The 125,800-nt window shown below is 43.0% G+C and overlaps 6 protein-coding genes across 9 annotated transcripts; 3 read left to right on the forward strand and 3 right to left on the reverse strand.

Annotated features, from left to right (window-relative positions):
* Positions 1-225: 225 nt before the first annotated feature.
* On the reverse strand, positions 226-8,643 carry LOC139909282 (mitochondrial import inner membrane translocase subunit TIM44-like). Its single transcript, XM_071896303.2, has 13 exons — positions 8,614-8,643; positions 8,097-8,201; positions 6,936-7,100; positions 6,707-6,787; positions 6,088-6,237; positions 5,666-5,799; positions 5,419-5,504; positions 5,059-5,151; positions 4,733-4,857; positions 4,514-4,564; positions 4,008-4,097; positions 3,643-3,753; positions 226-2,452 (listed from the first exon to the last, which is right to left on the reverse strand). The coding sequence occupies exons 1-13, from the start codon at positions 8,641-8,643 to the stop codon at positions 2,333-2,335; spliced, it is 1,341 nt and encodes a 446-aa protein (XP_071752404.1). The 3' UTR covers positions 226-2,332.
* An 862-nt stretch (positions 8,644-9,505) lies between these two features.
* On the forward strand, positions 9,506-14,782 carry LOC139909270 (ras-related protein Rab-11B-like). Its single transcript, XM_071896284.2, has 5 exons — positions 9,506-9,696; positions 11,759-11,954; positions 12,784-12,977; positions 13,338-13,418; positions 14,038-14,782. Exons 1-5 carry the CDS (start codon positions 9,657-9,659, stop codon positions 14,181-14,183), a joined length of 657 nt encoding a protein of 218 aa, XP_071752385.1. The 5' UTR covers positions 9,506-9,656; the 3' UTR covers positions 14,184-14,782.
* A 430-nt stretch (positions 14,783-15,212) lies between these two features.
* LOC139909291 (E3 ubiquitin-protein ligase MARCHF2-like) lies at positions 15,213-20,014 on the reverse strand. 3 transcript variants are annotated; one of them, XM_078287954.1, is made up of 6 exons: positions 19,707-20,014; positions 19,068-19,198; positions 18,508-18,809; positions 18,034-18,229; positions 17,249-17,458; positions 15,213-16,639 (listed from the first exon to the last, which is right to left on the reverse strand). In XM_078287954.1, exons 3-6 carry the CDS (start codon positions 18,690-18,692, stop codon positions 16,484-16,486), a joined length of 747 nt encoding a protein of 248 aa, XP_078144080.1. In that variant the 5' UTR covers positions 18,693-18,809; positions 19,068-19,198; positions 19,707-20,014; the 3' UTR covers positions 15,213-16,483. The 3 variants fall into 3 exon arrangements, with proteins under 3 accessions (XP_078144080.1, XP_078144081.1, XP_071752414.1); XM_078287955.1 differs by lacking the exon at positions 19,068-19,198 and having other exon boundaries at positions 18,508-18,794; XM_071896313.2 differs by lacking the exon at positions 19,068-19,198.
* Positions 20,015-26,353: 6,339 nt separating this feature from the next.
* LOC139909293 (solute carrier family 25 member 36-A-like) lies at positions 26,354-45,504 on the forward strand. Its single transcript, XM_071896314.2, has 7 exons — positions 26,354-26,656; positions 29,420-29,584; positions 33,594-33,671; positions 36,248-36,348; positions 42,109-42,175; positions 42,569-42,858; positions 43,377-45,504. The coding sequence occupies exons 1-7, from the start codon at positions 26,616-26,618 to the stop codon at positions 43,568-43,570; spliced, it is 936 nt and encodes a 311-aa protein (XP_071752415.1). The 5' UTR covers positions 26,354-26,615; the 3' UTR covers positions 43,571-45,504.
* A 5,709-nt stretch (positions 45,505-51,213) lies between these two features.
* On the forward strand, positions 51,214-121,617 carry LOC139909299 (SPRY domain-containing SOCS box protein 4-like). Of its 2 annotated transcripts, none has more exons than XM_071896327.2 (3): positions 51,214-51,335; positions 79,633-80,616; positions 119,621-121,617. In XM_071896327.2, exons 2-3 carry the CDS (start codon positions 79,884-79,886, stop codon positions 119,746-119,748), a joined length of 861 nt encoding a protein of 286 aa, XP_071752428.1. In that variant the 5' UTR covers positions 51,214-51,335; positions 79,633-79,883; the 3' UTR covers positions 119,749-121,617. The 2 variants fall into 2 exon arrangements, with proteins under 2 accessions (XP_071752428.1, XP_071752429.1); XM_071896328.2 differs by lacking the exon at positions 51,214-51,335 and adding an exon at positions 71,888-71,984.
* On the reverse strand, positions 85,233-106,822 carry LOC139909285 (GTPase IMAP family member 4). The gene is made up of 4 exons (XM_078287572.1): positions 106,792-106,822; positions 105,659-106,186; positions 105,369-105,559; positions 85,233-85,253 (listed from the first exon to the last, which is right to left on the reverse strand). Exons 1-4 carry the CDS (start codon positions 106,820-106,822, stop codon positions 85,233-85,235), a joined length of 771 nt encoding a protein of 256 aa, XP_078143698.1.
* Positions 121,618-125,800: the final 4,183 nt, after the last annotated feature.

Here is a 125,800-nt window from a genome sequence, read left to right on the forward strand (position 1 = left end):
AGGTTTATCAACCAGCCTCAATGGCCGGATCCATGGGCATCTATCAAAGCATGTCAGCTTTCAAATGAGAAAACAAAGGACACACATACACACACACAGTGTAGTTTAATTTTCTCTTGTGCGCACACACACACACACACACACACACACACATACAATGCAAACAAATAAAAGCTGCTGACACCAAGAAAACCCAGACATAGCAAATCATAATATAGCACTCTTTATTCTCCGCAAACAGACATAAAACTGCTAGAAACAAAAATAGGAAATAAACTCACTTTAATATTTTTCTTTGGTCAACTCAAAGACAAAAGGATGGATGTATAAGTTAACAAAAACTTGGTAGGTTTTAGTCCAACACTGTTCAATAAGTATTAATAAGCATTCAAATTGTATACAGTATGGAGATATATCTTGTCATGTGGTAAAATATGGCAATATCCAGTCATTTTCAAGCAGACCTCATCAGTCTGGGTTCTCCAAAAGCACCTTTGCGGGACCATTTTTCTTCTGATGGAAATGCTAAGACGTTCTTGGTAAACTGGACCCCGTTGTAAACCATGTTCTCCAACCTGAAGAACAGGTTTCCCCATTTCGATCAGTTAGGAAAAACTGATCTCATAAATACACATCGACAGACAAACTTCAGACGGACGAAATCTGAACGACAAAATTCTCACACTGTTTGGTGCCTGGAGCACTACTGCGTCTTGGCTGAATACAAACTATAACACAAAAACCCACCCCACGCTCCGGCTCAATTACAGACAATTTCTGATAAATACTATTGCAAGTTTTGACACTGTATCTGTCTTTATGTCACACATTTTTGCCAATGAATGCACTCTCCCATTGTTTGTGTTTCAGCATTGGAAGTGCACGTTTTATGGTTAGTGTTGCCAGGTGGGGGTTTTTGCCTCCAGGAGTGACACATTCTACACAATACCATCTCTAGCAGGTTTTAGCATCACCGGTTGTTGCATGCCTTGCAAAAATTACATCCATGGAATGTCTCACATCGTCACCTCAAGCCGAGGACTCATGGCATAAAAAAACATTGCACACTGTGAGCTCAGATGACATGCTGACAGGTGCTGTGAGAGCTACATGGGCTCCGAAATCACACTGTCAAAGCCGCTTCAACATGGACTCCTTAATTCATGGACTCATTCCTCTATAGCCAATACAATCACAGGCCATGTGTCATAGATACAAGACGTGCTCAAATTATGAGCCACTTCATATTAAGTTCTGTTGGTACAATGTGGGCACTTCACATTTCAAGACACAACCTCTCTTCACAAGCATGGTCATGTTTTGTAGGTTCCTGAACTAGTCAAGTAAAGAGAGGTACAGTACAACCATATTGTGTTCAGTCTCCGCTGACCTGCGAGCAGAAACACACACGGTCAGACAAAATAATAAAAAAATGGCAATAACAGTCAACACAATACAGCAATGCACCGTTCTCATCTGCAGCTCTCACCCTGTGTGCATTACCGTACGTTACAGTAAACCAAACAGTTCAGTAAACCCGACGGAACTGAAAAAAGTGCAACACATGAGATGGCAAATGACCCTCATATGATGAAGCTGCCGTGACGACAATATCCGACTGTGGTCCCTCCCTAGCTTACAAAGAAGCAGTGCTTGACATATAGTATATTTACAAGGAGTTAACAGTTTATATTAATATGTAGATACAATATGTTTCTTGTTGAAGACATACGACAGAATGGACCTTGAACACATTATTATATCCTATATTCTATGATTCCATCTCACCTTACTTGTTTTTGGCCTTTGATAAAAGGTCTAGTCACAGATGTGGATGGAGAGATGCAAGAGAGAATGAGGGAAATAGCACAGGCTCCTCTTCTACAGTCAGTTGGTGAAAACATAAGTTTCCACTCGCTCCCGAGCCGTCGTTGGCTTGTACTGTGTCCACACTTCACTCAGTACCCGGAAACGCAAACACTGAGCTATCCAGCGAGAGATTACACACACGTATCGGCTCCATCCAGAGCACACAGTGCACACACACAGATTTGTATGGAATTGTCAGATGGTTTACCTCCGTGTTCATCTATGTTTTCATGCTTGCATGTGGTCGAATATACACATTTGCACATGAATCTTCTTGTTGGCAATGGGAGACTGGATTCAGCAGGAGTGTGCGCACTGCCCTCGGACGTGCGTGCGTGTGTGTGTTATGAGTATCGGTATGTGTATGTATTCCAGCTTTGTATCTTTGCCCTTCTTCTCGGTGTGCGCGTGTCCCAGATGCACCTTTTCGCCCCCGTCCCTCCCCCTCCTCCTCGTCCTCCTCCTAGAGGACCTGTTCAGTGCTGGAGGCGGAGATGTCCAGTAGTCTCCAGGCTGCGTTGGGGTTCAGCTCCTCTTGGTCACGACACAACGCCCACACATACATCATCCTCATCACCTTCTCCTGTTGGGGGGGGGGGGGGGGGGGGGGGGAGTAGACGGTTAGAGCCAAAAAGACAATATGGAATAAGTGGTATATTCTTAAATACTGAACTTCAAATTCTAAAATTCAAATCTAGAGGAGCTCACAATCATGACTCATCAATTGTCTTTTTGATTGGGCTTCTATTGAGGATGTAAGATGCTACTTCCTTGCAGTCAGAAACAGAGACTGGATAACCGTTTTAATATTACAAGCTTCTATGTAAACACCTCATTTTTAAAAAACGTGACATAAACTTGAGAATGACAATCAAGTTAGAGCTCTGGAAGGTTATAAGTACTGCTGCTCACTTTTTGCTACTATCCATAAAATGTTTCTATTTCCACATGAGCATTTATAGTCTAGCTAATGGCATAAGGGATAATTAGGTCAGGGGCTACACTATGGGTACACCAATGTATGGGTTTGTCGATATATCGGCCCGATATTGGCCTTTTCTGAAATATCGGTCAGTCAGTGTCGTCCTCTGATATGACGGAGGTTCCTCCCTGACCACAGCTACATAAAAACAGTCTATAAACCTGCAATGAAATTTTACAATTTTTTTCCAATATATTTTCTGTAAATGGATTCTTCATTCAAAGGCAGTAATATATCCCAGACTGCCTTATCACTGAACAGGTGAGGTGAGTCACCCCGCCTTAAGGAGCTGCAAACCCGAAAATAATTTCATTATGTTGGGTTTCAATGGAGAGTTTTTGTGTCCCATGGACTAAATACTGTTTCAGAGGCTTTTCCACCCAGACAAGAATAAAATGGTCAAATTTAAAGATATTCAATATTGTTGCGAATTTGTCAGCTGCGATCCAAAACTTTCGGTATATCAGCCTTCAAAAACACGTATTGGTCAAACCCTTGTCTACAAGTTGAATAAGGTAAAGACAACGGTGACAAAACAATCCAGTTTCCTTGAAGACAATGCAGAAATTTGGCCATCATTCAAGTAGCAATAGGACCCAATGAACTGCCTTTATTGAAACATCAAAACGGTGAAATAGATACTAATCAAGACTGACGTGAATTGAGCAAATGTTATAGAGTTCTAGCCTAATTTCAGCTATTTGAGCTGCTTACTGCCTTGAAACGACTCAACCTTCTAACCCTCTGAATTACATCAGATGCAGTATACTGGTAATTATGAGCCGACTGACCGGATCTCCCTCCACTAATTCTCCTTTGGGGCTGCGGATCACCATGACGACCTGGGCCTGGAAGGTGATGATCAGCACTGGGCCCTGGTCCATGATCTTTCCCATTGCCAGCTAAAACACAGGGAGAGAAGATGAACAAACAAACAAATTAATGAATGAATAAATAAATAAATCAGAAGTACTATGAACCCAGAAGGAAACAGCGGTACTTAATAAAAGGAAAGAACAGAAGAGAGAGAGAAAAGTGAAGGAGGAAGGAGAGAGAGAGGAAATGATATTAAACAGATATCACTCTGGACAATTGAGCATACTGCAATGCAGGAAACTGTGTATGAAGGCTTGTGTATGAGTGTGACAGCACTTACGTCTATGTTGTCAATGTCAAGGATTTTGGACTGGAACATCAGCCCCAAAGCTCTGGCCTGCTGGATGGGGTGGGCCAGCTGACTGTAGGTCTGAGGACAGGGACATGAAAACACATTTGGTATGCAAATCATACTTTACACACACATCAACTTACTAAGTGGTGGGCCAAGATAATACTTCTGATTTGTGGGGGGAACTATTTCTGAGAGGTGATTTTGCCTGTTTGCAAACATTGAAAAAGAGAAATGGGAAATGCGCTAATGTCAATGGTGAATACACACTCGAATTAATGTCTGAAAATAGTGGCTAACCAAGTCACATCAGGTAAACAAAATGTCTCTTTGCATCATGCACTCGGGAAAGATTATCCTGAGGGAATAAGTTACAAGATATAACATACAGAATAAGAGATGGTGATGGATATGGCCTGGGTAACATGTAATATCTCATTGTCCATGCTCTATTCACTAAATATTACCAAAATACAAAACTCAGAGGCACTTACAGCTTCATAACACCAGTCTTTTAATACATCCAGCTCTCCGCGGATCATAGCCTGCAGAAAGGACAGTAACACTGGGTTGTTGATGACTGTTCAAATAACATCAGATATGAAAGAGGAGTGGATGAATGAACACCAGAGACAAAAAGAGGAAGAGACAGGGCAACAGACATTAAGAGAGAAAGCGAGGAATGGAGACAAACTGGGAGAGAGTCTGTTTACCTCCAGTATGTTAGGGATGATGTCCTTCTCACACTGTTTGAGGAAGGAGTCTTTGTCGAAGTTGGGGTCCGCCTTCAGGATCTCTGTCAGCACCTGAGACATTTCTGTCTTGGAGAAAAGACCGCCTGGAAAACAAAGACCAACAAAAGCAGTGATGAGAACATGATCAATCACAGTTACTAACATAGTCACTTTGAACTGCCATGCTGTACATAAATACAGGCTTTCATCTTTCATGGCCTTCAATCGAATTATTCACATCACACAGGAGGAGACGATGAGAAGTAAATGCGACGTCAATCTCAACTATTGACACAGAGCATTACCTAGGAGGTCAGTGACTTTGTCGGTCACAGCTCTGGATGCTCTGACGAGGGCGTTGTCACTTTCATCGTACTTCATCTTCATCTCAAAGAACCCTGAAGAAACAAAAAGGGTACAAAACTCGGGTGAGGTTAAATTATACAACAAAAAAGGATGAGTGCTTTTCAGTGATAATGATGGTTAAAGCAAGGACCTAATCAAGATAAACACATGAAGCCTGAACAGCATTAGACCCTCCTGCCATCTGCTGTCATGAGTCTAGTGCCACCTGCTGCCTTAAAAGTGAATTACACACAACCAAGGGTGATCCATAATACCCATATCACAGTATCTAAGCTAATAGATCCAGGGGACGATCTTACTGTTGAAAACCATGTTGTTGTCCTTGAAGTCCTTCCACTGCTGGTACCACTTGGAATCCTTGTGGAGCACGACACCCATAGCCTCTCTGCATCACAAAATACAGGCAAACCACAGCAGGTGAGGTTATTTCTATGGAATAGTGGAGAGAAGTATGCTGGCCAAGTGGAGAACAATCATCACAGGACAGGATGCTCATTTAACAACAGTGGGAAACTTGAGTTGGCTTGAGTTCAAACAGTTACTCACTCATTGGCCTCAAACACCCTGGAGTCGCTGTCTGCTCCTTTAGAGGAGAACTCACTCCTCTTCCTCAGCTGAGGAGGAGCCCGGTAAGGACCGGCATCACCAACATCAATCTCCTTCTTCATGGTCTCCACACTCTACAGAGATGACAGAGCAAAAGAGAGACAGGGGGAAACAGCAGAGAGCAGATGGAAAGAAAAAGAAAACTTGTCAACTTTGAGACATTTATTTAAATTTTTTTCTTTTATCATAACCCAAAACAACACGATTCTTAGATAAAGCAGCCTTGATGTGGGCATAACTGAGATGCAGAAAAATATGCAGTTTTACAAGGTTGGAGGTCAAAGTATGTTTTCCCACTGTGCCCGTCTTGTGGAAAATCAGTACTTGAAAATCTATTTTAACCGTAACATGTGACCTCTGACCTGTGAGATGGCCCTGAAAGCGCCCGTCCTTCCTAGTTTCTCTCCTCCTTTGGAGACAGACTCGGCGGAGTGCTTGGCGGTCCTGGCTGCCTCCTCCACCCCTTCCTTGATTTTCTTCCCGATGTCGGTGCGAGTCACTTCCTCAAGACCCTGTGGCCGTGCGAGGGGGAGATAGATAGATAGATAGATAGATAGATAGATAGAGAGAGAGAGAAGCAGTTAATACGTATAATAAGTAGTAATCAGTATTTAAATTACTTTATTTTCCCATTTGAGGCCATGTATTTTTGACAATTTACACTGATATATCCAAATTTGGCTGCGTACCAGGGTCATTAAACATTTACTATGCATGGTGGAAAATATTTGCCACCAATTACATCAAAAGGGATTTTTCAAAATTGCAACTATGAGGTTTAAACAGGACATAAGATATAAAACAATATAACATAGCTATATGGATGGATATTCAGAAACCAAGCTAGAAGTTTTATACTTGAAAGTAAAGTTTCTCATAAGGCCAACCTGCACCCACACTGCAGTGGCATGGAAATGAGCACTTGCTTTGCTATTGTACTAATATGGTAAAGTTAAATCAGAAGAAGTGCTGACAGCTTACCTCCTTGACAGTCTCAGACAGAGAGCCAAATGTCTTCTTAAACACCTCAGAGGTCTTCACTGTCTCAGACTCTATGGATTTCTAATGGAGAACAAAAACACAAATGTCATGTTAGGTAAATCCAGCTTAATCAAGGTAAGTTGTGTTTTTACAAAAACTTCAAACATGCCCCCAACAGACACTGTCCCATATAAAATCACAGGGGTTATGAACCAAACAATGTTCTTACGTATTTCCTGCGGGCCTGTTGGAGGGCATCAGACTCCTCAAGCCTCTTGGCCTCTTCTCTGAACTTCTTGATGTTGTCCTTCATCTCCTGATTCTTACTGAACTCCTGACGCAGGCCGTCCACAAACTCCCCCAGAAAACCCTTTCGACCTGAAGCATATCGCACCTAATGGGACAGACAGAGAGAGGGACTGAGTGCTTGGGCAGACAGTTGGAAAGACAGTGTGGACAGACTCATGGCTATCCACAAAGTCCCAATGGGAAGACCTTATGGGTTAGAGCATTCCTCATCTGGCTGGCACATTATGAATACACTAACAAATATTGATATTGTTATGACAATATGAAGAAAAAAAAAAGACATTCAATGAAGAAATGTATTGGGTATGAGTCCATCTCCCATTTACTGTAGTATGAAACAAGGAAAAGTAAAGGAGAAGTCACACCTCTAACATAGCAATGAACAAATCTGAACAATTGTTAGTTCATTTTATATCTGACAGCTTTTTGTATGTGATGTGTATGGTTGCGTAGGTTACTTTAAAAATAGATTTCATTACAGTTACTGGTTACTTCATCAAAACTGCAATCAGTAATTCAAAGGATTACCAAAACTCTGCAATGTATTGTGATTACTTTCAGTTATTTTCAGATTACTTTGCAGTATTTGAGGGATAAAGGAAGCCTACTGGTACCAATAAGAAAAGGTGACAAATTACCAAGTTCAGGAAATTCACTTCAGGATTGCATACAAACACAAATGTTCTTCACCTTCACCTGGCCTTCTGAGTTTCTCACTTTCATTTTAAAAGTATTCCCAGAAATAATCATCTAACATAAGTATCTGTGATCAGAATAGGCTACATTATTTTTTAGGTTAACTTAACAGAATACAGTTACATTTTTTGCATTTAGAATATGTAATGCCTTACAAGTATTACATCACTTCCCAGCCCTGGACATGACAATGTGTCAGCTGAGTCAGACTCAGACCTGGCGGCTGACTAACACAGTACTGCAGTATCTAGGTCGTTGTGTGGTCGTATTGTCAGAGTGGCTCAACTTTTTAATTCAAACGAATTCTGTAAAGCTATCCAAACACATGTAATTATCACAGCCTACGATGTAATCCACAAAGAGTTTGCGAGTGTCATGTTAATACCTGAACAGGTGCAGCCGGGGTCCCATGTATCCTGTAGGCATCTCCCCTCCAGAGTGAGGAGACCAGGGGCCGCGAGCAGAGAGCCAGGCCGCGTCTGCCCACCAGCTGCAAGGGAGAGCAACTCACTGTCAGTCACCAACAACACTCCAGACAGTGGAGAGGATGGAGAGTGAATGGCAGGTGGTGAACAGCCTACTGCCGGCAGCGAGCCATGCAGCTACAACACCGAGCCGGGCACAAAATGTGAAAAACAGAATTATCATGCTAGGATGTTATGTAACGTTAGAAATTAAACAAGAACATTGTGAACCCGGCTGTGAAATACAGTGGCCAGCTGCAGCAAGGCCTTTTCCTAACCGACATCTCGCGCTCTTGTTGCTAAAAACAAACTAAAATCACGTCCACTATTTAGGACGCGGAAAAGCCAAATACCGAAGCCATATCCATCTATCAACATCAACAACTTATCGGCTGGAGACTTGAGAACAGTAATGAAGGACATGTAATATTGCCTAACCTCGTAGCACCGACACACGGAGGCTGCCATCTTGATCTTGAAATGCGCGGAGCAGCACGTGCGACCCTGCTGCAGCAGCTGACCTTCCGCTCAGCCAATAGGAGGAGAGCTGGTGGGCGGTGGGCGGGTCTCCTGTCAGCATGAACTCAGTATATTAAGCAATAAGCACAAGTCAATAAAAGATATATTTTATAATTTCTGTCACAAAGAAAAGGTCGTCGAGTCAAATCTGGCATAAAATAATTTATATTTTAACGAACTTCTTTCATTTATAAATGCAAACTCTGAATTCAACATATGTCTAGATTAATCACTTGATACTACTGCTGCTACTACTAGTGCTAGTCCAAATACTACTGCTGTTACTAATAATACTACTTCTAAAACTTCTATTACTAGGCTACTACTGAAACTACTACTAGGCCTACTACTACTACAACTACTGTATTGTAAAAGACATCTGAATAAGAAATGAATTGCTCATTGCTTGAATCCTGAATCTCACTTTGGGAACCATTGCTTTACCGGAGGCGTTGAGTGGCTTATTACTTTGATAAAATATTGTATTTAAATAAGAAATAGGCCTAATGCAAATGTTCGATAAATCTTTAATCGATAATAATTCACTAGCCTAATGATAATGATCAAATGCTATTCTGCGCCAATCATTTATTTTTGGGTTCATTATTTCAATGTTTCTGCTTTACTTTCTTTTTGTTTTTTGTAAACTGTTTATTCCCTTTCATTCAGAACGAAAGTGGCCTGGCCTGTGCCTGGCCACCCGTGCAGCTGAATGGTGTCTCTCGGCATGCCAGTAAAGAGCGCCCCCCGGAGGAAGGTATGGGAAGTGCAAGGACTCCTCCCCTCCTTCTGCAGAGTTGGGAGCTCTCCCTTCCTGCGGCCAGCCTGCTTTGACAGCCAACACTGGCGCAGAGTCTCACTACAAATCTTTAACATATTTTTATTGCATATAACGATAATTCATACACGCACTCTTCACACACTCTGTTCCGGAGACAAGCGTTGGAGCGGCCTCGTCTAGAATGGGGAACCGAGACGATGAATACGATTTCTTGTTCAAAGGTAAAAAAAAAAAAAAAAAAAAAAAAAATGATGACTGCATTCCCCCGTTTACACAGGCTCACACCGACAAAGCTACGCTCTCTAAATCTCTTTAAATCTGTTATTGTTTCATTTTCGTTGAGCAGTGACCAAGCAGATATCTGCATTTTTCAGCGAATCGGACTAATGTTTATCATAGAAACAATGTATGCCCGGATGACAATCCTTTGGTGTTATTACTACATAATGCTGTCATTGTAAAATTACAACGCCCGCAGCTATATTTATAGGTAAAGGATGCAACACCCTATCCGTGCTAAGCCGTTGTTTTGTTTTGACTTTTTGTACTTTCAGAGAAGGAATTACAGTTTCATCAGTACCGAGCGAACAGTTTCCTCCTTTACTGAATGACATTTGATGTTTTCTTCTCCTGCCTTACACCTTCTATGGGTGATTACAGGCCTATTAGCCTCTGCCTCTGTGGGCATGATGATCAATAAGCTTCAGCCTCAGATAGGGATCGTGGACCTATAGTCCGTTAGCTCTAATTGACATTGAAAACGCAGCAATAATTCTTAATAGGCCTATTTCAGCAATAATATGAAAAGGATCAATAGGCCTGGGAAGAAAGAAATAGGACATTGTCACCAAGATTTAAGCAGTAACAGGCTCAGGTCTGTGTTTATCTTTAGTGCTCGATTTGATCCAGAATGCAATCCTTTGATCATGATATCAGCTCCTGTGGCACATTAACATCCTGGGCCTGTAAGCCAAAAGGCCATTTAGATGTAACAAAGTATCCTCTGTGGGATGAATAGGGCATCTGCCGGAGGCGAGGGCTCTCTCTCTCTCTCTCTCTCTCTCTCTGTCTCTCTCTCTCTCTCTCTCTCCGAGCCATCGTCTCTGTACCCGGCTGAAACAGGAAGGGCAACGCGGCCTGAAACTGTCGATTCAGGTTTTGATGGAGCCTGTTATCAGCTTCCTGCAGCCAGAACCAGCGTGATGCCGACAGGGACAAAGTTCGGCTCTATTTCCTTTGTCGAGGGAGAAAGAAAACAAAAGGGCTCCACCTCCGCTGCTCTGCCATGAGCAGCCGCCAGCAGCCACCTCGGCCCGGGCTGCCACCAGCTCAGCCGGCCAAGGCCAAATAAATCACCTTGCTCTTATGACTCACTCACTTCAACAAGGCCTGTTAATAATCAATCTGTTGTGCTTGTCTGTCTTGCCTATGGATGCTAACAACAATGTTCCTACACAGACTTATAGTGTGGCTGTGGTAATCAATAGTGACTTTATAGTGATCTTATTGTTCTTTATGGTATTTTTTACTGCTATCATCGTAAAATTCCTATAGGGGCTGACAGTTATGCTGCAATATTTGTACAGCATAGTTCTTTTTCCTCTGTGGAGGAGGGAAGATTTAAGGAGGGTTGAAAAACATAACTCTCATTTGCCAAGTTACAGCCTCCCTGTAGCCGAAAGCCCTCAGGGAGACAGTATTTCAGCAGGTCATTTGCTGAATATCACCACCCTGAGGGTGTTCTGGCTAGTCTAACCCCTTGACCTGTGGAAGGTCAAGCTTACCTGGGTCTATTATTGATGCAGGATGAAAAGAAAAAGCCTGATGTATTTGGTTGGTCACCATCATTTCACTGATGTTGTTTGGGTTAGTTTACCCCCTTGCTCTATGCCAGTGGTTCTCAACCTTTTTGGCATGTGACTTCTTAAAACAAAGCATGACCCCTCCCATCACAGGTTCAGGTTATATGCACAGTGGTGAACAGTTTTCAGGTTGTTTCATTTGATTATCAGAAGAGGCCTAGTGGCTTAAAACTATTCAGTATTTCACAAAAAAAGCCAAAAATGAGAGGAAAATCAGAAAAAATAGACATGATAGTAAATATGTATTGTAGAAATATGTTTTGTTCCTATCCCATAACTCATCTCAAGACCCCTCTGTTTGAGAACCACTGCTCTATGCAATACCAAGGTTACCTGATCTATTGATATCTACCTGTTGACCAGACAGACCCCCTGTATACACACTGTCTCTGCCTCTCACCTTTTTTCTCCCTCTCTACAGTTGTGCTAATTGGAGACTCGGGCGTAGGGAAGAGTAACTTGCTCTCTCGATTCACACGGAACGAGTTCAACCTGGAGAGCAAGAGCACCATCGGGGTGGAGTTCGCCACACGCAGCATTCAGGTGGACGGCAAGACGATAAAGGCTCAGATCTGGGACACGGCAGGACAGGAGCGCTACAGAGCCATCACCTCGGCGTAAGTGTGGAACTGCCCGTCCATCTCTTGGACGGGCACGGGCCCGACTTCACTTGAGAGCATACAGATAGTTCTACTGGGCATGGGGAACCCTTCAGTATAGGGGGGAAAGCCCTAGCAGTGCAGTCCCAGCTGAGGAATTGGGTCATACTGTGACTCTACCCTTCAATCTAAGTCACTGATAATAAGGCTGATAGTTGGGTATGTTCTGTAGCACCCAGTTCAAGAGGTACCTATACCCTATACTAAAACACTATTGGAATGCCGATTTGGATCAATTGGTAGCTTGGGCAGCTGCAGGATGGCCAAGAAGACCAGAAAGTCACAGCTTCAGTTTGGCAACATCCATATGTCTTGTTAAGTGTCCATCAGCAAGTGGATAAGTGTGTCTGCTAAATGCCAAAGATACAAAATGTAAGCTATCTGAATTCTCACTTGTGAAATGTGTTAGAATCCTAGTCGTTACCGTAGTGACAGTTTTATTGTTCCAGAAGTCAAGGGAGGGGCGCCTGTAGCAGAGGCTACAAGAGTAGCATTGATAGAGACATTGAAAAGCGCAGATATCTCTTCAATTAATTGGAGCCAAATTCGGTCAAAACAAAACTTTGACTCTGACAGATTTAGCCCCAACTAGGCCTTCCCAAAACAATTTCAGGAGATCATGGTGATCCAGGTTTTTCGAGGCTACAGCATCGCTTCAGTATTTCACCAGTTTAGGGATTTCTCGGAAACGATAGTAAAGATGAATACAGAGAAATGCAGCAGCATGGTACTCGCCATCCTCACACTCATCCTCACCCACAGGTGCATGATTTTGTTCTCCCTACAGATACTACAGAGGGGCGGTGGGGGCGCTCCTAGTGTACGACATCGCCAAGCACCTGACCTATGAGAACGTGGAGCGCTGGCTGAAGGAGCTGAGGGACCACGCCGACAACAACATTGTCATCATGCTGGTCGGCAACAAGAGCGACCTGCGCCACCTCAGGGCCGTGCCCACAGACGAAGCCCGGGCTTTCGCAGGTACGACAACTTCACCGGACTGGAGTCTAGTCAAAAAGAGACACAGGAAGGCTAAATAGTGGAGTAAGGAGCGGGGTTTTTTGATATCCCCTCCATCTCCATTACTTTTCACATTTCCACTATCCTTGTTTCTCATAAATTATAATTAGAGAAGATCATAGGTCCATTCCCTTGCATCTCTTCTAATCCATTGCGTTTATTGGTTTTCTGAAGGAGGCAAGGAAAGAATATGTAGAGAATTGGAGAGTGCTTGTTTCCTTACTTGCAGTTTTTCCCTTGGCACATTTTCTTATTTAGCTGGGTCTTTGTGAGAACAGTTTTTCACACTGCCTTTCTAACTGCTTTTTTCTTACCCCACAGAGAAGAACAATCTATCTTTCATAGAAACTTCAGCCTTGGACTCAACAAATGTTGAGGAAGCCTTCAAGAACATCCTCACAGGTATGCTTGTGAACAGAGGTGGAAAGTACCAACTGCAACTTCTCTAGAAATTGTGCATGAGTAATGTCATGTAAAGTCATTCTGGAGAGTACCGGCCATCGCAGATACTAATAATTTGTTGATATAATTAGAAAGGGATTATTCCCAAACCTTGGTCTAATAATGTCCCATCCAATTATTTGCAACTGCCAAAAAAGGGTAATCAGTTCATTTGGGGGAACAGTTTTAGAACAGGCACTAAATTCTTCATTATTTTCTTTACCTTTAAGTAATTTTCTCTTACTGAGAAGTTCTTCTTATCTAACTTGAGCCAAAGCAAGGATTTCTACCTGAGTAAAATATTTAAGCATCGTTTCTGCCTCTGGTTTTCGACATCAACATTTGACTCCCTGTATGGGTGCATCTCTAACTTCATTCTGATGTACTGGTTTGCCAAGTGAGGGAGATGCGTAGCTGCCACACCACATCAACCACTATCTGGGTGCTTCATTTGCAGTTATCTAATCTGGTTAGAAATGCCAGTGGCATGCCATCAGCGGTCTTGCTTTGCCAGTCTACACAGAATAGCAAGAGCAAAACGCCTGATCTGTCCGTTTCTCTTCCATCTTTTTAAAAACAGAAATCTACCGCATCGTATCGCAGAAGCAGATCGCTGAGCGGTCTGCCCATGATGAGTCCCCGGGAAACAACGTGGTGGATATCAGTGTTCCCCCCACCACGGACGGCCAGAGGGGGAGCAAACTGCAGTGCTGCCAGAACCTGTAACCCATGACAACCGTCCCTCCTCACCTGGGTCGATTATTAATTGAAATCCTCAACGTCGATATGCTTGATATGCTTCCATTTGCCTGGGGTGCAATATTGTCAGGATTTGCACTTTTTAGAGCAATGGAATCGGTTCCATTGTGCCACAAAAGATCAGAAGTGATCTCAGAAGTGTTTGAATTGATTTTAAATAGTAATCGGACCCAGGCTGCTACATTCTAGCGCAGAAACAGGACTGACGGTACTGCCATAGGTAGCTACTACAGTTACCCATGATAGTGTAGCAGAATAGCCTTGCCTGAGACCCTGTAAACCTAAACATCTCCCTAGGCCAGGATGGATTCCCCTCTGGCTGACTTGTAGATGGGTAATGCCACGTGTGGAAGGCCTGGGTTTGAATCCTGCCTGTTTCAGTAGTACCAGCAGTCCTGTTTTTGGGCTCCCTTCCTCCTTGTTCAGTCATCATCTCAAAAGTGGTTGTGGCGCTGCTGATGCTTACTTCATTTTGTGTAAAATATATTCTTTTTTGTTTTGTTTTTGATAGCTTGTCTGCTCACATACATTATATTAATGCCATGAAATTAAATTTTACAATATTATATTGCTGTGTCCACATGTTTTGTAACACATTGCATGTGTAATATCATAATGACATACCTGCACCACGTCTTTACCACAGGACCACTGGATTGACATCAGCTGGTCCTCTTGGATGATCCCACAGTCCAACACACCCAGCATTTCCAAAATATAGGAAATATTGATGTCTGGTTGCCCCTGGCTCCTTGTGAGGAGTTGCAGTTATATGCATTGACTCCTAGACATTACTATCAGAAAATGGGGTGCCAGGTACACATTCATACACATTGGCTCTAAAAATACTGAGCAGGAAAAGACCTCCCTGCACAATATACTAAATTGCAGAGGATTCTGAATATTTAAAAGTAATTTTGAGAGTAATTATTCTTTGGTTAAAATACTTAACGATCAGACAAAACAGATATTTCACATTGAGCCACACAGCAGAAATCCAGGAGTCCCTCGTGTTTTATTGCACAATAACCCAAACTCTCAAGGGGGTGCAGCAGGAAGACTAAGATTACACAAAATACTTTTAGAATACGCTGCATACACTGATTGACATCTCAAAACTTGACACATTTCTCTTTTGCATCTTTTTGTCCCTTTACTGTGTACCAGCCTGCTCTGATACCGTTGTGTGTTTTGTATAGGAAAAGAGTCTGTAATCTCAACATTTAGAACACTGTGTTTCCTCTATTTATAATTGTATATCTTCTTTTGATGTAGTACATTACTACTAGTCATCGCTAGGCGGTTCCATTAATACGTGAATGGTGCATATACACGTGGAGCAGGGCAGTTGCTAATGCCCTTTAATGACAACAGAAGACGCTCCACCCAATTAGAATGTAAACACTTTTCCATAGCCTCAGTACTATGTTAGTATGCATTACTGCAATGACATTTAATGGTTGCAGTTAGTGTCATTCCATAGACTATACGTACATTTTGTACCTTCAGGGCTCCACTGACCTTCAATCTGATTTTTGTAACAAATATCTGATGTTTGTTGCCTGAACAGAAAAATGATTTTGTGTTTGTTTTTCCCCGTTTAGACAGCAATGATAAAGCTTTACCCAGACAATTCAAAAGGGTTCAGATTATAGACATGAATCTTGGTACGAGAGAGCGTCGCCCTCTACTCGTCTGTAGAAGGAACACTCACAGGCAGCGTTAACTGACTTGGCCAACCACGTTTTCAGACTATTAGTCTCCTCCGCCAGGCTATTGGCTGCCCGTTGTTCAAAAAACAGCTAGATACATTGTGAAGGGGCATGGGGGAATGATAGATAGGTAGTGAATATGTTTCATATACTGTAGTAGCATGCTGTATCAGTTATATCCTGCTACATTAGCTTGTGTCCTATTATTTCCTCAGTTGCTGTCACTGTCACACAGTCGGGCTAGTTAGTCCAGTGTCCGTATGTTAGGTGTTCACATCCCAGCAGTGCCTGTCCGGTGACAACGCTGTGCATCAACATCAACTATGACTCCTGAATGAGTTCCTCCAAAAACCATTTAGGGTTTTGTTGTTGGCTAATACCATAGTTGTTCACATCAAGTGCTTCAAATAAAAGTAAACAGAGGGAGAAAATAACTCTCCCCCTCTCAGAATGGTCCATATGAAGTGCAAAAGTTCATTAATATGATACATTTTGTTTTTACAGAGTGCTTCGGGGGGCTTCACTTTAAATATTCCTGTTGCCACCGCTCAGCACTCATACGATGGTCTCATCAGTCATTTTCTTGGTCGACTTGGTCGGCACAGAATGTTGGGTGGCGTGCGCCCCTTTCATGTCGGGCATGAGCAGGCGCACTTTCTGATTGGTCCTCCTCCACTCTGAGTACAACTGACAGTGATACCGGAATGATACCTGAGATTGAATGGAAGAAACCGGGGAAAGGGCAGGAAAAGAGACAGAAGGGAGGAAGGGAGAGACAGGCATCAATAAAACTGACATCAAGATATTTGAGACAGTGTAGTACGTATGCAGGACAGGGCAGATATGCTGACTGAAGCTCCACCTGCTGATCCACTTAGTAGATCACAGATACTCACAAGCTGTGAAATGCAAATTTTGCATTTCCAAAATTTGTGACTTTATTATTAATTATAATCAAGGCTAAATTATTAGGTTTCAAAAGGAAGGTTCACATTCTTAATATATCATGAATCAAATGATTTTTTTAAAAGAAAAACATCCAGTTTACCACAAAATGCAGAGTAAAACAAGCTATTCTTCACTATTTTTGAAGTAAATGCATTTAAGTTCAGTATATGCATGTGTGCGTGCATGCACTATGTGGCCAACTTTCCAAAAGTGGAGAGTGCTCTGTGCCAGAGAATATCTAGTCGCACATGCCTACACATCTCGCCACACTTTGTTTGACTTTGTTCAAGTGCAATCAAAATTCAAGGACTGACATGATATGTTAGGCAGAATAAATTCAGAAAATAAAAATGCTCGCAGTGCACGACTTACCAACGTCCAGAGGATGTAAATGGTGAAGAGGGCGATGGTGAGGGCGATGAGGCCTACAGCCTCCAGTCTGCTCTTCAGCTGCAGGTGGTCCTGGGCCCCCCTCAGACACAGCCAGCCAGAGATGGCCGCCAGGGGCGTGATGAGCAGGAAGCAGGCCATGTCGCACAGCAGCGTGCGCTTCTCACTGCGAGGGCCTGGGTCCTTCAGCCACTGAGCATGAGTAAAATCAAGACAGGTTATTGGCCCCCATTGAAAATTAGCTCTACTGATAAAAGTCACAGAAACTGCCTAACGAGCAATGGCACAGTCACACTCTCATCTTCAACAACATTAACATAAAACCCACAGGATGCTTGTCAGGTCTCCTGTGCAGTCCATACAGGACAGTAAATAGAATTCCATACCCATATCAATTTAGCTAACATTAATTTGTGTAAGTGATGCATTTCCTATATTATTAATGCTATTGAAAATGACCTATTAATAGAGCTCTTGATACAAGGTCTGGCAGTCATCCCATCATCACGAAACAATCACCTCATAGCCTGATGATGTTATCTGATAGCACATACCCAACAAGTCTCAAAGGAATCTCACAGAGCTTTACAAAATACCTAAAAGATCAGTACAATGCCAAAGAAATAATATTCCCCCTGGATTTTGCAGGCACATTGGTCATACTCTTTCCTACTGCTTGTTGTATCAAAAAAACAAAAACAAACAGCAAACACAGACAGACCCTCACACCACCACCAATTTTTCCCCACAGTAAAAAGCTCTCTAACCTGTGTGAGGGGTTGTGGCCGCCGTTCAATGGTGAACTCTGTGTGACAGAGCTCACAGTAGCTGGTGTTGGAGGAGGACAGCCACTTCTCCAAGCAGCTCTTGTGCACCTTACCCAGCGTGCCGGTGCAGTCGCAGGGTGAGAGCAGAGTCTCCCCTCCAGCACCCTCGTGGCAAATCCGACACATTCCTACATCACTGTAGAGAAATACAGATAACAATGAAGCCACATGAAACCACACTACAGTGCGATTAATGTCTATTCATAAGGGCCCCATGCGAAGCACAGTCATCAAGGACCATAGAGAACAAGCTGTCAAAACTTAATTTTGTCATTCTTAATGGATTTATAATTATATATGTGATGTCTAACCCCCGCAAAAACCACGAGTGGGCCATGTTTTTAAATAATCAATTAAAAAATAAACAAATCAATTAACCAACATACAGAATCAGCAGGTTCCTCCCTCTCTTACCTCTGCAAGCTCACAGCTTTGACAATGGTGGAGAGTGGGCGGCCATCTTTAGCCGTAACCTTGGCGATGTACTGGGCTTGCGCAGTAGAATCTGACTCCTCTGAATCCTTAGAGGCGTCAGATTCAGCGTTCCCAGAGTAATCACAAAGGGAGCCGGGTAGGTGGCAGCATCCCGACGAAGACATGGCTCTGCTGAGGGTGATGAGGACAGTAACGAAGATGATGGCGAAGAGGGTCTGATTCTAAACCTGTGGTGCTGCTCCTCTCCTCTCCTCTCCTCTGTCCACCTGCAGGGCAAATGCCTGGTGGATGATTAAAAAGGAGACAGAACACAGGCAACTTGGAATGACATAAGACTACACAAGTATGACATGATGTCATTCTTATGAGAATCTCAAAATAGGCAGCATAGGTCACAGTGATGCCATGTTGTTACAAATAATGGTATGACAACAATGAGGATGATGATATCCAACTGACTTGGGGAATTCCAGCTCAAGTCCTGAAACCAATTGGGTTTTGGAAATGAACAAGGAACTCTCTCCAACCTCAAAAAGTACCTTCAAAGAGTCCCAAAGCAAGGCACTAAACCCTTAACTGGCCCAGTGGAGCTGCAGTGGCCACTCCTCTTACACTGACCAGCTCCTGGATGTACATATGTGAAACGGTGCCACACTCCCCTTTCTCCGGGCTGTTATTGTAAACAAGGACATACTGTTTGACACCTTACTTGAAAAGGAAGGGTTGTAATAGCACTGAAGCATTGTATGACAACAGATTAGTGTATTCAAAGCCCTTGACGATCGGTCAGTATTTGCGTAAACTCATCTAACTGTAACTTCATGCAAAATTTAGCAAAGCAGCTAGCTTTAAGACAGTCACCACCTTTCACATGAACAAAATGAAACCTGTAGATAGTCTGTCAGCCAGCTTATGCTGTGTGAATCAAAAGTCGAGTAGAGCAAATGATTATTACTATTGTCATTATCGTTAGATGAGTAGAATTCCTTCACAGACAATGTGGGCTAATGTGGATTTAAATGATTGATACATTACTATGCCAGCGCAGACAAAGGCTTAATACATTTCTGTACAATAAAACCATGTACAAATAGTTGTACCTACAGGTTGGTATGTGATTGTGGTATACAGAAAAGCTGCCAAGGTGGGAAAAGTAATGTTACAGTAGATAAACTCACCCCGACGGCCTCCCCTTCCTCCCTTCCTGGCCTTGGCCTTGGCCCTTGGCTTTGAGAAGCAGTAACGTTAACTAGACATAAGCTAGCTAACTGGACTAGCCTAGCTACAAATTATGACATTGACATCTAACCAGAAACTGATACTACAAGGGGATACAAGAGACGGCGATATGCGTTGTAATCTCTCCATGGCTTGCTGTATAACTGAATCGGTGGTTTTTGCTTGTAAAAATTAAAATGAACGGTTGTTTATCCCGGGAATTTGACACAGCTAACGTGGCTAAGTGGCTAGCAACGAGCAAGCTTGGTTCAGCATCCCTCAGCTGTGCACTGATCATGTGACCTAATGCTGCCTTCAGGTGCCGACAAAATTATCCTACTTTTTGAAGGTAACACACATCCAAGTGGTAAATACGACTGAGAACAACTCGGGATTTACTATTTACTTAGATACCCTGGATTGCTAAAACAAGATGTTATGCGGTCAGTGAGCATGAAACTCGTGTAACAGTCAACGATGAAAGTGATGTAAACAACACTTTTTGTCTAATGAATCAATCAAAACATCAATTATACACCATGAGAGCACAGAGTAGTTCCGCGCCGCTTGAAATCTAAAATAAAAAAACAGCCACCAAAAAAAAACTTTTGTTACAGTGTCCATTTCGTTATTAATTCCTACCAAATGCGCTTTAATCAATGCGCGACAAGTAGTATTTACGACTTACGACATTTGAAGTAGGAGCTTACGAGGAGCACTGAATGCAGCACTTATCTTCTCAGATGATGCAGTGTACAGTACAAACAATACAAACAAAACGTGTGACAAAACATGCTATATCTTTTATTTAGGTCTCAGATCCTGCACGTTTGGATGTGCCCCATCTATTTCAATTTTATTTTTCTGTCAATACTGGTTTAATTTCAATAAAACAAGTGAACGAACATATCCTGCAGAGCAAAACAACTGTAGTAAATTATGTCAAAAATCAAACCGCTAGGTGGTAGCATTTAGTCAACTCTCTCAGGCCCTTCCAAGGTCCTGATTTTAGATGATGATTCAGAATACAGGTGTCATTACTTGTCTGGTTGGCATGCCCATGTTGTTGTTCTTTGGCCCCCAGACTAAATGGAGCGGTAAGAGCAACACACGAGTAACCACTAACCAGCAAACTGAAAACATTACAAAGTCCATGAAGTGAACTACAGTTGCACCTGCTCTGGAATAGAACTGGTGATTTATCAACAAAATATACAAATTCCCAAAGGCTTGACAAACTAATTACATGCCCATTGACTTACTGTGTGAGTTTGATAGAATTAGAAGCATGTTGTTTTGATGAACTGTGCTGATTTTTTTCTTTTTTTTAAAAAAACATTTCCCTTTTTAGCATCGGCCACACAAAAGCAAACTCAAGTGCATGAGGGCTGGCAAAAGCAAACCTTTCGAAAAGTCCACATGGCCCAAATCCAGTGCAAAGCTCAGCCAGTTCTGTTTCTATTTTGGTCACCCGGGCCTCATCTTTATCCACTGCTGCCTCCGCTCTGTCCCCTTTGGACCCAGAGAGTGGTCAAACACAGTGTTTCTATACACAGTAGGGCAATATTTGTTCAACTGTGTCACTTCTTCTCATGAGTGGAATGCTGCATTTTGTTTATATTATATAGTATATATAATAATATATTATAGTGTATCTTCTTTCCTCTTCTTCTTCTTATTTGTTCCAGTCTTGCAAAAACAAATATTCTAAATGCATTCTGTATTGTCTAAATAGTTCAAGACCATGAACTGATAAAGTTTGATAAATTCTAAGAAACCCACGTGGCCCCTGTTATTTGACCATGTCATTTTCAACCATAAGTTAAACAATGTCTATTTTGGTCGCCTCAAACTGCTTGCCCCCCATCCCCTGCCTCCTCCTCTTCATTCCCTTTGAACCCAAATACTGATAAAGCAGGGTCCACTCCTGGTGAGTAGCCTATGATCTGAACAGAGTGGTACGGGTCATCACACACACACACACACTCACACACATACACCAGAACGTGTTTCTCATTAGTTGTCCCAACCCGTCCGTTTGGTCAAAGTCCAATGGAAGTCACGGGACGCTTGAGCACTACCTACCCGCGTGTGTGAGGATATCATGAGATATGTGTTAGTGGACTTTAACATGGACAGACACACAGACCAAGACACACACACACACACACACACACACATCATACTTTTCTCAAGTATGAGCAATCAATCAAGTTCATACATATGATAACCACCATCAGAAAATTTTAACCTGTACTTGCTGCCATGAAAATAAAACCATTTATTATTGTTATTATTATTATTATTATCATTATTATTATTATTATTATTATTATTATTATCATTATTATTATTATTATTATTATTATTACAACATATACAATATTTCTGAACCAAACTCTTTATGCTACATCTACTTGGCTGTGGTGGTGGTTGTGTGTGTGTGTGTGTGTGTGTGTGTGTGTGTGTGTGTGCGTGCGTGCATGTGTGTGTGTGAGAGTTACAGGTTTCAATGTGTTAGCGCTGTTCTAAAAGCAATATGGATGCTGATAGTGGTACACAATGTTTACACACTGTTGTTAACATGGGGATTTGACAAGTACAACGGCTGTGACAATGGTTTTGTCCCCATGTTAGTTAGTGTTTTAAGCAAATGCAGTTGTTCAGCTTCTTTGTGAGTGATTATTGATTCCAGCATGCTGCTGAGAACATTTTTCCTTATCATGATGGTTGAGAATGACCTGACACAGCTTTTGGAGATGCCTGCTTCAACTGTGAGTCACACTGTGTTTCTGGTGAGTGCAGGAATGAAAATGTAAACCTGGCACATTATCACTATATTTAATGCTGATGAGCTGAAGTGTGGTCTCCCGCAATTCTTTTTTGTTTATGATTTTCTGTCTAAGCTTCAGTTGCTGCCTCAGGCATCTGTACCATCACTGTCAGTGTCAAATGTGCAGGGCTGCTGCCAGGGGTAAATTTAATTTACCATATTAAAAAAAAAAAACCCTTGGTAAATCTAATTTGCAATAATTTGCTAAATTAAAGCAGCTGTTATATTTCATAAGTCAGAAGTGTGGCCCGTAATTTGAAGTTTTGACCTGGACCTTGGGAAGACTTAGAGACACATCGGCACACACGCACACACGCACACACACACACACACGCACGCACACGCACACACACACACACACACACACACACACACACAGACACACACCATCTGACCTGGGTCAAATAAGTTTATAAACAATAAGTTTGTTTTAGTCAATGTGAAGTACCAGGTGGGTGGGGTTTGCCTTTTACTATTCTGTGTTTAGGCAAGTTATCATTCACAGAACAGTATTCTGGCTTTCAGACAGCATTCTCTGACAGGATTAATTTGTTAAATATCATTACATGACAATTACGTGACAAACTCCACCCATCTGGCACTTTAAGCAAGGCAAAACGAATGCAGCAAAACAAGAAAAAGTATTTGCAAATCTGACCCAGGTTTGACACACACATGCGCGCGCGCGCGCACACACACACACACACAATGTTACCGTGCCTACCTTATGCTTGTACAGAGAGAGAGGGAGAGAGAGTGAGACAGCAGGAGACTGAAACAGAGAGACAGACAGATGGAGATAGACGGACAGATTGCATAGCTTATTCACAGCGTTTGGCTTTCAATAACAATGTAATTCGTTTGCTGCCGTTCCATCTCGTGACTCTTTAAGCTGTTAGGCAGAGTCCGCATGAGTGCAAGTATGAGTGGAAGGCAGTGGTACACAGTAATTCTGTTTCACTCATTTTCCTATGCACTCTTGTCCCTGTGCAGAGGGAACTTACGCAATTCCCTTGCGAACCATGGTGCCTTTCACACAGTGCAGCCACAGTGTATTCAATGTCCTGCAGCCCAGACTGTCCAGTGGGTGTGTTGGGGCTGACGAGCCGTGGGATCCCTTGGTGTTAGTATCATCGTCTGTTAACTGCTGCTGACTTTGGAAACACATTGCACACTGGATATTCTTCAAAAATGGTGTAATGTGTATTAATTAAACAAACACCTTTCATCAATGGGGAGTTTACTGCTCCATGGTGATATCACTTGGAAAAAAACACATCATGTTTCCTCTTGAGATTCTATTCTATTCTATTCTATTCTATCAATTCGACCATCATCCCCACCCCCACCCATCTATCTAACAGAGCTATTTTGTCACTGTTGAGGGTTGTATCCGCTTAATTTCTCCTCTTGTTTCTCTTGTACCAATCAAAACTACGATGGAATTTTGTGCAGGAACATTCTGAGTAGCTACCTGATGTTTTTCCATCCATCACAAGGTCTCCTTTTTGGTTAGTTTTGGACTTTCCCCACAGATACTGACCATCGTTTCAAATAGTTCTGCAGGGAAATTCCACAAAAAAACATGAAACTAGTATGATCACAAAATATTTTGTTTCCAAATTGATAACACAGAAGAAGTATAACAACTGCTCTGCTACGTATGAAACCCACAAAAAGGTGCTGAAAAACCAATAGCTTGGTTCCTTAAAAATCTGGATTTTAGTTCACAAAATACTATATTTTTTCTTTTTTCAGTGGATATAATGAATAGGTTCGTTCTAAAAAAGAGAGAGATATCCACCAACTGAAAAACATGAAAAAAATCCCTACAAAATGAAAGTAAAACTCTCTGTGGAATGGTATTGAAATCATTAGTTATTGCTTTCAAAGCAGTAACATTTTTGATCATATAATCAATTGTATCTGAAAGATTGAGCAATGCCCCAGAATTCAAATACAGCATTTTGGAATGAAACCCCTTAGACATTCTTATAGTAAAATTCCCAGTAGTGATTTGTAGGCATTTACGCAACAAGGTCGGGTGGTGGTCAGGAATAGCTTTTTCCATTTGTTTTTTCATTAAAATCTTTACTCTACAAGGGCATCCCCTATTCAATTCAGCTCAGTTAAATATTGCATAATAGCAAGTGGCACACTATCCCCTTTCATCTCCCATCAAACCGCCCCCTCAGTACACATCCAAGATCTTTGTATCATGAGACCGACATAATCTCTCTAATACTGGAGATGACATTATCTGTTTCTGACCCGCGGAGGGTGGACAGTTAGATTGTGCACATGACTCCAACTTGTCAAACTGTGCTCCCAATTACAAACCTGTACGCATTCCTTCAGCTCCATTATTGAATCAGCAAACCAAATTTTTCCTCAGATTGGTTATTCTAAGCCTGGTCAGCTGATCGTGGGTGTAGCAGCACACACACACACATCAGTCAGGTGTGGCAGTGGCCTAATGGGTACAGTAACTGGAAGGTTCACATTTTGAACACATAGAGTGGTGAGGAAAGGACAGTCAGTGTGGGGAAAGAGAATGAGATGCCCTCTCCGCTGCCTCAGTAAGTGATATCAAAGTGGCCTTGAACAAGACACGGAACAAATGCCCAAATGCAAAAAGGCCTGAGACTCAACTGGGCAGATGCTAGATGTGAGTGTGTGCAGGTGTGTAACACTCTCTCTCTCTCTCTCTCTCTCGCTCTGCAACTATTTACCCAGAAGATTATTTAAGTAAGAGAGTGTTCTTACTCAGAGTGCCTGTCTAAACAGGACTTAGCAATAAAAAAGTTTGTCTGGATGTCTTCTTTTCCAGTAGACGCCCATGCCCCCATTTCTATCTCTTACTTGTAAAATACATGTCTACTCAGAGAATGAAGCCCACAAATCAAGTGTAAAATTTAAATTAAACGACTTTGGCCTATATGCAGTTGCCTGAGCGTAACCAAAATCTTTCTCAAAAGGAAGAGATAAGAGTCCAGGGATCCTGATTGCTTTTGCTTAACAGTTGGAGTCAGTGATGACGAAGTTTATTTTATTCTGCTGAGCACTCCATATTTCAATTGAGCAATCGCTGGTCAGTTTATGGATATGGCTTTGGCTGCTCCACTTTCCCACAGAGTTTGAATTCTAAATATTTGCCAACCAGTCAGTCATACTGCTTGAAATAACAGAAAACTCCACCTATCAGTTGGCTGCGTGAAGGTAGTGAAGCAATCTAGGTCATACCTATAAAAATCAGACATATTTCCATCTTACTCTCTTCCTGCTTTAAAAGTTATGAATGTAATAGCATTTTATGAAACAATCACTTCACATTCATTAATCTACATAAACCATATAAGAGCAAAATTCACTCTGAGCATAGTCTATGTTTGGGGGCTCCCATGCACGCTGGATCACTGCAGTGTAATCTTAATAAAGGCTTAACGATTTAATAATAAAGGTATAATAAAGTATTAGTCTCCATTAAAGGTCCCAGGTCCCTGCGCTTAGATATTGGCAGCTGTGATTCATTCAGAGCGAGCATGTGAACAGTGCATGATCAGGGCGGGAATAAAATGACGTCAGGAGGCAGGCTGACCAATAGCAGCGTCTGTTTTCCAGCCTATGAGGATTGCACAGTAAATACTATGAGCTCTCCCTCCTTCTCTCTCACTGCAGCGATGCACGCAGGGGAGAAAAGCACAGACACTGATGAAAAGTAAAAACGTTTGCTAGAACCGGGAATCATACCAGTACGAACCTGCAGTTTCTTAGTGGGTTTGTCGAGGAAGCTAATCTGTACAAACACAGATTTGTCGAAGGCGAGGGAGAGAGAGAGAGAGAGGGGCTTGTCGGCCCACTGCATCCTGAATCACCGGAGACAGACTCGCCCCTATATCGGTTTATCATCGACGTCGGTTGTCCATCGAGCTGCTCATCCTCTCGGAGGCAGAAAGCAAAGGCAAGGGGACCCAAACCCGCCTTTCACCCTCTGCCGCAGCCCCGTGGTGCGCTGCCTGGCAGAGCATGCTAAATAATGAGCCAAAGGGACACATTGGTTCATTTGTTCGCCGGAGGGTGAGTTAACACATTTCATTTCATTAGGTGTATTTATGAAACGGCACGCGCTGCATCGAAACGTAAACATGTATTGTTTCGATACCCGTCCAACAGCTGGGAAAACACGGCTGGTTTTTCACCCGCTGCGCGTTCATGTGCTAGAATCTTAGCAGCTGTATGTGCACGCCAGTGTCAAAACAGCCACAATAAAAACAGGACTTCCTGTCAAAACTTTCAAAATAAGACCCTTACTGCTACAAAATACCAACGTGAAAAGCAGATTTTAGTTTAGATGACATTTATATAATCCCTATGGGGACTTGGGTTGCAGCAGAGAATAATTGGATACAATAATAATAATGATGCTATAATACAAGTGTTTTTCTCCCAAATGTCCTTGTAGTAATTACATTGGGCATTTTGGTATGATTTTTTGTTGTTTTCCAAACGACAAGATTTGGCGCTTTTATTTTGAAGGCAGCTTCCGGTCTTATTCTAGCTATCTCTGGTGAGCTTGACGCAGCTCTGCAGCAGAAACGGGGGCCGTGCGATCTTGCAGCTTGTAATGAAAGCAAGCCATGATCCTGATATGCAGCTCGAGCCAGGATACAGAAGTCTTTGCTATTCATCTTCTCCAGGGATTTGTGCTGTATTAGGCACCTGGGAGATGAATGAAATGTCAGTGATGGTAGGTCAGTGTCTGTGGTGAAACACTATATCACCAAGAGTCAACAATGTCACATATTTACTGTATGTATGTCTTTGTTTATTGATAGATATGAATAGCTGTGGAAGTCACAACCCGCTTAGCTTATTTTTCTTGCAGACTAGGCCACACAAAGAGTATGCCAACAGTAAATGAAACTTACACCTCATACAATAGGTCAGTGTGTCTACAGCACCTCAGCTGTGAAGTAGACAGACCCAACAACTTGTTTATCAAACATCATGTAAACACAGACTTGAAATTTAGCAGATGAATGACATAATGTTATAGCCTATTGGCCTAACAACAGCGCTGCTTGCCATATCACAATGTTTTGTTTGAGACAAAACCTTGTAAAATAGACCTACACTATACCTTTCTGTGGACCTTTTCAAGGCTAGATGATGATTTGATCAGTTTCAGTGCGAGTGGCTTTACCTATCGGCCGTCTGTTGTTTTCTTAGGCCTTTGTCTTCAGTTTCTCTGCGTCTCCTAGCATTTCTTTCATCCCAGCACCAACCCATTGACATTCAAATAGGGTTATCTCATCGGACCAGATCTCTTTCTTTTGTCTGTCTCCCCTGGGATTTAAAAGGTGGGAACAAGTCAAGACAAATCGCTGCCATGAGCAAATAACCAGAATCTGATTTGCTTTCCTCAGAACCAGCGGCCTCATCCCAGCGCTTCCCCTCTCCGCCACTTACACACTCATGCACATGCAGCAGTCAGCGTAGCCCTCTGAAACTAGGCTAAAGGTCGCCGCTGCCTCTTTGCATGTATGTGGGTCGGTCTTTTGAAAGGCAGCGGTAAATATAGCTGGTGCTACTCAAAAGAGACAGAGCGGCAGCCAGAGGAATTCGCTGCCTGTAGCCGGGCAGCCAGCACTGACCGCCATACTGCTACAACTAGCATTCACTGAACTTGACCCACAGAGCATTGGGACGACTCGTCACTACGACAGTCAGCAAGCACTTTCCAGCTTTGTGGCGATATGACTATGAAGCTTTGTCTGTACAAGTCCTATTGTGGGCTTTGGTCACAGCAGAGAGGATCAACAAACACGGGTCTTACAATATGTAGCATGGTGACAGAACATTGTTTTGAGACAACTTCTAGTAGCCCAAGGCTGTAAAAACAAGTATATTACTTCATATCACATTAGTGAAATATTTGATCAAATTAAAAGAGTAGCTGCCCTATCTGAGATCCACTTACTGTCTGCCACACTTATGCTTTCTCTGTCTATTAGAGTGCAACAGTGTCATCTGAAATGTTTACAAGATTGATACCCCAGTTTTTCTCATTTTATCAGGGTGAAATTGAATCAAACGATTGGTATTAGTTTGTTTGCACACTGTGACGGTTACACTCACTGTCGAGGTCAAAGTCTTAGCAACACGATCACGAGTTCGCTAGGCTCATCTGTAAGCAGTCATGTTGTCTTGTTTACGTTGTGTGTGTGAGTGAGTATGAGTTCAGCCAGAGCTGCATTTGAGTCAGCCTGCTAAACTTCAAATCATTCGCAGTAAACAAACAACAGTCTTAATTTCATGACACCTCGTCCCACCTCATGGTCAATTTCTGCTCAACTCCACCATGAAATCAGTCAAATGCTGTAGCCAGTAGCTTACATGTCACAGTATATTGCTTATCACAATGCTAGGTCATGGTGTGTTGATTTCTGTCCCCTAGATAATTGCAGAGTCAAAGGGAATAACAGATTGTGTGTCACAGGCTTGTATTACCAGTGCTTGGAGAGGTCAGGAATAATAATAAAATAAACTGGCAGGGGGATTGAATGGCAAAATATAGGTGTGACTTGGCCCAAGTGTGAGATGCCTCTGGTGTCATATCATCATATCATATTTTCATATCATTAACTTGATCTGTTTCTCTTCTCTGTTATGATCGTCCATGTGAATGCTAAAGTAGATTGTTGAATGTGTAAATTAATCTCTCTCTCTCTCTCTGTCCCCCTCTCTCTCCCGCTCCCCCCATTTCTCTTTTTCTCACCACGCCTTCCCTCTCCCCTTTTCTATCCCGCTCTCCCTTCCTTCTCTCCCTCCCCTTTCTAGATGTGGGGGTACAGTGGGTGCTATTCTGACTTGTCCTCTGGAGGTGGTGAAGACTAGACTCCAGTCCTCCTCCGTCACTTTCTACATCTCTGAAGTGCAGCTCAGCACCGTCAACGGAGCCAGTGTGGCCCGCGTGGCCCCACCAGGGCCTCTGCACTGTCTCAAGTAAGAAGCAGACATGTTACGCTACATGTTCATTTGGTTAACTTGACTTCATTGGGGATAACTCACTCGCAGTGCAAGAAGAAGCGCAAATACAGCAACACAACCCACACAACACACCACATGGCCTCTGACTGAGCCCTTCTTCTGCTTCAGAGAATACTGTTATTGTCTTAAGTGTTGTTCGGTGCTCAGTTTTCTGGTTAAACGAGGATCATTGCCTATTGCGGTCTAAACTCAGAATAGCACACAGAGGTCGGATGCTAATATCATGCTGGCTCTGACTGAACACATCTCTAGCTTCTGTGGCTTTAGCTGTGTATATAAGCGCATCATATTTCCAGTGATTTGGTTGTAGCTAGCTTATAATACCATTAGGTAACTAAAATAGTGCAGAATTGATTTCCAGCATGGTAGGTTGCATCAAGTAGTCCTCTGATATTGATTAGCCCAGGATGGATCCAGAGTGGTCTCCCTTATCAAGGCTACCAACTGACCTTTGGAATTGCATGGCCCCATCCCATGACAGGAGGCTGTGATGGGAAGTGTTATGAAACACTGAGATTCTCATAGGTCAGTTTCAATTCTCAGATGGGGGAATGTGGTGAATTGATGTGGAGACATATCAATCAACATATCTTATCAAACTGGACAAATTGTTTCCAAAACTATTTAGCCCTTCCTCTTGACTCAGCTGTGTAAAAAGAGAGAAGGGGAGCAGGGCCCGGGTCTTTTCTGTGTTGTGGATTGCTGGTAGATTGCTGTGTATGTCACACATACCAAAGCCTTGCCCTTTGCCACCAATTTTTCTGTTTTCCTGTTTCCTGTTCAATTTTTTCAGTCTTTTTCTTTGAGCGAGCCGCTCGTCCAGTTTTTAGAGAACAGCAGTGTCTCCAACATAGATTCTCTGCATCAGATAATCCTGATAACTCTAACTTTAAGATTGTGCTTATTATTGGCATCCAAATAATACAAAATAATTAACATTTATTCTCATTTTTGACCTTATAGCTCTTGTGATGTTTTGGTTACCTCCTCCAAACTACTGCAACAAAACTGATGTTAGAATTACACAATAAATCATTCCTTTTTTTTCTCAAGATACATTTTTTATGCAATTTCTGCTTTTTGTTAAGACCTTACATTGCAGAAGATGATAATTAAAATGGAAAGTGAAAGTGAGGGGACATGCGACACAAGAACCTGTTTCAAACCCACAATATTAGCCTGCTGAGCCAAGTTGAATTTGCAGCCAGTTCAAAATAGTTTCACCCTGACCTGCTGCACTGCTATTTACGTGGCGGTCAGGTCAGTGGAAAGTATCCAAATGAAGGTTCTGAGTACCAGGAAGTGAGCTCTCATTTTGAACTCCCTTTTTGACGAAGTTTCCACAGGTCCAATGCCAATTTGGCTAGAAACATATTAACAGTGGTGAGACTAGTGGACTAACTTTGCTGGAGTGAATGTTCTACATACCTTGAGCTGCTCCACCTTTGTTCTTGCTCGAGAGTGTGACTGGCAACGTGTTTCCATAGAACAGGGAGCACAGCGTTGCAATACATGCACAGCTTGTGCATGTATTGCTTCATGCACAAGCTGTTGAGTGAAATGGTAACTGCCATTACCAATTTTTGCCATTAATGATGTTGCAATGTAGAATCCTGGACAAACCTCTCATGAGTCTGACTGTTTTATCTCAGAAACAAATAGCCTTTTTTCACATGGACTTTGAGAAACTGACATTTGCCAGGAGATATTAACAAAAATGTGAATGTTGCACTTTCACAGTTCAATAGAAACATGAATTTATCAGCATAGTGGTTTACCAGAATTGTTTTTTACATTGGCTCGACTGAAAAATGATTCAGACTCACCAGCTGTTTTCTTTGTCAGCTTCCCTGGTTGAGTAAACCTTTGTTGCAACCAAGACAGCCTTTGGTTAATACATTGTACTTGTGCCCTGTAGCTCCAGAGAGTGCAGTCAATGTGGGCATTGTTTTGGGCTCAACATTGCTCCTATGCCTCCACAACCCAGCTTCATGTCTTGTCCTTGAGAGAAGCAGCCACTAGCAGAAACTGTACACCACTATCCCACTATACAGAGCGGAGTGGGGCAGAAAAGGGAAGAGTAGAAGGAAAGGAAAAAACCCACAGAAGACAAAGTGGGTCAACATGGAGTGAAGTGCACGCCAAGTCCCATTTTAGATCTCATCAATTAATGAGTGGAGCTTTGTGACAGTGGAAATGTCTCTGTATGTTATGTACGTTTAGGCAATGACTCAGTATTCTTGACGTAATATACTGTAATTCACTGGAGTACATATTTAAGTGGAAATCTCTGGCTATGACCATTTTGAGACAGAACTCTGCAAAATACAGAGGTAAGGGGTGGAAAGGCACAGCACCGTTTTTTGAACCAACTAAACCCACAAGCTGCACAAAACATTTTCAAGATGTGTTTGCTCCAAGGAAGATCAGGTTGCTGACAAGAGAGACGGTGTGTTTTTTATTGTGTGGGATAGTCTGGCCAAAATCTCGAGAATTTATTCCGCCCCAAAGGACCAGTTTCTCACATCCCTGGATGACTTGATGCTTTTTCATATCACCAAGAAGACGGGGATAAAAATAAGGACAGTAGTCATCAAGAAAACACCTGGAAATGTCTGACAAATGTTCCGCAAGCTAAGGTTTTACGTCAGCCAGGCTCACTGACTCATATTCAGACCGCACAGGCAGAGATATCATATACATATGGACAAAAATAAAATTATAAAACGGAGCTATAGTTCTCACATCTTACTTATTTAGCAGGTAAAAATACACATGTACAAAATAAATGGATAAATAAATAAGAGTAAATAAATATATAAAAGCTAAATCATGCAGCAATATAAAACACTTTCAAGTTGACTACATTCTCACCTTCAAGAAATTCTAATAAAAGGAATCCATATTTATGTAAAGTCATTGCTCCTTAAGTTGGAGGTGAAATGGTACAAATATATAACTCTTGCTGTGAAAAATTTCACCTTTTTAGCTGCAAAAAAGGTGCACAATTATTACTATTAGGACCACTAGTGTGCCTTTGGGGTGCAGAAATGGAGCTATACTGCACCTTTATTTCTGACAGTGTACTGTGCTCCACAGTCCATGTAGAGGCTTGTGAAGAAGAGTGATGAGTTTAAGGGCATGCTGATTCTGAAGTAGGTAACTGGGATGGATTGGAGAGGATCGGACAATCTTTGAACTCGGGTGACAACAGAGGACTGATCAGGGAGCCATCATGATAACGCCACCGTAAACATAGCGAGGCACGTGCCATTACTTTTCCCCCCTCAATCTGTAAATATTGAACCCGTGTACACTGTCGGGCTGTATTGAGTGTCACGGCCCTGCAATCCGAGCCTGACCTTCTGGCAGATTGCCCAAGGCGAGGCAGTATACTGGTCCATGTGCCTGGGAGCCCACATTGAATGTAAAGCTAGCTGTCACGTGTCAAAAACTGCGCTGGTTGCTATTTGACCTCAAAGACACAGATCTCTCATCTGCCTGGGTGGAGTCCCTTTCTCGTTCTGTGTTTCCCATGGTGCTCCATATAGGATGGCCCCATATACATTGTGTGAGTGACTACTCACACAACTCACTGTGAGTGTGAGTGATTAGCCATGTGTTTTCTGTGACTATATATTAAGATAAGACAGCTCTGTATTATGATGGAGGGACTAACAAAAAATGAAGGGAAATGTTTTGTCAGGAATAGGTTACTAATTGATTGAAGCCAATTTATGATTACTCATGTTAATGTTTATACATGTGAAGAATATTTAACTCACTCTCTCTCGCTGTCTCTTTCTCTCTCTCTATTCCTGTCTCTCTGTTTCTGTCTCTCTCTCTCTCTCTCTCTCTCTCTCTCTCTCTCTCTCTCTCTCTCTCTCTCTCTCTCTCTCTCTCTCTCTCTCTCTCTCTCTCTCTCTCTGTCTCTCTCTCTCTCTCTCTCTCTCTCTCTCTGCAGGTTGATACTGGAGAGAGAGGGACCTCGCTCACTCTTCAGAGGACTGGGACCCAACCTTGTGGGTGTGGCTCCTTCCAGGTATGTACAGCATTTATCTCACTTCTGGTTAGATTGCATGCCTCCTCTTCCTCACTTGAGTCAGAAAAACCGGGGATATAAAAGCCACTTTATGTCCTTGGGTGCCTTAAGCAATGGCAAAAAAATGTACAGAATAAAGAAAAAAAAAAAAAAAATGTGCACGCGCGTCTGATAATCAACAAAGTAGGTCACCGACAGAATCAACTGCCGTTATCACCACTAGAATGACCCGCTATCAAAGAACAAAGCCATTTCTGCGTCAGCAATACTTCCTCTATTACATCACACCTTGGCACACAATATCCGTTGCGGAATGCATATTTTTACTGCTAGATCTTCTTAGCTTGTTTTTATTTTATTTTTTTAAAGCTTCTGACTCACTCTGTGCTTAGCTTGGCAGCAAATTATAGCAGGCAGCAAATACAAAACAGAACTGGAATTAAAATCTGCTTCAAATCCTGACGGAAATGAGTGGGTTCCCTCTTTGTAGCTCCTGAGCTTGGCTGGTTAGCGTTACATAACAGTCTGCTCTCAGTCAATCAGTGTCTGAATGAAACCGCAGCAGCTGCAATGCACCGGTCATGTGACTGATGTTGTTGTTGCGTATTATCACAATGGAGCTCCTATACTGGACAAGTTGTGTGTGTGTTTGTGTGTATTCCCCCTCCCTGACCTGTCTAGTTCTCCCTAGCTACTGCCGCATCACATGGCTATCATCGTCATCTTGCTGTTGGTTTGTTGTGGTCTCCATCTGACTCATCCTTTCCACACTCTCATCCTCTGTCTCTCTCTCGCCATGTTTCTCTGTCTTTACCTATATTTATTCATCATCGTTCTAGCCTCTGGGTCCCTCAGTCTCTTTGCTATCTCACTCTGTCTCTCTCAACCTGTCTCAACCATGAATGAACGAATTAATGCCTGTGTGTGTGTGTGTGTGTGTGATGTTTCAGTCCTCTTGGACTACTTGTCCAGCTGTGTAGGTGGCAGCTTGCTGCCTTAGCAAGCTGAGCTATAGAAAGATATTGTTACATAAGCAGCAAACCCAGTGAACTCATATGCGACACGCTATGTGCTGCTGTTTTATTTGCAAAATTATTAAGAATGCTTATGAAACAAGTTCTCCTTGTGTGTGGTGGACCTTTTGTAAATTTAATTGCACATTTCCCAGGTTTGCCACCAGCATAGAATAATTATTTTTGTTTTGCATAAAGTTTGCTTCAGCATTGCAGGTGAAGAGAAGGTGTGATTATCTGTTTGTATGTTTGATGGGAGGCAGAAGAAAGGGAGGGAGGTTGAATAGGTAAAAATAAGAGAAGAGGGAAGGGAAAATTAAAATGGAATGTGAACGGAGTCGGAGACAGAACTGCTAATGACACCTCCAGAGAGGTGTTTTGTTTGGGTGGGGGGGCATTGTTCACCCTCTCCATTACTCCTCCATTACTGCTGGCTGCAGGGAAGAGTCTCCACCCAACACTGCACTCAGCAACTAGACTCATTACTGTAGCAGTTCAGTCTGCATCTGCATGCAGTAAAATCTAACTCAAATAAAAGACTAAATTGATTTAAATTGATTTAGGGTTTTTTGGAACATGCTACCAACGCAATCTGTTAGTTTCTTATCACAGATACAGAAGAAGATTTCAGTTTACAGTTTGAGCTTATAGTATGAAGGTTTATATGTAGTGAAAATGAATTCCACAGAAACAAGTTTGCAAAGGTAGACAGTGTCCTTCAAGATGTATGGCAACGCAAGACGCACAATTTACGCGCCGATTAGTTGCAGTCCAATTTTGGTGAAGCTCAAGCTTTGGATGGAATGTAATTGAGCAAAATGATAGATCCATAGATCCTTGATTTGTCTATAAGGGTCTAGGTTGCTGGGCTGTGGAATTATCCTTTATTACAGTCATTACAGTCAGTCGTCATTGCCCCCCAAACCTCAGCACACTGCTGCTGAACATCTTGATGTCAATGAGAGCGTGGTTCACAGGGTATGCTGCTGGCGTTCATTAGCAACACACACACACATACACTCGTGTGCATACAGAACAGCTTGCACCACCAGCATCACTCAGACCGACTCATTATATAATGGAGACACACATGCACGCACATACACACTCACACAATTCAACTCGCATTTGCATAGCTGCACGATTATGCCTTGCATGCATGCTCTCAATCCAGGACGAAGTGAAGGTCAGTGTGCGTGTGTGTGTGTGTAGAAGGGGTGGGGGGGTGTTCAGTCGGGTCAGTGGGTTTAATTCACCACAGCGGAAATGTTGACTTGAGTAAATCCGGTGATTTGAATTTAGTTGGGAGCAGTTGGAATCATGGGAGATAAATCTGCTACTAAAGCACCACGTGATTGAGACTGAGCAGCACACACACACACACACACACACACAAACACACACACAGAATGATCGGCACAAATCAACTTTTAGTGGCCAGCTTTTACCTTGCATATTAGCTGGTCTTGAATTTACTGCATGCCCCACTGTAAATTAAACTATATTTAATTTCATTAGAACTAACTTTTATTCTGTTTTTTCTCACTGTGGTATTTGCTGCAGGGCGATCTACTTTGCGGCGTATTCGACAGCCAAGGAGAAGCTGAATGGAGTGCTGGAGCCAGATTCTACCCAGGTGCACATGGTGTCGGCTGGGATGGCAGGTAATGATGGCTCCCTTAACCCTGCCCTGCTGTCTGTCTGTTGCTGTCTGTCTGTCTGTCTGTCTGTCTGTCTTTAATATCTGTCTTTTTGTCTGTCTGTCTGTCTTACATCTGCAGTGGGCAGTGTATCTCACTGCTGGGTTTTAGCTGCATAAGAAACATTTGTTAGAGAATTATTCACAGTTTGTCTTCGTCAAAGAGATTTTGTTTTTCATTATCATTTAGTTTTTGATTTGAAGTATTCCAGGGTTTCACTCCCTTCATTTTTCCCTTTCACCCCCCTTTCCATGTGGGTTGTGTGGGAGGGAGGGAGGGATATTTACTAGTTTTAAAGCATAGCTTCTTGATACCTAAGGCTTGCTAAAGCTAAATGATATATTTTGGTGTAATTAGACATTATTTAGCTGCCTTCTCTGTGGGTATTTTGAATATAAACACTAGGTGGTTTATCCGAAAGCACAATTTAAGACTCTCAGGATCAAACTAACCTCAAGTATTGATTGTGGTCACAATAGGCCACTTTGTTGGCTGTAAAACCAAACCATAAAAGATTAATTTATCTATAGTGTAAACAACGTACCTCCTACATTCTGTCAAAGTCTTTCAAAGTGAAGAGCCAACTCCTTTTCCCCTCTTTGTCATTTCACAAAAATGCTTATAAAGTTTAGCACTTTGGAAGACATCAAGCACATGGCATCCACACAGTCTTTCTGTTCTACTTACTTTCACCTATTTTTTCCTGAGCCTTTGTGCCTTCTGTGAATAGACCCAGTTACCGAGATAATAACTTGTCTGGCCATATAATGTGTTGGCAGTATTCTGCTCTGCAACAAGGCAGGTGGCCTTCACAGCCCACTTAGAAGAGGCAATTCGTCTTGCAGCAATCATATAACAGCCTACACTAAAAAACAGACAAGACCGAGCACACAGACACTTACAGCGTGCAATTTTTGTAAAGTGTAATGCATGTGCCATCGCTGACATTTCTATATCTATACCACTGTTGTATATACTGTTATGGTATGTATATCAGCTATTTTACAAAGAGAAAAAAAGACAAGGTCCTCAAAGTTTAGGTTGTGCTTTCCTCCACTAGCCCCATTTTCCCCAATGTCCTCCATTTTTTTATTTCTTCCTCGCCCCTTTTTTCTTCTTTGTATCCTCTCATTTTGAGGCTTCTCCAGAGGACCCTGTAAATGGTTTAACATCCCAGTTGTTACTTAAACAGTGTGGCCTGGGCCCCCTCCTGTGCTCTGTGTGTATAGAGGCGAGAGCACGGCCCCCAAAGGTCAACTGGGGCCCCTGGCACTCGGGCGGACGCGTCAGGTAGCACCCCATTTCCTTACACTGGTATGATGATAACCATGGTGATTTTTGATAACTACTAGTATGTTCATAATGGTTATTCATTGATTATGATGATGCCATTGCTTGCAGCAATGTGTTTATTGCTGGTCTGTAGCTCTGGGGTCTCATGATAAGGTGGTATCATTGCTTAGTCTTGACACACACTTCCCCCCTTCCCTCTAGCCTGTTGCCTTGTACCATCAACACATTAAAGGTAAATGAATGACACATAGATCTATGCATTTTACTTTGTCAGCACAAAAGAAATGCTAACCTTGTCACTGCTACAGAAGGCTGTAACTGATGTGTTCCATCTTGTCTTCATCTCTTTTTCTGTCATCCATCACCACCATTAGTGCCCCAGTAGGAGAATCACTCAGTCCATTATCCCAAAACTTGGTACTATTTCTACCCGACTTTCCTCATAAATTAATTGAATCCTCCTAGAGAAAGTTCAACCACTAACCCTAACAGTAATGTTCTTGGTGAGGATTTTGAGGCACCAGTTTTACAAAACACAGATGGAAAGGTGGAAAGTGTAAATGTGGATAAGATGCAGTGGAGGTATAGACATAAGATTGGTTGGATAGCATTGGGTCTGATTAACACTCACAGTGCACAATGTGACCTTGCAGAATGAGGGCAGTGAGTGACTTCTTCACACAGTGACCTCTCAGAATAGTTTTCTTCCCTCATGTAACACGGTTCTATCAGTGTGCCTGTTGCCTATATTTATCTACCCTACTCTGTATGTGGGATACAGGCAAGGCTACATAACTTACCCTTAACCCATAAGCCCCAGACACTGGAAAACTCTTGTTTTATGATAACAAATATCTGACACTGTAGAAGTAGTTAAACAGCTATTTAGGGCAGAGTTACTGAGCAGATACACTCATTGTCTTTAACTGTCTTTCATATGCATGCATTTCTTCCATATTCTCCGAGCAATAGCATTGAGTTATCTGACACCATTCAGTTTAGATATGATGGGACTCAGAAAGCCTAGTGACAGAGCAGCAAAATCACCCCCAAATGCCTTGATAATTGCTTCCAGATTCCCAAAGTTTCTTTGCAGCGTCACTGTCTCCCACAGCCTCTCTGCTGTGATTTGTGGGCTTCCTTTGCGCCGGGGGGAGGGGAGCCAGTCCTACCACTTCACTCAGACTCCCTTCCCCTTCCAGCTGTTAATCTACAGCACGTTTACTGTCTCAGAATGTAGGTCAAATTCCTATGGAGGAACTGCAGTGGGATCATGTGTCTATAGAGGGACCCAGGGAATTGGCACACAGAGGCCCTCTTTCATGTAGCAGCATGTGTGTATGCAACTGCAGCTCTCCACAGAGGTTTGGCTCAAGGACTAGTTAACCTACATATGTGTGTATATACTGTATATACAGTACGTGTACTGTATATACTGTACATATGAGAAGTAGAGAAGTAGTGCTACTTCTCCATGACCGGGTAAACGTGTAGCTCATACACATTACTGATCATGGTTTGTGGGCCTTGAACTAGGTTGTGGACACAGTCTACTCATTTTGTGACCCATTTATTTACAGACAGACATTCAGTGTTTTAAGTCTGCTGCAGGTTGTGATATTGAAGAGGACTGGTCTAATAAGTCCAGAAGGAGGCCACCTGTTTTCATTTGTTTTACTTGTGAAGTAGGCAGTCAAGTATTAACAGGTTGGCTCTCTGGAGGCATGTTGTTCTCGACTTGCAGGAGCATCTAAAAGCTATTTCTGTATTCATTTCAGTCAACCTTGACCTAGACAGAGATTTGGGGCTTGTTGAGTTGCATTCATATACTTTACTTTTGTAATTTCTTATTTGGACATTCACACTTTCCCATACTCTTGTCATTATTGACTTCATCCTCATGCCATCACACACTCATAAAATGGCTTCTTCCTCCATATTTCATCACCATCGTCTATCACTTCAAAGAGTTTGTTATACAGAACGACAAGGTTAGCATTTCCACCTGCCTTTCTGCATTATCCACCTTGTCCTGACAGTATCCATGTTTATTTAATCAAGCATTTAATTTCACCCTTCCTCTGATAATTTTGTAGATGATGATAATGGCACGATGGTTATGAGGAATACCCCCTCTTGTATGCACACTTTAATTTTCTGTTTTTAAAAAAAAAATATATATCTACACTTGTGTTTTACCCCGCACTACTTTAGATAAGACTGGTGAGATGGTGTCCCATTAACTAGATATCAAGATATCTAGATAGATACCTGAGATGGGTTGGGCTGCAGTTGTGGGTTGGGTTGGTTTCTATGCAATCAACATTTTCTACATTCCAGTTGATTAAGGGATCAAAGGAAGGATGGATTGGGAATAAGGTGAATTGAATGTGTGAGAGGTAAGATTACCATCTTACTTGTTGCTTAAAAAAAAGATATAAATGAGGGGGTTGGGGGGTTGGGGGGGTTGGGGGGGTGGGTTGGGTGTGTGGGAGGGTGCGGGCAGGCAATTCTTCGCCTCCCATCTCCTCTCCATATACCTGTTCAGACACTTAAGTGGGCTTGGGGTGGGATGGGGTGGGTGGTGGTGGGGTTGGGGGTGGTTGTGACTGCTGCTTGTGTGTGACTGTGGTACAGAAAAGCCTGTGTCTATTTTAGGGCTTTACTGTAAAGCTTTCACCCCTGCGTGATTGGGTGGGAGACCCCCGCCATCTGAGCCCCCCATATCTGCAGGCTACTAGCTGCAGCGGGGAGGAGCTGGAGGAGCTTTGCCCCTCCCTCGTGAGTACACGCCATAGACGCTACTTCCTTCTACTTCCCTCTTTTTTCTTCTTCTTCCTTCTTCCTCCTCCTCTTCCTCTTTATGTTCTTCTCTTCAACAGACCTGTGTCATCCTCTCTTCTTCACGCAGTTGCCTTAATGTAGGGCTGTGTTGCATTGATACACTCGTACCGGTCTTAGCTTATCTACTTCTCTTCAACCGGCCGTGTTTTATTTCTGCTCCGTACGTCATTTGAATCAACAACCTTTACAGTGGCTTTGTGTCATTCATCATGACACAAAGCGCACATTAATTAGCTTTACCTGCACATCACGCTATGTATTATATTGTGCAGCCTTCCTTCTCCTATTACTTGATACACCACAGTGGCTGCACAATAGATCATCAGCTACAAATGACATCATAGTGCACACAGAGATGCACACGATCACTAATCTTGTTAATGCACTGTCAAGGGCCTGATTATTGATTGAGCCCTGTTTAAAGCAAAAGCTAACCTTCAGAACTGCTATAAAAGGCAGATAGACAAGGACTAGACCAAGGTTACCCAACACTACTGCCTATTGAAGCCTGCACTAAATTCCACCTCAACGACTTTCCACTTTAGTCCTCCTGAATAATTGAAGAATCTTTTTCAGACACCATTTTGTTTCTCCCTGCTGTAGTAGTTGTGCTAGTTGTGCTAGTATCAGGCCTACAGCCAGGATTCACACTTCTCTAGTGTCTAATCTCGCTCTCTAGGTGAACCATTGGTTTGTTAAACTCTATCATACAGTAAATATAAGGGCTTGCATTCATTGACTAATAAACAAGTGCATTAATGGTTCTTAACCTAACAATGAGATAAGACTTACAGCGATGTCAAAACTAAGAAACGCTATGATTTGACTTGAAGTCAAGGAATGGCAGATCTATTTGTAATGTGATAAAGGCCTAGTTATGTGTCTATTTCAAAGTTAATTGACATTGTAATGAAGGATATAAAAACAGACTGCCTCTTTAAGCTGAGCTCATTGTGATTAAAACCACGAGGGGTGTCACTAGCATTTAACAAGTTGATTCAAAGAAATTAATCAGACTGCAGTAAAATAACATTTCTTAGGAGAACAGTCTGCCATAATCAAAGGCCTATAATGAATTTGTTGTTTGGCCCAATTTCTCAGTGTTTGCAATTAGGAGAAACATTTTCTAAGATGATAAATGAATAAACAAATAGCCCATAAACCACTCACAGCTTAAAGATGCCATTGCTTTCATGCACTGGTTAGTTAAGGTGCTTAACATCAGGAAGAGAGTTGTTTGGTTTAGAATGCACCTGGGTGGCATTTCACACAAAGAGGATCAATATGTGAGTAGCGTATATGGAAAAGCATCTACTACAGTACTGTAACTCATAGACTGACCTTTCAAATAAAAGCTGAAGATTAGAAAGTTGTTGATAGATATTTTCACTCGACCAATTCATTTGTACAACACAGTTTTGGAATCCAATTCCTCATAGTGAAGTACCAAGTGAGCTGATTGATCCTGTTTGGTGAAGTGCTTTCTCACTCTATTAGTCCAGTGTAGAGTATTGAGTGTCGTTGAGTAGACTGTGTTCTTGCAAGTGTCTCTTGCTCCTGTCTGAACCTCTGAACTCTATTTCCCAGGGTTCACAGCCATCACAGCCACCAATCCCATCTGGCTGATCAAGACCCGCCTACAGCTGGACGCCAGGTGAGAAACTTGAAGTCATGTTATCTGAACTATAGAACTTCTCAAAGCAAAGTTACAAAGTGCTTCACACAACCAAGAAAAATAAAAGTGAGCAATGACAAAGATCAGTAAAACAGAAACGACATAACGACTATATACTGCCGTAGCATTGTTACCTAGGGATAATTGAAACTCCTCTATGAACCTGAGTGCAGCCTGAGATCCTCTAGCCCTTATGATGATGATGATGATTAGTACCTAATTTCCCCCGTCATACTCTGTTAAGTCTTTATAGCACTGAAAAGAATGTACATACTTCCCATTAACTTGTTTTGTGAATAACTATATCTAAACATCACCTTTTTTCACATAAAGCTTGGTTTAACTTCACTGTGCGTCTCTTTACAACCACAGAAACCGGGGCGAGCGGCGCATGAACGCATTCGAATGCGTGCGGCGGGTGTACCAGACGGACGGCCTGCGAGGCTTCTACAGGGGCATGTCGGCCTCGTACGCCGGCATCTCCGAGACCGTCATCCATTTTGTGATCTACGAGAGCATCAAACGTAAGCTGCTGGAGGCCAAGGCCCAAGCCACCATGGACGAGGAGGAGGAGTCCGTCAAAGACGCCTCGGACTTTGTGGGCATGATGCTGGCAGCAGCCACCTCCAAGACCTGTGCCACCTCCATTGCCTATCCACATGGTAATCATCTGTCTTGCTCACTTACACCCGAAAGAACCTGTTTTTCTTTGGTTGTATTGTATAATATTATGGTATCATGCTCATTTTGTCCGGTTTTAAAGTCAAAACTTACCCTAAAAACCTTAAAACAGCTATTGGTGATGTACCTTACTAAACATAGACAATGTGACATCATATTGAGATATTTCTAGTGCAGCTACAATGAAGTTTGATAGCAGAAGATTTTTCAACTGTCTAAAACATCAACAGTAAACGTAAGGTTTTGGTGTCAGTCCCTCAGAATCAAAGAGCGAGGGCTTCTTTCTAGATTCCGCATTTTGCACCAGTGTTCAGAAATCATACAGTGAGACAAAATAAATTGCTGATATGTAACAGTGTAAGAGTATTAAGAGAATAAGAAATGGAATATGTCTGTAGGGAGACTACACTCATAGGCCTAATTATGGCTTAACGCTGAAAACAACACCTAGTGGCCATCAGTGGATTTAACAGAACTGTCCTTCACTGTCTCATTGCAGAGGTGATCCGCACTCGGCTACGAGAGGAGGGCAGCAAGTACCGCTCCTTCTTCCACACCCTGCTGACCGTACCCAGGGAGGAGGGATACCGGGCGCTGTACCGTGGCCTCACCACTCACCTCGTCCGACAGATCCCCAACACCGCCATCATGATGGCCACCTACGAACTGGTGGTCTACCTGCTTCACCGTTAGCGCCCGCCAGCCGCGCCTCCTTCCTGTACGGAGAGGAAGAAGGAAGTTGCTAGCAAATGACTGACAGACAGAGTGGACAAAATGGGGAGGAAATGTCAAAATGAAGACCAAAGGAAAAAAAAAAAACATACTCTAGTGGACCAGAAATGGAAGAAGGCAGAAAAGATGAAGAGGAAGAAGGAAGAATCCTTTGTTACCATATCAGCAACACCACCTCCAAATCCCTTTTGCAGAGACTGCTGGATCTGATAGAGGGTGCTGTCGCTCAGAGAAGATTATTGGGTAATATGGGCAGAAAGAGAGAGGAGGCACAGAGAGAGGAAAGAGGTGGACCGAAAAAGTTTGGTCTTTTGCAGAGCCTGTTAAACGGAAGGTACCTCTGAACAAAAGAATTTAAACAGAACAATTCAGTGGCCTTAAAAAAACAAAAAGGGTTTTAGCATGTCTCATTATCTTTCTGTGGAAAGAGCAGAAACCAATCTGCTTCACTCTGTTATAGAGATGACAATGTGAAAGGGGAATGCTTGGAGACTAACTAGATTAGACAGGAATGTAGTTCACTAACAGTGTTGATTGCAGTAATCTAAGAAACCCTATTTGGCACTATCTGTCCAGCCTGGCCTCAGTGGAAGAACAGCCCAGCCTGTTACATGGCTGAACTTGCTTCAGTAATGTGAGTCTACTGTAAGTTTTGATGACTGGCAGTTAAGGAATGTTCAATCAAGGCGAATGGTAGGAAGTAGACAGTTGAAAGTAAACCACCAAGAGGCACAAGAGAGTTCAAACCAAGACACGCGTCTGTTTTCAACTAGTTTTCCAAGCTCATTCACAATAACGCAGGCTGCCAAACCACCCATCTGTGCACTACACATAGACTGGCTCCAAGCATTCCCCGCCGCAGGCTGCAGTTGTCCCCCTCGACGGCCTGAAGCTCACGCGCAACTGTGCACTCACTGGCCAAACACAACCACAAGCTTGTGACGGCTGATCACTTGAACGCACGCCTCAGACACTAGCCAGTGTTAAAAGAAAAGCCTAAAAAAAACCATTCATTCAGTGTTTTTATTTCTACGGTATCGGTTCTCCGACCCGAGGCCCGGCGGCGACGTGCTGCGGGGTGAAGCTGGCCCCCGAGCGCCGACTAGAGAGCAGTTTGTCCATCCATAAGTTGGGTAAAACTGAGTCGATTGGCGTAATGGGGCAACTTCATCCTGCCAGTCACCGCTCAGGCCTCTGAAGTCTCACTGTGTCCTATCAGAGATGTGAAGTGTGTGACTGTCCAAAAGGTACCGACACTTATCTTACTGGTGGAGTGCCACTACTTGAAAATAATAAGCCGGTGTGGGGAAGTGTTGGAGTGCGAGAGTTTCAGTGTAATTTAACATAACCTGTTCATGTGTGTTGGTGTGGGTGTCTGTGTGTCTAGCATGTTTGTGACCGGCTGTGAGCGAGTCATTTTCAAAGTGCTGTTCTAACTGTGTTCCCGAATGTGTGTGTGTGTGTGTGTGTGTGTGTGTGTGTGTGCATGTGCGCTCATGTGTGCCTGCATGTATAATAAATATCTACTCCAGAGTTCCCTCCACTAACTATTAATCTTGCAAGACACTGAGGTTAGGCGTGTGGAAAAGCTACTGTACAATAGTGGCAGCTTTCATTCCCACCCTTATGCCAGTCCTTCCTACCAGTGGCTTCCAACTGAAGTTATAACATGCACTTTTGTGGCCTTCTAGGGCTTGTGCTTCGCATTTTATTGTGTGGACAGTTTAAACTTGTACATTGTAAAAAATAAAAAAAAATAGTATTACTGTATATTAAAATGGTATTTTGCTCAACAGTTCTGATAGCAGATATATTGTACAGTTTAGAGTACTCAATACTTGTGAAGGATGTTCATATGTGTGTATATAATATATGCATATCATTTATTGTTTTTTTTGTTTTTTTTTCCTTAGGTCCACATATGATTATGCTGTAGTTTTCATTTGCAAATTATTGTTTGCATTTTTGTGCAATTTAACCTTGTTGCAACATGGTGTGTTGACATTAATATTTTTATTGCTTGATTAATTTTTGTCGTAAGTTTTTTGTGCATTTGTATTTCATTGTTGATCCAAGCATTGGTGCTGGAGGATTGGTCATTCATTTTATGGCATTCATAAAAAGTGTTCTATTTTGCAAAGTTTGCATCTTTTCATCCATAGAGATGTGTGCATTATTTTTGGAATTCCCAGCATCACGTTTGGAATCCAAAGATGGAAATCCTTTGATGTGAGAGTTCAAGAACTGGAATCGTCTTGCTCTCATGTTGCAGAGCACCATAAACTACTTGGGGCTATTTGAAACGGAGTTTGGGAGATCCAGAAATTGCTGAACTAATGTGTTGCTCTAGGAGGTTGTTGCTAACCAACAATACATCTGCCCTGTTCAACGGTCAGTTCCCAAAGTTCACAACTTATACACAACACTACCTTTTGGAAAAATTTGTCAAACCCCATTTAAAATTGTATCTAAGCACCTTAAGAAATGTTTTTTCTGAATAGTTATATATCCTTGTAGACTACCATCACAATGATTTCCTCATTGTTTATGCCTTGAAATTAAATTATGCATTGGGCAGCTGGTATTGAACTATAAAATCCTTGATGCTGCTATCAAAGATGGCATTTAAATGACATTGATAACTTCTACTGGAAAGAGTATAGACCACACACACATCACAGGCTTCTAGTTTAAAGACCTTCCCTCCACAGCCTCCAGCTCACTGCGGTCTCTGTGCAGTTTCCATCTGCAAAGAGTTTTATATTTATTTCACCCATCAGAGAAAATCCAGTGCATTCACCCGTGATCCTGTTCTTGAACGCTCTCATTTTCCCCCTGTGTTGTAGTATCATTTACTTCAATCAAGGCCTGTATTGTAACTCATAATTGTAATTGATTTTAGGCCTCTGTGGATATGTTGCTACAAGTATCTGGGATTGAAAAATTTGCTGACTCATTTTAACGACCGTGGTTTTCCTGTAAACACTAATGGTTTTTCAGTCTTTGGCTCCAGTGCAACAATACTTGAGATCAGATCACCAAAATGTGACAACATGGGCAACTGGACTATAACATGCAAACATTTCAGTGAAATATTTACAATTTAAATGTGTTGTTGACTTTTTTAATCTCTTACTTCAATGTCTTTATGCCATTCAATATCTTTCATTGTGTATGCTTGGCCAGGATGTGGCCTCAAGCAGAGTTCAATGAAGCCTGGTTTTTCCAGCTCTATCACTGTTATGATTTTTTTTTTTGTACAAAAGTCAATAAAAAACCCATTTGCAACTTAGATTATATCAGCATGTTTTTTGTTACTGTTATTTTGAAGACATACGACCTACTGTAGGTTTTAGAAATTAAAGTCAGGAGCTGTGTGAAAGGATAATTCCGGTTATTTTCAGCCTGAGCCTTATTTCCCTAGTTCCCTAATTTTTTTTTTTCATTTTTTTACCTCACTGTAGAGATTTCATACCTCCAGATCATAGCTAGCTGCTGTCCAACACACACACACACACACACACACACACAGGACAAACACAATCTAACAGTTGAACCCAATAAGTGATACTGTATATATACTATATAGTATATATACTATATATATATACCGTATATATAAATAATATTACAAATATTATATTACAATATTATTATATTATAGTAATCTTATAAATATTTATTTATGGAGGAAGGAAATCTTAAATCTTATTCATATGAAGTTATTAGCTTCACTTACATGCTGGGGTGCTATGCTTATGATTAATGCTTAATGTCGTAGCAAAGTCGTAGCAAATCAACTTACACACGCGCACACACACACACACACACACACACAATCACAAATCGCACTATTAGAGTGATATCCACTGAATAAAATATCAAGCTTGAAGATTCCGTTACTAGAAAGTTGATAAGTCATAACATTAACTGAAAAGCTCCTTTCAGAAGACATATTTTGGCAAGAGGTCATCATCATCAAATAGTCTTATTAATGATGAAGAAGCTCAGAAGCTATCTCCATTTGGCCTCCTTTCCTTCTCACTCAAGAATCCTCAGTCTGAAGACACTTTGAGAAAGTTTAAGCAGCTGGAGGAAAAGACGAGTTGGTGAAGGACCCCTGGACGGACCACATGTTGGCATTATAGTCCTGCACCTTGTGATCTGTGAGTTCACACCTGTTTACATAGGTGTGTCTGTCTGGAGAGCTGGGATGGAAGGATTTAGGGCCGAAATTACGTTTTTTGAACAATCTGAACCAGAGCCATTGAGATAGAAATGGCTCTGATCTGAACAAGCTAAATAAACGCGATAACACCGTGCGTTCTCGGTGTTGCACAAATGTAACTATGCTGCTTCGAGTGGAGCGGTGTGTATTTAACGGCTGCCGCCACCAGGTGGAGCCAGATAGCGCCTGATAGAATCGAGTAGTCTCGCGCTCAAGGAGATTTCACAGTCGAGCTGCGCCTCACAGTTGAATTTGAGTTCATTTCAAAGCTCGCAAGTCGTTGAATTATGCAAAGTATTCATCTCTGTAAAACAATCGTGCCAATTAAAAGTGGCACGATTAACATTCCAAGTGATTAAAAAGACTCATTGTTAAAAATCCAAAAGACAGTTCATTCTGTCTCTGGCCAGTGTGACAGTGGGTGTTGATGTGGTTTGTAATAATCTTCACTGCTCTATTTTGAATCCCATGACTTGCTTATTCTTTTTTCAGCTCGTCAGTAGCACATTACCGTAGGCCTACTACTCCACACACACAGTCGAATCAGTGTGTTATTTATGTCAACCAGAAAATCTTCACGTTCATTTTAAATTACTGTGTTTCTCTCTTCTCTCTTGTCTTTCTGTCTCATGAAAGGAGCTGGAGTCCCCCATACGGACTGAGCCCTGAGCCCTGAGCCCTCACAGACTTAATTGACGTCACCTGTGTGCGCAGCTGTAGTGCCTGAGTGCGAGAAGTCACGAGGGCTCAGATGGTATAGGAGGAATGGGACAGCGCTTCACGGCATCACGTGTTGCCTTGGCGACGTCAGATGTTACTATCTCCCGTCAATCAATTTGTAATTTACTCTTTGTTTGCGCTTTTGTCTAAACAGCATTATTAAGCTAAAACGAAAAGAAAAATGTTAAAGAAGCCTAGTTATATGTTCTGCAACATTGCAAAGTTTATAGGGTACTGTGCTAATGGATATAGAAAATACTCTTCATTCTACTAGAGGATAACCTGCACTACATCATTACAATATGTAAAATATGTAAACAAAAAAGAAACAGTAGGAGGTACGTTGAAAGCAAAAGGTACTTTTAATAAAGTTTAATGAGCACAAATAAGCACATAAGGCTATATTACATGCTGCTTATATTAGCAGCATCTAACATCCTTAAACGTTTAGAAAAACTTAACTTTCTTTTTTCTCAAATGAGCAATTTATTCTGTTTTAATGTTGCAATGTTTTCTCTTTTAACTGTATCTTGCATGTAGTTTCACCCTTTCATTCCTGTTTCTCTCTAAGTTCTTGTTAATTGTTTTTTGTGGTTATTTTTCCTTAATTATGTTTTTTTTTCTTTTGTATCGGGTGTATTGGCTGATATTTTCCACATACGTGAATATTAACGTCACAAACGCTGTGAACTGTGGGTAATTCCCTCAAGCAAAGTCTACAGAAATGCGGACTTGCTGAAAGTCTGCATAAAGGGCTCATAAAGTCCGCCAGTGAGCCCTCGCGCACTTACCGATTTCACAGTGGGACAGCCCTGAACCCTCGCAGACTTTTCGGGGACGCGCGTCAAAGTCCGTGAGTCTGTGAGTGTGGACATTGGGATTGGACCATAGAGTCAAAGCCCAAGAGGTCTTTGACATTAAAGTGTTTACGCCCCCCACCAGCTGCCAGATCTTATGACCCCTTTCATTCTAAAATATGATAGAGTCCAATAAATGCATCGATTTCTATTCATTTATTCTCTCTGGTGCAAGTGCAATAACTACATCAAAATGAATCAATAAATTCAGGTAGATGGAAATTGGAATAGTCCATCATGATACATGTCACTGGTTAGACTCAATAACGTAAGATATTCCAAAAGACCAGAAGACATCAGTTTGTATTGATTATGCCTACAGCTGTTAGCAGTTTGGATCTAGATATCATATCACAGTGTGTGATATACCAACATGCAACCTTAGTGATTATGTTACAACCCAGTGCAAATCAATTAGGTCTACTGTGTTTTTTTTTTATGAGTTTAATTATACAAAATACACTTTCACATATAACAGAAGGCTATTCCATCGATTCTTTCGCTTATATAACTCAATACACTTCACTTAGCCCGCTGATTTGTTTGACAGTTCAGTGATAGAGATTTTGTATGGGTACACAAGATATTCAGGAACAGCGCAGACACTAGGACAGGGAGATACAGCATGGGGATGATGCTGCCTTCAAGTACTGTCGGAAACATCGATATCACGACTAGAGCCGACATGCACGACCTATAACGTAAGTAGTAAATAGTAAATACAGCAGGGGAAGTCGGTACCCGAGTTGCCGAGTTGTGACATTTAATTCTATTAACTAACATTCTATTAGATAGCCTATGTAGTTTAATGTTAGTATTGTTGTAAGTTTCTATTTTCACTCTTTGTTTAATAATAATAATAATAATAATAATAATAATAATAATAATAATAATGTTATTAATAATAATAATAATAATAATAATGATACTGATGTAACTATATATAATACCAAAGTTCACTTTTATTTGATTGTTAAAGCACTTTGCGCTCACACACAAGGCCTATAAGGAGACTCCCCATTAGCGCCAATGTTAAAGTTCACATTTGTATCTCTTCTTATGGAAGCTGTCGTAACTTTTCCTGCATTCTGACAATAAATACGCAATCTTTGTCTTGTCCTCTGTCATATTTTGTTGTTTTGAGAAACAAATGCATGACTATTGAAATCCACTTGTCTTAAACTTGTCCTCCCCTTCTCTTGTTTCAGAGTTTGAACTTCACTTTTCTATTTGTTGGCCATGTCGTCTAGTTCTTTATGAATATGCAAAGAGATCTTATATTAAAATTTTACAGGAACACAATGTTTTTCTTGATTTTATTCATTAGATAACCTACTGCTCAATAAAGAACAGATACTGTCATGGAGTTTGACAGTTTACAGATAGGCCTACAGAGGAGTAGAGTGTCTCACCCAGACTACTAATAGTAATAGTAATAATAATAATAACAGCAGTCAATACTACTACTACTAGCTACTACGGTGGTATTATGATGATGATGATGATGATGATGATGATGATGATGATGATGATGATGATGATGATGATGATTAGCCTATTATTATTCACATATTCCCGTGTTGAAAATGGAAGAAGGAGCTTACGAGACGTACCTGAACGCAGCATCACACCCGCAGCCAATGGCGTCAGAGCAGACTCCAGTGTTGTGGTGAATTCCACCAATCAGCGCGCGCTCCGCTGAGTGAATGGACACACAGCGTCGGGTCTCTGGCTGCCTGTCCGTACCGAGCTGCTCTCTACTGCAACAAAGAACCCATCGCTGTAATAAAACAGTATTGGGATAACATTGTTGTCACCGGGAGCGAAGAAGCGGCCCGGGCCCTCTCGTCCGGTCGCGTTCACTTTTCAGAGAAATTCTTGGAGAAAATTGTCGTGTCGAGACAAGTTGAGTTTCTACACGGTGAGTGTGTTCGTGTTTCTCTGTGTACACTGGACTGGGCTGCCCACAAGCTTTGGAGTACCAGGTTGTGTGGGTTTATGTAGGGAACCCAGAATGGTCAGATGCGCTCACCGCGTCCAGTTGTTGTGCTTTTAAAAAGTCCCTCAAACCAGTTTTTGAGTGTTGGTGACGTGAATGTTGTCGAACAGTCGAACAATATTTATTCTAAGTGTTTACTTCGTTTGTTTACGCAGAGAAAAGACTTGTGTTTATGTAGAGGATGTTACTACTGGTTTGTTGCCCCTTGGCCAGACCGTGCTAGACTGATAAACTTGTCTATCTCACCTCAGAGATGTAGTACAGCGAGTGTGTGTGTGTGTGTGTAAGAGAGAGAGAGAGCGAGAGAGAGAGAGAGAGAGAGAGAGGAGGAGGGGGTTATAGACAAACTGAGTGAATTAATGAGAGACAGAGACATGTTCACACTTGAGACATGTTCACATACTGTATGTGTGCCTGTATATTTGCATGTGTGTGTGTGTGTGTGTCTGTGTGTGTGTTTTCACATAACTGCTGTATATCACACAGTAATGGGATGAGAAGAGTCTCTTATAGCTTGTACAGTATGATCATTTTATCTTTATTAGGAAACAGAAGAAACCTCATTCAGTCTCCTTTTCAGGAATAAAGAAAAGGTGGTTGATTGTAACCACTGACATTCTTTTTTTTTTTTACATTTTCACTGGCATTTAAAACATTTTCTGGGGAGACAATGTCAGCTGTAAGTTTTTTAAAAGAAGAGACAAAGCTGGAGATCTCTCAGAGTTTCTGCAGAACACCATGTATTTAACAAGGCAGTAAGTTATGCTTTGATTTTTAAACTAACCATTTCAGCATTCAGTATTTCACAAACATACATGATCACATCCTCACCAGTGCTAGTAGTTTGTAAGTTGTGATCTGAAGATGGTTAATAACTCCAGCATCAAGCCCCAGGAAGCTCCACTCTCGCGCCAGCAGTCGTTTTGTGAGAGTCGGTGTCACTTTATTTATTTAAATGGTGAATGTTGCATTTTTGGAGAGCAGCAGCAGTTTCTTGCGAACGCGCCGTATTCTGGGAGCGATAGATTTCCTCTCTGGCTACACCTTGACATTTAGTCTCAGCTATATTTACAAGACGGGTTAGGTGACAAGGACGCGGAAATGGAGAGCAGATGGAAAAGGGGGGGGGGGGGGGGGGGTGTAGAGACGGGGTGGGACAGAGGAGATGGAGATGGAGAGGAGGAGGAGGAGAGCAGGGATGAAGAGAAAAGAGGAGGAATCTACAAAGTGCATGAGAAGAGGCTGTGAGAGGAGGAGGGGACAAAATATAGGAAACAGTGGATAAAGGAGCTTGGTAGTCATTTCCTCATGTTTCTCCCCCCTTCCTTGTGTGTGTGTGTGTGTGTGTGTGTGTGTGTGTGTGTGTGTGTGTGTGTACACTTAGGAGAAGTGAACAAGGCGAAGTGGGTCTCTAGGGAGGGGCCAGGTGCAGCCTTTTCTTCATTTGGTTTCCGAACAATTAAGAAGCAAAAGAGTGCGTGCGTGTGGTTGTGTGTGTGCGTAATGGGAGGAGGAAGGGGGGGGGGGGGGGGGGGGTGTTTGGTGCTGCTGCTTGATGGATGTCCCGTCGAGAGAAGGGGGGGAGATGGAGGGATGAGGAGGAGGAGAAGGAGGAGCATCGTTAAGGTGACAGGGGGTCATTTATCTGTCTGCTGGATCTGCCCAGCCGGTCACTACGGGAGACCACAACACACACACACACCCCTCCCCCCAGCACACACACACACACACACACCTCCTCTCTCTGCCCCTTTTCTGTCATTGTGCCTCCACCACTCTCTCCTCTCCTTCATTCTGCTCCTTCTCTCTCTCTTTTATCTTCCATCTCCAGTCTGTCTGCTGTCGCTTCCCTATTTCCCTCTCTTCTTTTTTCTTTCCTCCCTCCCCACTATGCCACTTTGTGTTCACCGCAACTTCTCCCGCGTCGCCTTCCTCCCCGTCCGCCCACGCATCTCACACACACACACTCTCTATATACGTCTCTCTCTGTCTCCTTCCCTGTCTCTCTCACCACAACTTTCTTCCTCTGTCTCGTTCCCTCGCTCCGCCCGTTCTTCATTCTTCATATTTCACTCTCTCCCTCCTTCTTTCTCATGCCGTCTGACTCACTTGCCTGTAGCGCCCCATCCTCGCTCTCTCCCCGCTCGTTTATCTTGCCGTACACCCTTTGCATTTCCCTCTCCTCCATTGCTCACTCAACCTCTCCCTCTTAATCTCTCTCTCTCTCTCTCTCCCTCTCTTTCTCTCTTCCTCCCTTTTTTTAATCTCCCCTCCACTCCTTTATCCCTCCAGAGGGACTAATAACCAGTGTTATGAGTGAGTGTGTGAGGAGAGAGGCAGATGGGATTCTGTTCATAGGCCAGATAAGGTTTTTGAACCGGGCTGCGCCTTATCACGCGCTGTCACTGCCGCTTAAACTGAACAGATACTGTCTGGAATTGTGTAGCAAGTGGTAAAAATCCCTAAATTGAGATAATAGAAGTTCTATCTGAATCATGCTGGAACAATCCCTTTACAAGAGGCAGACAATGATGTCAGAGTATCAATTGAAAGGCAGTGATGCGGAGATGAACAACAACTCTGTTGGGCAACTCAGGAGTCAGGAGTTGACTCAGCATTATTGCACTAATCACATAGTGCTCCCAGGTAATATTTGAATAGATTTTTAACCCTGCTGTGGCTCATTTTGTTGCCAGTTGCTGCCTGGGCGTATTGCACATCTATATTTCCCAGCAAAATTGCCTCCTGCATCACCGCCCTGACATTGGGTGACACATTAGGCGATTCGGTGACATGACAACCACCTTTCTGTAGCCGGTGTGAGCTGCTTTCCATCAGCCATCAGTATATTTCATTACTTTGTTCCCTTGCCTCCCCGCTGTGGTTGTTGTGCACCATGCCAGTCGACCACAGGGGTTTTCTTACAGGAAGCAGGCTCAAACAGCCGAGCCTGTGAACTCTCAAATGAGACTAAATGGAGGCACAAAACAGATCAGTGAGAGACATGTTTCTATCAGTCACAGGCACGTTTTTGCCAGCATGAACATGTGTTAAATCTATCTATCTATCTATCTAGTTCATGTATATCTAGTTAGTTATATCTTTCTCTCTGTGGAGAACCATGTAAATGTATGAAGCTTATGTTGACATCTGGAGTAGGAATGCATTTATATTCAGCAGCCTTTTGTTAAGTCAGTAGTAGACTGCTGAGCTCACAAAAATGTGCAAACACATACTCTCTCTCGTTCTCTCTCTCTCTCACACACATGCACACACACACACACCACTCAGGGAGGAGAGCACTCTCATGCACTGCTGGGCTCTGAAGTGAATGACGGTGACATTGGCTGCTGCCATAGACAGTAACAAACAGGAAGGCGATGTGCTCATCCATTTATTCTGCCCTTGACAGGTGCTTAGTGTCTAAACGTAGTATGCAACCTGTGTTTGTGCATGTGTTGGTCTGTATGTGTATGTGTGTAGGCACTATTTGCACTTCCATGTGACTGCGGACGCACTATGGACTCACACAGGTCATTACAATGACAGGCTCCCTAAAGGAATAGCGCACTTTACTGGAAATGGGACAGATTTCCTCTCGGAGTCTATTGATTGAGTGGGTGGCAGAGGCAGATTCAGAATGTCACACGTCTCCCAACAACCAGCCGGAGTCTGCAACTTTCCTCGCGCGTCTCCTCCGTGCTTTTAGCTTGCTCATCAGATTGCCAGGGCGAGTTTGATGCCGCGCAGCCTCTCTCGTTGTCATCCTGCACGATATGCATCAGTTTGTTTGGGAGAGATTACGGCGGGAAGTCGTTAATCAACATCATCCCCGCCGCATCTGGCAGAGTCCCGTGAATAAAACCCGACAGGGCAACAGTAAAGTTGAAGCCCTCGGGGAGCTGACGGGGAACATGAAATCATTAGTGTCGTAGTTGCGTTGTGACAAACAGACCTTGGTTTTCGGCTCGTGTCTGCTCCCCGCGCTCCGCCGTCATCTTAGCCCGTTTCACCTCGTCACGTCCCATCTTGTCACGTATCGTTTTGTTTCGCATCATTCCCACTCATCTCGCCTGTCATCTTGTCCGATCTGATAGGAAGTTTGCTCTATCTTTTGGTTTCTGGAGAGTATACAGCGCGCTGCTTGGAGCGAGGAGCGGTGTGCTCATTTGCATATAGATGACGGGAGTGTCGGAGGTGCCGTGCTCGCGCTCGTTTGTCATTCGGCGGCCATTCAGTGTGTGTGTGTGTGTGTGTGTGTGTGTGTGTCTTTGTGAGCTTGCATGTGAGTCTGCCTGTGTGTTAATGCATGTTTGTGAATCAACATAGGCTACACTCTATATGGATATGCGTGAGAGCCTGTGAATGTGTTTGGTTGCACGCCTGTGTGTTTTCCTGTGTGCGTCAGCCTGTGTGTGTTGTTTCCTCAGTATACCAGTATTTTCTTTTCTCGTCAGTGTGTCAGTGCAGTTTCATCATGTCTCACTGCCAGGACAATACTGTGAATCAGCTCTTGCTGCCTCATGCTGCAGTCGGTCAGTCTGCGTGAGTGATTTCGTGGCTGTCTGATGGCTTTTCCAGTTAGATGAAATCAATTGGCAGATCTTCAAACTTCAGAACTTCAAATACCTGGGAGGCAAATGGGATGGGGTGAAAACTAACGGGGTTTTCTTCACTGCTTTGTTGTGCTCTCTGTGAACACAAACTGTCTGGTTGCGGGTGTGATTTGATTTTTTTGTTTTGTTCAGTAAGTGTGAAACATGAGAGATTTTTCTGCTGCTGGTGCAAGACACTCCTCTAAAGGTGTCAAGTGTGCTCACCGGATGGCAGAGTACACCCGTCTCTGTTTGTAATGGGCATCCTCGCTGGCTACATTATGCCATTCATTAGACTCACAAAGTCAAAAATAGATCATAGATGGCACTCCCAAGGCCCGGTTAGCTCAGATCATATTGGCACTGATATTAGGTTTGTCCACAGGCTTTCAAGGGAAACGAGATGAGCCTAGTGCTGAGATGCTTTTTGGAAACTCAGCCCAAGAGACTTTATTACCGTAGCCTTTGCCCCGAGGCAGATACTCCATGCCAAATGGGGAGAAACTGAGAAAATCTGTTTTTTCAAGTCGTCACAAGATGAGGTATTATCTTAATAGTCAGGAATGCATGTCCAGCTTTAGTCCCAAATCCTTATCCTCTTGACTGTCTAGTTTTTGACTTCAGTCAAGTGATGTGACTTGAGTCCACAACTCTCTGGATAAAACAAACAGCGTGCACCCCCTGTCTCTCGTACGCACCTATATCAATATATCAATGTACCCGTTGTCAAAGCAACATTATACAACATCATTTAAATTCAGTCAGCAGTAATTAGCATATCAAATTACTTTTATGACTTCTTTGCATGAATATTCATGAAGTGAACCCTAAGCGGTACTTAGTGTAGGAAATGCAAAAACTAACAAAATGCCTTGTTTTCAATATTATGAGAGATGTTGAAGTTGTGTTTTTAGTAACACATATCCATGTTCTATACAAGAATAATAGTAATCAAAATCTGTCTAGCTACATTTTTTAAATCCCTTGTGCCTGTATTAGTGCCAGCAGGTCATATAACTAAAAGAATGGTCTTTGGTCTGTCCGGCTTTGATGATAAAACTGTACGGCAGTGTTGATATTATCTCCTAATACTTTGAAACAGCTTATGAGTAAGAAATGTGAGGGTACTGCCTCTCTTTTTCTCTTTTCTGGCCATAATTACAGAGCTCATGAAAGCGTTTATAGCCTCATGAATATTTAGATCTTAGAGGGGAAGTGTCAGGGGAGACCCATGTGTGGCTGGTCTGCCCTAATTATGGAGATAGGCTTACACCCACACACACACACACACACACACAGGGCAAGGGAGAAAGGCCAGTAAAATGATCAAACGCTCCCAACTAGGGAAAGGTTAATATAGGCTTAAAAAAAGGTATACCCATTCTGAAATATAGGCATACACACACACACACACACACACACACACACACACACACAGCAGGGAGATAATAACAGTGCAGCTGGTTGTGGCTTGCAGCTGGTCCTTTCTGCTCCCCACTGTTAAACAATGGGCTGATGATGGACACAAACTTGGTTGGTGGATTAGTCAAGAGGATATCTGTCTGTGTGTGTGTGTCTGTCTGTCTGTGTGTGTGTGTGTGTGTGTGTGTGTGTGTGTGTTTGCGTTCCGGCTTGTGTCTGCAAGCATTTGCATCCGCCAGTCCGTCATGACAATAGCAGGGCTGTTGTCCTGATGTCAGCACTACGTCATGGTAGAAAGCCACGTTGTGACTCATGTACTGATGGGCACTACTGAGTCAGGGGGAGATGGAGGCGGGGGGGTGGGGTGGTCACGGTTTTGGGCTAGGGGAGGAGAGGGAAGAAGGTGGAGAGAAAGGAAGGAAGGAAGCAGGTGAAGGGAGGAGAAAAGGAGTGAGGGAGAGGAAGTTCAAAGGTTGGAGGGAGACATGGAAGGGGTATGAGGCAGAGGCGGAGGAAGGGGAAAAGGAAGGAGCGAAGATGGGAGGGAGACAGTGAGGGCGGAGTAGGGAAGAGAGGAGCGAAAGAAGGGTGTGAGGCAAGGAGAGGGAGAAGACAGATGGAAAGGAGGTGAGAAGGAAGCGACAGAGAGCGAGGTGAGAGTGAGGGAGATACGCACGACAATGAGGGAGCTGGGAGGGGGGATTGTAGCATAGTGAGTCACTTCGGATGGGGAGGCTGGTGAGGGATGGAGCTGATTGGTGAGAAGGAGAGGTGTAAGTAAATGTGGGAGACAGAAGAGAGGCCTATACTTCCTTACCATGTGAGGAGGAGAAGAGAAGAGAAGAGGGCGTGCAGCGGAGTGTGTCACTGCAGATGGCGATGTCTCTGCAAAGGTGAGAAATGGGGGTGGTGGATGTGAACGCAATAAGCCCATCATCAGCACCAAAATAGAAAATAGCATGATGATGATGAATGAATACAATGCTGGCTCCAGACTAGGAATGCATTTGGTCAAATAGGTGCTTTAACTGAGCTTTATGAATCCATAAAGCTGCTCAGGCTGAACGGTAATCAGAGTTATGGCAACAGAACTGCAATGGACAAAAAGGCTTTACCAATTGGAATCAAAGGTCACAATTAGTGTATAAACATACAGTATATCTCTCTGTCTCAGACAAAGACAGGTCAAAACACATCAATAAAGAGAGCATTATGTATTAAAAAGGAAGATTGTGGTGGCAGACTATTCTTGGGAGTTCCTCACTATGTGGGGTTTTCCATGCATATCTCATTTTTAGTTTGCACAATTAATAAAAATAGAAGTCGGCAACATTGAAACATATGAAAACAGTCAAGATGTTCATCCAAGATGCAAAAAAGTACAATTCCCCAAATCAAACCTGATATTCGTGATTAATGATGACAATATTGAGCAAAATTCATTTTTTTTGGCGTAGAATGTTTTGATAATGTTGTCAAGGAAATGAGTGTTGATGTGGTGCAGGGCATCTGATTCATTACCATGGAAAAAGGCCTAATTTGGCTCAACAGTGCGGTGTTGTTTTTATGTCGAACTTCCCCTTGGTTGCAGAGTCTCACGCCAGTGTCCGCACATGAAACCCGGCTCATTTCCATGACAACATAACTCTATGGTAACTGTCTTGTCTGCGCTGAAGGACATTACCAGGGCGACATACCAGGCTGCTCGTCCTTCTAGCCGCTCAAGCTGCTGTGGTCATGACTTCTCCCCGTCACCATGTGGGAGCTTTCATCAGGCCACTTCACAGCCCTTACAGCGGAAACCAGACCACCACCACACACTGTGAAGGCATGCTGCTGCCTCGTAGACCGTGACACACACACACGGTTATCATTATAAACACAGGCAAACATTCTAAGACACATGCACATACACGTGTCAGTACCCCCTTTTAGCAGACTTGCGATGTGGTGTGTCACCGTCTTGGAGAGGAGTGGAGCCCACTGTGTGTGTGTGTGTGTGTGTGTGTGTAAGAGAGAGAGTGACAGAGAATGGGTTATGAGTTGGTAATCACTTCCCCACTTGATCACATAATAGCAATCACACTCATCAGCCAACTTCAGATAGTGACAGGATGGGCTTATAATGTTTGGCACTCAGCAGCTTGTGTTTGTGAATATGCATGCGGTGTGTGTGTGTGTGTATTTTGGCAGGAAAACGTGGTGGAAATAATGTATTTATTTATACATCTGTATGTTTATTTATGCATGCTGTATATCAATGGAGAGTTGAAATGGAATAGATTATTCCCATGCAGCCTGAAATCTGTTTACAGTTTTAGAGCGTCTGTAGTGCTACGTCTCATCTTGGTTAGTGATTTTTTTTATTTTAATTGTGAAGCGTAATGGAGGATTTTTGCCATTGGGGTCCATGTTTAACCCAGAGTTGGTTGATGTCTGTGAAAAAAGAGGGAAAAAGTAGAAGTGGAGGACTGCTATTGATTCACTGCTAGCAGTTAGAGTCTGTTATAATGAAATAGTTGAAAAATACAAATATCACACCATCTTTCTCTCTCTCTCTCTCTCTCTCTCTCTCTCTCTCTCTCTCTCTCTCACGCATACTCACACACACACGATTCAAAGAAGACTCGGACGTATTATGTCATCCAATCAGCACTTTGTGCTATACTGTTGAAATGATACTGTGTGAAACAGAATTTGTGTGTGTGTGAGAGAGAGAGAGAGAGAGAGAGAGAGAGCGAACGCGAAAGTGAGAGAAGAGGAAAAAATGCACTACCGCTTGCAGGTGATTACAAGAGATGAGTACTCAGTGAAGCAGACGTGTGTGAATGAGCAAGTGAATGTTTATGTGTGTGTAAAAGAGAGAGAGAGAGAGAGATGGAGAGAGATAGAAAGGGCATCAGGTTCATATAATATAGAGCACATCCCCCACTTATGATTTATTCATTCATTCATTTTCTTTTTTCATTAAGGAAGGATCTAGGTCAGACACCGTAGTGTGTGTGTGTGTGTGTAAGAGAGAGAAAGAAAGAAAGAGAGAGTTGAAAGATCAGGCTATTAGGCAGTACTCATGTCAAACTAGATGTTTCTAAATAGAATGAAAACTGGAAGAAGAAGAAGAAGGTAATGTCCGCCCTCCAGACAGACAGACAGGTTGTTGACAGATAGGTGGGCAGATGCTCAGGCAGGATTTCAGGTGAGCGGATACACACGCAGAAAGGTAGACAGGTGCAAAGACAGATAGACAGACAGATAGAGGGAGAGAGAGACAGACATATGCCAGCCAGCTGTTCATCATCTTCCCTTTCACAGCTAACGTGGTCGGGAAGCAACAGGTGTTTGTATTCAAATGACAGACACAGACAATTTGTGGCGGCGTGCTGTGTTGGTAGAAGATAATTGCAATGTGATAAGAAAACCATCAGTGTGCTTCAGGGCTTCGGGCTGCAGGCTGGTTTATCTGAGTCTGTAACAGATCTGGCTGCTCGCCTTGAATTAGTCAAAGACACAGGAGGTGGCAGCGAAACTGGAGAATCTGTACATCTAACGTGCGTGTGTGTGTGTGTATATAAATGAGAGAAAGAGTGTAGGTTAACAAGTTGGTGTGTGCTTGCTTGTGCGTGTGTATGTGTGTGTGCGTGTGTGTTTGCAGATGTGTTTGACACACTTAACTCTGGCTCCTTTTCATGGCTCCTCCTCCTTTTATTCCCCATAACACTCTCAAGGACAGAGGCAGACTCCAGATCAGCTCCTACAGTTTTTGGTGGAGTTACTCTCTGTTTGTTGACACCAGAAATCCTGTAAAAAAAAAAGCACATATTTGTGGTTTGAGGATTGGTTAATAAGGGCAAGGTAAAAGTGCGAAGACCATTTAAAATTGTGAGTCAAAGATCAAAGTTATAGTGTCAATTAAACTGTTAATTGGAGCCAAACTGCAGCGGTCTGACAGAGGAGTTTTCCGTGGTTGAGGTGTGGAAATTGGTCAATATTACAAACCCTTGTAGTACTTGTGGGGAGCTGTTATTTATTTATTTCTATCTGGGTTTTTTTTTTTTTTTTGAGGATCAGCTAGCAGTCACATAATCGAAAACTGCCGGTATAACCAATATCTCTCTTCTATACAGGAGAGTGGCCTTAGGGAAATAGCGTTGTGAGTGGCTGATGGGTTCTGTCAAGGGGACGGCATGATAGGAAAAATGACAGAGAGATGGAGAGATGGAGAAAGCAGGGGAGATATGGAAACGATGGAGCAGTAGATAAGAAGCTCATTATTCTGTTCCTATATTTGGCTCCCCCTCCCCCTCCCCCCCCACCCCTCTTCCACGCCCGCCCCCCCACCCCCCTCCTCCATTTCCTCCCCACATCCTCCCGTCTTATTCTCGCGCTCGCAAAAGGGGAGACATCGTCAGCGTGCATCATACCAAATCTGTCGACAGCATGCTTGTCTGTCTCTGCGCGTGCGTGTGCGTGTGTGCGTGTGAGAATGTGTGTGTGCCTCCTCACTACTTCTGTAGTTGTCATGGCAACATTAGACCGTCTGGCATATAAGGTTTTTTTTTGGTGGGGTTGATGGATAATGAGCCCAGGTCTTTTGTTTTCAGAAGGCGATATTCATCAGTTTGACCTTTACCCTTTTCTAGAACAGATAAGCGGTATAATATATGAGGCTATTTAGGTTTGCTGTATTGACTTTTATTCAGCCGCCTGTCTTGTAATGTCTCTCATCTCATTACTGTGAGGTTTTGGTACATTTGACCCGACAGCGCAAGATTGAAACGCGTCACGCGGCGCTTGGGTAATGTTTGCTTCTTTACTGACACTGTCGTCCATCACCACTTGCTGAATTGTTTGTCTACCTGTGGGAGAGACAGAGACAGAGAGAGAGAGAGAGAGAGAGAGAGAGAGAGAGGTCACAGGCAGACAGTGAGAGAGGGAGAGTAGGGGAGAGAGAAAGAGAGAGAGAGGCAGACAGGCCAACAGTAAACACAGTAAAAGCAGAGAGACTGGCGAATGAGAGGAAGAGGGGGGCAGAGCAGTGGACAGACAGAGATGGACAGGCAGACAGACAGTTTGAGAGAGTGACACCCACAGAGAGCCTCTAATCCCCAGGTAAAGTAGATTACTGTAGCTGCCTGGCGCTCCCCCCGGTCAGTCTGGAGGAAATGGAGCTGCCATAAGCTGCGAACTTAAGTCTAGCCAACTGCTGTGGGCCGGGGAACCGCCGCCTGTGCTGCTGCGCTGCTTTTCTTCTCCTCCGCTTCACTCGACTCTGCTCTACTTTACTCTGTTCTGCTCTGGTACAAAGCCTGTCTGTGTGGCTACTCTCCCCCAGTCTGGTCTGGCCTACTGCCTGTGTGTGTGTGTGTGTGTGCGTGTGTGTGTGTGTGTGTGTGTGTGTTTTTGTGTGTGCACATATGCAAGTGTTATTTGCAAAGAGCCCTTGACTTATTGACGAGCCTGTGTTTATGTTTGTTAATGCCACTTTATATTTGCTAAACCAACTCTCGGCCACTCACAAACACACGCCTCATTATGTCTGAAGGTATCTAGTAGAAATCTCCCTGAATGGCATTCTTTCTTTCAGGATCGCGTGGACTTGCTTTCATCTTGGCAAGCAAGGCCTCAAATCACCTCCTCAACAAGATTGCACACATGAATATTATGGACTCTCTCTCAATCTCGTCTTTCGCGATTCTATACTTTTTGCATTTACATTTTCGCTGACGTCAAATCTAGGAGATCTGAATTATGTATGCTTTAAGTACCACATTATATGCTGCACATGCATTTGAATAGAAACTTATTTTAATAAAAGATAACTTGTGCATAAATATTGCCTCACCTCTACACATGCAGTGTACATATATGCAGCCAATATTGCTGGTTACCGATCACAGCTTAGTGATCGGTAACCAGCACAGTTATGCAGAAAGTTATGAGTGATGAGGGTCAGTACAGATTAAATTTGGTGCAAAAAGGGCGTAACTACTCTTAATAGCTTTTTATAGAATATCAATTTTCTCAATCTTAATCTCCGTAAAAGTATGAATAGTTCTTGTTAATAAAAATGATTCAGTCACTTTAAGTTTTGCATTTGCTCTTCTGTAAAGTTAGGAAAATGTCACTTATCCCGTTTTCAATCTAAACCCTCGAACAGCCATTACATTTTGTCACGTGGGTATTCATGACTTCACCTCCTGAAGAGGATTTTAAAGATTTTGTCGTCCCAGGGAATATTTTCTAGCTGTTGGTAAATTCTGTGGTCATGAATGATGGTCGGTACTCTTCAATAGATCGGGATGAGGGACGCCGATTAAGTGCCTCTGCCTGAAATTATTGGTGCAAACATGGTTACAACACAGCAGGCAATAACGACATGCTGGTGCACCGGTACAGATGGAAACAACAAACATGTCAAACTCAGAAAACAAGGCCGTCAGATTGGAAGGCAGCATCATCGCACAGTATGATGTCTGACAAGGCTAATATCAAGATTTGCGCTTGGGTCCCACTGCACAATCTGACATGCAGTAAATGGGAAAGATGATGGAAATCCCAGTCTATAGGGTACTTAATATACTATATGACTTACTGCTGCTCTATTTCCAATAGCACAGCACAGGGATGAAAGAAAGGGCCTTGGTGGCTAAACTAATGCTGTGTTGTGTATGTGTGCAGGCGTCTATACATGCCTGCGCGCGCGTGTGTGTGTGTGTGTGTGTGTGTGTGTGTGTGCTGAGACCCGAGTGCAGAGTGCAGATCTGCTGTCTCAGTAACTTTGGCCTGGTTTATCTGTGACAGCCAGCCTGTAGCCTACATGTTGGACTGACCTTTCACCTTTGGCCCTGGCCTGGACAGTCACATGCTGGATAAGGGCATGTTGATGCACTAAGACTGAACACCAAGTAAAACACACCGTGAATGGGATCTCTATGGGATTTCTGTCCTAAAAATCATTTAGAAAAGTTGAAAGTACAGTGGCTGGTGACTTTCTGAATCCATCAGCCACTGTGGCAGTAGTGTTGTGATGTTTGTGTCTGACCAAATTGCCTGTTCATTTATCTGTCTCTTTACCTCTCACCTCTATCTCTATCTCTTTGTCTCTTTCTCCTTCTCTATCTGGCTGTCTGGCTATGTGGCTATGTGCTTTCTTGGTTTGGAGTGATGATTCTGATATAAGGGTCAGTTTGGACCAAAGCAAGGGTTGGTGGTGATGGAAACCGTCCAAACTGCAAATGTGCAAATTTTTCACACCAATGTAGCCATGGCCATGCGTAGTTGTTGGAACAGTAAACATACAGGCTGACAGTACACACCCACACACAAACACACACACACATGCACATACATACACACAGTATGCCCAGACTCGACACAAACATAGTGTTATGTTTATTGTGTTTTTATTATACCTTATCAGGCGGTTTACTGTGTAGGTTCAAGGCAGTAAAAGCCACTGAAATAAGCACTACTCTCTCCCCTGCCCTCTCTCTCTCTTCCCCCCCGTTCCTCCCGTCTTCCCCTTCCTTCGCTCCATGCATCTATGCTTTTAGAAGGTTTCGCCTCTCTGAAAAGCTGCAAGATCAAAAATCACTGATCAGTGATCAAAGACATTTTTAAAACGTGCCTTCATCTAGGGATAGGCTTAAGATTCCTGTGCAGTTAATGTTAGGGTTGAAGTAGCAGAGTGTGAGCGGTAGGTATAAAGATATAAGAGCACATCAACTGTGATTATTGTAGATTATATGCATGTTTACCCACCAAAAGGAAAAACAACCAATAAAACAAGAGCTGTTATGGTGGTAAAAGTGGTGCCTTTTCCATCCCTGTGGTAAGCTGCTATATATTGCAGTTTGGCAGTAATGTGCTTATTGCTGCAGCCCAAGCTAGACTTAGGATTACAATTCACCTTTTAGGTGACAGTTATAACGATTTCTGGCCTTGCAGCTCGGCCGGTAAAAGAGATTTACCAATACCACTTTATTACAACTGATACAGGCATTGAGTATTAAACTAAGCATCTACTGCTAGTGAGTACTAATCTGATCCATTTATTTTACTGAACAATAGAAAGATAGATCATTAGTTGGGGGCCACTAGGCAATAATGTTGGAGATACACAGTAATTAATTTTTCTCCATAAGGGAGATGTAGCTCCCTTTTCCAGTATGTGTGAAAAAGACAGAAAATCAAGTCACTTTGCTTTGATTTTTGACATGCTACCCGTGGCTCTTGGTATTAGAAATACTGATTCAATACTGATAACCTGTTTTTATCCCAGCATCACTCCAATGTCAGATGCCAGTATCAGTGTCGGTGTGTCTGTAGCTGGAATGTAACGACCCTTTTAGAGTGACGAGCAAAATTCTCTGCTCACAGTTGCCCAGACCTATTTAATTGAAGGACTTGGCCTTTAAAAGACATTTAATTGACAAATGATACAGTGATGTAATGAGAGTCTGCAATCAGAGGTTGAATTTGTGTGCTTTCTCACTGTCTGTGGGAGGGAGATGGCCAGCTATCACATGCTGATCTCTGTGGGTCCGTGTGTGTCCGTGTGTGTGCGCATTAGTTAATGATTTAGGGTCTCTGTGGGATGTGGAGAGGAGGACTTGGCACGTGGCTACGAGGGGGTCACCAGTGACAGACGCAGACCGACAGCTGTTGGAGAGGAGGGGAGAGGGTGGAGGAGAAGGGAGGAGATATAGGAGGGGAGGATCGGAGGTGGAAAGAGAAATAGTGGGAGGAGAGGAGTGGCAAGGGAGGTGGTGGATTGAGTGATGGATGAGCGGAGATGTGGAGCCCAGAGGAGAGGGGAGAGAAGGGGCAGAGGGAGGGAGAGGAGGGCAGAGAAGAAGGGGATGGAGGGAGGTGAGAAAGAGGCCATCAGTCAGCTGTAACAGAGAGAGAGAGAGAGAGGATGGAGGGAGGTGAGAAAGAGGCCATCAGTCAGCTGTAACAGAGAGAGAGAGAGAGAGAGATGAGTCGGGAGCAGAAGGCCTGGGAGTCGGAGGGGGGTGAGGGAGGGAGGGAGGGAGGGAGAGTTACAGTGATGAGAGAGAGAGAGAGAGAGAGAGAGGGACAGACCACTGTGATAGTGGAAGTGAAGAGCTTGACAGAGAGAGAACTGTAGATGTGTGACGCGAGTGGCACTCAAGTGAGACTGTGACTCGCTAAGAGAGCTTGCCTATAATTGAGAAAGACATGGAAAGGTTGTGTTTTTAGTGGAGAAGGAGAGAGAGAGAGAAAGAGAGAGAGGCGGAAATTAAAGCAGTAGAACACTGTCCGCCCCTCCTGCTGCCTCCATTTACCATCATTGATTCTGCAGCCAGGCTGAATTAATGCCTACCTACTGTACTTAGATGGCTGGCTTCTGTATCGATGTGAGTAAGAAGGAAAGAAATGGAGTGCTTCTGTGTTTCAGAGTGGCTTGCAATTGTGTTCATATAGAATATTGTGTGTGTGTGTGTGTGTTCTTGTATTTCTGTACTTATGATGATGAATGTCCTCACAAGTATAGAAAGATGAGGAAAACCCTCCAAAGTGAGGACATTTTGCCAGTCCTCACTTCTTTAAGGGGCTATTTTAGGGTTAGGACTTGGGTTTAAAATTGGACCTAGGATTAGGTATAGATTAGGTTAATAGTAATGATCCACAACCTTTTCATATAAATAAATGTCCATCTTGCCAATTGATACCATACAATAGTGATTCAACCTATAGCCAGTTCATGAAAGCTTTTACATTTGCTGTTCTAAACACCCGGTACCGGGTAGGACGTCCCTCTGGCGCACAGGAACTGATGGGTTTTACATTTCCAGCAACAGCGGTTTGTTTGGAATAAATGGAAGAAGAACTGGGTAGGTTGCTTGAGCAGAGATAGCCACAATGACTGAACAGACAAAAAACCCCCACTATCTATAGAAACTCAAACTTCATCAACAGAAAATCCAAGGAAAAAGAAACAGATTCATCGCTCAGAGGCAGGCAAGCGTGCTAAAAAAGAAAGGGACCGTTTGCGAGCCAACAGTAGAGTGAACATCGGCATTGCCTTTCAAAGATGAAAAGCCCTCCAAGATGAGAAGGGGCGATGAGGAGTGATGCAGATGTGGCTCTTTTCCTTTGGACTTGTAGGTTTCCCTATCGTTTATTAGCCGCAGTTTACATTGAGTGTTGTATGTAAGAGACATATTCTATATAGGTCCAAAATTGCCAAAGTTATCCTTTAGGTTAGGGTAAGGGATTACGAAATGAATGTAATTAATGGAAGGTCCTAACAAGTATAGTAATACGAACGTGTGTGTGTGTGTGTATGTATGTGTGTGTGTTTGTGTAATTTGGGTCCACGTGTGGAAAGAAAGGCTGATCAGCTTGAGCTCAAAATCAACCCTTGAGCCCTGCCTGCCTCACCTCTTCCACCGTCACCTTGTCCAAACTGGCCCTGTTCCTGTCTCTCTCTCTCTCTCTCTCTCTCTCTCTCTCTCTCTCTCTCTCTCTCTCTCTCTCTCTCTCTCTCTCTCTCTCTCTCTCTTGTTCTGTCAGCCATCTGTACAGGGTAATTCTATCATCCACTTTTCTCTCCTCCTCCTCCTCCCCTTCTCCTTCCTCACCCTTCACCCTGAGGCCAGCAGGCTGCACGTTTCAAACCCCTATTCCTTCCATTTTTTTTCTTCTGTGCTCCTCTCCTCCCCTTCCTTCCATCTATCCATCCCTCCCTCTCCGTCGATCCTTCTCCCCTGGGCCGCGTGGACAGTTGGACGGCTTTTGTGTTTGACACGTGTGTTGGCAGGAGGCAGTTCACACACACGCACACACACACACACACACACACACAAGCACATGCATGCACACACACACCTCTAGTTTCTATTGTCAGTAAGCTGCTCAGCTGTGAGGCCCCTGGCCCTAATTCTCTTTAAGGGGGTGAGAGGAGGGCCCCCTTTGTCCTGCAGATTAACTCCCACACACACACACCTACACACACACACACACACACACACACACACATACACACACACACACGTGTCCCCAGACCCCATGGGGTCCCTTAAGTGTGAATGTGCCCTGAAGCAGAAAATCAGTGGGCAATTTACGCCATGGGTCCAGGCAGAGAGGATGGGGGATGAGCGGCAGGCTCAGTAGTAGCTGTGGATCCTCTGTTTGTGGCATTATGTCAAAGGGTATTTTTCATTTGGTATTTGGGACGATATGATCAGATATAATCCCTTTATTAGACTAATACAATAAATGATAAATGTACAGGAATTTGTCTCAGTGGCTTTGTGCAGGAGCTTAGCACCAGGAGACACACAATAGACAGTAGACTAGGCCTAACACTACATATAGACAAAAAACATTCTACCTTTCTTACCAGTCTATGTGTGTTCAGGCAGCATTGGCACGCAGCAGTTTACAGCAAAGTCATTTATCGGATTGAAAACATTTTTTTTTCACTTTGAAATTCATTATCTGCGCTTTAGATACAATGACTGACAGCATGTGACAGCTGAACATGAATTTTACATATATGTTTGAAGCTGCATATTGAGAAACCATTCTTGCAGTTATGATTTGTCAAGACATTTCCAAGCAGTGTATTTTCCATCTGCAAGTTATATGCAAATTAACATCTTATACATATGCAAATATACCTATAGTTTAGTTGAGGATTGTATCTTTGACACCAGATATTGCAATTTCAGGGAAAATCTGTCAAAGAGAATTTACATATGTTTTTGCTGTGATCTTGGACAATACAATCAATTTTTGTGTTCACTGACTTGAAGCAAAGCCTCTCAAAACCAAACTGCAGAAAACCAAGCCTCTAATCCAGTGAACGGGAGGATGATTTTGTGAGCTCACAGAATGTTTTACATGCAAATGAGCTTGTATTCATGGCAGTAATATAATGTAATGAACCAGAGGAAGCACTCATATCCCAGGAAAATCAACCTGCACATGGCTGCTGTGTCTGCAGAGTTGATCTCTCATTGTCAATGGAACATCACCAGCTTGTATCTCTTGATGACATTACAGACCAAAACTCCCACAATCCTCTTCTCATACTCTCGAATGAAATATACCTCATCGCCACAAATGTGCCGTGGGACTGCACAAAATCTGCAGATGAAACTTTATTGATTCCTGTTGGTTGCAGCAGCAAGTAGGAAAAGAACACATATAGAAATAGGATATAAGTAACATTAGAGCAAATGGGGGGGTGTATATACATAAACAGCCAACAATTTCACCTTGTTAGGTTTGGGAGGCCCTTGTTCCTGTACAGAAATTGTGTACAAAAAAATTAGAAATAACGTGTGAATTTGTTTTAGAGTGCATTTTCACTTACTTAAACTAAATCCTCATCCCAAAGTGCAAATCGTAACGTACATGAGTGAAATACTGCCCCAAACCATAAAACCTAAACCAACAGTGCAACCTTAGTGGAAACAGAGTCTCAGATTCCTTGCCAGATTTTTAACCCCAGCTTAAACCCCTCCTCCCTACCTATGTATATTATGTTAAGCCTACAGTGACTGCTTACATTCAAAACCATTGACCTACATCGGCTAGTGCTGTCTAGAATAACAGTGAGTCAGTTAGCAGGTCGAAGTTTGTGTGACTGCGTGTGCGTGTGTGTGTGTGTGTATGAACTGTGTGTGTGTGTGTGTGTGTGTGTGTGTGTGTGGGGGGGGGGGTAAAGGTAAACGGGCTGAGCAGTGTGTCTGCTTCAGTTGATCCATGGCCAGTGTGTGTGTTTGTACAGAGCTGCACATTTCCCCTTCTCCAACATTCAGTCTGAATGAGGCCAATTGACTGTGTGTGTGTGTGTGTGTGTGTGTGTGTGTGTGTTGGACAGTCACTCCCCCAGTGTACAACATATTTTTTGAGGGGGTATAACATAATTTGGTAACACAAATTATTAAAAGCATCCTCTTTTTTTAACTATAGATGTCTGAGAAAAATGTCAATGTATCTGTTACCATGGAAATGGGTATATGTAATGATATGGTAATGATATAGTGGGAGAGATGGTGTAGTGGAGAGTTACGTTCCCCGGTGGTCCCAACAGCGCCAGGGAACAGGAAGTCCATGCAGGAAGTGAGGTGGGCCTCAGTCCTGCGTGACTGCACACACTGGAGTCTGTCCCACCACTGTATGTATGGATAAAGTGTGTGTGTGTGTGTGTGTGTGTGTGTGTGTGTGTGCACATGTGCATGTTTGTGTAATGTTTTTAAATACCTCATAATGGGCTTAAAATGTTCTCATGGAGTAGAAAAAGAGAAAATTGTCCACTATGTTTTATATATGTGTGTGTGTGTGTGTGTGTGTTTGAGTGTGCATGTGCTATTCTGAACTCTTTCTTCACTTCCCCTACTGTGTGAATGACTGATTTAGCTGGGGGAAAAGCTCAAACAACTCAAGGCCAATAAATAGACTTAGTCATCACATCGCTTCATAGCCAAGTTATGAAGCAATGTGCAGATGTGGGCAGATATTGCATAATGACAGGAAAGAACAGACAGCATGGAACAGAACAGGACAAAACAGAGCAGGTCACCATCCAAACAGAACAGACCAGGACTGGGACTGTCTCAGGACTTGATGTAATGCATTAACGTGTTTTAACCATTAACTGTTTAGGTAGTTTTTATTTCGATGCTTATATTTTATTTTTCATTATTTTTGCGTTATTTTGTGTGTGCTGCATGTGCAGTGTATATGGCACGTGTGGATGTGTGCGTATGTGAACATGTGTGGGGGGTGTGCCTCTGACAGAGGAGGGATAGTGGGGGGTGGAGGGATAGTGGGGGGTGGAGGGATAGTGGGGGGTGGAGGGTGGGGGGGTGGGGGGTTTGGTTTGGTTGGTTGGCTCAGTGTGAGCTCTTTGTAAGAAGGGGGGAGGCAGGGAGGGGAGAAGGGAAGAGGGAGGTGAAACGGGTGTTTCTCTCAGCTGCCTGCCGGTCTGGTTGCTGCTGGTAACTTTGCTTGATGAGATCAGAAGGGATCGGCTTTCAGCCCTTCATCTCTCTCTCTCTCTCTCTCTCTCTCCCTCCCTCTCTCTCTCTCTCTCTCTCCCTCCCTCTCTCTCTCTCTCTCTCTCCCTCTCTCTCGGAGAGACTGGAGGGGAACTGATACTAAGACTGGGCTCGGCGGTAGTTGCCAGCGGAGAACGTCGTGGCAACGCTGCCTTGGAAACACTAGGAGTTACAGTGCAAGTGTGTTGGGCAGGGGAGGGGAGGCGGAGGGGGTGCAGCAGAAGCGATAGCCTCGGGACAGATAAGCTCCAGGGAGGGAAAGAGGGAGGGAAAGAGGGAGGGAACAAGGGAGGGAGGAGGGAGGGGTGGGCAGCTCTCCGAGGAGAGAGGGAGTCTTTCTCTCAGTTGGACTTGCCGGCTTCTGGTCTCCTCTTCTTCCTCCTGTCTGCTTCTGCTCTTTCCCCGCGGGCCGGCCGGAGGAGTTTGTCTGTGTTTTGGCTGCCGTCTGGATTTGAACATGGACTCAGGTTGAGCAGATACACACAGAGAGAGAGAAGAGTCACTGGAGATTCACTGTAAGCAGCTTGTTGTGTTGTGTGGCGAACAAGATGCAGTGTGTGTGGCTGTCTGAGAGAGGCTGTTACTGTTTCAGGTGGCTTTCGGTGTATATGTGTGTGTGTTTATTGGAGGGAGAGAGTGAGTGTGAGAGAGAGAGAGAGAGAGAGGCAGAGTACAGCTGTATGTGCTTTGTGACAGTATGTACAATGATATGCCATGTTCCTCTGAGAGTGTAAGTGTAAGAACAAGTGTAAGTATCATCTGGTTGTCATTCTGTTTACAGTAGACATGACCGGCCTGCACGTCTCTGTTGCCGTTCACCTTTTTTTTACGATACACTCTCAACATTGTATTCTCCTGTGGCTGCTACTGTAGACTGTTCCAGGCAGATTGCCTCCTCTCCCTCCTCTCCCCTCCCTCTCTCTCCCTCCGTCTCCCCCTCTTGCTCATCTTCTGTCATCTTTAATTCTCTTAATGGTCTAGAGGCCTCAGCTGGCCAGCTGGGATACCCCTGTATGTGTGTGTGTGTGTGTGTGTGTGTGTGTGCGCCTGCCGTTGAGTGGGAGAGATAGAGAGAGTCGGCAGTTCTCGGATAAGCCACCCTAGGATTTCCCTGCTCACATACAATAATAGGATAGAGCCTGCTTTCTATTTTTAAACGCAGTGTTTGTCTATATGTTAGAAACACCCCTAATCTGACGGCTTGGTTCACACCGCCTCCAGTAGCTTTCTCACAACACTGTTTAGTCTATAGGGGGGAGGTGGGAGAGGGGGGGGGGGGGGTATTTGTGTAGTCCATCCTGGGATAGAGAGATAGCGGCTCTCCTTTCTGACTTTATCCTTTTGTTTTGTCAGCTGCAGACCTCTCTCTTTCTCTCTCTCTCTCTCTCTCGCTCTCCCCCATCTCTTCTATTGTTTATCTTTCACTCTCTTTATTTCTCTCAGTTTCATACAGCCTTTCTCCCACACCCTCTGCCTGCTTTTTGGTTGGGTCTTTTATATTTAAATAATCTCTCTTTCCCTGCACTGTTTCTAATTGCCTCATCTTTTCTTCCTTTCTTTCTCTTTCGTTTTTCTCTGTCTCTGTCTGACTGCAATTTGAGAACAGTAGGGAGGTTTCTCTGTATGTGTTCACACTGCATGTGTGTGCGCTGTGCTGTGCTGTGCTTTCCCCGGTTAAATGCCCTGGCACAGCACCTTATGTTCCACTTTGGAGCAAACAATTGTAGGAGAACATCATGGTGAGAGAGAGACAAGTGCCTCAATCAAGAAATATCTTTGTGTGTGCGTGTGTGTGTGCATGTGTGTGTGTGTGTGTGTGTGTGTGTGTGTGTGTGTATGTCAATGTTTTCCAGCCATTGAACTGTTGGCCATTCCACCCAGAAAAGTTCCCACACACCTAGTATTGAATTCACATTGGTTTCAGTGGATAGTTTTAATGGTGTAAAGGCTGTTTTAGAAGTTGTTCCATCATACCAAGGAAAAACAATTCCTGGTATAAGTGCGACTGCTGAGGGGGCAACTGGTTTCCTCACACTGTTGTGCAAGCAGGTTGGAAGTGTGAGGCAGCGGCAGTGCGTCATATTTAGCCCGACTTTGATTCAGTTTCATTACTGCTGGGGTTGTGAATCTGCCACCTAAATCTATGCTACCCCAGAGAGCTTTATGGATGACACTGCCAAGGCCTCCTGTGTGTGTGTGTGTGTGTGCATGTGTGCATGTATGTGCGTGTGTGTGCGCATGTATGTGTGAGAGAGAGATGAATAGGTTTTGCGTAGGCGTCGGTAAAGGAGTCTTCTATCACTGTAGCACTAATGGTCTTCCCTGAAGGCACCATAGACTTAAAAGTGTCACAGCAGGCATGAGAGAAATAATGGGATATAGGAGAATACTTGTGTGAGAGTGTGTTCATGCGTTGGTCTGTTTATATTCCATTTTTATATTCTGTTTATATCTAACGGCGTTGCATTTTGTATTTTAGGTGACTTGATAATGATTGCAAGGGCAGAATAAGCTGCAATCCCTAGATCAGAGGTTTGATTCTCTGCCCTAACCCGAGACCGCATAAATGCAGCCAATGGGACGGGCCCGTGCTGGGCTCAGACAGAACGTGCACGGGCTCGGGTAGGGTCAGGCTTGTTTTTTTGGGCCCGATCTAAGGTCTGCCCTAGATCACCAGCAACACAAATTCAGCGCTTAAATAAGAGAAAATAAGAGCAAGGCAGAGAGGTAGAAGGGAATTTTTGTGTCAAGAGAAGAGCAAATTAGAGCGAGTAGAGGAGGAAGGTATGGGAGAGGGAATATGATTCAGTGGGGAGGAGGTGACAGGAGGTGCTACTTCTGAGTTTTCCGCCTGTGATGGAAGAAAGGGAGTAACAGGAGTGAGAACACATGAAACTGATGCATCAGGGAAATTTCGCCAAAGGCCTTAGCAACCATCAACTCGTCCACAAAGGTCATCCTCCTAAAACACATAGTCAGTTTACCTTGTCTGTGTGTGCGAGTGTGTGTGTGTGTGTGTGCCTGTCAGTATACACTTGTGTGTGTATGTGTATTTGCTTGTGTACAGTGTTTTGCAGACCGTGCTTTTCCTGCATGCTGAGCCCGCATTGATTGCCGCATGGTAGATTGCCGGAGCGTTCGGTGGCAGGTCTGAGATAATTTGTACCAATTGATAGGGTGTCAGCTCTTCTGTAGTCTCCATGGATTTTCTGGTAGAGAGAGAGAGACAGAGAGAGAGATTGATGAATGGATAGGAGACTAGGGGAGGAAGAAGAGTAAAAATAGAGGAGAGGGGGGCAAGGATAGACAAGAAAGTTGGACATGGGAGAGAGAGAACAGGGAGAGGAGAAAATGAGTGTGAAAACAGCATTGTAGGTAGCGAACAGGAAAGAGAGACGGAGGAGAGAGAAAAAGACATACCTGCAAAGAGAGATGGGGATGAAAGGGTGGTGATATCTCCTTCTGCCACGGCCTAATAAGTCCAGAGACTTGGATGTGAGCGCACTACATCTTCTCATCTGCTGCTGGATAAGTCCCAGTCTGGATTCTCGGTCTGTATTTTGACATCCTGTTACGAGCCAGACGGTACAGTTTACGTCTAGCGCTGGCATCTTCAGCTACCGAGGGATTCCCTCAGTAGGAATGAATCTCAGCAATGTAGACAGGAGGGTAGTTTGTTTATTCTAGAGGGTACAGTTGATGCTATGAAGAGATATAATATAAATGCGTGTGTGTGTATGTTTGTGCTTGTGTGTGAGCACTGTTTTTATACTACTGTGGTGTCCAAATGTCCCCACAAGAATGGAAACTCAATTTTTCAGACCTCGGTTAAGGTTAGAATAAGGTTAGAGGTTAGAGTTAGGTTTAAAAGCAGTCATCCTGCATCCTTCTCCCTACATACCATACAAAAAGAGACTGAAATTGGTTTCATCGAGCTGAGCACGCTCCTCTACATTGGATTAATGGCTCAATTATGCAGTTTCTGGTCTTTGCCTGTTCTCAAACTTTGAAACTGTGCTCCCTTGTAATTTGAATTCTGCTGTACTTCATGATGAATTACAAGCTTGATCCATTGTGTGAGTGTGCACGTTTTCGTAGTTTCCAATTCTATACATGAAATAGCATTGAAAATGTGCCATGTGCTTGCAACGGGTTAAAATGGGGCCCGTGAATCCAGCTTCATTGCACGTCAGACCCTTTCTGCCCCACCTTTCTGCTTGCTCTCCATTCTGTGCTCTCTGGTGAATGGAAAAAGCCTTAAAATATCTTCAAAAAATGTTCACCATTAAAATTTGATTGCATACGACTAGGTAAATGAAGCCCATTGTTTCCACATCTTAGTGGTGCAAGAGTGTCTGAGCCACTGCAGGTGGCTATGAAGATAATTTCTGGAGCTACTGTTTTGGGATGAAACACACACACACACACACATGCACATGCATGCACGCACGCACAGACCAGTCATGCATGCATTGATGGAGACACAGACATAGGGAGGCTGACTGACTGTCTAGCCGTAAGTCCCGGTCACTCTGCTTCCTGTGTGGCCTCGTGGCTCACTGGTTGTCCTCTGTTGACTCTCTCACACACACATACAGTAAATACCATTCAAAATTAAACGGAAAACATGGTTGCCGTGAGTCATACGTTTAGTCTAAGCATTGCGTCTTGGATCCTCCTCTAAAGAGCTTGCCATGCTTTCTGTGGAAAAGCCGACAGACATCCCATGGTCTGTTCTCAGAGGGTGGTGCAGCATGAGTGAGAGGTTCCTCAGCAGTTTCCTCCCCCTGTGTGTGTGAGTCTGTGTATGTGTGTGTCTCTGTTTGTGTGTGTGTGTGTGTTTGTGTGACACTTCAAAGTCTGTCTGCCCAGCCAGAGCTTGTTGGACAGATACAAATGAAATGCGGTCTGTGGGGCAGAGAGATGATCTTTCTCCCTGTCTCTCTAATACCCCCCGCTCCCCACACACACACACACACACACACACACACATACATACAGCTATACACATTGTCTCTTTGGCTCTTTACACACACACGCAGACCCACACCACCCACACACAGACTTTGTAACTGTATGGAGCTTGTTAGAAGTGCAGTAGCAGAAGCCAAATGAAGCCGGCCCACCCACCAGGTGCACACTGCTGTCTGTCTTTGACCTTCTCTTTCTGCCTTTTTACCTCATGCTTCTCTCCCCTTTTCTTTGACAAGGCTTTTAGGATAGTTTCTATTTTAATATAACCCGTCGCTTCCCTTTTGTCTCCTCTTCTCTGTCTGCGCTTTTCTTTATCAAGGCTATTTCTGTCTTTTTTTCTTTTTGCTGCTATCCTCACTCATTTTCCCCTCTCTTTCTCCCGCTCTCCCCTCTGGTCCCTCTCCCCTCCCTCCTGTCTTTGTGACACTTTTCCTTAGACTTCTGTCCTCCTCTCTATTCCCCTGTGCAGCTCCTTTGTGTTATTTGATATTTACAGAGCCACGCTTAACGGCCCGAGCTCAAAGCATAGCATCACCTGCATTCTCTGTTTGTGTGTGTGTGTGTGTGTGTGTGTGTGTTTGGGGGGTGTATGTGAGGCACCATATGCTCCACCGTCCCCTCCATACCTATCTAACCTTGCTGAATGAAAGGGTAAAGGGAGGAGCAACAAGTGCGGTCTCTCCTAAATGAGTCGGGAGCAGAAGGCCTGGGAGTCGGAGGGGGGTGAGGGAGGGAGGGAGGGAGAGTTACAGTGATGAGCGAGAGAGAGAGAGAAAGAGAGAGAGAAGCAAAGTGATGGAGGGACGGAGGGGGAGCTGTAAATCAGAGAGAGAGAGAGAGAAAGTAAACAACAGATGGTAGAACCATGTTGCAGCTCTACGCAGCAGACGCAGAGCCAGCCCACCAGCCTCTCGAGAGGTTACCATGCAACGGTGACCGTGACGACGCAGGGTCACAGGTCAAGTGCCCCCTTGATGACAGCCCGTAATGCCAGATTGTCATCCACATGCTCTGCCAGACTGGTTACACACACACACTGAGAGTTGGTGCCATATTAAATACTGTTTTCGTTGGCTGAAAGTAGGGAGGGGTGACTCCAGAATCTTCCATGAGGCATCCAGCCCGAACCCACCTGCCAACCACGATGACACACACTGAGGCAGCTGTTTGAGTGTGTGTGTGTGTGTGTGTGTGTGTGTGTGTGTGTCCGACCACTGAACCCTCTCATGCTGAGGAGTGAACTGAGTGGTGGCACACATTGCCTGCCAGCTGCCATGACCTCATTCAGAGAGAGAGAGAGAGAGAAAGGGAAAATGTTGGGAAACGGAGAGAGCGAGCCGTCAAAATGAGAACAGCGAGAGAGAGAGAGAGAGAGAGAGAGAGAGAGAGAGAGAGCGAGAGCGAGCGAGCGAGCGCGAGCTAGACAGTGTGGAGGGGGGGAGACTGTCTAGCTGTCTACCCTGGTCACCCTACTTCCGGTGGGGCCTAGTGGGTCACAAACACACACACACACACATACATACACACACACACACACACACACACACACACACACACACCATGACCTCACTCTGTGGTGTGCTGGCTGACTGGCTCGGTGGGAATATTTGAGATTGTGTCAGCAACCTTTGGTTAAAAAAAACCAAACACTGTACATATTTTGTTATTAACATGTTTTCTACTGTACTGTATAAAAAGTAGACTTCTGTATATTTAAAAGACTCTTCTGTTCACATTTAAGATCTACTTCTCAAGGTGTGCTTTCAGTGTTTCTCATCAGTAGGTTTCACTTTCTCTACCTGTGTCTTTTACTTACACCTGCCGTTTATTTTCTAGTTTCTATGTTCATTTGCGGAAATGTCACTCCACAATAAAAGATAATGTATCTGTATGAAGTACAGTGCTGATAGGATAGGAAAGATGCTGTCACTCATATCGAGGTGTGAGACACTCGTACCAGAGGAAGCATTACAGTTTGCAGTACACATAAAAATAAGTGGCAGTGTTCTGTGCTTTGTGGCTTGAGGGCTGGCTGGGTGAAGGCAGTGGGAGAGAGATGAGGCATATAGAGAGTTGTGTCAGCCACTTCCCTGTCTGGCTGAGGTGTGACTGTCTCTCTTCCTGTGAACAGGAAGCACCAGCTGCCATTCCTGGAAGAGATCGCTACGTCAGTTTCACCACGCAGGAACTGTGTGTGTGTGTGTGTGTGTGTGTGTGTGTGTGTGTCATCATCTTTATAATAGCTCTCTAGTGTGTGTCCTTACCAAGCTTTTAATAGTAAAGTAAAACTAAGACTAAAACTACTTATTATCAGAAACTGAAATAAAAACTGAAATAAAAACTAGACTTTGTGAATAAACTAAAACTGAACTCTCTCTCTCTCTCTCTCTCTCTCTCTCTCTCTCTCTCTCTCGCTCTCTCTTCACCACTGACTTTTGCCAAAATTCAAAACTGTTATTCAAATAGTGCAATCTCAAAGGATACTGGTCTCTGGTGTGAGGTTAGGAGTGAGCTTAGCTGACTTTTTCAACTTTGTTACACCAGGAAGTGGAGATTAATTATTACCTGATGTTTTTTGTGTCCTTCCTGTTGTGTTGATCTTTTTGCAGACTCAGGCAGTACTCATTAAAATTACATTACCTAAATTAGAGCATGCCAGCTTCAACTCTGGGCAAGCGAAAAGCAATGCTGCACAACTGGGGAGGGGTTTTGGGTTGTGTGTGTGTGTGTGTCTGTGCAAGCATGCATGCATTGGGTATTGCATATGCGTTTGTTGGGGGGATGGGAGGTGCGTCAGAGGAAATGTGTGTGTTTTGTGCCTGTGTGTGTGTGTGTGTGTGTGTGTGTGTGTGTGTGTGTGTGTGTGTGTGTGTACGTGTGTGTGTGTGTGTGTGCTTGTGGTTTGCTTATCCTATTCTTTGTTTGTTCCTTTCAAAAGAAAGCCACACAGAAGCCGAGTTTTGCCAACACCAATATCACCATCGCACTCTTTCTTTCTCTATCTGTTTCCATTTCTTTTTCTCTCTCTCTCTCATCATCCTCTCTCTCTTTATCTCTGCTTCTCTCTAGTTCATTGCTTAGATGTTAGTGTGTTTCTTATCAAGTAGAGGAAGTGATTAGCAGATCAGATAGAGTTCATAGCACACTACCTCTTTTTTATTAGTTCTCTCTCTCCTCCTCCCTCAACAGGAGTGGCAGCAGCTCCGTCTTTCTGAAGACATTTATGGCATGAAACCGGACTGCGCGCACCCTTCGTCGTCACCTCCTCTTCCTCCACCTCCCTTCACCACCTTCCGATTGGGAACACTCCCTTCAACCCCACCGCATTGATGAGGTAACGTCAGGCTCGGCGCAGAGCAGCACCCGCCCGCACTAACACCACCCTCCCCCCCTTCCTTACCCCTCTTCCCCCCCTTCTCTCGACCCTTCGGCCCCCAGCCATGGGCCAGAAGATCTCCGGTGGGATTAAATCGGTGGACGGTCGCGGGGACGGCGGCGGCTCCCCGTCCTACCGGCCCTCGGCCCACCGCCGGCGGCACCCGGAGCTGAGGGGCCCGGATTTCTCCAAGCCCCCCAGGCTGGACCTCCTGCTGGACATGCCGTGCGCCGGCCTGGAGACGCAGCTCCGCCACGCGTGGAACCCCGAGGACCGCTCGCTCAACGTCTTCATCAAAGAGGACGATAAGTTGACGTTTCACCGCCACCCGGTCGCCCAGAGCACGGACTGCATCCGGGGGCGGGTCGGCTACACCCGCGGCCTCCACGTCTGGAGGATCCACTGGCCCTCCCGGCAGCGCGGCACCCACGCCGTGGTGGGGGTGGCCACCTCCGACGCGCCCCTGCATTCCGTCGGGTACACGGCGTTGGTGGGGTCGGACTCTGAGTCGTGGGGCTGGGACCTGGGCCGCAACCGGCTCTACCACGACAGTAAGAACCGGGCCCACAGCTCGCTGCCCTCCTACCCTTGCTTCCTGGAGCCGGAGGAAGCCTTTACCCTGCCGGACTCCCTGCTCGTGGTGCTGGACATGGACGAAGGCACGCTGAGCTTCATGGTGGACGGACAGTACCTGGGAGTGGCGTTTAGAGGGCTGAAGGGCAAGAAGCTGTATCCCATCGTCAGCGCCGTGTGGGGACACTGTGAGATCTCCATGAAGTACATCAACGGCTTGGATCGTAAGTACTGCATGGTGTTAGTGTTCTGGTTTAGTTCGGCTTGCTGTAGAAATCTCTCCTCTGTTCTGTTCCTTCCTCTCTATGGCTCTAAAGGCTAAGATATGAACGTAGGAATACCTATCTGTCTTTTACTGAAACCTTCAGTATTGATGTTGGACCTTCGCAGACTCATAGACAGATAGGCAGACTCAAGGTCTCAACAGAGTCTTTCCTTTCAGACTTTCAGACAGATGTTGATACGGGGAGGAGACGTTACCTCAATAGTTAATGACTAACCTCTCTTCAGAGTTAACAGCAGTATTAGAAATCGGTGAAGTTTTGTGTCTGGGCTCCCTGTTGCAGCAACAGTCCCTGGGCCAGCTCGCTGAAAAAGGACGAGACCATTTTCTCATAAGTAGTCATGTAAGTGGTCCCTGCAGGTAGCAACACCATGTTTTTTGTCTGTTTCAGTGTTTTTTGTTTTTGTGGTAGCAGGGTTTGTTTTGCAGTAAGTGGTCCCTGCAGGTAGCAACACCGTGGCTTGTTTTCTGCCTCGGACTCTATGGAGAAATACAGTTAAGGTGAATTGAAAAAGTTGCCTTGTGTGCTCAGGTTAGAAGCAAAGATCCAACCGTGTTTCTGTTGTGAAATAGCTGTGCAATTCATAAGTAAAGAGAGATGTGTGGAAAGAGTAGTTTGGACATTACGCCGCTTGCTGTGATTTAAGTATATGAATAAAGTAGCTTCTGTTCTCAGGAGACCCTGCATTATGTTTGACTCCCACTGCGTGTGTAAGTGTGTGTGTATATGTCTGTCTGTGTGTGTGTGTGTGTGTGTGTGTGTGTTATAAGAGAAGAGACAGGGTTTTCCTCCTGTCGCAGCCTAAACACTGACTCTTTGAACAGCTTGTTTAAGGTCCCCTTAGACACCCACACATGCACACACACACGCACACGCACCTGCCAGGAAGGGAAAGTGTGTGTTATGAAAACACGCTCGTGATCTGACTCTGGCGGTCTCCCTCCCTGTTTGCGGAACCCCATGGGTCTTATTTGATATCACAACAGGGTGTGTTTTTGTCTGTTAGCCCGTAGAAAGCTGAAAGGAAGCCCGTCTCCGTCTGTAGTTTGTTACGTCTGTTTCTTCTTTGCCCAGTCACCTCAGATTTCTCTTTATATGCCAATTCCTCTTTGAAAAACCTCTTTGAAGTTCTCTGCTCTCAAGGGTCACCAAGGAATTCACCACAGCATCAAGAGCCTGTTTTCTCTCCTTAAAACTAGGTCACAAGCCTCATCCAAGCTTTAAATTGGATGTTTTGGTAAAATTCGGCAGACTGCAGTTGGCCAACCAGAGTTGGAATCAGACTGGAAACACACAACATTCAGTTGAATTTTAAGTAACTCATTTCTTAACATCTGGTTTAGGTCCCACCTACCTGACTATAGGGGATAAATATACTGTATAAAGAGAATGTAAAAGCATTTCCTCGCGTTTTTTTCTTTTTTTTAGCTTGCTTCCCTCCCTTCCTTCCACGCTCTCTCCCTTCTCCCCTCTGTGATCTCTGGTAATCTCCTAGATTCAGGCTTGGTTCAAAGTACGTACTTTGGCTGGTGAAAGCACCTCACCTCGACCGTTTTTCTTTCATGGGGCCATCCGCTGGATTTCATGGCAGGTCTCTGTGACGGGCCACCTAGGAGAATTTCTGAGTCTGTTCAAAGCCCTCGGTTCTACAAGCATATAGACTTCACGCTGTGAAATGAGGTTTGACTGTTGAAAGTGCCCTGCCAAGCTTAAGGCGGGGAGGAGAGTGAAGGTTGAAAGGCTCATCCTGATAGGTGTATCTTAAGGAATAAGAGGAGAAGGGAGTGAGATGGAGAAAAGGAGGGGAGCAGAGGTGTGTGTGTGTAAGAGGGAGAGACAGACAGAGAAACGGAGACAGACAGAGAAATACAAAAATACACACACATGTGATCAGGAACACAAAACAGCAGGAAAGAAAGTAGTAAAACTGTCATCTCCCATTAGAAATGGCTGGGGATTATGCATTCCAAAAAAACACTTAAATCCTAAGCAAAATAAATTAAATCATATGTGTGTGTGTGTGTGTGTGTGTGTGTGTGTGCGTGCAGACAGAGACAAAGACTTGGTCTGAACATGAACATGCGATTGGTTGTGAATGTTGGCTGGGGATGTGACGTTTCGAGAGAGACAGGCCTCAGCCAGGGGAAAACCAATTAGACTACGGAATCTAAAACAATGCGTTTGGTTTCTCACTCAATTTACACATAACCATATTCATAGCAGAGAGCTCTTTGCGGATTATTACTGCTCTGCTCTTTGTTCTGAATCTGGAACAGAGAGTGTGTATAGTGAGAATAATATTTCAAGATTTCATTCAGAGATGAAATAAATAGCCCGGAGGCGCTCTCTTTGTTGCAGAGTTGGCAGGTTGTGATTACAGTCGGTGTAGCAGTATCATTCAGTATCAGTTTTGAATTGAGTCGGCTGCAGCTGCCGTTCACTACCCTTTAAATGACTCAGTTAGTGAGAATGAAGTCATCATTGCTGTCTGTGTGTGTGTGTGTGTATGTGTGTGTGTTCGTGTTTGCCTGTCTACCCTTTAGATGGCTTATGATAGCGGGAATTGTTACTTTGCTTAGTTACTTTATAGGTGGTTGTTCCCTTTATTGTGTAATTGAGTTGCGTGTGTGTGTGTGTGTGAGTGTGAGTGAGTAAATAAAGTCTCTGTGATAACAATCCAATAGGATGTGATCAGATAGACATCAGACATTGTATCATAAAGCTGTTTTTTTTTTCTGTGGCTCCTATCTAACACTCATGAACCTGTGTCATAGAGCACACACATGCCCACACACGCCTGTGCTCTCTCTCACACACACACACACACACACACACACGCACGCACTATCACCAGGCCAGTGATTCAACCAGCTAATGACTGCCAGACAGACAGAGTGCACTGTGTGTGTGTGTGTGTGTGTGTGTGTGTGTTTATTCAGAGACAGACAGGCTGACCAGACTGACTGAGAAGCATGGCATGCCAAGAATGTGTGTGTGTGTGTGTGTGTGTGTGTGTGTGTGTGTGTGTGTGTTTGTGTGTGAGTGAGAGAGAGAGAGTTTGTAGATGCATATGTATACATACAGTATAAAGTATACTGCTATTCTGTGTGTGTGTGTGTGTGTGTGTGTGTGTGTGTGTGTGTGTGTCTATGTGTCTGGTCATGGGGAGTCCTTTGGGGTTATTCAGTAATGACTTTATGTAATAGGCCTTCCTATGAGAACCGACTATTGGATTACTTGTGAATTATCGTAGTGAGGGAAACAACATGACTGCGGGGTATTAAAAAGAGATTTATAGATGCAGTGAAAACTGTTTGTTTTTCTCATCACTCCAGCTCTGGCCCACTGCGCCACATCATTGCTTCACTTTACCTTAAATCAGCAGCTCCCATTCCTCCAGTACTACAGCACACTTTGGTTGCTGCACGAACCATTGTAGGATCAGATAAGTAGGGGTCATATGCAGCAATGCAAATAAATGCTGGATGAGGTCCAAACTGCATTATCTGGAAATGTGATGTAAATTATTCAGCCTTGCAGCCCTCTGACTTCAAAGAATGTCTCTCCTTCCATCTAAAATGCAGCATCGAACCGATTTCTGTTTGCTAGATAGTGTATCGTGCGCCAAATTGTTGATGCATTGCAGACACACTAAGTAACAGATTTATTTTGTTACCTTGAAACACGGGGTCATCTCTGTCTCTGCCTAGTGTGTGTGTGCACGCAATGTCTCTGACACACACACACACACACACACACAGACACAGCAGCAGCAGCAGTGGCAGCAGCAGCAGCGGCAGCAGCACTCTTTCCATTCTCTCTCTTCCTGTCTTTATAAATGTGCCAATTAGCAGTGCTTTGATTCTCTACAATGGGAGCTGTCTCAAACTCAGCTCTGATATGTGATGTTTTCTCTCTCTCTCTCTCTCTCTCTCTTTGTATTGGAGCAAATGACACATCAAACTCCATTGCAAAATCTGGCAGTTTGCTTATCGGCTAACATACAAACCTCCCAGAACATCATTTAAGACCTTTTCCGAATCATTAGAGCCCACTGTGAGGCATACATATGATCCACTAAGCAGCACTTAGCGAGCAGTGCAAACCAATTTCAGCCCTTAGACAGCCTCGCTGACCAGATGACTGGGCCAATCATGACTGTTTTACAGAATGGGAAGGAAGGAAGGAGTGTGTGTGTGTGTGTGTGTGTGTGGGGGGGGGGGGGGGGGGGGGGGGACTAGGGAAGTTAAGTTGGAGAGAGGGAAAGACAGGGGAAGAAAGGAGATGGGGGATAAAGAGAGAAGAGAAAGAAAGACTTAAAGCATGGGCTGAAGGGAAAATGAGTCTAAAAGAGTAAAAGCAGGATGAGATCTGGAGTTGGAAACCAGAAGGAAGATGGCTCCAGTGGGAGGAGGACAGAACAAAAGGAGAAAGACAGCGAGAGAGAGGGTGAGGACAATCAAGACGGAGAAAGTAGAGAACTTAGCGGAACCATGCAAGTGTGTGGGATGATGTGGATGAGGCAGCGTGACAGCATGACACATGAAGAGATGAGCTCAGCTGATCAGCTTCCTCAGCTGAGTTGGGAAGGGAAACTGGGAAACCACACTTTCAGGAGGTTGGTGTAAAACCAAACACGCCCCGCATCTCTGCCTCCACACTCTTTGTTTTCTTTTTTTTTCTTTCTTTTTTTATATACTTAATTGTGTCATTCAAAAGTCAGTTACATTATTAGGTTCTAAGTAACAGTAATTCTTACTGTTCAGCCACATTTTTCCGAGGTTCATTTTTGTGCTATAGGATAAAGAAAGAAAAGAGGGAAAGGAAAAGAAAGACAGTAAAGAAAAAAAGAGAAAAAAAGGGGAAAAAATGTTAATAAGGAGGTAGAAGAGATTTACAATATGAAGAAAGATCTACCAGTTGTCAAGAGAAAGTACATTTTCACAGATGTTATTTATTTCACATATGTCTGTTTTCGCAATACTATCTGAAAAACAACAAAAACACCAAAGGTAGCCGGACTGCCAACTCCCCTGAAAGAAGGTGAGTGGCATGTGCTGCACACACACGTAAACCACATAAACACACTCACACTTGCCGTTGGCGGAGTTTAATTCACACTTCATAGTTAAAATCATAACTACTGGGTACACAGGCCTCGCATTCCAGATCTGTCAACGAGAAGTGACCCACTTTTTTTCTTCTGTAAGCCGGCTTCACACTCTGACCTTCCCTCCTCCCCTCTCTCCCCTCTTCCCTACTGTTTAGTCTGCATCACATGAGCTTACACACTGCAGGTCATACCTTAACCAGCTGCTGCTGCTGCTGCTACATGCAGCCACCCATTCACTGAACTGCAGAACACTGAGATCCATTCATGCCCAGCACGATGATTTATAGATCAATGAACATTAACAAGTTTACAGCACAGCACACTATGGTGACATGCTGTAGTTTTGTTTGGTGCACTGGGCTGGCCTGGTCTTATGGTCTGCATTTTGTACAATTGTGGATCTAGCACTACACCTAAAAACCTGTTGGTGGATAGTATCAGGGGATGTTGCATTGGTTTTAATTAAAGCTAATCAAAAACCAAGTCAGAACATCACTTTTCTCTGTAATGGTCAGTACTTTCTCAGGTTGTCTAAGGATGCAATGACCTCTTGTCGATTTGATCAGAAAATAACTATATAGAAACTGCAGCATGCCGATGTGTTGTCAGTAGAGCACAGTTTGGATTGGTTGGAGTCTTCATTTCAGAGAAACAGAGATCTGACATAGAAGTTCTTCCTGGGTTTATTCTCACAGTATATTTGCACACAGTATATTTATACTTGCCCATCAAAATATTAATATTTTCATAGTTATAATGATCAGTATAGTTTGTTGTTCTAGGTGTGAAGTGGGCTTTACAGTTAGAATTTGTTTATTTGTGCAAGGTTAGGTTGAACTCAGCTCAGTTGGGTACAGTTAAGATGAATGCCTTTCCATTATGTTCATCAGTATTTGACCAGACTGTTCGGAGCAGTGACCCAGCTTTCCACTGGCATCCAGGCAGTTAGCAAGCTAGCGCTCAGAGTTAGGTAAACACACCAACTACTGGCTGTGTGATATGTGGGTCAGTGGGTTAGTGCTTTAGCTTAGCTTAGCTGCTAGCCTCAGGCGTAATGGCTTGCAGCCTGCTTTTTGCCTCCTTGATTTCTCTCCCTCTGCTTTTTACTCTCATAGGTACAAGCTCTGTCTCTCTCTCTCTCTCTCTCTCTCTCTCTCTCTCTCTGTCTGTCTCTCTCTCTCTCTCTCTCTCTCTCTCTCTCTCTCTCTCTGTTGCCCACTCTCTTTTTTTCTCTTGCTGTGGCTTCCACTCGTCTCTCTCCCTCTCTCTCTTCCTTGTTGGTTCCCTCTGAAGTGTTGCCTTCACTGCACATTTAGACAAGCCATCAGTGGCTCTTCTCCAGATCCCACGCATCATGCAGGCACACATAAAGGTACTTGCTACTCAGATAGCTACTACATGCTGTGTGGTTTTTGTACCACACAGCCCTGCTTTTGAATACCATCAATAGAAACTTGTAATGGAGTTAATTTCCTGCAAAATGGGTTGATCTTTTAAAATGGAATGTTTTGTGGTAAAGAAGGCCTTTTCTAATAAGATTGCCCTGTTGGAAAACAAACAGTCTAGAGGTTATGCTGGTGGCCAGCTTATGCTGGTCGTGCTCTGACCACAAATACTGGTTTAGCAGGTGTTTGGTATATATTTTATGCTGATCTTAGCTGGTCTTCCAGCATTAGTGTTCTCATTTACCATCTTTACCAGCATCAGACCTTGATCAAGATCAAGACAGCAAAAGACTAGCAATGCCCATCAAAAACCAGCTCAGACCATCAACCAGCTTTAGTTTTACGTTTTTTTTTTCAACAGGGTGATGCTGGCAAAAAATGCTTTGCTCCAAAAATTGGGGAAGCAATTTATGCATTTGTACTGTAAACCACAAATAAACACAATATTAAAGCTATAGTATTACTTTTTACAGTGGATAATCAGTGGCTAGGCAGTTGCTTTCATTCAAGATATTTTGCATCCCCAGGTCAATTAAACTGAACTGGTTTCTTGTAGGGACACAAAGTAGTCGCTACTAAATATCTGCAGATGGAAGCTAGCTGACTATGTTCTACAAAAGATACAAAAGAAAGGTCTACGGTTTATGGTTGTTCTGATACTACACTACAATATTAAATGACACAGAAAAACGTTAGATGTACTGTATGTTTGAAAGTGCCGCACATTCCTCATCCTCTGCTGTGAGATCTAAACAACCTCAGCTCCAGCAGAGAACAGTGGTGTCATGTCAGTGCACTCACAATCAAATATTTAAAGCCGGAGATGAATAGGGGAGAGAGAAAGAAAAGAACAAGAGAAGAAAGAGCTGGATATAGGGAGAGAAAGATAACAGAGAAAGACAAACAGAGAGACACATATATAAAAACAGAGTGTTTGAAAAGTGGAGATACTATAGATAGTGTTTTTTGTTTGCCCTCTAGTCTCCAAGCCTTCAGGAACACAGTACGATGCCTACTGACAAAAGAGATTGTGAGAATAAGGGAACAAGAGTAAGTAAAGACGGGGAGAGAGAACAAGACGGAGAGAGAATAGAGGGAGCAATGAGGTGGGAGAATCAACACAGAGAGGCAACTAGAGTGGAGAGTGACAGAAACGGAAGGATGAAGAAATGAACAGAAAAAGAGGTAGGGAGAGATATTAGAGATGGAGAGAAAGAGGAGGAGAGAGATGAATAAAGAGTGAGCGGGGGGCAAATTGAAAGTCATGTCAAGAGATCGGTGTCAGCTCTGTGGAGATCAAATGAACTGTTTAGTGACGGGGGAATGAAAGAGGAGGAGGCAGTGGAGAAATTGGGCTGCTAATGGTGGGCTGCAGGGCAAAAATTACACTGATTACTGAAGGTAAAAGTGTGGGAATATTGGTGTTTTACACTCACACTAATACACACACTCTCACACAGAGCTTAATGCTTATTGCTGTAGACCTCATATTTAATGCTACATTACGAGGAAGCTAGAGCGTCATTTTTCTCTGGTCTCATCTCCAAGAATCCTCATAATCCCAGGATAGTGTTTAATGTCATCAATTCTGTCATTGACTCTCGTCAGTCAAGGGTGAAAAATTCCTGCAGTTCTTCACCCAAATCTCACCTCCTGTCAAGGACCCATCAGCTTATCTGGAAAACTTAGACAGCCAATATGAAATCCTCCACTTGTCCCTTAGACATTCTCCCCACCAAGTTTTTTAAAGAGATTTTTGACATTGTTAGCCCTTGAATTCTATATATCATCAGCAGCCCACTGACCATAGGCACCTTTCCATCTGGTTTTAAACATGCAATACTCCAACCCTTCCTGAAGAAACCCAGCCTAGATCCTAGATCCTCAATAAATACAGGCCTATTGCAAAATTGCTACTTGTTTGAAAAGTTTTAGAGAAAGTCATTTCCACTTAGCTGATGTCCTTTTTGAGTCACATTGTTGAGAAATTTCAGGATTTAGAGCACTTCACAGCACAGACTGCTCTGCTCAAAGTAACTAATGACCTTCTATCAGCAGCAGATGCAGGTGATTGTGATATTCTTATTCTTTTAGACCTAAGCGCTGCCTTTGATATAGTTGATCATGTAACTTTAATTAACTGTCTGGGCACTGGTTTGATATTACAGATGTGGCACTGAACTGGTTCTGCTCCTTCCTTGTCAATGACTCAAGCTCTGTCCCCAAATGTAATTCATCATCAGTCATCATCCTCAGCACATTTTACCTGCTGTGTTCCACAGGGTTCAATTTTAGGTCCCATCTTATTTTCCTAGTTCATGCTCCCACTTGGTCACATTATCTGTAAACATCTCTTTTCGCTGTTAGGCTGATGATTCTCAGTTACACCTGCCCCTCAAAGCTAGCATCCTGCCTTGACACCCTCCATGAGTGCCTTGCAGGTAATAAGAGCTGAATGTGTCAACATTTTTTTTACACATCAATAACAATAAATCAGAAATTATTCTTTTCGGTCCCCCCAGCTCCACTATCTTAATTCAAAATAAACTAGTTTTTGACAGCAACCTAAACTTTGACGAGCAGGTGAAGAGGTTATAACAGTCCTGTTTCTTTCAGCTGAGGAATATATCCAAAATCAAACCACTCCTATCTTCTACCGACCTGGAGAAGACCATCCATGCCAACAGGTGCCCAACATAAAGACCACATTACTCCAATCCTTACTTCCTTACACTGGTGTCCTGTCCCTTTCAGAACTGATTTTAAGATTTTATTGATCACTGTTAAAGGTGACTTGGTCTGAAGCCTAACCTCATATGAGCCAGGATGCAGCCTGAGATCCTGGCAGAGCTCTTCTGGCTGTTTCTGAGTCTAGACTGAAAACAAAAGGTGTTCAGGCATTAGACAGAGCCCCCACACTGTGGAACGGCCTGCCTGAGGAAATTAGGCTAGCAAAGTCTGTGTCTTCTTTTAAATGACTTCTCAAGACACACTTTTATAGACTTGCTTTTAAGTAATTGTTTCTCTTGTTTTTAATCTTGTTTTGTTGCCGTTTGTTCTATTACTGTTTGTGTTTAATGCTTTGTTTCTCACTCTCTGTAAGGCACTTTGTACTCTGTTTTTGGAAAATGTTATATAAATAGTTTATTATTATAATTATGATGAATAAATTAAATTACAATAAAATTCTCACAGTTGTTTCTCTTCTGTGCTTTTGTGTAGTGTTATGTAACAATGTAACCATGACTAATAGTTTGATAAGATAGTCATATCCTTAAGATGAAAAGTATTTTTTATACCGTCGCTACCTTCAGTGTATTTGTCTTTAAAGTACAGGGACAGAAGGTAGTGTGGCACAATTTCCTCAATTCCACACTAACTCAATTATCCTCATTCAGATCTCAACACTAAGCAAGTGTATATTGTTAACCCTTTTTCTGTCAAAGTTTACTTTGAAAGCACAGCTAGCGTCTTCACATTAAGACACATAAGCCCATCTGTAGTGTTGTTGCTCTATATATAGAGTGCAGTGGGGGTTGACTAGTGCTGTTTCCTTGCCAACAGGCCTGCCAATCACATTGGAGCAATATATAGACAACAGCGTTTTTTTTTAATAGATTAGATGAACAACACAATACTCTGTATGTGTGTGTGTGTGTGTGTTTGTGTGTACATGTTTGTGTGTATGTGTGCACACTGCTTGGTATTGGCAGCAGAGGAGTTGGTGTGCAGCACCACAGCTGTTGCTTGCGACCCACAGGCCTGCAATATAGAGCGTGAAATATAGTGTATTAGACATTTTTATTGATTATTAATGTCACTCTGCAGCACCTGGGGGTCATTACATGATGAAGTGTGTGTCTCTGTCTGTCTGTGTGTGTGTGTGGGTGACATGTGCATTTGTGTATTTGTGTATTGGTAGTGGTATGCTTCTAGCCTTAACTGTCCAAGCTGTGTGTAACACCACATCTGCTGTTTGGCCAGTCTGCTGTACGTCCAACTACCAGATAGTGCCAGATATGCTGTTTCCAGCTATTATGTGAATTTTATGCAAAGTTTTGAAATGTTGCTTAAAATAAAATGCAAATTAGGTGTATTTCCATCAGTTGAGTTGAAGCAAATAAAGAGACTGAATGTACATCAGACAACACATCTATGAGAAAAACTTCACGTTACATTATTATTTATTTGACAAATGTGTTTCCATTGCTGTTTATTGTATAATTTCCATTGAGCCTCTGTATTTTCATCATTATAATTGACATAAAAATACTTGAATGGAAACCCGGCTATAGAGAGAGAGAAGGAGGGAGGGAGGGATGAAGATGGAGGATAGAGAGGGATGAAGACAGAAGGATGGAGAGGAAATGATTGATCAGCAGGGGGAGGACAAAGGAAAGAACATGGAATCCTGAATGGCGGTGCTGAATACACACTGCAGGGGAGCAGTTATATAGCAGTTGATAGCAGGTTACTGTACTGTACTGTACCACCAGTGTGTGCTAAAAGCTCTACTGGCCTACTATACTAGGTTTGTGTAAAACAGAGACGGCCCGGTGCGTTGAGTGACACTGAGAGAGAGTGAGAGACAAGCTGAATTACTGCAGAAAGAAAACCAGAGTGATTTCACACCTGATTATCTCTCCATTTATCCCTGTCTCTGTCAGGACTGTTCCATTTCCCCTCATCTGTTCCACCACAGTGGTCCACCTAATGTGTGTGTGTGCGTGTGAGAGAGAGAGAGAGAGAGAGAGAGAAAGGGAGATTAGTGGAAGAAAGGCCACAGGCAGAGGTCAGTGGCAGTGGCGTTGGTTGCTTATAGACTTAGTCACACACATGCAAATATTAGCACATCGTCACTCTTTATCATTCATGTACAGTGGTGGTCACAACAGTGGCAAGCGGGTCAATCTTTGGGACCTTCCAAGTAGGTGCCAGACTGTTTTCACATTCTAAAAAATGCAAAAATATAGTATTAAACCCAATAAAACATTTAATGAATCAATTTTGCTTAGCATTAGAAGATAGGCTACACTGTAGTTAGCAAAAACATCTAACCTAATCAGATAATTATGTCAACGTACATGACCTAGCTGTATAAACTGTAACCTGTGCCATCAGAAATGCTCTAGCTGCACGAAAGTACAGTAACTGTTGCCTTTGCATTCACTAATCCAGCAACTATGACAAGTTCCGCAAAAGGAGGCAAAAATACTGTTTTCACATTTAAGGGGAAGAGGACTTTTTGTTCACTTTGGTCAAGACAAGTGTGTACGTCTGTTATCTCATCCAGCTCGAGTGTGGTGTAGAAGGGGAAACCTAGTGCAGCATCACAACCACCAGAAATTCAAAGACTATATCTATCTGAAGGAAAGTTGAGGAGCTGAAATCAGTTTTGAAAGCTCAGTGGTGGCTTTTTGCAAACCCATCAATGTAGAGTAAAGCTGCCACAGAGGCATCATTCCATGTAAGCCACATTTTTGCCACGCACAAGAGCCTTTCATGGATGAGGATTTATTTAAAGAGACTAATGCCTCTTTGACATGCTGCATTGAAAAAACTATGGATGCATGTGACATTTTTCTTGATAGAATAATGTATGAAATAAAATAAAAGGCCATGTTTCCTTCCACCTTGGTTTGGGAACTGATCTTGGCATTGAAAAGGTTGATGACCACTGATTCAGAGGATTGTTGTTTTTCATTTATTTAAATCAGCGCTGGTTGCTCTCTGCTGCCCTGTTTAATCGGGCCATGACACTGAATAACCCCATCCCACCCCATTCCCACACAGGTCCAGTTATTAACTGAGCGATCTGATCACTCTTTCTCTCGGTAATGAATGAAAGCAGTGAAAAGATGATCCTCCCCAATCTTCTTCTCCTCTCCTCTTTGTTCAGGAAGCTGTAGGATTGGCCTCTAATCAACACTTCAATTTGGCCTCCTGACATTACCAATTTACTGACAGGCTGGATTACTTTGTGTCTTCTCATGGATTCAGTTCTATTTTAAGGACTCTTGTCTCTGTCTCTGTCTCTCTCTCTCTCTCTCTCTGGCATTCTTCACTCCGGTGAATGAAACTCATCCCATTTATTGAGCTGTTACTTCATTCAGCACTTCTTCTTTTCTGGCTCTACAAAAAAATCGAATGTGTGACATCAGTTTTTTCAATGGCCGCTCTGTGTTTTTGCACTCCTACAAGTTAGTAGGAGTTAGTTAGATGTACCTGTAGGCGGTGAGAGTTTGCAGGTCATAAGTGCAATCATAAGGGTTCACAAATATGCTTGCACTATCTATCTTTTGGTTCGAGTTAAATGTTTCTTTTGTTAGTCGAGCCTCCTGAGTCCCCTTAGGACACATGAAGAGGAACAACAGTCCGTCTGTGAACTGTCTCGGTGCTGTATCCATCTGTTGGTGTGAAAGCTGTACGGTTTCCATGACAACACTTCTTTTACGGTTCCTCTATGCACTTCTCGTGAGGATGATGTCATGACCTCAAGTCAAGTGAACGGGTTTGCCTTAGCGCTCAGGAATCCTGTCCTGTGCAATAGAGAATAGAGACATGACGTAATGTTTTTTTTTTATTAATTTCCACGAAAAACCTTTTTTTAAAGCTTTATTTAACCAGGGAAAGTTGACTGTGCAGCCTCTGTCTTTTCCAGCGACACCCGGCTTCACATTCGTACAGTTCCTCGCATTCGCAGCCGCGGTCTCCTGCTGTCGGCCTCTGAGCAGCTCCACTGGAGCAACTGAGGGTTAAGTACCGGACTCAAAGGCATCTCGACAGTAGTTGCTGAGGCAGTGGAGAGCGTTACTCATTCACTTTCCCCACCCACGGTTTCCCAGCCAATCCTGGGATTCCACAAGGGACCTTTCTGCTACCACCTGCCGTACACTAAAACTCTCAGGATGACGTTTTTCTATTCTCATAGTGTAAGTAAAATATTAGAGGATAACACGTTTTGCCTCCTGCCCACATCAGGTTCACTTGACCTGTTATGAATCACAGGCAGCTTACAGTACAACACACCTGTTGCACATAGCCTTGTTGATATGCAAGCATAGTGAAACAAGGATGTGAAGGATGCATTGTTCACTCCAATGTTTGGCTTGTAATATGAGAGTAAATCAAGTAATTCAAAACAATCCATCTGTGAGTTTCAGTGTGCATCGAGCCCACATTCTTCACTAACAATGTTTTTATGCGTTTGCCGGCACTGCAATGAACATGCATTGCCGTGCACAGGATTACTTTCTACTAATGTCTTCGATTAGTTTCCTTATCGCTATGAATATCCCACCAACTGGTGTGCCTGGTGGTAACCTTGGAAACCAGCAACCCGTGGTGACTGTGCGGGGTTGAATCCAGCCTCTGCCACATTTCTCTTTACTTTCTGAAGGGGAAAAGAATTAGTGACGCACTGAAGGAACACGGACTGCCCATTCTCTGTCTTTTTTTCTCTCTCTCTCTCTCTCTCTCTCTCTCTCTCTCTCTCTCTCTCACAACAAGCCATAGCAAGAGGTTCATTTCCAAACAAGACATCCACAATTTGAAACAGATACCGTCTTTCACAATATGGTTTCTGTCATTTCTGGTATTTGTGAAGCATTGTGTAATTGTGTTTTGAGATAAAACTCTTCTAACTGTCAGACATCTGCTCCCTCAACCTTTACAAAGTGAGACATGGCCTTATTTTTAGGGAATGCCAACTCAGATCTAGGACCTCTGGATGACTCTCCTTTAATTCATTTAATTCCTCATCTGAAATGCAAAACCTATCCTAGAGCATCACTCCTGTTCAGAAATACTTGAAGGAAACTTAAATTATGGCTAGGAGAAAGTGGGGAGGAGGGGGTGAAGTTGCTCCTAGACACTGACCTGGGGTCACTTTTGCAACTTACACACTAGCGGTTAAGATTTGGACAAGAGGCATGGAAGCTAATCCCTGCCTTCTCAAAGACAACTTGACCCTGGAGTGGTTGGGAATGACGCCCGTGGTATGAGGTACTGAGGATGTTGGGGTGGGTGTTGAACAGCAGAGGGCATATTTCTCTCCTTGACTGACGCTGATCATCTTTAATACGTGTCTGCCTGCCTTGTTAAATCTCAATACAGAGTTGACAGCTGGGCACTGTTTGAGTCAGGATTGCATATTCACAAATATAGTCATGCATAATGTATGATTAGAGCTTTATACCAGAAGTAAAGAAAAGTGAATGTATTGCAGACACTAAGCAAAGTAGTTACTAGTGAATGGGCAGGACCGCACAGATGATTCATTGTTAAAGGCCATGATACGTGGTTAACATGTTATGGCAGTGTGGATTGGTGGTAACATCTATAACCCATGTTTTCAATCACTTATTTTCTCCTTATGGCCCACTAGGTTAATCACATTGAATCACCTGTTTATTATGGCATAAAGTTTTTATTATTATCTAGTTCTAGTGCCCCAAACAGTAAAATGTGCTGAACTGGACCAATAATAATAAAAGAAAATATGGAGCATTTCTTTGAGGATATTGTTTTACTATCTGGCGCCAGTCCCTTTAGTGGTGTTCTCTGTCCTCTTCTGGTGCTACGTGATCTATAATCCATCTCTGCTCTCTCTGTCTCTCACATGCATCCTCTCTCTTTTTCTATCTCTTCATCTCTGTAGTTATGCATGGCTTTCTCTGTCTGTCTCATACACTGTGTCCCTTCATTCCCTCGCCCTCTGCAGCTTTGTTTGCCTCTCTCTCATACACATACGTTCTCTCTTCTTCTTTCATCCTTTCTTTAGTTATCCATCACTTTATCTCTATCTCTCTATAATACACATTGCCCTTTCGTTCCCTCGCCCTCTGCTTGGCTCCGTGCCCAGCCAGCTATAGGTCACTCTGTTGGCTGATACTGTAGCAGTCCAATCCAAACCCACTCTGCTGCCCTGTCCTCTGCACACTCTGGCTGCTCAGGTTAAGTAGCTCAAAGGAAATGTTGAGGTTGATCCTGGTACTTGATCGTACTCGTCTTTTATGATGCGTCCTTTGTGCTATTGTGAAAGCACTTGATTTGTTTATGGTAACATTTTGATGAGATTATGCTCAATCTATAAACCAGTTATGTAGACTATGACGCAGAACCTGCAGAAAACCTGTATGTAATGTTTTTATCAGGAATTCACAAAATCTGGTTGATTCTTGTGGCCATCCAGTTTTTACATTACAGTGCATTGCCAATAGTTCGGCTCGGTCCTTGGCTCATAAAATATTTACATATGGGAGGAAATGTCAGCTGTTTTTCACTTAATTACAGTTTAAAAAATACACAATTGGAGATATGCTGTTTCTGAAAGAAACCCAAACTATGCAGTTAATCACTGTTCAGCTTCTTTATGATATGTTTCTATGCACCATGGTAAGAAGAGTATTGTAATTCTTGACAGTTCAAATCATCGAAGTTATGAGTCTTTTGAATGCAATGTAAATATGCCAACATAGATCAGTCATTTAGACTTGTAAACTGCTTATTCAGTAGTCAGACTTGTTGAAATGTGTTTGCGGTTTCACCCTGTTTGCTTTGGTTTTATGTCCTCTCCTCAAGAGAGACTCACCCTTCAAGAGGAAGCGATTGTGACGAAGCCTTATGAGCATGATTTAATCCATGTGTGTGCGTGTGTAACTTACACACAGTGATGGATGACTGTTTTGTAGTAAGGACAACCATTGTGGAGTGTGCCAGAGTGGGGAGGGAGTCACCTTGCGATGAATCATTATAGGCAGTGTGTGGCCGCATTGCAGACCATTGAACCTCAACTATCTTAAAATGACCACTGCATGATCTGATGCTGTGCCTAGAGGTAGAGGATGTTCATACATAAAGGGAGAGATATCAGAGAAATACTTTCAAGACATTCTGAAATGGTGCAGAAAAATCTTTCTAGCCTCACACAAAGAACCTATAATGATATCTAAATAGTGCATCTTGATGTTGGGTAAAGTTTGGTTTGAGGCCCATGTTCAATATTGGGTCCCTTCCATCAGTTCCTGCAGGTTGGTGCAGTTTAAGAATGGCTCTTATTTGGCTATATATACTGTATATATCATGTATATCATATATTGTTTCCCTTCAAATGCAGGCTATTATGCTATGACCTTTGAAGGGAGTGAAAACGGGCAAAATAAATTAGATTTTGATATTTAGCTGATGCTGTGTCCTATGACATTGAAATACACAAGGAGACATGTGCAGACACACACACACACACACACACACACACACACACACACACACAAACACACACTAACCAGTCATGGGTACTTTTGTTGCTTCCGTGTCCTATAATTAGGCCAAGTAGTGTGTGTACAAGGTCTTTATTTCTTCTGCTTCTCTTTGTTTCAGGGTCACCTCCTCTGTGAGGAGGAAAGGAGGTTTGTAGAACAGTTCATATAATTGATGCATATAGGTGAGGTGAGAGGAAGGAGGCATCCTGTGTGTGTTACACTTAATGCAAGTGCTACATGTGTGTGGCAATGAACCAAGAAAAGCTGGTAACAAGTGGATTTCCCTCGACAACATGGTTTATTTGCATATTAACTTGTTCACCCAGACTTTATCTTTAATTAATTGAGTGATTGACCTTTTTAACACTCTACTGTGCACGGAATCTTAAAAAAATTGAAAATGTAACATGTGAGAGAGAGACAATAAAAGGAGAACAAAGGGAAATTCCATTGAAAAGAGAGCTAAAAGGAGAAATGGAGAAAACAACAAAGACAAATGAAAACACAGCAACAGTCAGCAGCACAATTAAAAACATGGGAAAATTTATGGTAAAATGCGGTCGATGCTGAATAATAATCAGTGAACTCCAGAGATATTGCATGTTTAGCCCTTTACAGTGTGACCTTTGCATCTTGTTAAGATTTATGTTTGTGAGCCTACAGTTTGGTTTACTAGGTCATTGGGTGATGCTGTTGTGCAAATCAGTGGTTGTCAACCACTGTGCCGTGGCGTCTTGTGATTGTGCTCAAATGTTTAAAAAAAATCAGTGTCAAACAAAAATGCTGCATTCATTACATTAGAATTAGCTTTAGTAATCATATGACCATACATTCATCCTCCCAAGTTGATGCTGATTGAACCTTTTCCAGTACAGTGGATGGATGTCTGAATGTTTGCTGGGCCCCTGGTATGATCACTATTTTTATGCCAATAAATAATTTGGTGTGTCTTTTGGATTTTCCGTCTCACCAAATTCAGTGATGGTACTAAAAGAAAACACTGAGAAACACGTTTATCAGAATTCAATGTTATGCAATATCAGAAACCAATATGGATCAGGAGTCCATTCCTCTACTACTAAATATTATACTACGATACTACGATACTAATAGGTGTAGCTCAATCATTTCACATGCTTCCACGGTGAAAATACTTTTTTAACTTACATTGCAAGTTGAAAAGTAGTAATCAAATCCACCTTGTGCTGTTTCCATGTTATGCTCCACTGCTGAGTAGCTGTCTGTTCCCTGCAGCTTCACTGCTGCAGCTTCATATTCTGTAATAATAATAAATAATTAAAAACAAATTGTAGAAACTAGGCATCAAACTGACCATGAGATATTGTTCAGACATACAGAAATGTGTGTTGCTAGGTTACCTAAATTGAGTAAAATGATGCCAGAGTAAATAAAGCTTAATATCCATTTTGGACTGTCTTTAGACCACTGGCTCCTATTTCTTATGTTTTCAAAGGAAAATACATGCTGGTGTGTGTTCCTGTCCCGCTCTGAGCAGAGCACGTTTTTAGCACTCAGAGCGCTTAGTGCTAGAAGTTAAAAATACTTCAGCTTTTAGCAAAACAATGTTGCACATCAAATGGTTGTCAGTTGTCTCATAGCAACAGCAGTAGCCATGACAAGTGCTTCCCCCAAGCATCTGTTGCGTTGCCAGCTACGAAAAGATGCCTGGTGGATCCAACGGCCAAAGTTGTTTTTAGCTCAATTTCACACACTTTTATTGGAGAGCGCTCTATTACTATTGTTCAACTAGCTATTTTCAAGGGGAAAAACTGAAATGGGGATGCTATCCTTTTAAGAAGTTTACTTTAACTCACACAATACACTACTGTCCTTTATTTTACACTGGCAGAGAAATGGACTCTGGATTTTTGATATTGCATAAGAGATTCCTGATGAACGATTCATTCATTTGGGCCCTCAGATAAGCCTGAATACTGCTATAAAAATTGTGTAATACATAAAGAACAAAACACTTTGTGCCCAATATGTACGTCATCAGCTTGGGAAAGGCGATCTGTGGCAGATAATAAAATTGATAAAGGTGCTATTACCTGACCATGGTCCAAGATTTCTTCTTGCGTAATGTAGCCCAGTAAAAAAGATTATAATATCAAACTCCAATGCTTGTCAACTCCAGTGTATGTCAATACTGTCACTGGATAGACCTTGGGGAAGTAGGAAGAAAGCTTACTGCTCTGCTCTAGGCTACAGATAGATACATATTTACACTAGTCACCAGTTAAATACATGTTGAATGTGTGGTTTGTCAATTCTACTTGCCACTATAATTTCCCATTCATTTTCGCATAGGGAATTTGATTATTAGTCATAATATTTTAACGATGTAAGGTCGACTTACCATGAGCTATTATAAAATGACTATATATGTTCCTGTAGAAGCTATAGTCAATTTGATATAGTCATTTAGAATGAATATTGATTACATTGTTAGTAATAGAGGTATAGAAAATGTTAATGGCCAACATATATTTGCTAATTCCATTACACTTTCACTACTTTAGGCTACAGGTTACCCATAACTGCAGGAATAAAGGTATGTTTTGAGGAAATGCGCAAAGACACTGTAACAGTAGTGTGCAAATAAATGTATTCAAATAAAATGATTCAGTTGTTCATTTGTGTAAAGTGGATAGGAAGATGACAGGAGTTCAGAAGTGGACTGCAGATGAGAGGGCAGTCAAGCAGGGCTTTGGCTCATCTCCTTCTGTTTGGCAGGTCTGTTGGAGCGGCGTCTCTGCTGTTGCAGCCATGTTGCCAGCAGATTTCTTGTTCTTCCCCCAGAATATGCGGGATAGCCAAGAAAAGAAGCCACGCTTCTTTGGTTTTGTCGACAGACTTTCTTTGGCACTGGAACTCTGAGGTCCTGTAGGATTGACCAGTTGGACAGGTGGAAGTGTATTTTCCAGGGTCAGACTGGACAGATCCTTGGTGTCCTTTACAGTTTCAACCACAAGGCTTGGTGGAGCTTTGACCTCAACCTGGATGGCTGGAGCCTGGGACTCCTGAAGCAGGTTAGTTGATCCTTCCTGAAGCAGGTGAATCAGGGTGTATTCAGCAAGAGAGACGGGGGGAGCCTCCTCTGAGGTGGAGTTATTGTCAGGTCCAGCAGAGCGGACAGTGACTTCTGTTCCCTCACAACATTCAGGTTGATGCAGGACGGGGACAGAGCTTTCAGCAGCGGCCTCAGTCTGTGCACAAGAGCTGACCGTTTCACTCTTGATGATAAAAGGACATTGTTTGTCCTCCTTCTCCAAGTCCTGGAGGAACAACATCAGGTTAGAATCAGCTTTGATGATTGGCTCCCATTCATCAAGATGATCTTGAGTAGGGCCATGGTGTGCAGCGCAGGCAGCCATAAATGTAGAACTCACTGTTGAGAAAGCATTCATGTGCTTTTCACCAAGTTCCTCTTCCTCCAGGAGGAGAGAGAGGAACTGCATCAGGTGAGAATCAGTGCTGCTGACAACAGGTTCCCATTTGTCAAGCTGGTCCAGAGTTGGCACCTGCTGTGGGGAGCAGTCAACTACAAATCTAGAGAGATGTGATGAAGTGTAGAGGAGCTTCTCAGCAAATCCCTCCTTCTCCAGGTCAAAGTGGGATTTGACCAGTGGCTCCCACTCATCCAGGCAGCCCAGAGTGGATCCACAGGGTGAGCAGCAGTCAGCCACAAATCCAGATGTGTCACCTGGGGGAGCATAGAGGTATCTCTTTCCAACTGCCTCCAGGTGGTAGTCATCGTCAAAACCAAAGGGGGAGTGCTGAAGCAGCCTCAATCTCTCAATGATTTTGATGTCATCAGTCATTTGAGCCTCATGGGATGGAGCCTCAACAAGGCGGAGCAGGTTAGACTGAGCCTCAACATGCTGAGCTGGGTGGATGGATGCTCCAGCATTTCCTAACGCTGTGTCCTCGGTCATGAGAGGAGGCTCTTTCTCTGTGGGAGGAAGGTCTCCTTTGTCCATATCCAAGAGAAGTTTGTATGCTGATGAAGCTACACTGGCTATTGGTTCCCATATATTGAGGCTCTCAAATCCACAAGCAGGTTTGGAGCCGAGCCCAACAGCAGACTGAGGTGAAAGGTCACAGTCGAGCTCAGCAGTCACTCCAGAGAAACTAGAGGCTTCAGCATAAAGATAATGCTCCTTCTTCAGGACTTTCGCAAACATGCAGTTGATGTTTTCATGGCGATCGTCATTAAGGGCATTGAGTCGAGCGACCATTTGCATGGATGCTGAAAGAAATGCAATGGCAACATCTTAATAATCAAATAACCATGAGGCCACCTGATGTAGCTTCATTCAAGGTCAACATGCTTCATCATAGCTTCATCTTATGCCTTTCATCATTAGTTTTGTTTCAACAACAAATCTAACTGTGAATTTACAATGTAAATCAAACTAAGGAAGAACTGGACACAACTGCAAATCCTTCAACACAAACAACTACTCTTTCCTGACTGTCTCTTCTTTGTCTGTTCAGCAAAATCCTCTGTACTACTCGTTAAATAATAAAATTATAAATACATGTGGCTTACCAAGATGTAAATCACTCTCCATGTTTTCCTTTCTAAAAGGTAGATATTGTTGATGTTTCTCCAGATGAATGCAACGTGAGTTTTCTGTCTCAATTTGCAGGTGAACACCATCAGAGATGAAACTGTGAGTCTGTGTTTGTGTTCAGGTCAATCGCTCCTTTATGACACTGACATTCTAAATTCTATGAACTCTGCTGCATTCTGTCCAGCTGCATTATGATTCAGCAGATGAAGCTCAGGCCCCAGTAAACTTTGATGACAGAGATGTCCCACTTCGTACATGGTTTATAAACTACACATGATTAAAAAGCACATAACTGAATATTTGGAATTTGTATTTGTTTTAAGCCACAAGTTAGCTCACTCTAATCTTACTACTACCTACTATTATTACTGCTATATATTACTATTACCTATTACTACTACCTACTATCATATCTGAGGGGATAAAAAGAAAATTCAGCTTTTCAGGTGTAGAATTAATTTTTTCCAGGACAACCTGTGCATCAACCCATGTAGTTAATAGAAACATGGGTAGCACTTTACAATGGCCTTTTTCCAGTGCATGAACCTTTAAACACCAATTTGTTTAGTCCCCCCCTAATTATGTTATTGTACCCTGTAATTATTTTTTAAGTATGCGGTAATTATGAAAATAATTACACCATAACTATTTTATAAATCTCTCATAATTACACAATTGTTACCCCTTAATTCCTAGACTTCCTAGACTGTTACCCTGTAACTACTGTATTGTTATTTTATTAGTACCCCATAATTACAAACTAATTACACCGTAATTAGCGGGCTGCATGTCTATATTTAGTTCAGTAGTTTATGGCATAAGGCTGGACAAATTGTCAGTCAGTGGTCCCTAACCATGTGCCATGGAGAGACGTGCATTGTTTCATTCCAACCAAACACCGCAGCAGCTGAATTCACTGATTAGCACACCTTTATCCAGAGAGGAACAAATCAGCCAACCCATCTGGTGTAGTGTTTGGTTGGAATGAAACCCTGCATACACGTGTCTCTTGATGGCACATGGTTGGAGACCACTGCTGTAAGATTTCTTGAACCAATTAAGTGTCAAAGTAGCCTTCCCAGCCTAATTACAAAAGTATTCAGCAAGAACTGCTGAGAGAAATGCATCCATGCAATGCCCTTTTCCCTGTGATATTCTACTTGATTTGACTAGTTTTAGCCTCAGTTAATGACCATTCCACGAAAAATTATTATTTGGTTGAAAATCTTGTCATTGTTGTGCTTAAGGGCTTTCACAGAAACCACTGAGCCACAAGCTGGATAACATTAGTTTGCAACTTTGCTACATAATTACTGTACAGTTAAAAGAAATTGAACCAATTCCAGCCTGAGGGATTGAGGGGTATTTTCATCTGATTATGTGCATTTGAAATGGACTTTTCTGGCTTTGCCTAATGTCCCTGGCCTGGACCGACCTTGTTGGTTTTAATATGGCTGACCTTGTATGGCATCATGGCTGTAAGCCAAGAATGAGGATTAACTGTCTGTGTCAGGCTAAAAGAGACCGCAATTCCCTGGAGCCAACTGACAATTTGTTCATATTTAACGGGATGGGTGGCAGGCAGGTAAATTGTTGTTTTCCCTCACCTTTGACCTAAAGCCTTCATGCAGTGAAGGTACTGCACATGCTGCCTCACTTTGTCAAATGCAAAAAAACACAGTAAAGACACCTCATCCTCAATGGTCAACTTTGTCCCGCAGTGCAAAATATTCTCTAAGGTAACTATATATATATCTCTTTTGTTGCAGAGCAAATCATGTTTTCTCTGATACCTCTGTCTTTCATAAACAAAAAGATGAGTTTGACAGCAGAATATTGCATATTCGCATGTTTTTTAAAAGATGACAGGGTGTCTCCAGAGTGTGTTTGGGTATATGCACACAACATTTACTTTCATTGCGTATAGTTAATTAGGGAGACTTATTTCAGTAGGAGTGCTGGGGTCTGGGATCACGCATAATGTCTCACATTCCTTATGATTTTGGAAGCAAAACTAATCCCATTTCAGCACTAGACTTTATAATTACGAGCCCCTAGGCACTGTAAAAGCAACCAACAATAGATTCACCACAGATCGTAGTGTTAACAATGGCTCTCATGTAACCCACAAGGCATTTAACAGAAAAGGATGTAATTTATTAAGCAGCGCAGATGCATACTTTATAGCGATATGATATATAACAGGATGTATAATTGATAGTTTTTAATAGGTTTATGAGGTTGGATGGATATCAAACACTCATGATGATAAATTGTTCATAAGTACTTCCACAGCAGTTAATATATACATGTTTACAAGAAATTGTACAGTATGAACAGTAACAGGTTACACAGGCTGTTTAATGTGACTGTGATCCTAATTTTTGATACTTCTATGACAAGACACAACATTCTCAATTATTTCCATCACAGTTACAACTTTTTACATAAACATAAAATACATAAAATATGTTGGAAGCACAATCATCTTGACATGAAAAAGACAAAGGGACTTAACATGCATGGATATGGATATTTCAGTCCTTTCTGTATATGCTACATTAGCCTCCCTCACAGTCTGAGTAAGTGCAGTGGTCCTTGTGGTGCAGGCATAGATATTTTTCAGAACAAAGCAGCAACAACTACACAGCTTAGTTCTTGAAACTATGGCTGAGAACACGAAATTGGAGATGGTTTTATTGCTGGTGGGTCACCACATGACAAGAGTGGTATTTTTAATGAGCCTGTATCCCAGCATGAAAGAATACATTTCTAATTGGGGTCTCAGACTGACAATGTTAAAGAATCTCTGGATAGAGTCATGTTGGCAGGGTCGGCTAAGGCAAGCTGTCTGATTGGACTAAAATGAGTGACTGCGATTGGGGTTACTCTAGGCGAGCCTTCTGATTGGACAAAAGGCTAACCTTTGACCCCCATTTGGCCGATACGGAGCCGTCATTCCAACCTTCACTTCAGTCCCCTCCTCCCTCGCCCGCTCTATCATTACTCCCCCCTCTTCCTCCCTCTCTCCTCCGCTGTCAGATCCTGTATCCCACTCTTCCTCCTCACTATCTTTTTCTTCACTGCTCTGCCTCCTAATCTTAACCATGACTCTCTCTTCTATTTGCTCCTCCATATTTATCCCCCTCTCCACACTCTCTTTCTCCATTTTTTCCTCCCCCCCCTCCTCCTCCTCTCGCTCCTTCCTCAGGCTATCCTCTTCCTCTCCTTCCGTCTTTAGCCTCTGCTCACTCTCTCCCTCTGTTTTCACCCTCCTCTCCTCCGTCTCTCGTTCCCCCTTCACCCTCTCCTCCTCTTTCTCGGCCTCTATCCGCGCCCTCAGCTCCTGCTCTCTGCGGCTCCATTCCTCCTCCAGTCTGTGGTACATGTGAAGGGAGAAGTGCCATCCCCCGTTCTCCTGCAGCATATCCTCCACTCTGCCCAGCAGCTCTCTCACCTGCTCCTGCCCTTCTTCCCTCCTCCCATCTGCCGCCCCTCCTCCATTCCGCCTCCCTGCCCCTTTCCCTCCTTCTCTCCTCTCGCCTCCCTTCTTCTCCTCCTTTCTCTCTTGCTTGGTGGTGACGGCCATCTTGTTGTCCAGCACATGGTATCTATAGCGACACTTTTCCATCAGCCACTGCAAGGCGGGGCCTCCTGATTGGATGTGCTGCTCCACGCTTCGCCCCCTCCCCCTCAGCCAGTCTCCAAAGGTGAACAGCACCATAGTGTGTCTCCAGACTCCAGAGGTCAAGATCTCCATTCTGCTCTCAATTGCTCTCCTCTCTGGCTCAGTGAAATCCAATAGAGGGATTACTAACAGAATAACATGGGGTCCTCCAGATCCACACAGATCCAAGGCTCTCAGGAGTTCAATTTTCTCCTCTCTGGGCTTCGAGTCCTCAGATGAACCCCAACCTTGTGCGTCCACCACGGTCATGTGACGTCCAGTGTTGACGCCACTGGCGGCTGCGCTGGCCCCGCCTCCTCTGGTTTCAAAGACCCGCCCCCGGCCCAGCAGAGTGTTGCCAACAGAGCTCTTGCCTGTCCGTCTTGGACCGACCAGTAAAATCTTTAGTTCAAGGTTGTTGACTGACGGAGAGAAAGCGGGTGAAATAGAGAGAAAAATAGGGAGAGAAAGGACGGTTAGTTTGGAAATTATTGCTTGAACCTTTCTTCACTCCATATTATCTTTTTGAATATTGTATTTAGTGTTGAACCAAAATCATGCATGGTTTGCTCTGGATAGGTTGATAAATTATTTAAGTCATGAAAGATAGTGAAAAATGATGCAATTGGGCAGAGTGGAAGATTTATCTTCCCCACCCGCTAGCTGTCATATGTTTCATTGCATATGAATCATATCCATCTCATCGTATTGCAGAGACAATCAAGATGCCATCAAGCTTCACTGAGTGATTCATTATGAGTCATTTTTAGGCTCATCGCTTGTTTTTTTGCCCCCATTACATTGCACTGGAAGTGAATCATGTTGTTTTATAAGCATAGCTTTAATCAGAAAACGCAGAAAACCATGCTTATAAAGACAAGGTTACATTATATGACTTAAGCCTTTGTGAAATCTAAATCATTCATGACGGCTTTCGTCGTGTTTGAAATACTTAATTCTGGGTAGTCTCCTGATGGAAAGAATTTGAAAATCTTGTTGTGTATCTTTGGCTTAAAAATGCACTTACCAACATTTCCAGGTGAGTTCCAGGGTCCCATTGCGATTATCTTTGTAGATTATTCCTAGCAGCTACAGTAGTAATATCCCTCCACAATAAACATCAGTGCCACTCACAAGTGGTAGTGCTACATCAGTGATCCTGCAGCCAGGCTCCCAGGATCAACGACCTATAAGGTGAAGTCTTACTTTGTCTTTCATCGAGGGTTACTGTTTGACTGTGGTGACTGGGGTTGTGTCAGCTGATACATTCTCTTCTTATCAGCAATCTGATTTAAGCGCCTCCCAGATTTTCTGGCTGACTCGTCAACCTAGAGATATATAAGACTATCAAAACTTTTTATGGTTCCTATGAAGCTGTTGTTTTCTATTCATGAAACTCTCTTTAAAGTCTTGAACTTTAAAAAATCTTCCTGGAATTGTGATGCTTTACTGTTTTATAGGAAGATTTTAGATTTTTGTCATTGTCAATCATTGTTTCACGAGTGTTGCTTAGTGTTGAATGGCTTTTGACGGGCAATATGGAGCTTGTTTACAATAGTTGGACTAAAGTTGGTTAGTTAAGGAGGCTGTATAGACTATATCTACCTAGAATTATGTCAATGAATTGAGAAAGGCCCCAGTACTTCCTGATTGAATGTAGGTTACTCAATAAACTACTATTGCCATGCAACAAATACGCTGATGTTTAACAAGCTAAAAAAATATCATTATGCAGAGTTTTAGTTGACATTGATAAGCAGTAAAATGTACTTCCAATAAGTAAAAATTGAATTGTAGAGATGCCTCAATTGCGCAACTTCTTAGATATACGAGGACCAAGGAATGATTAACATTAATGTGTTGTGTCATGCTGGCTAGCCACCCAGCTTGTGGTAAACAAAGAGAGCGAGTCTGATATACATTTCTTTCTTAATGCTAACACGTCCCCTCCCTGTTTGTGTGTGTGTGTGTGTGTGTGTGTGTGTGTAAGGTGTAATAAGCTGTGATTTCTGCTGCTACTGTATGCATCTATATGCTAAGATGGGCTAGAGCATAATTGAAATGCTTTGACACATGCATACACATACATGCGTGCACCGACCACAATGCACAAATGAAATGATCTAGTATGGTGTCAGAAAATAAATGCACCTGACTGTGATGGTTACTTGCTTGGTGTGTCAAAGTCCTGCTCTCCCCCCTCACACACACGGCCCACATGCTGCTTGTGTACACTGGCATGTTTTACAGCCATCATAACAGCGCAGGTGTGTGTGTGAGGTTGCTTTTAAACAATGAGCCTCTCACATTTTACACCAGTCAAGGTTCCTCCACGTGACTTGTTTGTGTGGAATTTGCTGGTGTGCTGGCCTTTTTGATAACCTGGATTGTTGGATCTCTCTCTCTCTCTCTCCCTCTCTCTCTCTCTCACAGTATCAGTGCTCACATGTTTGGTCAGTCTGGGCCCTTAATCTGAGCCCATCTGCCTGACAGATTATACTATGTCTACTCTGGTTCTGTGTGTGTGTTTGTGCGTGTGTGTGCGCTATGTATGTCAGCTTTTGTGTCTGTATATGCACTGTGACTGGTGTATGTTTTTTTGGCATGTATGAGCAGTCGAGTATGTGTTTGTTCAAGTGTTTGTGTGTGCCTGCCTGTTTGCATGCATGCATCTGTGTAGGCTGTACCATGAAGTGTCCTGTATCTCTATGCCTATAAATATTGGCACTGTATATATCAAAACTAATCTTCCACCATATGCAACATGCCATTTCATTTGGAATGGCCATTGTAGTTGGAAGAAAAAATCCACCCTCTTACACCATTATGTATCATCAATCTCTGATGTTCAATGTATTCCAGGAATTGTTTTGTGATTAACTTTTTTGGTGAACCCACTTTCCCTCAACCTGCCTCGTCTACTTCTACTTCAGTTCGCGATTTCCTACGTTTCCCAGAACGACCACCAGCGAACGGACGTGAACTTGTCGCATTCAGCGGCAAGTTATACGTGTAGGTGGAGAGAGAACCATAGTGATAGTGCTACATAACCTTGAGTACCGCTCTATTCTGCTCTGAAGTCAAGGGCTTTTACCTTATCCTGTAAATCAGAGGATTTCTAATTTAGAACATGAGGGAGGTGCAATGGTATACTCCAGTGTAAAATTACACCTTTCTTTCCCCTGCTTTCTCTCGCTCTTGCCTTCCGGCCTTCCTTACCTCTCCTTTGGCGTGTTTTTCTTCTCTCCCCTTTTTTCTCGCTTTAGCGGGTGTGAGCAAAACGTGCACACAGACGCACACACTCCAGCTCAATAGGCAAAGCTAGTGAAGGATCAGCCATGGGTTTTATCTCAGTCTGTCTCAATCCCTTGCTCCGTGTCAGGTTAGTAATAAGAGCCCACCTGACGTGTGTGTGTGTGTGTGTGTGTGTGTGTGTGTGCACGCACGTGTGTGTTCATGCACATGTGTGTATGTGTGGTTTTCCCATCTTCACTGGCACATCCCCCTTCTGAACCTACTGCAATGCAAAGACACATTAGCTAGGCAAAGTTCCCCCACGTCTCTCCTCTCTTTCACCTTTTATCTCATCCTAGTTGCATCTCTCCTCCCATGTTGTTTTTCCTCTATTCTGTTTTGATCTTTGCTTTCTGATCCCTTCTCCTCTAATCCTTTACCTCATCACTATCTCAGTCTCTCCCTCTCTGTTTCTACCACTCTCTCTCATCCCCTTCTCCTTCCTTCTTCTCCTTTATCTGACACACACACACACACACACACACATGCGGCAAGCTTTTCTAATCCTCTATATAAGTAGGTGACCTTTTAGCTTACATTATATGTAGGCTACTTTTCACATCTGGACATTGGTCCTATATACATATTTACAGTGTGTATATATGTGTGTGTGTGTGTGTGTGTGTGTGTGTGTGTGTGTATATATATATATATATATACAGTTTATTTTATTTATTTGTTTTCCGCTATAAATTATATATTTTTGTATTCCTTTTATGTTTATTTCTCTATCCTCTAGACTCCCAAGGACAAAAAGGAAACAGTTTTGTACTAGAAGATAGTTTTTTAAGTCAGAAAAGATTTTATATAACAACAAATGGCATCTTTATGATTTTTATTTAAAAAATCCCACAAGAACCATCTTTTTTTATTCAACCCTTATTACACCAGGCAGGTGAATCTACACTGAGTATGTTTACATGTATAGCAGTATTCCAGTGCTATCCTGAATGAATAAGATAAGATTATTCCAGTTATCTCACTCTGAGTTTTTATTCGAAGTATTTATACCATTCAAACAGGAAGCATATACACAGTATATATATGAGTTGGATTGTTGAAGTCGTGTGTTGACATACGCTTCATTCCAGCTATGCTACCTTATTCCAACTACATTTTTTCATGAAAGTTTCCCATTTGAGAGTGTTTATATCCGCTTTTCTCTGTCAGATAGTTAACAAGGTATCTTCACTCATGTCAGTCATTCTCAGAACTTGTAGGAAATAAACACAAAGGGTATGCCACAGTAGACCAACATGAGTGTGTTTTGCGCAAAGGATGGTTGATCATGTTTAAATGGACTATGTGCAACTACATGGAAACAAGAATATTACTGAATATGTGCTTTGCAAATTATAAACAATTTTCTCTGAATATTGTCATCTATTGGAATAAGGACCATAACCTGAGCAGCGTATGATTTTCTGATGTGGATTTATCATTTGTGACTGTCAAGGATATCTGAGGGTCGGTCAGGCTGGCTGTGCTACTGCCTTCTTCTTTCATTTCTCTTTCCTTTCCTCCACTTCACCCTCTCTTTCCTATTTGTGCTCATCCTCCTTTCTCCCTGTCTCGTGTCCTCTTCTCATCTTTTCCCCATCATTCTCCTCCTCATCTCCCCTTCCTCTCCCCCTGTCCTCCTCTCTTCTCTCATCCTTGTACTTCTTCCTATCTCGCCTCCTCCTGTTTCTCTCATCTCTGTCCCTCTCGTCCCTGAGGAGGCAGCGAACAGTGGATTTACAGTAATGCAGGATGGTAAAGAGAGATGCAGGGCTTTAAAAAGAAACGCGGTGAGGGCTTGTATTACCACCAGCTCCCCTGTACCAGCCAGCTCTGCCCACAGTGCCCATCCTTCTGCATGGCGCTCGCTTGGCCAGCAAGGGATGACTCATACCACAGGATCTGCAAAACCAATTTAAGGACCAAAGTTAGTTCTAGCTGAAACTTAAGATGGAGGTTGTTCAGGGAAGGCTTCAGAAAAAAGGGTTTTCACACCCTGCTCTCCTAAATGTGTGCTTGATGGACAAAGTAAAACTATGCTGGTAGCCTGTAACTCCCACAGCAGCACTTACCAAACTATTCCTCTGTGGGTTTCAGCAACAGTGCTGCAGGAGCGCTGCAAAATGTGCAAAAACTGGGACTTCTAATGATGGCTGCATCTATTTTAAAGTGTGAGTGTGCCTTCAACTGGTAGCTTTACACAATGAGTTGGGGAAGAGGATACCGGATACCACCGGAGGTACATTAGTTATGGATAACGCCAACTTCCCTCTCTGCCTGTGAAGGACGTTGGTGTTTGGCAGTATTGAGTGTTCTCTGTCTCATGTTTTTGGATAGGAGGACGCTATTCTCAAAGAGTGAGGCTGCATGTGCTGCTTTCTTTTTTTGCTTTGAATAAGGCTATTCTTCCTATTACCCATCTTTTGTTATGAAATCCTTAGCTCACTGCCCCAAATGCTTCACTGTATATGAGATACAAGATTCAAAATGTTCTGTTTATGTTCTGAGTGGACTGTTAATTCCCCTTTGAAACATTATTAGGGGGGTTTTGATGCGTCGTTGTATCAAGCACATAGTCATTTACTGCAGGTATACAGTCCAGGCCTTCTGTTTATTATTTTACATTGTGTTGTAGGCCCATAGCACAAAATATGTTTGATAAGATTGATTGTTACTGGGATTTCTGTCTTTCAAAACTCATTTTCCGGCCTGTACTTTGTTTTGAAACAACTCGCCATACATTGAAATTTTGAGACACTGTGAATCTCCTCTATTTTTGACTTTATTATTAGTTTTAGTTACAGGCCACCATCTGTAAGCTGTGTCGATAGATTACTTAACGCCCCCTTAAGAGCGCTAGTTCAATTCGTCTGTTGGTTTTACTGTGTAATGTATGAATCAAAACAGCTTGGCAGGTTACGGGTTACAGGTATAATTTATGCTGGCAAGCAGCGTAGTTTCCTCTTGGGCTGAGTCTCTTCCCAGTTTTCATGCGCTCCGGCTACACGATCTGTCCAAGTTTCTGTTTGGAGTGTCTATATGGGCGCTGCGCTCTGTACATTTCTGAGTCTGTTATGTTTGGCAGTCTGCAGCTCCCTGAAAACCTAACAAGAGGTTATCAATTTGGGTCTCTATTTGGACATGCAGCAAAATCCTGTAACAACCTTAGTTTGAATCCTGTTAAGTGTTAAAGTTCCTATATAATATTTCACCCTTATTGCTTTGCTATTGTAAGTTAGCTAACTATTATTTTGTGGTATATTTCAGAGTTTCTTCACATTAAGGACTTTCATAACTTAAGACTCTTCGACTCCCTTCTAAATCACCTTGTTTTACATCATCCATCAAATGTAAACAACTATTTTCATTAGCCTGCTGTGATGTCAGATATAGGGACATTTCTCTGCTGCAAGACTATAAAATGGTGAGAATTATTCACTTTAACAGGTGAGAATTATTCACTTTAACAGGTGAGAATTATTCACTTTGCTAACAGGTGTGAAGAGAGATCGTACCAAACCCAGTTAGCTCTCCTGGCCCATGTGTATCTATTGAGCCTATTTGTCCTTGACAGAGCTCAAAGCCTCCTCTTTGCCTCTGTAAATTTGCCAAAAGTATAACAGGGAAGCGCGTGTGTGTGCGTTCGATTTTGTGTGTGTTTACTTCACAGCATGGCAGCATTTGTTTTGTAACGTCTTTCTTGATTTGCGGATGTGTGTGTGTTTACACCAGGTTTGTTGATTTACTGTCTGCGTGACCATGCATATGCATTTGTATTTGTGTCTGTTTGTTCTTACGTGTGTCTGGGTGTGTTTGTGTGTGTGTGTTTCATGTTACAGGAAAAACACAAAGCACTGGATCGATAGTGTAGCATTGGATTAAGAGAGAAAAGCTCAGCATTGGATGTATAGGATTGAAAGGCATGAAATGCAGCAGAGGTCACATTATTGAGCTTTACGTGTTAACATTAATTGTTCGATTACACTCTGAGGGAGGACAAGGTGTGTATGTGTGTGCAGGCATGGGGTTATTTATTTTTACATGTGCATCTCCTCACATGTTAGTATGTGTGTATATTTGTGTGTGTGTGTGTGTGTATGTGTGCGTATATGTACGTGTGTTCTTCAGAATGATATTACACCTAATGTGCCAGAACAGATCAAACATTCTGACCTTGCAGAGACAAGAGAAAAAAGGTTAGAGGAAGGCGTGAACGAGGGGCAGCGAAGAAGAGGCATGAACAGGATAGGAGAAAGCAAGAGAGGAGGGGAGTGCAGCATTGTGGGAGAAAAGGAGAGGGGGGGGAAGGGGGGAAGAGGGGAGGAGAGAGGAGAGAGGAGTATCATTACAGATGAGATGGCCAAAGGAGGGAAGAAGACAAGAGATAGGGGAGAGAGGAGAGGAGAGCAGGGGATCATGTTTTCCTGCACCGTCCATTCTATATGTTGTTGTGGTCTGGTTGCTCATTTGCACCCTGAGGCGCCACTCTGTACAACTCCACTAGGGCTGAAAAATATATCTAATTGGGATTATTTGACAGAATATTGCAATTGCGATTTAAACTGCGATTCTTATCATCACAAGTTTTTCTGGTGATACATTTTTTAGAACTTTAAAATTGTTTAAAGAACAGTGATTTTGTTAAAAATTGTCAGATGTCAGTGTGCAGGATTTACTGAGTTTGAGTCTGATGAAAGGTTTTCACCAATACTGTACTTGATTCATGGGCCAAACATTACTCCCCGCTCCCTTAAGAAATTAATTGCAGCCTCTGTGATTTGGAAATTGCAGGGTCAAGGGTCAAATTGTGAGGTCATATTGCAGTTTCGATTTTTTTTTTTCGATTAATTGTTCAGCTCTAAACCCTCCTGTTCAGTATTTTGTTTAATCATTTCCTCTCTCCTCTCCCACTGACTCTCTCTCTCTCTCTCTCTACTCTCTCTTTTAAACTCACTGAATATCTGTTAAGCATTATTCTGCCCCTGCCCTCCCCTCTCGTTAGTTTTTATATCCATCATAAAAGCGATGCTGCCTTGGCCATTTTTGCCCTCTCTCCCATTATCATTGTCTATAAACAATGAATCCTGCAATGCAGTGCATTACAGCTCATTACAGGTGTCATGTCACATTGTGTTACCCCCATTACCTCTTGTTCCCATCACAGCACATCTGGGGTCTCAATTCATATCCATACAAAATGTCTCACCAGAAAAGAAGTGATTAACTAGCAGGGATCAGATCACCCATGTTGTCTGATATTGCTCATTAGCCCTCAACAGTATTCACGTTCTCACAATATTCATACAGGTCCAGCTTCATTTGTGCAGTGGCTCAAAGCCCCATGTTTATATCGCTGTGGTTGCATCTGTGCTTGTCAGAATAAAGTACACCTCCCTTCATTCTATTCATTTATCAAGATGCTGCTGACCTAGTGGATGCCAGTTGCAGCAGCTCCTGCACAACTTTCTACTATTTTTCTATATTTTTTTTATTTTTCTCAGCACTCAAAGCATGCTTAAACGTACAGTCACTTTTTTATCATTATAATTCCCCTTCTTTCTGCGTGGGAGTGTTAATTCCAGCAGTAAAAAAGAAAGCCATTATAATCTGAAGACAAACCGATGAATCTGCATTACCATTCACACTCCCAAAAGACCTCCAGAATGAGATAATCATTTGAGAAAAGGTGGCAGCTATTTATACAAAGTTATTGATGGTGCAAAATTAAACAAATGATGGAAAGTAATGTACAGGATGGTAGGTTGTTTGAGTCTTTGGCTGACAAAATGAACAACACTTTTAACTTCAGGTAATGATTTTGGCCCAAAATTGATACATAGTGCAGTGTTTTGGAAATTAATTTTTCATATGGGGCTTAATGTGTAGTGATGCATGAGTGAGCTACCCACTGTTGATAATCCTGAGTAACTCACCTCATTATCTTATCTCACCAATTTAGGATATGCTGATAGGATAAAGCATAACAAAAATGTGCCATGAACAATCATAGTGGAATCCTATCTTCAATGCAGCACTCCAATAGTAGTTATTATGCACAGCTAATGATAATTACCTGTATAATGCAACACAAGGCCATTATACCTATCTAGAGGGCTTTGGATGATTAACGGAGATGATTCTAACTTATAATAAATAACAATTACGCATGGCTTCGTGGTACCTAGAGCTACAACAATATCTGTGAATAGATATCTGATTTTGTCTGGCAGACAAAGCAGTGCTAATTTTGGACCCACATTAGTTAGTACTAAGGTAGAAACGGCTCCTCCTGAGGATTTGAGGGTATTTTGATGTCTTCCTGCGTTTCATTAACAGAGGCTGCTATACTCTTGATGTAGGCTCGAGGGAGTTGGTGCAGTACCAATAGAAAATATGTATTACTTATGTCCATTGACCATTTCTCATAATTTTAGGCTCTCCCAGTGTTTTCACTAGAGGGAAAGAGAGAGAGAGAGAGAGAGTGAGAGAGATGATGGTGGCTCCCTCCTCTTAGCTACCACAGTGATTCCTGGTGAAATTGTCTCCACATAACTGAGCACTAAAGAGCCTATGAGCATGCTCAAATTAATTGGATTTGGTACAAAATTGCTTCCCTTGATAGATACCTGCACAGGCATGCATGCACACATACACACACACACACGCACGCACGCACGCACGCACGCACGCACGCACGCACGCACGCACGCACGTACGGCTTGGCTGCCCAGATTTATAAATTGTTTTAGCAATAATAACCACAAATTGACATTTTCAAATCCAGTCTTCTGTGGTTTCAGTTCACCCCTCGGCTGAAATAGCTGTTTTTCTCTGTCAGTCGCCAGGACAAATGAGTATTTTTCTCCAGTACAGCTAATGGGCCAACTGTTTATGTGTAGGAAAATAAGGCTTGTTGAGTTTGTGTGCACGTGCCAGTATGTGTGTCTGTGTGTTGTCATGCATGTGCTCATGTGCAATAGTAAATGCCATATCATTGTTGGTATACAGTATATACCAACAATATATACTGTACACATACATTATATTCTGTTTTTGCCAAACATCACAGTAAAAATGTCAAATTTTGAAAGCCAGGTTAAAACATGGTATCAGTGAATACTTGTGATGTCTCTCTCTGTCTTTCTGTCTCTCCCTGGTCATTAGCCAGGGAGGCAGTAAAGCCAGCTTAGCATCACTGTTTGTTTCTGCTGGGTCTATATTTAGGCCGAGTAATGAGGGCCTGTTGTGTTGTTTTATGAGCTTTCACATTCTAACCACATTTAGGTCCAACATTAACTTTACCCACTGTGATCTGCTCATTACAACTCACCCTGAGCGTGTTTATATGCACGCATCTATATTTGCGCAGATGCTGCCTTTCACCATATACAGAGTGACTTATTATTGTAGTGTGAATCACTCCTCTAGACCTCACTGTATTTGTTGTTGATGCCACTCAACCACTATACAATAACATTCATTTATATCCTATTATGTGATAAGAGCAGCTCTCATAATGGCAGTGTAATAGAGAGGCAAACAGAGGTCAAGCTGAATGCAGCACTGCGGTCTATTGAGACTCTGCAGAAGTGTTGGAAACTCGTGCAAAAGTGTGTGCCATGTATGTCTTCTGTTTTCTGTGAGCGTGTGTGTGCACATTCAGGCGTAGATGTGTATGGCTGAAGTGTGTCTGTGTATATATGTACTGTATGTGCGTGCGTGTGTGTGTGTCTGGGCAGGGCTCTGCTCTATCTTCAGTGTTTAACCTTGAACACAGTGGTGCAGCTACAAAAGCAGGTGGCAGAGGACATCCAGAATTACAACGGACGGTGGTGATGTGGTTTTTCCTAAAGAAGAACAGCAGGGAGAGAGAGAGACTGACAGGCTAGCTGTGCTCACATGTCAGCCAGTATCTTCGTAAAAGCACTTCACACCTCCAAAATTGTGGTACATACGATTGATTTAAGCCCGGTCCAAGACTTATTATCCCATTGGAGATCTCCATTGACAAAGAAGTCCTTTTTCTAGGACTCAGCTTTACACATGTACACCCAATCATCCCAGACTTTCTCCTGAGGTCTTTGCCCTCTACATCCTGCTCAGGCTGCCCCGTTGTGTCCGTTTAAATCCTATCTCCGATTGTTAAGTCTTCCTTTCTTCATACCTTCCTCTCAATCCTCTTAATCTCTGCCTCTCTGCTTCTCTCTGACTTTTTAGCTATCCTCCTCATCCCTTCTCTATACCATTCCCCTTCCTCTGACTATTGCTCTGTCTCTCTCTCCCTCCCTCCCCCCCCTTTCCATTTGAATGAGTGTTCATTGTTGTCTTTGTGCCCCATTTCCCTGAGTTTTCTTCCAGAAGGGTTTGCATTCATTTGCTGTCAGTGTTGGTGTAGTGATGGTTGGCTGGCATGGTGGTGGGGGTCACCGAGTTTAAAGGCTGCTGCGCGTAAGCTCTGTGTGTGTGTGTGTGTCTGTTTGCATCTAGTCCCAGGTGGAAGGGTTGGGTGGGGGGAGGGGGGATTGGATCACAGAGTTCATTTGGGTAATGTATGCCCCACCTCCCACCCACTCTGCCGTGCAATGTAATTAAGTCAATCAGACGTGGTCATTATTATAAATTTAAATTAATGAGACAATAAGACTCATGTGAGTGAGGCTGCAGGGCCAATCACAAAGTGAACATTCAGTGAGGGGAGAAGGAAAAAGAACATCATTGGAGTTATGTAAGCAAGTCTGTAATTACAAAACTAGAAGGCAAACCTCTGCCAACGCTGAACAGTTCTCCAACTTGCAAAACTGCAGCCTCCATCACGGTTTATGTTTGTTTATTGTTTGTCTTCCAGGTTTGATTTTTTTGAATGCAGCATAATAGTTACAGCTAAAAAAATAAAATAGTCTAATGTTGGAAATCCCAGATCCAGATCATCACCAAAATCTCATCAACTGATCTTTGGGCCAAGAGCTATCTGTCCACCAAATTGTCCAATTTGGTGGACATTGTACCAAAATGTCCGCCAAACCCATTTGTAACTTTTTGAGATATGATGCTAAAAAAACAGACAGACAGACAGACAGACAGACAGACAGACAGACAGACAGACAGGGGTTAAAACATAACCTCTTTGCAACATTGTTGGTGAAAGTAATGATGGTGAAGATAGCTCGGATAACCAAGGGACAGATTCACAAAAATTCAGTCATGGAACAACTGTGGCTGTGAAAAATTCAGTTTTCATCAGATAGGTGTCTCCTGAGCTGGTCATTGAAAAAGTGAAAAATGCATCCAATGAATGGATCCATTGTTTTTATGTAATGCCTCTCTTTTTAAAAAAATGTTTTGGTTTTTGTGAGAGTGTGGGAGACAGGAATTACCACAAGATTGGGTCGGTGGGTGGTGGGGCCTCACACAGGCATTCATCTGATTGTACAACAACAACAACAACATCACAAAAAAAATAAAAACAGGTTGCTTGCTTTGCTATCTTGCCTCCTCTCCTTTGCGGTCTGCTATGCCCTACAGCCCAGACCAGTCACTGTATCCTGTTTCTGTTGCCTCTTTAATGTCTGTATAAAGAAGAAGGTCAGTGGAGAGGAGGCAGACTCAGAATATAGAAGGCAAAGTGGGCATATAACACACACACACACACACACACACACACACACACACACACACACACACATACACATACACACACAGATGTAGACATTTAGACATAAGCCGGGCTTCCTCCGAAATACCAAATATTTTTATGCAAATGATGATGTATTGAACTAGAAAGGCCGAATGGAAATAGGAAATTTCAATAAAAGTTCCTACTACAACAAAAAGGTTTTTACACTGTGGAAATGTTTTTTTTGTCGATAAAGAAATGTGTTAAATAGCGATGGAAACGCATTTTTTGAAGTCTGCGTAAAGTGTCTTTCCATATTTCCTGTAGATTTTGTGCAGGTGGTTTTTGATGTCGATGGAAAAGCACCTAATTAGCAATTTATTTTTTGCGACGTTTCAAAAGTTTGCTTAAAATGCATTTGACAGTTGGCTAGAAAGTCAAGGCGTAGAAGGGTGTTAGTGGTTATATGGAGCCATAGTACTGTTTCTATAAATTGAAAACGGGGATCATGCATACAGCAGGTGGTGCACTGGTGTCACTGGTGTGTGTGAGTGGTGTGTGTGAGGAGTAGGTGGTAAAGGTGAACTGAAATATTTAAAGGTGTGCATCACCTGGAGAGGGTGAGGGAGAAGAAGCTCTTTCGCTCTCGCTCTCTTTTTTTCTCTCTTTCTACCTTCTCTACTTCTGTCTATCATTCGTTCATGCATAGCAAATACGGAGATGTATTATGCATTTAAAAAAGACAGAGGCACAACTGTACTTACATACAGCAAACATAAACATACATGCAAACACATACACACAGTCAAAAAAGTCACATAAAGTGTAACATTTCAAACTGTACACAGGTGGTATTATGCTCTGACCTGACATGTTTTCCTTACGGACGCCGTCCAATATCTTGCCCTAACCTTTTTTCATCTCTCTCTCTCTCTGTCCCGACCTCCAGCGGAGCCCCTTCCTCTGATGGACCTGTGTCGGCGTGCGGCCCGCCTGGCGTTGGGTCGGGAGCGGCTTCAGGAGATCGAGAGCCTCCCTCTGCCCCAGTCCCTCAAGAATTACCTCCAGTACCAGTGACTAACACAGAGCCTGAACCAGTACCACAGAGTCAACTGGGACTACAAGGACACAAACCAGACCACCGTAAAGTCAGAGAAGGATGGATGAAAGAAACATAGACTGAAGGATGACAAAAAGGTGTCCGCAGGCCGAATGTCCACACTGAGAGCGCTATAGTCCTGCTATAGATGGACAGATAAAAGGATGGATAGAAAGACTGGTGGATGAATGATGACACCTGGTCCCTGGTTTCAAACAAAGGACAGAATGGATACCTGAGTTTTTGGGCTGCTTTTTCATCCATTTTGGACTTTGGATAAATTATTGATGATGGTGTCTCATCAGTGTCTCGCTCATCCAGAAAGAGAATCCATCTTCTGATGGCTTGGTGTGGTTAAGTGGTGAAAGAGATGGTGGTTTTAGCACCATAAGGCTACCGCCACCTACTGATAAAAATAAAAACTGCGCCAAGAAAGCACATTAACTAATCCTATCCCTGGAGGCCTTTCTGACATAAATGACCATATCATTGCTACTGGATACTATTCTATATACCCATGGTCTCCCCTGGTGTAGGTGACAGGCAAACTTCCCAAGACCTTTTAGCAGCAGCCATACAGAGCCCAGTTTTCCAAGAGGATTTTAGCACTAATGTCATCTTTGCCCAATTGATTTGGGCCCCACCAAAAGCTCATATTGCATACAGAATAGTACAATTGATCAGAAAATGGCTGCAGTGTATGCAAATTCCCCTCATGAGCGAGTACACAAAACAGCCTGCCAAACTTACCTTGCAGTTTGCATACATCTGACATCATTGCTATTAAAGAAACAAAAAGGAAATGCAGCTTGCTGTCTAAATTAGTGTTAAGTTGCACTGAGAACACAGTACACAAAAACGTGTATTTTGATATCAATCACGTACGAAGTATTTTATCCCAAGCCATGGGTACAGAAATGTATGCAGTAGGTACGGAGGTTGTACACATTGTTGTGCATTTTGTATGCTGTAGGAGCTTTGGGTCATGGCCCCCCTGTTGGCAGTCCAGGCTGGGGACAGTATGAGGAGCCTCACCTGCTGTAGTAGCACCCTACTGTAACCCGCTGGTACCCAGAAGTGTCTGTCTGCTCCCCACACGACTGTCTTAACGACCACAAAAAGGACTGGAGCAGATCTAGTCATACTGGATCTATGTATTCTAGCTATACTGGATCTATGACCACTGCTGCTACAGCGGCATGGCAGATGTGTTTTTGGCTCAGAAGAAGATGTGGATGACCAATGCACAACCACACACACATACACACGCGCACACACACACACATACACACATCCACGCACACATGTGCACACGTCAGTGAGCACACACACATGCACACACTGTAGACCAATCATCTTTTTGTTTCCTATAAAAGGCTTGAGTCACTTTTTTACTTCTGAGTTTGTATCCTACATTATTATTATTATTATTATTATTATTGTGAGTGTGGAGTCCGATTCTGATGATGGTAGAATGATGAAGTTTTGATGTTTATTTATCACGAGCTAGTTCCATGTTTTTGTTTTTTTTAATTGATCATTGATGGTTACATTCAGGTAAATTGAATGGAAAGATGATAGTGATGATGGGAGAAAGGAATCAGTTTTTGTACAACCCAATGCTGCTTTTATTATTATTATTATTATTATTATTATTATTATTATTATTATTATTAATAATATTATTATTATTCTTAGTGCTGGTGGTGGTGGTTTTATCTCCTATCTCCATCCGTTGGGATGGGGAGAGAAGGGCCATTCAGAAAAGTAGTAGAATGTATGGACAGAAAGTGCCGTTGAGACTTCAACGGATGTGAAATGTGAATAAAAGCCAAGTGAATTTGAAATGTTTCTAGAATGTTTCTTTTGTCATTAGCCCTGCTCTCTCTCCACCTCTCTCTCTCTTTCTCTCCACCTCTCTTTCTGTACTTTCCTGTGTGAGAGCATGTGAGCATGTAAATGTGCATGCACTGTGCTTACCGTGAGTGAAGCCAAATAAAAGAAACTATTGTTTCATTTATCGCATCGTCAGTGCTGAGACTGCTTGGCACTTGTGTTTATCTGAGAGAAAGAGCACCAGTCACGCTCTGGAGAATCCAGTTCAACCCCAAGTCCAGCTGTGTCGCAACACCCCAACACCTCAGCTGACGTCCATGCCATCTCTCTTTTTCATCACTTTGTTTTACATCTTTCACTGCACTTTCTGTTCTTGCTGTCATATTCATAACTCTTTCTCTATCTTTCTTCCTGTCATAGTTTTACTCATGTTATGTAGGGCCTCACTAGAAACAGGCAGTGTCATTTTGGGTCCAATCACTAGTAAAAAAGAAACACTTCATCATCTCTGGGCGCATGAGATTGCTTTTAGGGCATTTTACGTTTTACATTTACAATTTTTAGGAATGCTTCCTAAAATATATATATATATTAAAGCCATCCAAAATACATCACAAATTCCAAAAACAGTCAAGGCTGACGCAGTAAGACGCTAAAGAGCCTGATGGGTGCTGAACTTGTGCAGACACTCCATTAGCATCTTTAACTGTGTCTGAGGGAGCGTGTAATCCCCTGAGGGAGGCCTTGGCTGGGAAAATTGGACTGTAAAGCATTTGGCTATGCTCTCTCTATTGCCAAGCCTGCAGTTTCCACTTCAGAAAGAGAATAGCTAATGCGCTGCTCATCAGCTAGCTGTAAATACGGCTCACACGCCCTCACTTAGCCAGCAAGCTATCGATGCACTCAAAGTCTAAAGTGGGCATCAAAGTGTGCAAAAATGGCAAGTGGGATCTGAGAATGCAGACATTACAGAAACAGAAGGGACAAACCCCATCTTTATTTGGTCACATGCAACCATCTACAACGCATGCACACACACGCTTTCAATGGCACTGTGAAATTTATCCTCCGCATTTTCTCATCTTGGCCCGTCCTTCCTCCGCAGGGCAGGCATTTACAGCACCCGGGGATCACCTTCTTTTTTTTAATGTCCATCGCTGGTCAGGCAACAATCTTCTTGCATGTTTTTAGTGGGGGTTCTTATCGATGTTATACGAGATAGCCCACCTGGGCACTAGGCACCGAAGGCATGGGGAGAACCCCCAGTGCCACCCAGGCGGGAATCGAACCCAGGACCTTCTTGCTGTGAGGCGACAGCGCTACCACTGCGCCACCGTGAGACTTGACGTGCTTACAGGCCTTGTATTTCCACTGTAACCCTCGTCAAGTCCAACTCACCAGATCTCGACGCGTGAGGGATTGCTGTGTTGTAAATCAATAGCAAACGGTGTGATGATGCTCTTGCATGACAATCCTGAAAATGGATCCAGCCCTCAAAATTTCACAAGACTAGAGTCACTTTACCAAAAGGAGTGGCTGACCCAATTCTGGTTAAGGATAAAGGTGTTTACTGTGCACAAAAAAAGTTGTTTTTCTTTAATCTACCCATAAATAAAGATCTCTCTCCATCATATCCCATAGATTTCCTGCTGTTGCTGTGCTGACGTCACTCAATGCAAACCTTGTCTTTCCTTCCTCTGACACACAGGCTAAGGCACACATCTCCACCTGCCTAGCTGACATCTCCAGTTGGATTCTGCGAGGCCCTTCTATCGCGGCACTAAATTCTGCCCAGATTGCCGAGAATTTCGGTGTGATCCTAGAAAAACAATTGCTTTGCGAGGCGTACATTGCAGCCACAACGTGATCCTGTATTTTCTCATCAAGGAAGCTCCACTGGAATCCCGCTCAGTCTCTAGTCATCTCTCGTCTGGACCGCTGTAACTCCCTTCTGGCTGGGTTCCTGGAATATTCTCTTCAGCCCCTGCGACTCAGAAACCTGCATCCCGCCTTGCCAACCTGCTCAAATTCTTTCGTCTCACCGCTCTGCTACGTTCCTTCACCTGGCTCCCTGCAGCTGCTCATGTAAAATTGTAAATCCTGGTGCTGTACTCGGCTACTACCGAGAACTACCTCTCGCTTCCCTGAGGCAACCTGGCCACCGTTCCACCTGGCCTCGACTCTTCTTCCTCCTGGCTCCCCATCGGTGGAATGACTATCCCACCCCAGTCAGGACTACAGAGTCACTCCATATCATTTCATGTAAACTGAAAACTCTTTGATATCGTTTCAAGAAACTACTTGATCCTGAAAACAAAACAACAACAATGCCTGTCTAATATGTTTTCACTCGGTACTTCTCCACATTGATATTCTGGTGATACAGTGTCAATGTCCTTGTGTCCGGGTGCTTTGGAAAATTTCTGTTTATTCTGCTGTTGCACTCATTGTAAATTGCTTTGGATAAGCCTGTCAACTGAATGCCTAAAAGGTAACACAAGTCAAACATTTTTTAGGCTTTCTTAATATATAGGCAACCTGAGCATCTGAGCTGGTGTAGCACTGGCAGCTTTTTTAATATCAAGATCAAAGTTTAAAAATAACTTCAATGGACTTACGCACATCTCTATAATGACATTTTATTTATAGTTATTTTTATGATCCAGGTTTGCCTGATTTATACATACTTAATGAAATATGACATTTGTCATGTACTTATTGCACCTATATAAACTCCAGTAACCAAATAGATCTGAAACTGTGTCTCCCATATGGGAGCAAAAACACCTGCCAACACCCCAAAAGCACCCTGCTATCCATTTCCCTCTCCATCCCCTCATATAGCTCATGTCAACACCATGGGTTCAAGTCCAGCTCAAAACCATAATGGTACACCAGTTCCCTTTGCTTTATACTATTTGGTAAACAAGCAGAAATGCCATGGAAATAACCTTCAAAAACCTTTAGAACCCTTAAAAAGAGAAATCCAAGATTATCTCCTATAGTATACTGCATGAGGCTCAAAGAAGACTTGTTTACTTATTCCTATGAGATTAGCCCTATCTGGAAATCAACCCACAGATGCACCTGTCTCTCGACTCCAACTTTCAAAAAATACTTAAGCGAGGCAATATAAACACCCACAAACTCACAACTCTGACTCTATAAAGATAAATAGTTTAAAACAGAATAAAACACCTCGTATAACCTTGAATGAAAACACACCATCTATCCTGCCCATATGCTGCATCCATTTCTATCAAACGCACATCCCCAACGATCACTTAAGCTGGGGAATGGCAATAAAGCTGCACTTAGGTCCTGTTCTGGGACCTTGACAGGAGAGAGAGGCGTGAAAAGGTTCCACAACATGACACCGTCATGACACATTGCTCTTCTGGAGAGGGCAGTTTGCCTTGCGAGTGAGGATGAACTCCATAAATAGTACAGTGGGCGATTCCAGTTTTTTTCCGAGCTTTGTCAAGTCTTTCTGGGTAATTTAACGAAATGGCAGAATACCAGCCAACAAAAGCAGGGGTGACTGTTCAACGTTTTCCAAAAATTGTTTTCCCTTTTTTGCCATAAATTTTGACATAAAAAATATGTCATCCTGGAGCACCTATTCCCGCTCTCTCAACTGAAGAGCTGAATGAAACAAACATTACGGGATGCCATGGTGGCTGAGTGGATCGGTGCACTTGCCAAAGAAAACCATCTATGACTGGGACCATCTGGGATTGCATGGGGTATTTTGGCTCTGCTGTCACATCTACTTTCACTCTGCTAATTCAAACCCTGATTAAATAATAATTTTGAGGGAAGATGAAATGCCCACTTTCCCTCAAAAAAGAGAAGACTGGAACATAGTTGCGGGAAACGTCAGTGCATGTAATAAGAGTCCAGTGGAGCTGCTGTGTGGATGTTAGATCTGCACCGCACCAATCACAATGACTCACTCTTATTGAGATATTGGCTAAGACAACAAATCCCACCACACTATGCTTTATTCAAGGATTAGTCAGTCATTTGTAGCCTACACACATGCACACACAGACACACTACAGCAACAATGTCTCCACTCCTACCATTAATCAACAGACACTTTGACAAAACATAGCTCCCCCAAAAGCAGTGAGGAGGCGTGGGGTGGGTTTCCAGGGAAACAAGGGATGAGCTTAAACAGAGGGAAATAAA

The sequence above is a fragment of the Centroberyx gerrardi genome, chromosome 13, assembly GCF_048128805.1.
Source record: "Centroberyx gerrardi isolate f3 chromosome 13, fCenGer3.hap1.cur.20231027, whole genome shotgun sequence".
NCBI lineage: Eukaryota > Metazoa > Chordata > Actinopteri > Beryciformes > Berycidae > Centroberyx > Centroberyx gerrardi.

Excerpts from the sequence above, each read along its gene's own strand:
- LOC139909270 (XM_071896284.2), top strand. The coding sequence starts at position 9,657 with ATGGGGAACCGAGACGATGAATACGATTTCTTGTTCAAAG. Across the intron at positions 9,697-11,758 it reads ATACGATTTCTTGTTCAAAG|TTGTGCTAATTGGAGACTCG; the intron begins GTAAAAAAAAAA and ends CCCTCTCTACAG. Across the intron at positions 12,978-13,337 it reads CGAAGCCCGGGCTTTCGCAG|AGAAGAACAATCTATCTTTC; the intron begins GTACGACAACTT and ends CTTACCCCACAG.
- LOC139909293 (XM_071896314.2), top strand. The coding sequence starts at position 26,616 with ATGAGCCAAAGGGACACATTGGTTCATTTGTTCGCCGGAGG. Across the intron at positions 26,657-29,419 it reads GTTCATTTGTTCGCCGGAGG|ATGTGGGGGTACAGTGGGTG; the intron begins GTGAGTTAACAC and ends TCCCCTTTCTAG. Across the intron at positions 33,672-36,247 it reads GTGGGTGTGGCTCCTTCCAG|GGCGATCTACTTTGCGGCGT; the intron begins GTATGTACAGCA and ends TATTTGCTGCAG.
- LOC139909285 (XM_078287572.1), bottom strand. The coding sequence starts at position 106,822 with ATGGGACCCTGGAACTCACCTGGAAATGTTG. Across the intron at positions 105,560-105,658 it reads CACCACCAAGCAAGAGAGAA|AGCAGGTGAGAGAGCTGCTG; the intron begins AGGAGGAGAAGA and ends AAGAAGGGCAGG. Across the intron at positions 85,254-105,368 it reads GAGAGACGGAGGAGAGGAGG|CTGAGGAAGCTGATCAGCTG; the intron begins GTGAAAACAGAG and ends TTCCCAACTCAG.
- LOC139909291 (XM_078287955.1), bottom strand. The coding sequence starts at position 18,692 with ATGTCTTCGTCGGGATGCTGCCACCTACCCGGCTCCCTTTGTGATTAC. Across the intron at positions 18,230-18,507 it reads AAAGCTGTGAGCTTGCAGAG|TGATGTAGGAATGTGTCGGA; the intron begins GTAAGAGAGGGA and ends ATTTCTCTACAG. Across the intron at positions 16,640-17,248 it reads TTTACATCCTCTGGACGTTG|GTATCATTCCGGTATCACTG; the intron begins GTAAGTCGTGCA and ends ATTCAATCTCAG.
- LOC139909299 (XM_071896327.2), top strand. The coding sequence starts at position 79,884 with ATGGGCCAGAAGATCTCCGGTGGGATTAAATCGGTGGACGGTCGCGGG. Across the intron at positions 80,617-119,620 it reads GTACATCAACGGCTTGGATC|CGGAGCCCCTTCCTCTGATG; the intron begins GTAAGTACTGCA and ends CCCGACCTCCAG.
- LOC139909282 (XM_071896303.2), bottom strand. The coding sequence starts at position 8,643 with ATGGCAGCCTCCGTGTGTCGGTGCTACGAG. Across the intron at positions 6,238-6,706 it reads TGTCTGAGACTGTCAAGGAG|GGTCTTGAGGAAGTGACTCG; the intron begins GTAAGCTGTCAG and ends GCACGGCCACAG. Across the intron at positions 4,098-4,513 it reads AAGACTGGTGTTATGAAGCT|ACCTACAGTCAGCTGGCCCA; the intron begins GTAAGTGCCTCT and ends CCCTGTCCTCAG.